This window comes from Dreissena polymorpha, chromosome 2 (genome assembly GCF_020536995.1).
Source record: "Dreissena polymorpha isolate Duluth1 chromosome 2, UMN_Dpol_1.0, whole genome shotgun sequence".
NCBI classification, from domain to species: Eukaryota; Metazoa; Mollusca; class Bivalvia; order Myida; family Dreissenidae; genus Dreissena; species Dreissena polymorpha.
Window position 1 is genome coordinate 105,892,125 of NC_068356.1, and position 121,896 is coordinate 106,014,020.

Genomic DNA, 121,896 nt, shown 5'->3' on the forward strand with positions numbered 1-121,896 from the left:
AGTAGGTCAAGGATCTCATGCCGGAGTTCCTTGAGGACAATGGGTTTGATCATATCTGGGCCAGCAGCCTTATCTACTTTAAGGTTTTGAAGTAATTTCAAAACTCCTTTGGGGTCTATTTCTATCTTGGTCATGGTGGGATACGGTGAATTTCCTAGGGTATTTCTGTCTAGCTGGGATAGACACAGAGGGGAGACTCCTGAGAAAACAGATTGGAATTGCGAAGTACGAAAGAAAGACGAAGTCAATAAAAAAGCAATAATTGCTTGCTTTAATTGTACCATTCGCATGAGTTTGTGGTTAAGACAGGTAAACTTGTATAAGTTCTTGCAGTTTCAGTGTTCCTTAACCCTTGCATTGTTGATAACATGTTGCACCCATGGCCAAAACAGAGGGCGCATTGCAACTATCAGCAACCCATTGGGTTATAAAGCTGATAGTTGAATTATTGCAACAAGGGGCCCCCCCGTGAAAGCCCCATTTGCAAGAAACTCCAACGGGATTTAAACGGGAGATCCACGGGGATCACCCATTTAAAAAGAACTCCCATGGGAGTTTTAGGGGGGAGGAATCAGACTTCATGTATTATGATATATTACAGTAACATTGTATATAGACACCAAACTTTATTAAATAATTGATGTTTTTTGTTAAGGTTCTGAATCTTATAATAATTATTGAGTTTTCTTACCTCAGTACCGACACTTACGTTGAATATGTCTTTTTGAGATTAGACCCACATATCAATATTTCTGTAACTTAAAATATGAATTTAAAACGTGCAATAATTTTGCAAGACTCACTCACTGTATTAAGTGACTTGTCTCAAAATATATGGCATTTTCTTTTAATAATCCAAACGTTGCTTTTATCCATTACGGTGATGATAAATACAATTAAGAAATACAATGACATTGGAAACATACTTATTGTCATTCGGAATTGTTTTTCTTTTGTTGTAAATTCCCGTGTAACAGTTTCGGTAGTTTTTAGCTCGACCTTTTTTCTTGGTACCATTTTCAGCGCAATATTGTACCGTAGTATACCGGTTACATTCCACAAGTTTTTACACAAATGCCTGAATAATGGGGTGTGTTAGGTTCGTTTTTTTTATCTTTAACAACACCGTGCACTTGTGACAGTATAACTGGTTACAGTACATTACAACATAACCAATATAAGCAGGTTTACTAATGGGAACACAACACCACTTCTTCAATTGTATCGATGATGTTGAAGCACATTTGAGTTATATTTGCAGTTGCAGTTATTAACTTTTTTATTTTTCTGATAAAGATTTGATATCCCAAAAGTTAGTTCCTGTGCTTTTTTTCTCTAAACAGACATTTTACATCAATGACTTTTATCACTTTTTATTATTGTGTATAAAATTCAAAATACAAAACAAAACTGAAACAAGTATTTGATATAGCCCATCCTTTCTTAATGTAGTATAAACTTAATTTCAATCATGAACTTGTTATTTCAAGAAAACAGGAAACCAAGAACAAAAGTGAAACCAACAAAGGTGTAGAATTGTGAAATATGCAAGCCAGATTTCTTTATTTATGATAGTTGTGCGCTGCACTTCTATACACCACAACCTACCTTTGTTCGTAGTTTGATGTCAATTGGCTTTATTGTAATTACTTATGATCCGCACAATACAAAGCGAAATAAATATAGTAATTCAGGGGCTATAGCTATAGTTCTTGTACATCAGAACTTCTCATCAGTGAGATCTATTTATATATGAAATACCATGTGATTATAGAGATAGGCAGCTCGCAAAATATCTGCAAACTCTCCCACGTCAAGTGGTTTTGGCGAGATAAGTCTAAGCGCACAACTGTTTTTCGGTTAGCGTTGGCTAGTTAATACGCTTTTCAACATATCTAAAACACGCTTTCGCAATCCACTTTTTGTAATTTGAAACTGTTATGTATTATTAAAATGAGAATGTATGCCGTATTATCACTCAATTGTAATGTGTCAATTAAAATAAATCAAATGCTGCATTGTTTTATTAAGGGATTTTATCCTGCTCCAGTTTGAAAAAAAACGGTATATAAAGATCGCTTTTGTAATAAGAAAAAGGAGCAATCAGAATAATAGGTTGTTTTAATTAGATGTTTGTTTTTCATTTTGATTGCAGTGTTGAAATTTGATTACTCTCAGTGCCAGTTACCTGTATTATAATTTGAATAAAGCTCCGAACAAATTTGTCTTCTTCTTTTGAAGAGGATATATTCTTGGTCTGCTCTTATCGGCTGTATGTGTTTTTTGGTCTCGTTAATAACCTCTAAATTCAATGCACACTTTTTCCAATTATAAATATCATTACCATCTAGAGTATATGTATAGAAATCTTCAGACCCGTATACTGTGCCATTCTCCGATATTTAGCATATCGATAAAGTTATTTAGTCACTTTTCTGTGTTTCTTCACTATGTCTTAGACAGATTTTGTGTCATGGGATAACGAGTATTTTTTTAAATTCTTTTTTTAAACCTATTTATAAAAGCTCGATTGCGTAACAAGCCTAAGCTTATATGAAACGCTCTCGAGTCAGTGTCCTTGGTGTCTATGGGGGAGATCTAAAGAACGCTCCCACAGTGGGGATCGAACCCGTGACCTCCCGATCGCTAGGCGGACACCATATCCACTACGCCACGGCGATCTTAAGTATAAGTAAAAGTACGAGTATTTAAATCTGGATTTACTTCTAGGTATACCGATTATGATGAAAATTGAGATAGTGAATTTGTTCAGGACATTAATCAGTCAGTTGTGTTTGGGTGCCCAGAATGCAGAAAGTTAATGAAAAGAACATATTATGGATTCCATATGTTGTTAAAAAGCATAATCTAAACTCCTTAAGTATGTCCCCTTTAGTACATAATGATGAACCAAATGAAATGTGTCCCGGCTTCTACAGAGGAGCCTATGCAACCATTAATGAGATGCAGTCTCTTTATAAATCTCTGTGGTAACAATATAAATATGAACAATAAAATAATGCATAAACATAGTTTTTACAGTTTAATGATATTTCATACAAACTTCATATCAAACAATTAATCAAACATTACACATATTAAGCAAGTTGTTGATATTACAAATAACATAATGGAAGACATCGGCTAATTTTTTGCAGTTATGCATTCAACAAACATGTAAGCATAAGAACCATTATCGTATGAGGCAGGGTATTAATGTTGCTGAAGAAAAATCCTAATCACATAAGAATTTTTCATCATGGAGATGGGACTATAATTGTGACTGAGAGTGTTAACATGTATTTACCATAGCTATGTAAGGAAAAAAGTCCCGCCACCTGGTGGCCTTGTTTTTAAAACATGATATCATTGGGTCACATTGTTTGACCAAGTTTTATGAAGACCCGACAATAAATGTGGCCTCTAAAGTGTTAAAAATGTTTTTTCATGCAGTATTGCTATATATAGATACATAAGAAACAAGAGATGTGTTCGTCAGAAACACAGTGCCCCTTATTGCGTCGCTTTGAAAAAAAAGTATTTTTGACCTTTGACCTTGGAGGATGACCTTGACCTTGAACTTCCACCACTCAAAATGTGCAGCTTCATGAATACGCCGCTTTGAATTTCATTTTTTTACCTTTGACCTTGAAGGATGACCTTGACCTTGAAGGATGAATTTGACCTTGAACTTCCACCACTTAAAATGTGCAGCTTCATGATAACGCCGCTTTGATTTTTTTTTGTTACCTTTTACCTTGAAGGATGACCTTGAACTTGAACTTCCACCACTCAAAATGTGCAGCTTCATGATTACGCCGCTTTGATTATTTTTTTTTGACTGTTGACCTTGAAGGATGACCTTGATCTTAACTTCCACCACTCAGAATGTGCAACATCATGAGATAGACATGCATGCCAACTAACAAGTTGCTATCTTCAATATTAAAAAAGTTATGGCCAAGGTGAAAGTTTTCGGACGGACAGACGCCATATATTTGACATTTGACCTTGAAGCATGACTTTAACCTTCACCCATCACCACTCAAAATGTTCAGCTTCAGAAGATACACACGCATGCCAAATATCAAGTTGCTATCTTCAATATTGAAAAAGTTATGGCCAATGTTAAAGTTTTCGGACGGACAGACGCCATAAATTTGACATTTGACCTTGAAGTATGACCTTGACCTTTCACCGCACAAAATGTGCAGCTCCATGAGATACACATGCATGCCAAATTTCAAGTTGCTATCTTAAATAGTGAAAAAGTTATGGCAAATTTTAAAGTTCTTTTCGAACGGACGGACAGACTGACTGACATACTGGCATACTGACGGACAGTTCAACTGCTATATGCCACCCTACTGGGGGCATAAAAATGCCCCCGGCCCCTGATGCCCATGTTTTTGAACCAACCGGAACCATTTATTAAATTGCCAAAGATATCATTGGGACAAATCTTCTGATCAAGTTTCATGATTATGGACAATAAACCGGAACAATTTTTTTTGTCCAAGATATCATTGGGAAAAATGTTCTGACCAAATTTCATGAAGTTTGGACAATTGATGTTGCCTCTAGATTTTTTACACGGCAAATGTTGACGCTACACAACACACATCGCACAACGGACAAAAGGCGATCACAAAAGCTCAATATTAGCACATTGTGCTCAGGTAAGCTAAACGGGCAAAAAGATAATCACTAGAAATGTGTTCCCACAAATAATGGTCCTGGGCAACTTCCTTACCATGAAGATACACAGTAGTGTGTCCTGCTTCATAAACACATACTAAATATGTTTTGGTTTGATCTGAATGTAAACAGAGAGTGTCTAGGTCTCTAGCATGCGTATTGACAATATATGGCTTTGGATCACTACGTTCAGTATGTAACACTCAACCCTGATAGGCACAGTGATCTCAACTTGACAGTCTTAAACATTAGCTGAGTCTGGTACTGTTGTTGATGGTGACGAACCATAATGAATTGCTTTGTCTTCATACAATCCAGTGTTGAGAGAAGTATCATCCTCAATTCTCATTTATGGATTCATCCTCATCGAGCAGAAAATTATCGTCAAGCACTGTTGGGTATGATTCATCATGTGGAGATGGCCTGTGCTTCTTCTGCACCTCATAACTCAGTCAATCCCTCCTGGGCATTGCCAAACTGAAAAAACAAAAAGCATATCAGATGAACACCAAATCATGTGATATGTATTATATGCTATTCTAAATTTAGACAAGAGGGCCAAGATGGCCCTAGTTCGCTCACCTGAGAGAAGTCGGTTCATTCAATCTTTACCAAATGTCAAACTTAACCTAGATATTGTCCAGACAAACATCCTGGTCAAGTTTCATCATTATTTCATCTGCGAGTCATGATCAATGTACCTATGAAAAAGCATGATCCCAGGCATAAGCATTCCTGAGTTATTATCCGGAAACCATTTTTCTAAGTTGAGATATCGTGACCTTGACAGCAATTGTGTGAATACGTTTTCTGGCACTGTGACCTTGACCTTTGACCTAGTGACCTGATAATCAATAGAGGTCATCTGCGAGTCATGATCAATATACCTATGAAGTTTCATGATCCAAGGCATAAGCTTTCTTGAGTTATCATCCAGAAACCATTTAACTATTTCGGGTCACCGTGACCTTGACCTTTGACCTAGTGACCTGAAAGTCAATAGGAGTCATCTTCGAGTCATGATCAATGTACCTATGAAGTTTCATGATCCTAGGCGTAAGCATTCTTGAGTTATCATCGGGAAACCATTTTACTATTTCGAGTCACTGTGACCTTGACCTTTGACCTTGTGACCTAACAAGAGCTGTCAGAGGACAGCGCGCTTGACAATTTGAGTGCTTGACAGTATAACGTAAGCCATCATAGAGAAATTGTTCATAATCAATAATTTATTAGACGATCTGTAAAAAATAAAAAAAGTAAAAACAAATTGGGGAGTAGGGGGAGTGAGAGTGGGGTTTACTATGGGGTGTGGTCATTTATTATATGTTTAAAAAAAAGGGAGGCAGGGGGTGGTGGGGAGTAAGAGGGGGGTATAATGTGGGGGAAGTGGTAATTTATTAGATGTTTAAAACAATTGTTTCTTTTTTTTGGGGGGGGGAGGTAGGGGGGTAGGGGGAGTGAGATGGGGTATAATATGGGGTGGGGTAATTTATTAGATGTTTTTAAAAAATGTTTTTTTCTGGGGGGGGGGGGGTGGGGGAGTAGGGGGTCAGGGGAGTGCGAGGTGGTATAATGTGGGGTGTGGTAATTTATTAGATGTTTTAAAAATTGTTTTGGGGGGTGGGGGTATGGGGGGTGGGGGTGAGAGGGGGTATAATGTGGGGTGTGGTTATTTATTAGATGATGTATACAAATGGGGGGGTTAGGTTGGGGGGAAGCGACTCTGGTAGGGGCGGGGGTATTGTTTGGGTGGAATCCATTGTGGTATTCAGGTAAGTGTTGTTTTGTCAAAGTAATAATAAAATGTGATCATAAAAAATAACAAATGATCTCACACTGACATGAACAAATATCCTCTATTTATTAAACATGAAATTTAAACTTATTGCATTTGTTTCCCCTGTATGTAAGAAAGATATAATAGTGTATTACCTCCCCTGTCCTGCTTATATTTATATTTATCAACAAAATTAAACATTAACACAATATTTAATATACAAATATACAAAAAATCTCATATTCTGATAATATTTTTACTGATCCACTTTATTTTACTCAAATGATGATGTTTCATTGGACTGATAATTATAGATTTAGGATGATAGACCAGTTGCTTCAGTTATATTGTTCAGAGTTCGCCCTGTTGGCCGCGTATGCGTTCTTGAGTTATCATCCAAAAACCATTTTACTATTTCGGGTCACCGTGACCTTGACCTTTGACCTAGTGACCTCAAAATCAATAGGGGTCATCTGCGAGGCATGACCAATGTACCTATGAAGTTTCATGATCATAGGCCCAAGCGTTCTTGAGTTATCATCCGGAAACCACCTGGTGGACGGACCTACCGACAGACCGACAGACCGACCGACATGTGCAAAGCAATAAACCCCCTCTTCTTCGAAGGGGGGCATAAAAATATATAGGACTCATGGAATTTATCAAGAAGGCATAGAAGCATGCAATTTATAATGTTTCATAGGTGAATTCTTTGTCTTTCTATCAGCATTTTAACCCAACAACATTCAGGCTGTTCTGTTGACTTGTTACTGCATATTGTAATAATGGCAATTTCTCCATAAGATATAACAGACAACTGCGGTTGTCATCCCCAAAATCCAGTTACCTTTAAAATATGATTTATGTGTGTTACATGAATGTTACATTATAACTTAAAAACAATTCCGTAATACAAAATTCCTTTTCTTGTAATAAATTGTGCTTTATTTTTATAAATTCATTGTTATATTTCAGCAAATGAACACAGAAAGACAAAAAACAACCAATTAACCATTTACACCACACAATACCTGCTAATAAAGCAAAAATTTGTCTAATTTTTAGGCATTGTGTGGTATTTAATATTACCTGAGCTAAAACACCTTATTAAATTACCTTCCTATATTATAAATAGATCACAAGCACCTGTTTTTAATTAAATGCTTAGATTTAATATTCCTCTATCAATGGATTAAAATTAAATTATTAATTAAATTCTTATATTAATTATTAAATGACTCTTGTCTCAAATTAAATTTATACATTAAATCATAGATTAAATTATCAATAATTATTTATTAAAACCGTCTTTAAGAACTTTTTAAATAAGCGCATTATTCGATGGTATTAAGTAAACAAAATAAACAAACTATTATTTATTCTAATTTACACAAACTAAGATTGCCAATGAGAATGAAGTCAAATTATAAATGTTTAAATTATCATAAAAAGTTGCTTTAATTTGGGAGGGTTAATCTGGCACCTTACTGTGTCTGCTATAATTCATTGAAGATACATCAACTGATAAGGCATGTTTCAACACCCAAATAGCCATAAACTAGATGATAAAATCGGCAGTTCTGTATGAAATATTACATAACATTAGTAACTGGTATCAATTTGACATCTTTCTTGAGTGTTTTTTTTTTATATTTGGGAAAGTTAAAAAATGAGGACAGGAATCCTTCTCTGTGTGCCCTTTAATTGAATTCAGATACTAATATATGCTCAGTTGTTAATTGTTTAAGAACTTAATACTTATGAACCATTATCATATTATAAATACTTATATTCACTTAACCTCATTAGCATGCACAGGTTGAATTTGAGCTTTTATTTCATTAAAATACAATAGCCACAACCCTTGTCAACTGTAATCACTCAAAATATGGAAGTTTTTTTCGAAAGTAAAAATGGCTGATAACAAATTTTTGAAAAATGGGATGAATTAAATCTTGTATAACCCTTTCACACTTAGAAGCAAAGTGAAAATGACAATGTGCAAAAAGCATAAAACCAGAACAGTTTTTATGGTGTTTACTGCTCATCAGAAATTAAGGGTTGGAAATGACACCTTTAAAACTTGAATTTAGTAATAAAGGTTTTTAATTAAATTTAACTTTCCATGTGACTACTATAGCGTTAAAATACATATCTTAGTGGTAAAAGGTTAATTTTGATTGTTTCAAGGAATATCAATATGAAAATATGGGAAACTATAATTCTCAATAAGTACATATAATAATACTATTTATGATATCATCCATGATATATGTTTTCATTTTTAGTCGCTATAACAATTAGGACTTTGATGGAAAACAAAATAAGCTTAAAACATGCACTCACAAGATGGGTATACTTAAATGTGGTATAATTTTCTTATGAAGAATAATATCACTATGAAAATTGAACTTAAGTACAATAAGCACTTTAAAATAAAAAAATATAAGTTATCACATGATGCAATGCAACCTTTTTAAGCTTTGGTCGCTCAAAATGTGCATTTTTTTGCATAAAATCAAAATGGCTGAATGGCAATATCTGAAAATTTGGTTAAGTTAAAACTTTCCTAATTTTATAATGCACTTTGAAATAACATACATTCATTATGCCCCCCATTCGAAGAAGAGTGGGTATATTGCTTTGCACATGTCGGTCGGTCGGTGTGTCGGTCTGTCGGTCTGTCAACTCAATAACGCTTGAGCCTAGGATCATGAAACTTAATAGGAACATTGATCATGATTTGCAGATGACCTCTCTTGATTTTAAGGTCACAAGTTCAAAGGTCAAGGTCACAGTGAACCGAAATAGTAAAATGGTTTCCGGATGATAACTCAAGAACGCTTAGGCCTAGGATCATGAAACTTGATTGGTAAATTGATCATGACTCGCAGATGACTCTATTGATTTTCAGGTCACTAGGTCGAAGGTCTATGTCACAGTAATCCGAAATAGTAAAATGGTTTCCGGATGATAACTCAAGAACGCTTAGGCCTAGGATCATGAAACTTGATAGGTAGATTGATCATGACTCGCAGATGACTCCTATTGATGTTCATGTCACTAGGTCAAAGGTCAAGGTCACAGTGACCCGAAATAGTAAAATGGTTTCCGGATGATAGCTCAAGAACGCTTATGCCTAGGATCATGAAACTTCGTAGATAGATTGATAATAGCTGGCAGAGGACCCCTATTGATTTTCAGGTCACAAGGTCAAATGTCAAGGTCACGGTGACCTGAAATAGTAAAATGGTTTCTGGATGACACTCAAGAAAGCTTATGCCTAGGATCATGAAACTTTATATGTACATTGATCATGAATCGCAGATTACCTCTTTTGATTTTCAGGTCACTAGGTCAAAGGTCATGGTTCGCGGTGATCCGAAATAGTAAAATGGTTTCCGGATGATAACTCAAGAACGCTTATGGCTAGGATCATGAAACTTCATAGGTACATTGATCATGACTGGCGGATGACCCCTATTGATTGTCAGGTCACTAGGTCAAAAGTCAAGGTCACAGTGACAAAAAAAATATTCACACAATGGCTGTCACTACAACGGAGAGCCCATATGGGGGGGCATGCATGTCTTACAAACAGCCCTTGTTAAATTGATTGTTAGTTGTAATGGTCCAATTCTTGTTTCAAGTCTACTTAAATGTTTTTTGGTTTACATTTTGACATCACTACTTTAAATGTTCAATATCACTGTACCTCAGTCATCTGATGGTAACAAGCAATTAAGCTGGTGAAGCGACTGTCTGGGGTCATTTCCTCTTATTAACCCTAGACATTGGAATGCCGTGCTGCTGGGGCAGCTGCAGTTTCACCTTTGTATACTTACTTGTTGTTTTTTTCTTACATGTTTATGTCCCCCAACACTATAGTGGGGGACATATTGTTTTTGCCCTGTCTGTTGGTTTGTTGGTTGGTTGTTTGGTTGGTTTGTTTGGGAAACTTTAACATTTGCCATAACTTTTGCAATATTGAAGATAGCAACTGCATATTAGGCATGCATGTGTACCTCATGGCGCTGCACATTTTGAGTGGTGAAAGGTAAAGGTCAAGGCCATCCTTCAAGGTCATAGGTAAAATATATGGGTCAAAATTGCTCATTTTGTGCACACGTTTGCAATATTGAAGATAGCAACTTGATATTAGGAATGCATGTGTATCTCATTGAGCACATTTTGAGTAGTGAAAGGTCAAGGTCATCCTTCAAGGTCAAAGGTCAAATATATGAGGACATAGTGTTTCACAAACACATCGCTTGTTATAATTTGTTTTTATCAAATGTCTTGTTTGTCTTTTATCAAATGACGTTTATTAAAGTTTGTTTTATCATAGCGCATGTATATAATTAAAAATATTTGCTATTAAAATATATAAACTTTGCCATAGTCACTTCAATGTTGCAGAAATCAATTATGTTAGGCAAATGATCTTCAACACAATTAACAAATATTGTCTTCTCATTTTCTTATGACATTAAACAAGAAATATCTTTTAAAAAGATATACAGCGTTAATTGTAGTTGGAGTTGGTGAAAAGTAAAGAGTTCAATGAATCAGATCAAAGAAAGCAAATGTCTTATTTGTTGCAGTTTTTAGCCACATCACACGCAGCACAGGAGATTAAGCGGATTTTTTGCGGCTTATTTAACAGTATAACATTATTACTGGTCATAAACCTATAATACAAAACAGAAAACCAAAAAAAGAATGGAAGTGAAATTAAAACATAAAAGTCAAACAGCCTTACGCGAAGTATCCGTACATATTTTAAATATTTATCCACATGTTCTTGGAACAAACCTGTTGCAGTGGTTTGTCGGGCATTTCTTTTTGATTCGATTATTTACAGTATCGAGAATCATCGCGCTCACGCTTAATTAGTCAATATGGTGGGATAATTCTTGTTAAATGCATCTTAAATAATATTAATCATGTTGATAACACAGTAAGAATCTTTTATTGACATATCATAATTGTATCGCTCGAATAAGCCAATGAAATAGATGAAGTGTCTTTATTCGTGTCTAGCCACGGGAAATTTTATTTGAATTTTATTTGACAGTAACAAAGGTCAGGTAAGGTAAAAAGCTGACTTTGACAGCTCCGCCGAAAAGGTACAATTAAAAAATATAACTGTTAAGCGTATGCTTATTATAGCACAAAACAAAACCTGCATATTTAATTGGCTCTGGAGATAATCTGTGTACTGGGGAAGGTGATGTCCCCCAATAGCTTATCTTATCAGTTAATTTATAAACTGCAGTGTGATTGCTCTTAGAATGAAGTGAAGCAAAATGTCAATGTCACAAAACAATGTTACTCTCAGTTGCAACTGGGCAGACATGTGGTCAATTACTCGAAAAAGAAATCAATTAAATTAATGATTTAAAATTATTTTTCAAACATGATTAATTTTTTTTCATTGATCAATACTAAATTGGTAATCTCATCCAAAGTGACCAGATTGATTATTAATGGTTTAATTCATGCATTTAATAATATTTGGTCTTCTAGACCCTTTTTCAACCACTGTCTATCTAAAACATTAATATCCTATTCTTATCCTATTAATTTGCTCCCCCCTAAAAAGAAAGATGAAGCATACTGCATTATCATTGCATTTGATGTCCATAGACATTTTGAAAAGTGCGGTCATGCATTCGACTTCTATCAGGATGGATAGAAAATTCCAGAGTCTTTCCACTTGTGCAGAAGTTGCATGAATTGCTTTAATTTTCACAAAGTAACTTTTATACATGGGTTAACATGGTTCACTAAAATTCTAATGAAATCAATTATTTGACTGATTACTTAACTGTTCCCACACCTAGCTCCAACAACTTATTTTGCATAAATGCAGATCATCAATGTAATAGATGTATTTGGAACTCCACTAATCGTTAGGTACAATCAACTTTTTTCGCTATGACCCTAGTGTCTATGGTGTACGAACTGGTCCAAAACTATTCTTAACTGTTTATAAACCGTCCAGGATGGTTTGCATTTGTTGTTATAGCAATCAGAATTATTGACGTTGGAAAAAAATGAAATGACATTGCATTAACTCCGTATAGCCATCTATCCATGTTTAAAGTTACATTAAAAATGATGTAGAAGTATTAAAGTTATCGCATAATCCACTATTTTCAGCAACATTTCTAGTCTATTTGTTGCCATATAAGCAATCATAATTCTTGACATAAGAACAAAATGAAATGATGTGCATAATCTCCATATTGTCATCTATCCATATTTCAAGTTTCATGAAAAATATGAAGAAATTAAAAAAGTCAAAACGTTATCGCAGGATCCCAAAAAGTGTGACTGACTGACTGCCTGAGCGCTAACCACAAGTCCCCTCCAGTTTCATCGGTAGGGGGGGGGGAAGAACAATACACAAGCCAATGGATCTAGGTCAATTTCATTTGTTCCTCATGTAAATTAGCGGGAAAAAAACAGTTGAAGCCAAAAACCGAATAAGAACTATTGTTCATACTACATCCCTTGAAATATCTCTCAGGCCGAGAGCTATAAGAGATCTACATGACTTGAGTAATTAAACTACATGATTCAGAAGTTGGAAAGTATCTGATGTTGTTAATGTGCCATGTGTCTTCACGAATTAAAATTAAATCTGCTTTTTAGTCAAAAGTAATCATAAAGTAATCATAAAATAATAATGAGTCATGACCCCTTGAAGCAGTAATCTATAAAATTATTATTTAAGTAATACAAAAGCTATACTTAATGATCAATCCATGATTAATGAAAAAAAGTAATCAATTAATAAGCATGATGATAACATATTAACAATTATTATTACCCCATGTCTGCAACTGGCAACCTATTGAAAATATAAACCCATTTCTCATGTAAAAAGTGTTATCAACTGGTCAAATAATTATGAAATATTATTTGTACTTAATACTTCAGGTACAAATGTATGGGATACCAAAGGGGTCGAAACTTTAACTTCTGCTCGAGCAGAAAAAAAAATGCTCAACCAGCATTTATTTTTAGATTATGGCATTCGCCAATCAGAACTCTTGTTATATTTACCATTTGCTGCGAAACTGGTTTGTTTGGAAAAAAATGGCTGCTGCCATGATGGTGCCTTTTTCACATCTTCTGCAAGTTTATGTGACGACCTGTTGAAAGTTTAACATTGACACGCGGTAAGTGCTTTATATTTTGGCTGCAAACTAGTCGATCAAAAAATTGTTGCCATTCGCTAAATAAGAAAATCGATCATAAATGTCTAACGGCTGTTAAAACTTTTGCCAAAATCACGACGATGACTGATAAGAATGGCTCAATGGGTGCGCAAGTGTAGGTTCTCTGTTTCTATCGATTTACTTACGTAATGATTCTTAAAATTGCTTCCGACACAGGTGCCGATTGCCTGTGATTGTGCCTTTCTGGTTAGCATTGTTTACGTTTCTCGTTCTCTCCATACATGTATATCTGCTGTCCTAACTTTAACATTTATCCAAAATATCATGTCTGTTTACCAGTTCTCAGTGTCCCAGATAAGCTGCGTATCTGCGTCTTTCGACCTTTTAAAATGTTTAAACATGCAAAGAAATACAATATCATGCATATTGAAAACGCAACCAATTTGACTTTTACGCGAATTCGTCAAAGTTGATGCGTACGATACAAAATCTTCAATCAAAAGTGCTTTGCTCATTTTAGGTATTTTCTCTTTGGGATTATTATCGTAACGCGGTGACGCTTACATTCAGCAAGCTTAGCAAACGGTCATAGTTATTCAAACGCTATTCGGACTGGATTTCATAGTTAAATTAAGCGTCTGACCAAATTATTTACGACGACAAACATGCGTTTTCAATCTGACTTAATTCGTCGCTCATTGTGCATGCATTTGTAAAGTGTCTGTACTTTTAGTTTCTATTACGATGCGAAATAAAAATTGCTAAGAGAGGTCGAAAGACGTCTGAGATTGTTGCGCCAAAGTATTAGCCGATCACAAACTTTTTCGAATCAAGAAAGCAAGAGCCAATAAGTGTCGAATCATTCGTGTTATCGATTTTGATAGAAACTGTGTAAACAGCAGTTGAGTTGACATCCATTAAACCTGATGGAGAGTCCGTGACTGAACAAACCTGTCAAAAGTATAAAAATGCATGTCCTTGGTTAGAAATTGTCGACATTTTTTTTAGTTTATATCATGGATAGTTTCAAGGATTAAAGATATTACGAAACATAAGTTTATTAAAATTTATGATGATGGTTTACAGTTCTATTGAATCAATACAAGTGAGCAGCGTCAACAGAAGTAAATCAGCAATTATTTTTCACCAAGGCCAATGAGCTTGTTCAAAGCTAACAACAGGTATAATGTGAGCTGTGTCTGAATTACAAGTTGTGTAATTTTTTTCATAATTGAAATGTTGACAATTTATAATTTATTGAATAACTCGGCAGTGCATAATGAAGTTCTGGGATGTTATTTTCAACTCTGAACTGCGAAAAAATTGCATAATAATTACACTGGTGGCACTATAATGAGTTACCTTTCATCTGTCCTTCCAATTAAATGTACCAAAAGCAGACTTCCCCAAACTTTGAAGAAAGAGTTTAGGCATTGTATTACACACTCATTTGAACCATGGCATGCTATTGTACAACATGTCTTGTCGGAAATAATTTCGATAAAAAATATTTGCAGGAAATAATTTTTCAATTGCTTGATTCCACTTATTAGCATACCTGATACTAGCATATTTCTGTTATTAGCATATAGAATGTCAAAGCACAGATTAATTCTTTTAAATATTCAGAATTCACTTTAAGTCTTAATAGCATAGACAATTCTCAGAATGCCAAGAAAAATGCTTAAAATCTGCTAAAATATGCTCAAATGCAAATGCAAATACCTTAGAATACTATTCCATTTGATAAATAGTTATCTTAAACATCAATCATATACAATGTTGCATTTAAATTTCACTTTGACTATCAATTATTAACATATTTGACTTATTGTATGCCCCCAGTTGCTATATTTATACTAAAAAGTGTGTTCCGGTTAATAGCATATTCCTGTTATTAGCATACTTTTTCTGACATGGTATGCTAAAAACCGGGAATCCACTGTAGCAACATATTAATCAGGAATCATGGTATGAATCTGTGAACTATCATTTTTAATGGTGAAAGAAAATCTCCATGGCGCGTTTAAAAAAATTCCTAATCAAGCTCGGTAAAAGAACACACAGACTAGCAAATTTATTACAGCGCCAACTTCCGGGTAAAAATGATTTATTTTTTTTTATAACCCGTAAAGACAAATGCCGCATCATATCATAAGGGTGATTCAAAAAATAATGAAGCCTAAATTAAACATGCATTTATTTTCTTACCATTAAGCATGTTTGATTTCTTTTTCTATCTTACAGAAGTGTTTCCATGAGATTAACTTCAATGTGAAAATTCTTCTCAATAACTCGCTTCATTAACAAAATATATTGAAAACAAGGGCTGTTTGTAAAACATGCATGCCCCCATATGGGCTCTCCGTTGTAGTGACAGCAATTGTATGAATATGTTTTTTGTCACTGTGACCTTGACCTTTGACCTAGTGACCTGAAAATTAATAGGTACTGCCAGTCATGATCAATGTACCTATGAAGTTTCATGATCCTAGCCATTAGCGTTCTTGAGTTATCATCCGGAAACCATTTTACTATTTCGGGTCACCGTGAACTTGACCTTTGACCTAGTGACCTCAAAATCAAAAGGGGTCATCTGCGAGTCATGATCATTTCACCTATGAAGTTTCATGATCCTAGGCCTAAGCGTTCTTGAGTTACCATCCGGAAAACATTTTACTATTTCAGGACCGTGACCTTGACCTTTGATAACGTGACCTGAAAATCAACAGAAGTCAACTGCGAGTCATGATCAATCTACCTATCAAGTTTCATGATCCTAGGCATAAGCGTTTTTGAGTTATCATCCGGAAATCATTTTACTATTTTGGGTCACTGTGACCATGACCTTTGAACTAGTAACCTGAAAATCAAAAGGGGTTATCTGCGAGTCATGATCAATCTACCTATCAAGTTCCATGATCCTAGGCCTAAGCGTTTTTGAGTTATATTCCGGAAACCATTTTACTATTTCGGGTCACCGTGACCTTGACTTTTGATCGATTGACCTCAAAATCAATAGGGGTCATCTGCGAGTCATGATCAATGTACCTGTGAAGTTTCATGATCCTAGGCCCAAGCGTTCTTGAGTTATCATCCGGAAACCATTTTACTATTGCGGGTCACCTTGACCTTGACCTTTGACCTAGTGACCTGAAAATCAATAGGGGTCATCTGCGAGTCATGATCAATGTACCTATGAAGTTTCATGATCCTAGGCCTAAGCGTTCTTGAGTTATCATCCGGAAACCATTTTACTATTTCGGATCACCCTGACCTTGACCTTTGACCTAGTGACCTGAAAATCAATAGGGGCCATCTGCCAGCCATAATCAATATACCTACGAAGTTTCATGATGGTCATAGGCATAAGCGTTCTTGAGTTATCATCCGGAAACCATTTTATTATTTCGGGTCACTGTGACCTTGACCTTTAACCTAGTGACCTGAAAATTATTAGGGGTCATCTGCGAGCCATGATCAATCTACCTATCAAGTTTCATGATCCTAGGCCAAAGCGTTCTTGAGTTATCATCCGGAAACCATTTTTTTATTATTTCGGGTCACCGTGACCTTAAACTTTGACCTAGTGACCTCAAAATCATTGGGGTCATCTGCGAGTCATGATCAATGTACCTATGAAGTTTCATGATCCTAGGCCCAAGCGTTCTTGAGTTATCATCCGGAAACCACCTGGTGGGCAGACCGACAGACCGACCGACAGACCGACAGACCGACAGACAGACCGACCGACATGTGCAAAGCAATATACCCCCTCTTCTTCGAAAGGGGGGGGGGCATAATTATGACGCAAATGTTTCTTATCTTACACCTAACTGGAAGCAATGCATTTCTCATAAAAATAATTTTTCCTATGAGCTTTATTAATTGTTTGTTGTGTTCTTTTTTAATTCGGGGCTGGTATTCTGCTCCATTACTCTGTGGAAAAAAGTTTGTATTTTTCAGAATTCGGACCTTAAAAATCCCAATTAAAGGTTTCTTTTTTTTTTCATTTCAACATTTAGTTTATCTTCTAGTCGCTCTATAAATTGAACTTTAGTAAATATACTATTGAAAAGCCTTTTATTCTCCATGTATAAGCATTTATTAGCAAAATAATAACATTTTGGTCTATAGTCCAGTACAACAAACAGCTGCGCCCCTTATAATTGCCAGAATTAATATGAGATAAACAATTTATACTTTATATTGTAAATATCATTTTCCTTGATATGCAGAAGGTTGTGGTGTCCAGGGCACCCCCGACCAAACCTGATAGGTTGATGCCTACTTTATATCAGGGAAGCTGTAAGAAAACATTTCGAAGACTTCAACCTTCAGATTTGTAGGAACCTCTTCCAACATTTTACATCAACCAGCCAGATAATGTCAATGAATATAAATAAATATTGATAAAACAGATCTTAATTGTAATTCCCTCAGACCAGCGTTCACATAAATAGACCATTTTCCTTCCAACTTCCAGGAACATACACAGAAAATAGTTTCATCAAGGCAGTTCGGAAGATAGACTCCCTGTAATTTTTGTAAACAAGCGATTCTGGTTTATATAATGTCTACTCAGCCCAAGTAGATGATAGGTGGCTATTTAATTGTGGTTCTCTTTCTGTCTCAGTCAATCACATACATATTTTTCTGTTTAATTCAGGCATACTGTTTGCAAGCCCTCTGTTTTTCCTGACTTAGTGTGTTTTTTTCCAGACTTTCCCGGACAGTGCGACGCCAGAGTATGAATGTTTTGTTAATCCACGAAACCTCAATTTTAAGCTAACCAGGTGAAAACTATGGAAAAATAATCATTTTGTAAACACCATATAACAAAAATTGCCTAAACCTATTTATTTTAGCTTTACCATGGTGATATTAAGAAGATTGTTTTCCATGGTACGCATTTTCTTGTGGTAAATAGAAGAATGGAAGAGGGTATGAAATAACAATTAACTACAAGGGTATAATTATTACATTCTTCCTGAGTAGCATAACACTGTTATGAAACTGACGCATGCATTGCGCACTATGTGATTATGTCTTACGTATTTCTATGTTAAATGACAGCGATAATAGCTCATATGCAATGAGTCATTAACAAAACTGATTATATCTCTGGAAAGAGGAACCGACAGACTCGCCTTTGTACTGTTTGTTGCATCTGACATATTTAATATCATAGACAAATGTCTGAAAATGTATCTATGAAGAAATATGATACTGGGAAAATGAAAAAGAAATCATATCCACACATGCTTTTGGGTTGTGCTCTGTGAAAATTAAGTTTAATGCATGTGCATAAAGTGTCGTACCAGATTAGCCTGTGCAGTCCGCGCAGCCTAATAAGAAACGACACTTTACACTTTTATGATCTTATATTGAAAAAAAATTCTTTTTGGCAAAATTTAAGTGTCGTCCCTGATTAGCCTGTGCAAACTGCACAGGCTAATCTGGGATAACACTTTACACACATGCAGTAAATACCCTTTTCACAGAGCACAGCTCTTATAACAAGGGCTGTTTGTAAAACATGCATGCCCCCCATATGGGCTGTCAGTTGTAGTGGCAGCCATTGTGTGAATACGTTTTTTGTCACTGTGACCTTGACCTTTGACCTAATGTAAGTTATCATCCGGAAACCAATGTCCTATTTCGAGTCTTTGTGACCTTGACCTTTGACCTAGTGACTTGAAAATCAAAAGGGGTCATCGGCCAGTCATGGTCAATGTACCTATGAAGTTTCATGATCCTAGGCGTAAGCATTCTTGAGTTATCATCCGGAAACCATTTTACTATTTCGAGTCACTGTGACCTTGACCTTTGACCTTGTGACCTAACAAGAGCTGTCAGAGGACAGCGCGCTCGACAATTCGAGTGCTTGACAGTATAACGTAAGCCATCATGGGGAAATTGTTCATATTCAATAATTTATAAGACGATCTTTCAAAAATAAAAAAAGGAAAAAAAAAGTTGTTTTTTTTTTTGGGGGGTAGGGGGGTAGGGGGGTGTGAGAGGTGTATAATGGTGGATGTGGTAATTTATTAGATGTTTAAAAAATATAAATTGAGGGGGTGGGGGGTAGGGGGGGGTGGGGGTAGGGGTGAGAGGGGGATATAATGTAGGATGTGATAATTTATAAGATGTTTAAAAAAAAAATTTGGGGGGTGGGGAATAGGGGGTTTGGGGGGAGTGAAAGGGGGGGTATAATGTGGGATGTGGTAATTTATTAGATGTTTAAAAAGAAAATTGGGGGGTTGAGGGGTAGGGGGTTGAGAGGGATGTATAATGTGGGGTGTGGTAATTTATTAGATGATGTTTAAAAAATATAATTGGGGGGGGAGGTTGGGGGGAAATATAGGTTGGGTGATGTTGGTTAACAAGTATGCAAAATATAAAAGCAATATGTCAAGGGACAATGAAAAAAATAACAAATGACCTCACACTGACATGAACAAATATCCTCTATTTATTTAACATGAAATTTAAACTTATTGCATTTGTTTCCCCTGTATATAAGAAAGATATAATAGTGTATTACCTCCCCTGTCCTGCTTATATTTATATTAATCAACAAAATTAAACATTACCATTTGCCCGAGGGGTAAAAAAAATGAAAATTTGCTTATATAAGGCCTGTTTTGTGCAAACTTTAAAAATATTCTTGTCCATAATCGTATGGCATAGGGCTACCAATTTGGTATGGAATGACATCTAATAGTCCTCTTCCAAGATCTTCTTGTCCATAACCGTATGGCATAGGGCTACCAAATTTGGTATGGAATGACATCTAATTGTCCTCTACAAAGTTTGTTCAAATTAAGCCCCTGGGATCAAATTTGACTGTTCCCCAGGGGTCTCAAAATTGAACATATGCTTATATCGGGCCCATTTTGTGCAAACTTTAAAAATCTTCTTGTCCATTACTATTGGGCTTATATCTACCAAATTCGGTATGAAGTGACATCTAATAGGTCGCTACTTACTTTGTTCAAATTATGCCCCTGGGGACAAATTTGACCCTGCCCGGTGGTCACAAAAATGAACATATGCTTAAATAAGGCCTATTTTGTGCAAACTTTAAAAATCTTCTTGTTCATAATTATAGAGCCTATGGCTACTAAATTTGGTTTGTAGTGATATCTAATAGTCCTCTACCAATTTGTTCATGACTCGCAGATGACCCCCTATTGATTTTCAGGTCACTAGGTCAAAGGTCAAGGTCACAGTGACCTGAAATAGTAAAATGGTTTCCGGATGATAACTCAAGAACGCTTATGCCTAGGATCATGAAACTTCATAGGTACATTGATCATGACTCGCAGATGACCACTATTGATTTTCAGGTCAAAGGTCAAGGTCACGGTGACCCGAAATAGTAAAAAATGGTTTTCGGATGATAATTCAAGAACGCTTATGCCTCGAATCATGAAACTTCATAGGTACATTGATCATGACTTGCAGATGACCCCTATCGATTTTTAGGTCACTAGGTCAAAGATCAAGGTTACGGTGACCCGAACTAGTAAATGGTTTCTGGATGATAACTCAAGAATGCTTATGCCTAGGATCATAAAACTTCATAGGTACATTGATCATGACTCGCAGATGACCCCTATTGATTTTCAGGTTACTAGATCAAAGGTCAAGGTCACAGTGACTCAACTTAAAAAAATGGTTTCCGGATGATAACTCGAGAAGACTTACACCTAGGATCATGAAACTAAATAGGTACTTTGATCATGACTCGCGGATGACCCCTATTTACGTTCAGGTAACTAGGTCAAAGGTCAAGGTCACAGTGATTTTACACAGTAAAATGGTTTCCGGATGATAACTCAAGAAAGCTTATATGCTTAGGATCATAAAACTTCATAGATACACTGATCATGACTCGCAAATGACCCCTATTGAGTTTTAGGTCACTAAGTCAAAGGTCAAGGTCACAGTGACAAATAACGTATTCACACAATGGCTGCCACTACAACTGACATCCCATATGGGGGGCATGCATGTTTTACAAACAGCCCTTGTTATATTTTGAGATGATTCTTTACAAATAAAGATGCTACTATTATATTTGTTATAAATGTGTGAAAGGCTCTTAAGAAGGAACAAGAGATAATTAACCCTTTATCAAACACTAACAGGATTTTACAGGTTTGTAGCTGACGACTTTATAAATAATTGTGATAAAAGGGTAAATTGCTCAACATGAGCAATTTCTCCTTGTATCACAATTATTTTCTCCCTACCTGATCATTTCCTTCAGATTCCATTACAATTTAATTGTCGTCTGCAACGTCTTTCAAATTGGGAATGTCCAAAATGGGTTACCAAACCGTGTAAAGATCCATTTAAAAATAAAAAGGCACTAATTTTCTGGAAAGAAGTACACAGAAGGGTGTAATCTCCAAGAGAAAAAGGTGGTTTGTTCACTCTGGGGTGAAATACTCTTATTATATGGGTATGTCTCCATATTTTGTCTTCAGAAGAAAAATATAAACATATAAATGATTATTTGTAGGAAGTATTATTATTTGACTTTACCATAACATTATTACAAAAATACATTTCCTCTTTTCAAATTAATGTCAATTTTTAATAAAATGTTTCTCCAATAATCATCAATGTTAGCCTGAAGTTGGTTATTAAATATTGTACATGTACACTTGGGACACAAAATGAACGTTTTTCTTATAAACCTCCAGAAAGTGAAAACAAACTTACATTATAGCAGAATTGATGATTAAAATGCGATCTAATAAAGCATTCAAAAGCAACTGAAAAAACTAAATTTTCGTTATATTATTCTAAACCCAGCCTGATATATTACAAAACGATGGGACAGTAGCCTGTTATTCTCTATATATCTATAGTTTCGAGCTTATAAAACCAAAACAAACATTCTATTATGTTTCAGTTTAACATTTACATTTGATTGCATGAAGGTATAACGTATTTAATAACTCAAAATAAGTGACATGCTCATTAAAATGATTCTAAACCTGTGCATTCGCTAAATATTAAACAGAACATTTACCCACTATTTATAAACCTACGGAAATAAATTGTATCTTATATCATATCTTAGTACACGTATGTGTGATTACAAGTGAAACATTTGCATAAGTACTGTAGCCATTTATTACGTGGTTATTTAAACATCAACATCATCAATCCAGAAAACAATTCATACAATATATATGGTTGAGCGAATAAATGTTCAGTTTAATACTTTGAAACAATCCCGTAATGCAATAGTTCGCGAATACATTTTACTTCATTGTCCGCTCAGCATTAATCCATTATATTGCTTAAGCGTAGACATGTACAATAAAAATACAAACAAAGATGCAACACATCGAAACACTATATTTTCAATAAATATTTATTCGTTCCACATCTTCCGAGACTTCAATACAAGCATGCGATTTACTAGTAGTAATTGTTCTTGTGTCGCTAGAAGCAACCGGTTGTCTATAAGAATCAGTTTTATTTTTATTATGAACATACACTAACAAAGGCTTTAACAACAGACTTCTGATCAACTGCTTGTTAAAAATTGATTATTTTTCGGTAATGAGTGCAAAAGCAACACAGTTCGATAACTTTGCAAATCGTTTTGATTTTTATTGCCGTTCAAGATATTTTAATTCTGCAAATCGCAATTATTATCGGAGTTATCTGAAATCGCATTAATATTTAAATCCCATGCTGCAACATTATTTAATTGGAGACATTGTCAATGTGGACGCGAATCTTTACTTATCGGATTTTTCCGTTTTTATTGGTATTGTTTTAGGGAGTGTTAGAGGCTTCTTTCATATGTGATGTGAAATTCAGTCCAGTAAAGCGACTCCATACATTTTAGTTGGGATATTTTATAAAAATGCATTCCATAAGCATACTTTTTATCCCAGTGCTCACACCTCAAAAACAAAGTAATATATAAAATTATCAAACTTTTGTCACATCAGACTACCTGTATGTATTAGAAGACTGTGCTATTAAACTATTCAGAAAGACTTCAATAATTATACATCCTACCATAATAAAATTTGATGACCAAAATCAGCACTGGTATCGAAACAAAAGTAATATAAAATCACTTTAAAATTATGTGTTTGTAGAAAAAAAATATTCAGTTTCCTTATAACGTGCATCATATCCTGATTCCTGGGAACCCTCTACAAAGTATTCCATATTATGATTACAATAAGAGATAGAAGAAATTACAATAAGAGATAGAAGAAAAACACAGACAATTTAAGATAGAGATCTTGTAATAGCATTTCATATTCGGATGACCTATTTGTTGCGCTCAATGACAAGGCACACATCGACCGTTTCTCGAGAAACATTATCGGTTTTAACTTTTGTTCTAGTTATGGGGTATAATGCACTTGGTCTTATAATAATTAGTATCTACGATATAGGTGGAACAAAGTCAATGTCCTGTTTGTTTTCAATAACGACATAACAAAATTGTGTCATTAATCACCTGACATTAATGCGTAAACAAACACGCCTTAAAAGTGATGTTTTTTTATTTGTGAGCGTTAGCTCACAACTAATGCAGACGCAATTTTGCAAATCAGTATGAGCTTAGATACGGTAGGAAACCGTAACCCATGACAGCCTGTGTGGATAACTCCATTAAATTTAAGCAGTCGACGAATGCTAAAAGCGTCTGCTCTAACCACCGCATCTGCCTGTTCTCACTTGTACACTTCATAGCGTGTATTTATCAGCTTGTAAGACAACGTTTGGTCACTGGCCAGTCTAGTGTTTATAATTGAAATCTGTACATATTGGGCTGCTTTCGGGGGAAACGGGGCTTAAGGCCTGTCAAATAAGATTAGCATGTGCACACTGATTAGCTGTATCAATGCTTGGAGAAAAAAACTAAACACATCTAGACCAGTGTTGTAAGACACACTTTTTATAAATTTAAATTGGTTGTGGTCATTTCAAACTTGCGATATAAAAAATGGTTTTCATGATTTTGAAAACTGAGTGACGTCTAAGATTAAACTTCAGCGAACAAATTCAGTACTTTTAGCGCTTTGATTATTTTATGCGGGCACACTACACGTATACACAGGTATGAACAAATAGTGTAAGATGGGATTGACATTTAATTCAAGAATGACATATTGAAAAACTAAAACCATCACTTAACGTTTGTTTGAAACTATATGTTAGTATAGACATACATAAAAATCACTGATATATTAATAATAAAGTAATAGCAAACATTTGCTCCTTACAAATAACAAGGTACTGTTTGGTAGTATTCGCGAATTTTAAAGTTACGTTCTTTGACTGTAAGCCGTTCCATGTTAATGATCTGTATAAGTTTGTGTATCAATATTAGGTATACATCTGTTTTGAGTGCATCTTACTCTCTCAGATCACTGATCAAGTAAATGTGGTCAATGGAGTTTTAGGTCGGTAAGAAAGTGTACCATGCACAAGACATCACGTTTCAAGAAAATGGCTGCCACTACATGACATCCTATATGGGGGGCATGTAATTTTACAAAACCCCTATGTAATATTTAAACAAAGTCATTCTTTACAAGTAACGATCTCCATATTATATTTGTTATAAATGTGTGAAAGGCTCTTAAGAAGGAACCAGAGATAATTAACCCTTTATCAAACACTAACAGGATTTTACAGGTTTGTAGCTGACGACTTTATAAATAATTGTGATAAAAGGGTAAATTGCTCAACATGAGCAATTTCTCCTTGTATCACAATTATTTTCTCCCTACCTGATCATTTCCTTCAGATTCCATTACAATTTAATTGTCGTCTGCAACGTCTTTCAAATTGGGAATGTCCAAAATGGGTTACCAAACCGTGTAAAGATCCATTTAAAAATAAAAAGGCACTAATTTTCTGGAAAGAAGTACACAGAAGGGTGTAATCTCCAAGAGAAAAAGGTGGTTTGTTCACTCTGGGGTGAAATACTCTTATTATATGGGTATGTCTCCATATTTGTCTTCAGAAGAAAAATATAAACATATAAATGATTATTTGTAGGAAGTATTATTATTTGACTTTACCATAACATTATTACAAAAATACATTTCCTCTTTTCAAATTAATGTCAATTTTAATAAAATGTTTCTCCAATAATCATCAATGTTAGCCTGAAGTTGGTTATTAAATATTGTACATGTACACTTGGGACACAAAATGAACGTTTTTCTTATAAACCTCCAGAAAGTGAAAACAAACTTACATTATAGCAGAATTGATGATTAAAATGCGATCTAATAAAGCATTCAAAAGCAACTGAAAAAACTAAATTTTCGTTATATTATTCTAAACCCAGCCTGATATATTACAAAACGATGGGACAGTAGCCTGTTATTCTCTATATATCTATAGTTTCGAGCTTATAAAACCAAAACAAACATTCTATTATGTTTCAGTTTAACATTTACATTTGATTGCATGAAGGTATAACGTATTTAATAACTCAAAATAAGTGACATGCTCATTAAAATGATTCTAAACCTGTGCATTCGCTAAATATTAAACAGAACATTTACCCACTATTTATAAACCTACGGAAATAAATTGTATCTTATATCATATCTTAGTACACGTATGTGTGATTACAAGTGAAAACATTTGCATAAGTACTGTAGCCATTTATTACGTGGTTATTTAAACATCAACATCATCAATCCAGAAAACAATTCATACAATATATATGGTTGAGCGAATAAATGTTCAGTTTAATACTTTGAAACAATCCCGTAATGCAATAGTTCGCGAATACATTTTACTTCATTGTCCGCTCAGCATTAATCCATTATATTGCTTAAGCGTAGACATGTACAATAAAAATACAAACACAGATGCAACACATCGAAACACTATATTTTCAATAAATATTTATTCGTTCCACATCTTCCGAGACTTCAATACAAGCATGCGATTTACTAGTAGTAATTGTTCTTGTGTCGCTAGAAGCAACCGGTTGTCTATAAGAATCAGTTTTATTTTTATTATGACATACACTAACAAAGGCTTTAACAACAGACTTCTGATCAACTGCTTGTTAAAAATTGATTATTTTTCGGTAATGAGTGCAAAAGCAACACAGTTCGATAACTTTGCAAATCGTTTTGATTTTTATTGCCGTTCAAGATATTTTAATTCTGCAAATCGCAATTATTATCGGAGTTATCTGAAATCGCATTAATATTTAAATCCCATGCTGCAACATTATTTAATTGGAGACATTGTCAATGTGGACGCGAATCTTTACTTATCGGATTTTTCCGTTTTTATTGGTATTGTTTTAGGGAGTGTTAGAGGCTTCTTTCATATGTGATGTGAAATTCAGTCCAGTAAAGCGACTCCATACATTTTAGTTGGGATATTTTATAAAAATGCATTCCATAAGCATACTTTTTATCCCAGTGCTCACACCTCAAAAACAAAGTAATATATAAAATTATCAAACTTTTGTCACATCAGACTACCTGTATGTATTAGAAGACTGTGCTATTAAACTATTCAGAAAGACTTCAATAATTATACATCCTACCATAATAAAATTTGATGACCAAAATCAGCACTGGTATCGAAACAAAAGTAATATAAAATCACTTTAAATTATGTGTTTGTAGAAAAAAAATATTCAGTTTCCTTATAACGTGCATAATATCCTGATTCCTGGGAACCCTCTACAAAGTATTCCATATTATGATTACAATAAGAGATAGAAGAAATTACAATAAGAGATAGAAGAAAAACACAGACAATTTAAGATAGAGATCTTGTAATAGCATTTCATATTCGGATGACCTATTTGTTGCGCTCAATGACAAGGCACACATCGACCGTTTCTCGAGAAACATTATCGGTTTTAACTTTTGTTCTAGTTATGGGGTATAATGCACTTGGTCTTATAATAATTAGTATCTACGATATAGGTGGAACAAAGTCAATGTCCTGTTTGTTTCAATAACGACATAACAAAATTGTGTCATTAATCACCTGACATTAATGCGTAAACAAACACGCCTTAAAAGTGATGTTTTTTATTTGTGAGCGTTAGCTCACAACTAATGCAGACGCAATTTTGCAAATCAGTATGAGCTTAGATACGGTAGGAACCGTAACCCATGACAGCCTGTGTGGATAACTCCATTAAATTTAAGCAGTCGACGAATGCTAAAAGCGTCTGCTCTAACCACCGCATCTGCCTGTTCTCACTTGTACACTTCATAGCGTGTATTTATCAGCTTGTAAGACAACGTTGGTCACTGGCCAGTCTAGTGTTTATAATTGAAATCTGTACATATTGGCTGCTTTCGGGGGAAACGGGGCTTAAGGCCTGTCAAATAAGATTAGCATGTGCACACTGATTAGCTGTATAAATGCTTGGAGAAAAAAAAATAAACACATCTAGACCAGTGTTGTAAGACAAACTTTTTATAAATTTAAATTGGTTGTGGTCATTTCAAACTTGCGATATAAAAAGCTATAACATAATTTTGAAAACTGAGTGACGTCTAAGATTAAACAACAGCGAACAAATTCAGTACTTTTAGCGCTTTGATTATTTTATGCGGGCACACTACACGTATACACAGGTATGAACAAATAGTGTAAGATGGGATTGACATTTAATTTTATCACTGACATATTGAAAAACTAAAACCATCACTTAACGTTTTGTTTGAAACTATATGTTAGTATAACATACATAAAAATCACTGATATATTAATAATAAAGTAATAGCAAACATTTGCTCCTTTACAAATAACAAGGTACTGTTTGGTAGTATTCGCGAATTTTAAAGTTACAAATCTTTGACTGTAAGCCGTTCCATGTTAATGATCTGTATAAGTTTGTGTATCAATATTAGGTATACATCTGTTTTGAGTGCATCTTTACTCTCTCAGTCACCAAACAAGTAAATGTGGTCAATGGGTAAACGGTAGAAAGTGTACCATGCACAAGACATCACGTTCAAGAAAACATTTAGATCATAATATACTAATTTAAATACTCATGTAATTTAATACAAAACCTCCATATTTAATAAAAATAAACAAAGTCATTATTTTACAAGTAACGATCTCCATATACATACATGTTCTTTACGAGACTTTTAGGCGCAATGTATTTAAAGAATACAAAGGTATGCCATTGTCAATGTTAGAAAACTACTTGACAAATATCAAAGTTCATTGTGTTGTTAACGTTTTTTTCTACAACTTTTTCTGCTTGATACCTTAATTTTCGCAAGTTTCCCGCACTCTGGGTCAGCAAACGATTAATTAATTGAAGAATTCCGGAGTCGTTAAATCACTATGGAAGTGTCCCGCTCTAGTATCCGATTTTAAAACATTAAGGTGAGTTTAGTGGACATCAATGCTTTACATGAACACATATCGAGAAAAGGATGTCAGAACGAGTGTCATTCACTGAACATATGAATTCAATGAAATTATGAAGATTTTATAGGAGAATATATATGCACGTCTTAATTATTTATTTAACTGTTACAAAATGTGCCTTTAGTGACCGTAGTGAAGCACTTAAAAGCACACTGCGTCTCATATAGTGAATGAAAAATGGGTAGATTACTGATTGTCTGCAGTTTGCTCTTTTTGATTCATATTGACCGCTCTTAGCGGAGACGGGTTGTGTTAAATGTGCGTAAAGTGTCGTCTCGAATCAGCCTCATGAGGCTTATTCGGGACGACGATTCCGCCTACACTGGATTTTCGCTTTAAAAGAAGAATTCCATAGAATTGAAAAGCGTCGTTCATGATTAGTCTTTGTGGACTGCACACGCTTATCTGTGACGATTCTATATGCACATGAATTCATTAATTTTCTCCTGAGCGGGGTTGATAAAGCCATTGCCATTTTTCCCCAAAGATTTCAGAGTTGCGTTGAGCAATTAAGGTACAATTTATGATTTCTTGAGAAGCATGATATAAATATAAGTTACATTAAAGGGGCATTTTCACGTTATGGTAAATTGAAAAAAATTAAAAAAGTTGCTTCAGATTCGCTATTTAGTTTTGATATTTGTGAGGAAATATTACTACTGAACATTTACCATGCTCTAAAATATCCATTATATTTATCTTTTAACAGTATCCAGATTAAGTTTGCAAATCCAGATTATTTGCAAACTTATTTTTTTATTTATTGAACAATTGTTATGAAATTTTGCATATTTTAGGGGGCAATGAGTACATACATATATTTGAAAAAAAAGAGTTAAAATGTTTTTTGGAAAAAGAGTTATTAGATGATAAAGTTGCCATCCCCCGTGGAATTTCAACGGGGTTTTGGCTCCCCCGTTAAGAATTGCAATTCTCCCACGAGAGAATTTTCCAGACGGGAGAATTTAACCTATATTTTACAAAAAAAATAATTTAAATGTAATGCTTTGTTTTCTGTTCCGATGTTTACAAATACACATGCTTAAGTCATAATTGTAAGAAATATGTACTTAAATAAGAAAATAAAGTGTTTGTAGATTTTCTTCATCCGTGGGATTTTACGGGGGGGCCGCCAAACTCCCATTTCCATTGAACTGCCATGGGGGGTTAGACGGGTCCCCCGTGGGAGGTTTGACAGGGAACCCCGTCAAACTCCCATTTTCAATGAACCCCAATGGGAGTTTCACGAGGGCCCGCCGCCCATTTACAAAGAACCCTGTGGGAGTTTGATGGGGCTTTCCATATAACTTTAATACAAAAAAAACCTTTTTGAGTAATCATATATGTATGCTTAATTCAAAATACAGTAAACATCAGTGTAATCAATCAAATACAATATCAATTTTAGACATTTTCCAGCTTCCTTTATGCAATATTTTGCTGTCTAGCGCTACTGTATTTAAGTTATTTAGTTCGTCTATTACATTTTTTCAAATAATTGATTTTCAATAATAATCTACTATATAATAGTCAATATTATGTATATTGACTCATTTTACGGCCGTCAAACCAGAAATAAAACAAACATGTGTCCATATAGAATTACATTATTGTTCAACAATATTTTTGAGCTAATGCTATATGGTAGCCACATGCCTTCTGTAATTATCAGTAACAAGTTTATGTTAAAATCTGTTTATCAAGGCAAATCATTGGCTTGCAATATATTGAATATTTTAAGGACACGAAAATATGTGACAACCAGATTGATTTTAAACAAGATTGTTGCACCATCCTCATGCAAGTACCAGTACTTGCTGCTCTGACAAATGTTTGTCCAAGATTCATGTTAAAATATATCATGTCTGTGGACGAACATGTGTTCATAGTTCATAAATATCCACACATAACACTGACAATTAATTGGATTGAATGGCAATAATCCACTTGTATAATCGATTTTATTTTTTTTGTATTTTATGTATGTACTTAAATAAACATTTTGTTGGTCAAATGTTAAAATCCATTAATTGAACAATCATGAAATTATTCACATACTTAAGTGCAAATCAGTGTCGTTACAGTATTGTAGATCTAGTCACAGGCAGCAGTATCATAAATTTGCTCTGCCCCCCCCCCCGGACCCTACACCCCCCTCGAGCTTACCCCAGGGGTTCCAGATTTAAAATATACACGTTTTGTGTCTGGTTTGACTTCAACAATGAATATTGACAAAAAACACAGTTTGAAAAAATACCTCTCGTATAGGCATTATATATATACACGATATAATACTTATACGAGTTTTACTTTTGTCAGTATTTGTTGTTGAAAAGTCAAACCAGCCACAATACGTTTACTTTTAACAATCTGGAACCCCTGGGGAAAGTGCGGGGGGGGGGCAAATTTATGATACTGCTACCTGTGGATCTATTCTTGAGGCAATTGCACTTTACCGGTACGTAAAAAAGAACGGATAAGCGAACCCTAACCCGCAAAACCTAACTAATAATCCTAAAACCTAATAATCCTTTTTATCCTATATATTTCCTTAATATCGGGGGCTACCGCGCGTTCATATCGTATGCGTTTTTCAACGATAAATATATTGTATGCTTTTAACCGTATGCGTTTTAGGAACCGCCGTAAACACAACTGCGTACCGGTAAAGTGCAATCTAGCCCTAGTCTGTGTGGTTAATCAAGTGTACTGAAGATTATTTTTAATTTCTTGAACATCAACTTTTCACAACAGGTTTACCTCTGCTGCATTTTTAGGGTTGAAAAGCCACGGGTTGTGAACAATTGTATACATGTATTATATTTCTTAGTTCCTTCCTCACATGAATAATTACATGGCAGTGTGTGATGATGAATATGCATTGTCGTGCATATCACAATGTGAGGACCTGCAGCTCCTGCAGTTTAGACTCAAAAGGACAGGTGGGAAAAATTTTAAATATTAAAAGCTTATTTCTATGCATTAATCTCTGACTCACTGAAAAACATATTTTAAAGTTGACATGTGGGTCAACCAGAGTACCTTTTAAGCCCCACCTATATTGTATAGACCAGTTGAATGTTATTGTTTACATTCGGGATTTTCTGCGCATGCGCACTGACTGGTTGGCAAAAACACTGGTTACAGTAACGTAAAACATGAAAAAGTGCTTTTGTTTAGTCAATAAATTGGTAATAAAACCGAAATAAACATTAAAACTCTTAAAAAATAGTGCAAATATATCATATTTAGTACCAAATAAATGTTTATTCACAAATAAAATTTCCTCTTCATACGAATACAAAGTAGTTATAATTGCATAGAGTAAACGTGATCGGAAGACTAAATATTGACAAATCCACATCATTAAATTAGCGGTATTCTTTCTGATATTAAGACTTTAAAAAATCATATTTCAACAATAATAAAACATATATTAATTGTATTCTAATTATAAGTGGCGTGGACAGTGTTAATTTTAATCAGCGATCTATAGTGTCAGAGGTGCATTTAATCAAATATAAAATTTAAACAAAAAAGCCATAAAAACGGAATACATTTTTATGTCTTCATATTGAGGTAATTTTCTTTTGCATGGAATGAATTTTTGTTTCGTTTACATTGAATGACAATATTAATACAATTAAGAATACGAACGGAAAATCGCTGCATATTATGCAAATTGAACTATCTTTGCATGTATACATACATTGAAATCTCTTTACTTGTAATACAGAGTGATAAAAATCTAGCGTTTTATGAAAATGCAAACATGTAATTTATTTAACGCAATTATTTTTTTTACCTGTTGTGTTTGTGTCCATAATGGTGAATACACGTAATAGCGAAGTCTACTTTTGAAGGTACCCGTTAAATACCTTAATTGAGTAGCAGTAAATTTGCACAATATTTTAAATGCATAGTTATTAAACAATGTATTATTATGATTAAATGTGCTAATATATATATATATATATATATATATATATATATATATATATATATATATATATATATATATATATATATATATATACACTAGTTCCTGTTAATCCATTTCCGACAAATGTCTTCTTTTTTAATGTTAAAATATTTTATTGAAGCAACTGTTCAGTATTTTAGCTTTAAAATTTTGCTTAAATGACTGCTCAATATGTCAAGAGATGACATGGAGGTATCGTTACTTGTGTTTAATGACCAGACACTGATCTGCCACATGTGGTTTATGAAGGGACCCAAGTATAGGTCCCTGGGTTTATGACACCATGTTTCCTTTGTAATTTTGTGTTTGGACAGTATCCGATCATATCGAGATAATCGGTTTGTGATGAACAAACGTGCAATTAAACACCGGGATTTTAATGTTGCAACAAAGAGTGTCAAAATTAGTGTGAACACTTAAAGAAAACAATTACATTAATCAAGAGAGTTGAATTAATGTGTAACAAGGTAAGGTTTTTTCAGACATAAAAAGGGTACAATCAGTTACCCTATGTTGCGTACATAAAATCGACCTTTTGGTTGTTTGTTTTCATCTTTATTTGTTTTTGTTCATTAAATTCGAATTTATTCTGAAAAAAATCAATTTATGAGAATGTTTTAACTACAAATGGTCGCGAAGAAATGCCAAGTAGAGAGATTTTTGTGGTCACCACATATCGAGCTCTTAGATTGTGTTCCACTCCCGAGTTCGTTGTTAATAAAAACAAATAATAACAACAATATAATTGTTCCAAAGATGGATTGCCTTGCATGCTTATGTTTTATTCAGAAATAATTAGTAAAATCATATTTGATATTTTGAATGATTATCATTAAAAACGATGATTCTGTCAACTTTCTCTATATGCATTTATATGAATTCTACCTCTTTTTGCCAACCAGTGGGCGGAGTCTAAACTTTGCAGGTGGTCATGACGTCAACTGGTCTATTATCACCACAATTTTTTTAGATCTATCGTTAAAGTACCTATTCTCGAACCTCACCTTTTTTTTAACCCTTCATTTGTTTACATTTCATACGCATGCGCGCACAAGCACTTCGTCACCTTTTTATGTACAGTCAAGTTACCATTAACGGATCATTACCCATAGCGGATCACTTTGATGTTCAAGTCTGCGTAAAGTGATAAATAGTTGACATTTTTAGAAGATTTTTTTCCACACAGCATCTTCAAGGCTTGTTCTTTAAAACGCATTGATTGAATCGTTATCTGAGCTACTCTTTGTCAAACATTTCGGTATGTTTTGCTGACATGTATACGACTTTGTTGACTTCCGTCTTATTTCCTAATCGCGGTTGACCATTATTTGCGGCCACATGCTATAACTCTGTTGGAAAGCAAGACGTTTACGCATTAATTTAAAGGCCATTTAATAGCCTTTGTGCCTGCAAAAGTCCATTTCAGTTTTGATTCGTGTTTAAAATATTGCAACACATTAAATGAAATGAAGAATTAACGCAATAATAAAAATGAATGAACAAAAATCTAATTAAAACAACCTTTAATTAGTTGTTTGTTGTAAGATTCTGATCGCTTCTTTATCTTATTACAAAGGCCAACTTTATATACCGGAAATCTTCTTTTTTCAAACTGGAAGCCGGATAAAATCGCTTAATAAAACAATGCGGCATGTGATGACTTGTCCCCTACCAGTGAAACCGGAGGGGACTTTTGGTTTTGCGCTCTGTCCGTCAGTCAGTCTGTCAGTCCGTCACACTTTTCTGGATCATGCGATAACTTTGAAAGTTTTGTATATTTTTTCATGAAACCTTAAACATGGATAGATGGCAATAGGGAGATTATGCACGTCATTTCATTTTGTTCCTACCTTAAGAATTGTGGTTGCTATGGCAACAAATAAAAATTGAAAATGGTGGAGTTTCACCTGTAGGGGACCATATTGCTTTGCAATCTTTTGTTTTAATTGACACATTACAATTGAGTGATAATACTACATACATTCTCATTTTAATAATACATGACAGTATATTTATTTCATATAAAAAAACTGGAATGCAAAAGCGTGTTTTAGAAATGTTGATAAGCATGTTATCCACCGTTGCAACTAACTAACAGTTGCGTGCATAGATTTATATCTCATTTATGAGAAGTTTAGTGTAAAGAATTATAGCTATAGCGCCTGAATTACTATATTTATCTCGCTTTTTTATAGTCCGGGTCATGACGTAATTATATTAAGGCCTAATGGCATCAAACTTCGAACAAAGAAAGGTTGTCGTGTATAGAAGTGCAGCGCACAACAATCGTTACTCGAGGACTCTGGCTTGCATATTTCACAATTCTAAGCATTTGTTGGTTTCACCTTTTTTCTTGGTTTCCTGTTTTCTTGAAATTACAAGTTCATGATTGAAATTAAGTTTTTGTTACATTTAGAAAGGAAATCATGCTGCTGATAAGGTTATATCAAATATGTTTCAGTTTTGTGTGGTATTTTGTATTGTATACACAATAATTAAAAGTGATCAAAGTCCTTGAGGTAAAATGTTTGTTTGTTTAGAGAAAAAAGCACAGGCACTAACGTCTGAGATATGATACAATGTATCTTAATTAGAAACCCCACCCCAGTAAATAACTGAAACTGCAAATATAACTCAAATGTATTTCAATATCATCGATTCTATTGGGGAAGTGATGTTGTGTCCCATAATTGAAACTGCTTGTATTGGTTATGTTGTTATGTATTGTAGCCAGTACAGTATGTTTCAAGAAGACTCCCTCATTTCTCTGATAATAACGCCACCAGTGCACGGTGTTGTTAATGATAAAAATACAAACAACTACAGTAAACAAAACAACCTAACTCACTGCCATATTCAGGCATTTTGTGTAAAAACTTGTGGAATGTAACCGGTACACTAAGGTACGACATTGCACCGAACATGGTTCCAAGCAAAGTTTCGAGCAAAAAACTTCCAAAACTGTTACACGGGAATAAACAACAAAGGAAATACAAGTCCGAATGACAATAAGTATGTTTCCAATATTATTGTCTTTCTGAATTGTATTTATCATCACAGTAATAGATAAAAGCAACGTTTGGATTATCAAAAGGTAAATGTAATATATTTTCGAGACAAGTCACTATCAAAATTATTTAACGTTTTAAATTCATCTATACAGAAATATCGATATGTGGGTCTAATCTCTTACCAAAGAGGCATTTTTATTTAACATGCATTTGGGTACTGATTTATGAAAATTCAATCATTATAAATTAATTTTGACACCTTTAAAAGAAAACATACATTATTAAATTAAGTTTGGTGTCTTTATACAATGGAATATATTGCAATGGGTATTAAAGGTTAATTGAAGTCTGATTCCCCCCCTCCCCTGTCAAACTCCTACGGAGTTCTTTGTAAATGGGCGGGGGGCCCACGTGAAACTCCCATTGGGGTTCATTGAAAATGGGAGTTTCAAGGGGTTCCCCGTCAAACCTCCCACGGAGGATCCGTCTTACCTCCCATTGCAGTTCAATGGAAATGGGAGTTTGGCAGGAGCCCCCGTAAAACCCCACGGGTGAAGAAAATCTACAAACACTTTATTTTCTTATTTTAGTACATATTTCTTACAATTATGACTTGAGCATGTGTATTTGTAAACATAGGAACAGAAAACAAAGCATTATATTGAAAAAAAAGTAAAATATAGGTAAAATTCTCCCGTCTGGAAAATTCTCCCGTGGGGAGAATTGCAATTCTTAACGGGGGAGCCGAAATCCCGTTGAAATTCCACGGGGGATGGCAACTTTATCATCAAATAACTCTTTTTTCCAAAAACATTTTAACTCTTTTTCCGAATATATGTATGTACTCATTGCCCCCTACAAATATGCAAAATTTCATAACAATTGTTCAATAAATAAAAAAATAAGTTTGAAAATAATCTGGATTTGCAAACTTAATCTGGATACTGTTTTTTGACGATTTGAAAACCTGAAAATTGTAAAGCTTTGCAACGCGAATCAATTGAATAATTTGGAAATTTCTGTGGTTGTCGTTATATTTTGTGAAACTTCGAGGATTGCTTATATAAAGTAAAAAATACATTTCTTCATAGCATGAGCACGGATCGCCGATTGGTCTAAGCGGAAGTCTTTTTACTCCAGGACTTCAGGAGTCAGTGGATCGAGCCTTGTTGAAGATTACTTTTTTAGGTCTAATGATTTAATTCATCAATATAAAGCATTTAATGTAAAACTTCAATATATGCAAAAAACTGTGAAAAGGCCCCTTTAAACACTCAGTAAACCCGATTATAGTTACTTGCGGATAACATCTATTGTAAATTATTGTCGCTTACATCCAATATATATATATATATATATATATATATATATATATATATATATATATATATATATATATATATAAATATTGTGTTCATACTTTTTCCTTTAGGATGCGAACATACCTTGTACTTTATGTGGTATCTATGTATTTTGTGTTGTTAATCTACAGTGTATTGTGTTGTATATATGGTGAACTTTATATGGTGAACGTACGGTGCATTTTGTTCTGCCGAGCACATATTGTGTACATTGTTATGTATGATTTTGTTGTGTTTATTAAGTTAACAATTCGACCTTGAAAACACTATGAACAATTTGGTATTTATGCTAGAAAGTCGGAACTAGTTAGCGACTAAATTTTTCAAGTACTCTAATCTCCAACAATTGACTATTCATTCGCATATTTGAACTTCAACAAAAATACTCAAATGTTTTATAAATTTTCTGTAAAACTTATATAGCTCACATAATCACAACACACACAGATGCTTACCATATGTAAAAATCATAACTGGAAGATCATTTAGGTATATGTAAATGCCGACATCAATTCCAGCAACGTTTAGCACATTGCGACCCTGCCATTACCTCAGAATATATTATGAACCTAAAGATTATGGTGTTCACAATATAGGACAATGTCATTAGTTACGATTAATCAATAGGCTGGAATTTACAGTATTGATAATTGGATGAACTTCTGCAAAAATATAGTTGTATATGTTAATTGTTACCAAATAAACATACTAATAAGACTGCACTAAAACAAAAATATAAGTATGATAACGCCAAATTGATGCAGATGTAAGGCCATGAATATCGCCAAAATCTTAATTCTTTTCCTTGAACAACCTCATTACACTTACTAGTTGCATTTCACACATGACTTAACGTACTGTTCTGAATGAATGTTAAATTGCTCCATAACCTAATATAAATTAAATATTTTCAAATAAGTGCTTAATAATTTTAATTTAATCAGGGAGGAAAGTGTATAATGTTTAAACATAAGATAAGCTGACACACCGTACGAAGGAACTTATTCTCTGGCTGCATATGAACACGTGTAGTTTGTGTATCGTGAAGTAAAATGTTGAAAAAGTAAAATATTAAAAGAGTAAGTGTTGTTCATTTCCTATGACGTTTTACAGACCTTCCATTGGCAAAGTACCTCTAGTGAACACATTTTGTAATGAAAAAGGGATATAAAACAAGGGGCATTTGGTGTTTATGCTACAAACTATAATGGCTCAAAATAATACTTGTAATGAGTCCAATAACATGGTGTGAATATATTTCATTTTCTTTAAGAACACAAAGTGTAAATTTTTTGACAGTTGTTTGGCAACGCGTCAAGCAGATACTTGCAAATTTAAGTTGGCAAATTAATTTCCTTGTTACATTTTTGGAACTGGCACGTTATTCCGCTCTAAAATTTTTGGTTAATTGGGCTTACATCTTTGTAGGTGTGTGAGGTTTACTTCGTCAGGATTAATAACGTTATCTGTTGAATGTTTGTTGTAGTAATTTTTCACAACTAATACTCATTATTCTATCTGAGATCATGTTTAAGGACTATTAAAACCTCGACGTTGTTTTGTCTTTAATCCTTATTGGGTTTTCATCTGAATCTATCGAAACGTGAAAGATAAAGCGATACTGTGATGTTACAAAAAAAATTAATAATAACGTTGTTTAAATCATTATGATAAAAACTTATAGACAATAAATTGTGGCAAAATAAATTAACAAGTGTCGTAAATTGTTAATTATTCAATCAATAAAGCAATAACCTAATTTAGACAATACATAAAACTTTACACATAGCACTTAGGCAATTCATAAAATTTGAGCAACATATGCAACTTGGTCAATAAATGCAACTTGAACAACACGGACAACGTATACGCTACCTAATTGGTTAGACAACATTAAGGCTTCGAAAAAGATTATTATTTGTAATGAATAATGTAAATGAAATTATATCATTATTTGGGTTTGGGTTTTTTATCAATGTTGACAATATGTTTATAAAAACCTGCTAAATCATCAACTGTCTAATTAACTTTTGCAACAGAACAGAAAAGAACGGAACTAAAAATTCCTTTTTTTTACAAAAATAACAAATACACAACAATTTGTTATTGAGACGGGTTCTGAAAAAACAGGGGTTAAATGCACGTACGTTAACTCTCGTCAAATATTAGCCTGTGCAGCTCTTCTAGGAACATAGAGCCTAAATAAAATCATTTTTTCAGTACGAAAACGAAATATTCTAATCATACAGCGCAATTTCTTATAATGTTGATAAGTTTTGTTCAGTACACTTGTTTTAGTCGAAACTGTATTATAAGCTATTTGTGTTTGGAAAAAACAACTGCGAATAAGTAAGTTTCAATTTCCATTTGTAAGCAACTGTTATTGTAGAACATTAACCCATTGTTGAATGTAAATTTGCATTATCATAATGAGAAACTGTGCGCAATTATATTGCACAATACATTTAATTATATCGTTGAATGTGTAAGATTACCACAATATTATGTTATTTATTTAAAGTCAATCCAATCGCCGAATAAACAAAATTACCTTATTGTATTTGTATAGCCTTGCCTAACAAGATAACAAGGTTTGAAGTGCCCAGACTTTATTCCGTAATTTGTATTTTTAAAATTAATACACGTCAGCATTGTCAATTAGTCCCGTCTTGTCATACGCGTAATAATACTTACCATAATTTCACGTACATCTGGTCAAATGAGCCTGTCTCGACATTATTGTTAATGGTTTGTTTACGTTTCATATCCAATTAATAAAACAATTTCCAATTGCAAATACTTCACAAACAGATTTACAAATTCGTGAATCTAGAATCTGTTTTATGAAATCGCTTAATGAAACGATAACTGTTTTACAAACTCATACGCTTAGAGAAGGTTGTTCTCTGTCGTTAAGAAAACATGTTCATGAAACATTGATGTTTCTTTGAAACGCAACACAAACAACCATTGCCTCTCATGTATTAAGACCAACGCAGGATATCACCCTACTAAAGTTTCAATTACAAGCCATTCAAGCGCGTATATCTGAGAAAACTATTCATTTGTATAGTGATTATGTCCAACAATTAAAAATATATGGCAATTATGTTTCAAACTTCAAAACGAATGTGTATGATGATATATGTAAGTTCTTATACATTAGTGAAGTCCGACATGTTTTAACCTAATGCGAAAACTGGAACTTATGAATCATTCTCAGAAGACAAGTTCTTGTTTGCATCTGCTATCCGTTTAATCATGTCAAGGTATCATGATCATTATGTTATAACTTACACATATAATGATATATTTCACGCGGGGAATCTATTTACCGAATGAATTGTATGAACAATAAATGTACATTTAACCCATTTATGCTTAGTTGACTCTCCCATCCTTCTAAATTGGATCAATTTATTGGGTATACGCTGTATGCCATGGCCTTTTTTAGACTCTAGGCATAAATGGGTTAAATAAAAAAGGATTGCGAATTCAAAACAGACTGGTATCTGCCAGATATTAATATGAATCAGGGATTTCTACAGTGTGAGAACTGCAAGCAAGCGAAGTTACGATTAATTATAGAGCAGACCGTCTAAGGATAAATGTAAAATTTATATGTGAATTGTATGTTCTATGTAAAATACATTTCCCTCGGATATTGCTGAAACATATCTGGTTCAAAATCCTTTGGAAAACAGAATAAATAAAAGTATGCGATTAGCGATAACTTATTGTAAGCCTTTGGACCACAGCACGCAATTTCACTTGACTTTATGATATTTTATACGTCATCTATCTAAACATAACGCAAAGAAAAATGACACTATTAAAATAATATCACAAGCGCCTGCGCGACTGAAAATGTTATGTATTTTCCACCTATATGGGAGACACTCGCAGTATTTTGGCGAAGATACGTAAATAATATCTCGTTTCCAAAGACAACCACGATGTCATCTAACATTATGGGGCCTTTCTCCTGGAATGATTACAGACATATGGCATCATGTTAGTAAAAAACGTTAAGATTTCATATTACGTCGTAGTAATTCATATGGTTGCGATGTTATTGTTCTAAATTGGAGACACATTTCTGGTCATTGGCAGATATTTATTCAGATTGCGAGATTAAACAAGAACTGCGATTTCTTGACGGAAGGAAGGCGAGAACAGACAATCAATTTTGATAAAAATTAAACAAAAAAATGAACGCTATAAAATATTCAGGAGAAAGAATGTTGTGTTTTGTATCTGTTTTTAAGTGTGAAATGTTGCATTTTGTTAGTTAATTATGCTAAAGGCTTTATGCATGAAATCGTTAATTGGTATCTGGTGCTTTCAGTCATTGGCGGGCTATAAATCTTAAAGTATGTTATACACACGCTGGTTTTGCACACATATTAGTTATCGACATCGCCACATTAATATGGATCTTTTGCATGTGCATGTTATCATCGGTAGTCTTTTCGAAACGTGTGCACATGTATAACTATTTAAGTAAAACTATCTAAAGTTATTGACACAGAGTCAACGGTTGCACAGTTGTATTGTGGTATAATTGATATTTTTGGGCCGTGCTCTGTGAAAAGGGGGTCTGATGCATGTGCGTAAAATGATGTCCCAGAAAAGCCTATGCAGTCCGCTAATCAGTGACGACACATTCCGTCTAAACTTGATTTTTTGTTAAGAATAGACTATCTTTAAACAGAAAATATCATAAACGTGAAAAGTGTCGTCCTAATCTAGGACTCTAAACTTTAACACTTTATGCACCTTCATTAAATCCCCTGTGTACAGAGCAAGGCCTATTTATACTATACTGTTTGCAGAAAGTGTTAAAGTTTATGCATTCATGGCAACGTGAGTAAGAATGATGAAGGCCTGAACTATTACGTTTTTATAAAAGTGGAGTACTTTTTCAGCTTGTAGATAGTATTTTATAACAACAACAACGAAACAGTTATTATCCCGGTGACATAAATAATTAAACAATTTATAAACATTGACATAAAACGAATGGAACATTGTGCTCATGGCATCATCTAGGTCATAAAACCCACGTAACAATGTTATTAAAACATATCAATAGGGATTCTGTTACTATTTTTAGTTTTCATACGACTTCAATGTTTTAAATAAGTAAGATATTAAGCCAGATTCCGGAAAACTGATTCGTTGAACTCCAGACATTCGTATACGTGTGTTCAAAATATACATATGCTCGCCATTTCGTTTGATAATTTCCAACCCAAATAGTTTATGTTTGGAAATATGAATCTCTTTTAAAGCATCAGAACTTTAAAAAATGCATCCATGTTGTGATTTTCTTAGTGAATCATGCTGTCACTTCATACATCTCTCACTCAACTGTTTGATTCCTATATTTGAAAATGTATATATATCATTAAGCGATGTTTTATATTAAACACCTATTTGATACATTGAAGGAACACGAATATTTTTACGTCTGATGCTTCGTCGCTTAAATTTTAAAAATAGTTTCCAATAAAGCATACGTAAGAAACAGTATCTACGTTGGATAATTCAATTTGCGAATATGAAGTGAATTGGCGCCTTTATTGTTCAAAACAAATGCAATAACTTCATCAGTTGTCCCCGAGGTGAAATATTTATTATATTATGAGTTCAGTGAAATTTCACATTTTAAGTGCAATAACCAATTAAGTTTCTCGCATTCTGTTATCAACAGAACAGAACAAAACAGATAGTTTATTTACGACATAAGCATACACAACTCATTGTCAGAGTACAATAAATAAAGCAATAATACATACGCATGCGTCAAAATAACAACAATTTTGTTTATGCATTCTACTAATATAGGGTTTTCGTGAGAATGTTATATGTAAGAGAAGGATCTTTACTATTCTTTTAAATCAAGGATACGTGGATGTTCAAAATCCGTTAATTGATTGAAAATAAGATATGCAGTTAGGTAACATTTACACACTTGCAATTCTGAGGAAAAAATATTCACTATATATTTTCGGCTCTAAGTTTAAATGCTTTAATGCAGAAATAAGCCAGACGAATCAGTATAGATTTTCTAGTCACGTTCAATAATTGTAAACATTTTAACATACTTGGTCTTCTTCTGTAAACATCAGGTATAAGTGTATTTCTAAAATTATCGTATAAAGGACATATCAAAACAATCTCGTAGTCATCTTCAATTTCATTAAGTGTACACAATTTACACATTATTTTATGTCTTGGAATGTTTTGGTGCCTACCGGTTTCTATAAATAGGACATGAGAAGATGATCTTTATTTTGCAATAGCGTTCCGTAATTTAGAGTTTTCTATTTTGTCCAAGTAGATGGATCTTTCAAAAATGGGTTTCAATTCCTTGTAAAAATATAGTGATGAAGTGTCATTAACATCAGCCCGCCATTTGAAATAAACAGATCTTGTAATCGATTGCGAAACATTACAATAAAGCTGTTAATATTAACAGATTCTGGATATATCCATACGTAATTAAAACCGGTCTCTTGTAAAAAAAAATCGAACATTTGATGCCCATGACTTGTTGTGAGGGTAATCACATGCATTTGTACATTGTCTACGAATGATATTGCTTTAGATACAGTTTGACGACTTTTCGTTGAAGAATGTAAAGAAATATTTAGCTAATCGTAAATATCGACATATATACATTGGGTATCTTCCTACTTCGGCATACAAAGCATTTGAATTTGTAGAAGCTTTCACATTTAAAAGCCATTTGCAGAATTTGCGTTGGACGCGCTCAATATTTTCAGCTTTAGTAAATCCCCACACCTCGCTACCATAATTAAGAATGGAGGCAACATATGCATCAAACAAATTAAACATGATTTTAATAGGTACATTCAACGATTTTGTAACAATAAATAATGAGTTCATCGCCCTTCGCGCTTTGCCTGACAAAGTATTTGTTGCTTGTATAAATGCGCCGCTGCTTGACATAACTATTCCTAGATAATGAAATTGTTCACGATTTCAAGAGAATTGTTGTTATACAACCAATTTTATCCTTTTTTAATCTGCCTTTATGAACGATTACAACTTTTGTATTGTCGACATTGACCGTTATATTCCACTTCGTGCAATACTCGTGCAAATTGTTCAGAGAAGATTGTAATCCTTCAGCGGATTCAGAGATTAATACTGCGTCGTCGGCGAATAATAGAAGATAGATTGATAACTGACCAATAGTTATTCATGCATTTATATCAGCTTGTAAGTGCAACTCAATACCATTTAAGAATAGTGAAAACATTATCGGGGAAAATATCTCACCTTGTAATAAACCGATTTCGGACTCAAACAATTCTGAAATACTATTCATATGTTTAACACCCAATTTAATCTGATTATACAAAGATCGAAAAACGGACAACAATTTACCATCGATACCAGACATAATAATTAGTTTGAACCAGAGTTGCATACGATCCATAAAGTCATTCGCCTTTAAATAATCGACGAAACAGCAAAATAGTTTTCGTTTATTATTTATATGACTTTCAATCAATGATTGAAGCACAAATATTGCGTCTACACTACTGTAGCCCGGCTTGAAACCGAATTGTGCGTCGGTTAAAATGTCATTAGCTGTAGCCAAGTGTTGTAAGCGTTCGTTAAGAATATTAGTGAATAACTTCGCAAAACAACTCACACGGGTAATACCTCGATAATTATTGGGTATAGACGGATCGCCTCTTTTCTATACGGAAACAATCAGACCTGTTGACCAGCTGTGTGGGAATTTCCCGGACTTGAAAATATGATTAAATAACAATTCCAATGCGTTACCTAATATATGGACACTTTATTTAAAATATTCGAAGATTATATTATCCGAAGAACACGCCTTATTATAACCTAATCGTTTCCTGGCCATGGCAATTTCTTCCTGTCATATTGGTTTATCGAGTTCCGGGTAGGAACTAACAGAGTTATGGTTGCTGTTAAAATTGCGAACAAAATACACTGTTCTCATTATTTAAATAACCTTCATTTTTCGCAAGAATTTTAAAGTGTTCAACGAACTCTGTTATATCAAATGTTTCTCCGTTCGGGTTTGCGGATCTTTTTTTGAAAATTTTCCAAAATTCTTTAGGTGATTTTGATTTCATGCTGTCCATCTTGCGCCCTATCGTTCGATTAAAATCTGACTTGCATTTGCGACAATAATATTTGTATGATTTCTTTTTTTTCGAATACTGACTGGCGATTGGTGTCATTGTTAATTTTGTTATATTTGTATAAAGCATCCATAAATTCTTTGCGTTTTCGTTCACTCTCCGCATTATACCATTTTTGTTTATTTTTTTCGTGTGAATCGAATTTATTTGAATCGATTTAATAGTGTGAGCAAAATACGAATTACCTTCAGACGTAAGATACCGAGTAAAAATTGACACTAGGTCCTCTGTTTCATCATTATTTTCTATCCCGCGTATTAGACTTAACTCAAGATTTACAATATCGCTCGATAATTCAGAGATAAAAGCGTCCCTGTGAATAGGATTCCATTTAACAAATGTTTTGGGTCCTCGCGTATATTTTTTGCAATTTGTTCCAGTTTTAATGTTATATTCAACGGGGGCATGATTAGAAAATTCTGTAAAATCTCTTATTTCAAAGTGCACGATATTTTCAAAATTAGCCGACCGTGTTAATAGATAGTCAACTAAACTTTGCCCATTATGTGTAAAACACGTTATTCTTCCAATATTCTTCCAATATTCTTATCATTATGTAATCTACCGTCAACAACTCGAATATTTGTAGCCATACATAAATCTAACAATGAGTCCCCGAAGCGGTTTGAATTAAAATCACAAGTTGGCCTAGGCATAGGATGGTCAATGTCTATAAAATCAAGATTAATTAAAAAACGATCATACGCAATATAATCTAAATTTCGCCCAATTCTTGAATTTGTATCTCCAGATACAAACACCGTGCCTAGCTCGCTGAAATGGTTAATATCAGATTCAATAATCTTAAAAATATCCCCATCAGATCGAGAGTAAACAGGTGAATTTTCGGGTGCTATATATACTACAGCAATATACATGTCATAATCAGTATTAAAAAAGTGTTTATCAAGTTTAATCCGTAGAAGACAATCTATTGAATGTTTTGCAATCGATTCTCCTTTTCTTATATTATTTCTTATATACACAATAATGCCACCACTAGCACGCTTCGCACGCCTATTTTTTTAACGTCTAAATGAATGTATTGGATCACTAAATCCAGAAAGATTAATATTAGATTTTCAATTGGTCCATGTTTCTGTTAAAAAAATAATGTCATACTGTGAAAGCATATTCACGAATTCCGGCGATGAAAACTTGTCCGCGGTGAGCCCTTCAACGTTCCAGGTTACACATTTTACAACACTCCCTTGTTCCTCCAAGGCATTCGGCTTGAATTCACGGCGATCGATGAATAGTTCGTCCACTCTTAGGAAAGCCTCTTTATTCTCCTCCCTAGCCTTTTTCATGACAGGAATAAACTTTTGTCTCGTTTCCATTACCTCCCTCGGGTATTGTTCTGATATTCCATACGGGGTCCCTTTGAGTTCCTTTGACGCCTTCCTAACTTTTTCTCTATCCGGATAGTATGCAAATTTGCGACAATAGGTCTTATTTTCATGCTATTGTATCGCCCTATTCTATGATCACGGTGTAATTTAATGTCCCTGGATGCATTTTCGATTAAAAGTTTTGACTCAATAAAGTCCAGGATTTTCTTCTCGCACTGCTCATCTTTTTCCTCGGGGATTTTGTAGAACAGTAAATTGTCTCGCATGCTTCGGCATTTGAGATCAGTGACTTTGTGCTGCATGAGCTGTTCATGTTCTTTCAAACGACCAGCTATCAATTCAATTTCCTTCTGTTATTTATTTAAATTATCAAGCATATTTCTTTCAAATTGTCGGCTTTGTTTCAATTTCTAGGATTTTACTCTCCATTTGGGAAACTTTTTTCTTCATGCACTCGCATTTCGCCGTAAGAGTATCCATTGTTGATTGGATTGTTTCTAACTTTCCAAGTTTTCTATCTTTATTGTCCATCCTGTTCAAAAGCACATATAACAGCGCGATTAACTCTGTATTTTGTTGTGAGTACATTGGGTTGGGGGGTTGTCTGCATATTTAATTATTCAAACCCCGGTGACGCCATGAATTGACTATTGTTGAAATTACTGTTAAAGTAACCTGGCTGCGGTGACATTGTATTGAAACATTGACTTTCCTGCAAAAATGAACCATTTTACTGTTGCGACTGAGTAGCGTTCGTAGGTGTGGATGTCGCTTCTCCTGAGATACTTGCACAATTCCGATTGTCCGCCATATTACCCTTTGACAGTGTACTCTTTCTCTTCTGTGTCTGTACTTGAACTGTCCCAGGTGAACTGTTTTTTCGCTTTTAAGGCATTATAATCCACAAAATTGGTGAACACTCATTTCTCACATACTTTTCACATTCCCGTTATTGTTTTATAACGTTTATTACTAATGATACATATGATTTTATCACGACAGACAATTTTCCAAATTACCGCGCTGACGCATGCGCACTCAATTAACCGTAGTATAATAATGAAACGTGGATATGATATGGCGCCTTACAGATTCTGTTTTTATACAAATAGCCAGACAAATATAAACATCCATTCATTAATTTGGATCTCCATAGCAATCTCATTTAGTCTATTCAACCTAAACTATCATTTTAATTCTAAAATTTGCCTTACAGAAGGCGTCTATTTCACATTTTACATTATTCCCATTTTCTTCAAATTGTCCGAGTTTCCGGTATTCAAAGCTGAGAAAAAAATGCAGTTTTGCACTCCGCTTTTTTCTATCTCGTGGCCACTACATAGCTAACTCGTGGCCACGAGATAGACAAAAGAGAAGAGCAATTTAAAAAAGAGAAGTGAATGTCACCTCTATCCCACCGTGCGTTACCGTTGACAACACTAAATTATTTTTTACCCGAAACCAAATGCATTCTTTTTGGAGGAAACTAATGCGACGTTTTCATTTATATTCGTTGTAAATATATTGATATGTCATTCGATGTATGTGTTTGCTGATGTGGAAAATGATAATTATAAGGTGATCATCAGACTCGTCCGTCATTTTATATGTTCGTTGGTTTAAATGATCGACCACATGTTCTAAAGTGTTATTTTCAATAATGTCCGTCCGTTTGTTTTCAGTTCAGTGACCAATTCATGCCAGATGGGGCTCTAACCTGATCGGTTTCGATTGCTTAAGGAGGATGGCAAAACGTTTACGGTAGCATGAGCGGTTCCTTTGAGGTGTATCACCGTTGCATATAAGAGACATAAATGCGACAAAAGAATAGTTTTTGCACATGGAGACAAAGACCAATGCCTAATTTGTCTAAAATCATATATGATAATATACATCGGATGACTAACAATGCTTATGATGATTTGAATGATTTATGATGATTTCAAAGTATATTGAGGTCAGAGACTAGTAGTTGTACTTATACAAAACGTTGTTTATACCAAGTTATAAAGGGGCATTCTGCATGATTTCAAGCATAAACTCTCTCATTCGAAACTGATATCCTTTTGTCTCAGCTGACTACCATAATGTATGTGTAAATGCCCAAAACACCTCCGTGGCATGTTTATTGTCTTAGGCACATCATTGAAGAGTCTCGAAAAACTACATTGATCATTGACATCAAGGAAATATGGCAATCAAGTAATCTTGCATATTATATATATTTATTTTTCTTTATTTATATTGTGTCTCGATGTTTTTAATGATGTATGATAATGCAAATATTGGTGGTTATGCGATTTAAAAAAAGCATTTCAAATGCAGACAATATAGCCTTTACATAACGAAACAGTATAATGTGTACTCCAGGGCATTATATAATAGGCACGAAGGAATTTTGAAATATTTTTTTAATTATTAGCCCTTAAGAAACGTTGACTCGTCAGAAAATTATACGTGTCCTTAAAACATTTCTCACTGCACATTTTGAAACGGATGGAAATACATTGATACAAACGAACAAATGTCAATGGATCCTGAATCAACTGCATAGTTTATTTTACGGACGTGGTTTACATACCATACACGGGCCACGGATTACATGAAAGCATCCTAAATATGTTTTGCAAAATGAAATTCATCAATGGCGTAGTGCTTATCACATGCATTTGCACATTGTCTACGAATGGATATTGCTTTAGATACAGTTTGACGACTTTTCGTTGAAGAATTTAAAGAAATATTTAGCTAATCGTAAATATCGACATATATACATCGGGTATCTTCCTACTTCGGCAAACAAAGCATTTGAATTTGTAGAAGCTTTCACATTTAAAAGCCATTTGCAGAATTTGCGTTGGACGCGCTCAATATTTTCAGCTTTAGTAAATCCCCACACCTCGCTTCCATAATTAAGAATGTAGGCAGCATATGCATCAAACAAATTAAACATGATTTTAATAGGTACATTCAACGATTTTGTAACAATACATAATGAGTTCATCGCCCTTAGCGCTTTGCCTGACAAAGTATTTGTTGCATGTATAAATGCGCCGCTGCTTGAAATAACTATTCCTAATGAAATTGTTCACGATTTCAAGAGAATTGTTGTTATACAACCAATTTTATCCTTTTTTAATCTGCCTTTATGAAAGATTACAACTTTTGTCTTGTCGACATTGACCGTTATATTCCACTTCGTGCAATACTCGTGCAAATTGTTCAGAGAAGATTGTAATCCTTCAACGGATTCAGAGATTAATACTGCGTCGTCGGCGATTAATAGAAGATAGATTGATAATTGACAAATAGTTATTCATGCATTTATATCAGCTTGTAAGTGCAACTCAATACCATTTAAGAATAGTGAAAACATTATCGGGGAAAATATCTCACCTTCTAATAAACCAATTTCGGACTCAAACAATTCTGAAATACTATTCATATGTTTAACACCCAATTTAATCTGATTATACAAAGATCGGAAAACGGACAACAATTTACCATCGATACCAGACTTAATAATTAGTTTGAACCAGAGCTGCATACGATCCATAAAGTCATTCGCCTTTAAATAATCGACGAAACAGCAAAATAGTTTTTGTTTATTATTTATATGACTTTCAATCAATGATTGAAGCACAAATATTGCGTCTACACTACTGTAGCCCGGCTTGAAACCGAATTGTGCGTCGGTTAAAATGTCATTAGCTGTAGCCAAGTTTTGTAAGCGTTCGTTAAGAATATTAGTGAATAACTTCGCAAAACAACTCACACGAGTAATACCTCGATAATTATTGGGTATAGACGGATCGCCTCTTTTATATACGGAAATAATCAGACCTGTTGACCAGATGTGTGGGAATTTCCCGGACTTGATAATATGATTAAATAACAATTCCAATGCGTAACCTAATATATGGACACTTCATTTAAAATATTCGAAGATTATATTATCCGAAGAACACGCCTTATTATAACCTAATCGTTTCCTGGCCATGAGAATTTCTTCCTGTGATATTGGTTTATCGAGTTCCGGGTAGGAACTTACAGAGTTATGGTTGCTGTTAAAATTGCGAACAAAATACACTGTTCTCATTATTTAAATTACCTTCATTTTTCGCAAGAATTTTAAAGTGTTCAACGAACTCTGTTATATCAATTGTTTCTCCGTTCGGGTTTGCGGATTTTTTTGAAAATTTTCCAAAATTCTTTAGGTGGTTTTGATTTCATGCTGTCCATCTTGCGCCCTAACGTTCGATTAAAATCTGACTTGCATTTGCGACAATAATATTTGTATGATTTCTTTTTTTTTCGAATACTGACTGGCGATTGGTGTCATTGTTAATTTTGTTATATTTGTATAAAGCATCCATAAATTCTTTGCGTTTTCGTTCACACTCCGCATTATACCAGTTTTGTTTATTTTTTTCGTGTGAATCGAATTTAATTGAATCGATTTAATAGTGTGAGCAAAATACGAATTACCTTTAGACGTAAGATACCGAGTAAAAATTGACACTAGGTCCTCTGTTTCATCATTATTTTCTATCCCGCGTATTAGACTTAACTCAAGATTTACAATATCGCTCGATAATTCAGAGATAAAAGCGTCCCTGTGAATAGGATTCCATTTAACAAATGTTTTGGGTCCTCGCGTATATTTTTTGCAATTTGTTCCAGTTTTAATATTATATTCAACGGGGACATGATTAGAAAATTCAGTAAAATCTCTTATTTCAAAGTGCACAATATTTTCAAAATTAGCCGACCGTGTTAATAGATAGTCAACTAAACTTTGCCCATTATGTGTAAAACACGTTATTCTTCCAATATTCTTATCATTATGTAATCTACCGTCAACAACTCGAATAGTTGTAGCCATACATAAATCTAACAATGAGTCCCCGAAGCGGTTTGAATTAAAATCACAAGTTGGCCTAGGCATAGGATGGTCAATGTCTATAAAATCAAGATTAATTAAAAAACGATCATACGCAATATAATCTAACTTTCGCCCAATTCTTGAATTTGTATCTCCAGATACTAACACCGTGCCTAGCTCGCTGAAATGGTTAATATCAGATTCAATAATCTTAAAAATATCCCCATCAAATCGAGAGTAAACAGGTGAATTTTCGGGTGCTGTATATACTACAGCAATATACATGTCATAATCAGTATTAAAAAAAGTGTTTATCAAGTTTAATCCATAGTAGACAATCTATTGAATGTTTTGCAATCGATTCTCCTTTTCTTATATTATCTCTTATATACACAATAATGCCACCACTAGCACGCTTCGCACGCCTATTTTGTTAACTTCTAAATGAATGTATTGGATCACTAAATCCAGAAAGATTAATATTAGATTTTGAATTGGTCCATGTTTCTGTTAAAAAAAAATGTCATACTGTGAAAGCATATTCACGAATTCCGGCTATGAAAACTTGTCCGCGGTGAGCCCTTCAACGTTCCAGGTTACACACATTTTACAACACTCCCTTGTTTCTCCAAGGCATTCGGCTTGAATTCACGGCCATCGATGAATAGTTCGTCCACTCTTAAGAAAGCCTCTTTATTCTCCTCCCTAGCCTTTTTCATGACAGGAATAAGCTTTTTTCTCGTTTCCATTACCTCCCTCGGGTATTGTTATGATATTCCATACGGGGTCCCTTTGAGTTCCTTGGACGCCTTCCTAACTTTTTCTCTATCCGGATAATATGCAAATTTGCGACAATAGGTCTTATTTTCATGCTATTGTATCGCCCTATTCTATGAGCACGGTGTAATTTAATGTCCTTGGATGCATTTTCGATTAAAAGTTTTGACTCAATAAAGTCCAGGATTTTCTTCTCGCACTGCTCATCTTTTTCCTCGGGGATTTTGTAGAACAGTAAATTGTCTCGCATGCTGCGGCATTTGAGATCAGTGACTTTGTGCTGCATGAGCTGTTCGTGTTCTTTCAAACGACCAGCTATCAATTCAATTTCCTTCTGTTATTTATTTAAATTATCAAGCGTATTGCTTTCAAATTGTCGGCTTTGTTTCAATTTCTAGGATTTTACTCTCCATTTGGGAAACTTTTTTCTTCATGCACTCGCATTTCGCCGTAAGAGTATCAATTGTTGATTGGATTGTTTCTAACTTTCCAAGTTTTCTATCTTTATAGTCCATCCTGTTCAAAAGCACATATAACAGCGCGATTAACTCTGTATTGTGTTGTGAGTACATTGGGTGGGGGTTGTCTGCATATTTAATTATTCAAACCCCGGTGACGCCATGAATTGACTATTGTTGAAATTACTGTTAAAGTAACCTGGCTGCGGTGACATTGTATTGAAACATTGACTTTCCTGCAAAAATGAACCATTTTACTGTTGCGACTGAGTAGCGTTCGTAGGTGTGGATGTCGCTTCTTCTGAGATACTTGCACAATTCCGATTGTCCGTCATATTACCCTTTGACCTTGTACTCTTTCTCTTCTGTGTTTGTACTTGAACTGTCCCAGGTGAACTGTTTTTTCGCTTTTAAGGCATTATAATCCACAAAATTGGTGAACACTCATTTGTCACATACTTTTCACATTCCCGTTATTGTTTTAAAACGTTTATAACTAATAATACATATGATTTTATCACCACAGAAAATTTTCCAAATTACCGCGCTGACGCATTTGCACTCAATTAACCGTAGTATAATAATGAAACGTGGATATGATATGGCGCCTTACAGATTCTGTTTTTATACAAATAGCCAGACAAATATAAACATCCATTCATTAATTTGGATCTCCATAGCAATCTCATTTAGTCTATTCAACCTAAACTATTATTTTAATTCTAAAATTTGCCTTACAGAAGGCGTCTATTTCACATTTTACACTATTCCCATTTTCTTCAAATTGTGCGAGTTTCCGGTAATCAAAGCTGAGAAAACAAATGCAGTTATGCACTCCTCTTTTTTCTATCTCGTGGCCACTACATAGCTAACTCGTGGCCACGAGAAAGACAAAAGAGAAGAGCAATTTAAAAAAGAGAAGTGAATGTAACCTCTATCCCACCGTGCGTTACCGTTGACAACACTAAATTATTTTTTACCCGAAACCAAATGCATTCTTTTTGGAGGAAACTAATGCGACGTTTTCATTTATATTCGTTGTAAATATATTGATATGTCATTCGATGTGTGTGTTTGGTGATATGAAGAATGATTATTAAAAGGTGATCATCAGACTCGTCCGCCATTTTATATGTTCGTTGGTTTAAATGATCGACCACATGTTTTTAAGTGTTATTTTCAATAATGTCCGTCCGTTTGTTTTCAGTTCAGTGACCAATTCATGCCAGATGGGGCTCTAACCTGATCGGTTTCGATTGCTTAAGGAGGATGGCAAAACGTTCACGGTAGCATGAGCGGTTCCTTTGAGGTGTATCACCGTTGCATATAAGAGACATAAATGCGACAGAAGAATAGTTTTTGCACATGGAGACAAAGACCAGTGCCTAATTTGTCTTAAATCATATATGAGAATATACATCGGATGACTAACAATGCTTATGATGATTTGAATGATTTATGATGATTTCAAAGTATATTGAGGTCAGAGACTAGTAGTTGTACTTATACAAATACGTTGTTTATACCAAGTTATAATGGTGCATTCTGCATGATTTCAAGCATAAACTCTCTCATTCGAAACTGATATCCTTTTGTCTCAGCTGACTACCATAATGTATGTGTAAATGCCCAAAACACCTCCGTGGCATGTTTATTGTCTTAGGCACATCATTGAAGAGTCTCGAAAAACTACATTGATCATTGACATCAAGGAAATATGGCAATCAAGTAATCTTGCATATTATATATATTTATTTTTCTTTATTTATATTGTGCCTCGATGTTTTTAATGATGTATGATAATGCAAATATTGGTGGTTATACGATTAAAAAAAAAGCATTTCAATTGCAGACAATATAGCCTTTACATGACGAAACAGTATAATGTGTACTCCAGGGCATTATATAATAGGCACGAAGGAATTTTGAAATATTTTTTTAATTATTAGCCCTTAAGAAACGTTGACTCGTCAGAAAATTATACGTGTCCTTAAAACATTTCTCACTGCACATTTTGTAACGGATGGAAATACATTGATACAAACGAACAAATGTCACTGGATCCTGAATCAACTGCATAGTTTATTTTACGGACGTGGTTCACATACCATACACGGGTCACGGATTACATGAAAGCATCCTAAATACGTTTTGCAAAATGAAATTCATCAATGGCGTAGTGCTAATCAAACACTGCGGATAAATATTACAGTGGACGTTGTGTTGGCTGCCAAAGTTTCAGTTTAAAAGCACTAACATATTTGTTTATACATTTTTTATACATTTGTCCATAATATTACATTTTTAAGGCAATCCAATCACTTAACGAACGTGATAGATTGTAATTCTCCATGTCGTCAAACGTATAAAATAGTATTCTCCCTACTAAAGAAGCTGCAATACTATTGTAAAATTCGAGAAGACATTTGGCTGCAAGCGGATAACTTATACTCTGCACCTAGCCTTTCTGCACTGCCTAAGCTTATGTTATTATCACGAAAGCTATTTATTTATAACTTAATCAAATAGTCAATTTATAGTGTTGCTGCAATAGACATCATCATAGTAAATGTATACTTAATGTCATAACATGACGCACAAGGTTAAATACAGAATTACAATATTTTTTTTAATTTCTAAGAGTTATCGTTAGCCGCGTACCGGTTTGCATGTACACTAATTGCTGCAGTAGTGTTTTTTAAGCATGCATATTACATTGTTTCATTAATCATACTTATATTACGCTTTTTACGTGCAGCAAAGAACGAATCTTCAAATAATAATACACTAAGAAAGAATATGTGTGTACCGTTCATTTCTGTATTGTAGAGCATAATTAAAAAACATGCAAACAATTCTGACGGATGCACAAATGTTCACCTACGCATAGTCATTGGACTGGTTTCGAGCATCGGTCAAAACCAAATATGTAACCACAAAACAAACCACCATGGGCATCGAGTTAAATTTCGTTCTGTTGCTCGTTGTGTGACTTTTGTTTGCATTTACTATAGATTCACAAGTAAATGGTTCTTTTCTCTTTGTGCAATCAATATGATATTAAAAGGATACAAGCATATTATGTGTTAATGCGGATACGAATGAAATGCAGCCTTAGATGATTGCCCGTGGCATAATAAGTTAATATGTAAAACAACACGTGAACACAATGAAAAAAGCGAGAAACACTCACATTTGGAAGGTCAACCGATTGCAGACCTACAAACAATTAAGGAAATAGGTTAACCATATAAAACGATATCAAAAGAAAGAAGTGAAACTCCAGCGGCTGGAGCAGTATTGCATTCTAATTATAAACAATTGGCTGGTCCTTAATTTAAGGAAAGTGACCAATTGCCAAAACAGTACGTAACATCACAATACGAAACATCATACACACACAGAAGAATAAAGCTGGGATCACCGCATTTGAACGGTCAATGCAAAGCATTCTGGGTCGTGTCAATGTATATAGATGATTGCCCATGGCATTATTAGTTAATTTGTAAAACAAAACGTGAACGCGATAAACAAGCGAAAAACACTCACATCTGGAAAGTCTACCGATTGGCAGACCTACAAGCAATAATGAAAAAGGTGAACACACTGAAACGATATCAAAGACATGTTTAAAATAAACGAAATAAGAATATTTAAGTCATAAAGATAGTGGATAAGGTGATAACAATAAAAAATACCAAAAGTCCCGCTTTGATTAATCCTAATGAGACTTATTCCGTTCCGGATAGTTAGTTTAAAGGAAAAGGAATTATATTATGAGTTCTTCCCTTTATAAACTGTTTACTAAATAAACCACAACTTACTTTCCTCTGAAATAAAAAAAAACACACTTAAAAGATGTTATTATCACATAACAAGTATGTTATGTTTTCATTGTAAATAAAGCATATATTCACGTCGGAAAAAGTCACAACAAAACTCATCCTGAAACTACGCACAGTCTTTCTATAAACCACTTTTAGTACTTTATTTGCAAATCCATCTTCCCTTCTAGGTGGAAAAAAAGAGGATAATGAGATGCAAAACAGGGTTACTTTTTTATATTTATAGACCTTTTTCATAAATCAGTTGCCATTTTGCTTTAGTGTCAAATACATTTTTAGATGATCGCTTTAGCGACCGTCTAGAGTGCTTGGTGTAAAATTAAGGTCGATACGGCCTAGGTATGATTAGCCCAATTCCCGCTTACACTACGCGCGAAGAAAGAGTTGTATAATTTATGCAAGAGGTTTGAGTTCTCCGATTATGTTTATTCACAAATGGAAACATAATATTAATATCGTGTTAAATGCAATGGTGTCGAATGGTGTTTTATAGAAAACAATTAAAAAAATGATCGTATTGCACGTGTCGCGGAGGAGATTGTTTATGAATGATTAAAATAGTCCACTTTCTGCTGCGTCTGCGTGACGTAGTATTTTCGCTCATCTCATTCATAAATCTGAGGCTGACGATAAACAAAGGGGAGTCCGGGTGAGAATTACGGACTAGTATAAGGTTACGCTTGTTTATATTCACAGGTCTCAATTAATAATACGTTGACCACGAGTTCAACAATTATTACAGGGATACGATAGACAACATAAAAATGTTTCATTATCGCTGAAACTGTTAAAAAAAAACATTTAAATATAACAAGAATATTCTCTTAAAAAATGTAGTCTTGCTGTTTTGAAATAAGGTTTGGAATTTTGGTTTCTAAATAACTTAATTCAAAACAAAAGTTTAATTATAGTGTTTTTTTACTTTTTAGTCGCATATTTACCGCATTATAATGTGTGTTCTAATAGGCAAATCATACATTAGTAAAATTCAATCTGCCTTCGCACATAGAAGGAATGGGTCAATTAGGTGCTGCGTTTCCTTTGCTTACTTCAGTTAGAGGTCAATTCTTTACGTAATAGCAATCACAAGGCCCCGGCTTCAGACGAATTGCGGAGCGTTCTTACATAATTAAAGTCGTAGTCGCATGGTATTTGCGTTTAGCGTCCTATTTGGTCACGTGGTTCTTATTCGCGGGTGTTTTGGCATTCATGATATGAGGCTATTAATAGATGCGCCTGTCGATAAACAAAGGAAAGTTTACGGGCGATAACAACGCAATAGGTTACGCTCTCACATACAACTCAGTGACGTAGTACAGGTCGTAAATTGAGAGATTTGGGAAAAAGTTGACGCTTATTTATATTCTCAATTTATAGAACGTTGAACATAAGTTCAACAATAACTTCAGCGATACGATAGACAAAAACAAACCAAAAATTCATAATCACTAAACCCGAATATAAAAAAACAATTTATAATAATAATACGAATGACCTGTTTCATAACCTCGTTCATGCTACTACATCGGGTATTTCTGGAAAGCGTTCTTGGTTCTCAACAGATAGCGGCGATCTTTTGTATTTACGGGTGCTAGCAACGCAATAGTAGAAGCTTAGTAGAAGGGTTAGCTTGTTTATATTCACAGTTCTCAATACATAGACAGTTGGATATGAGTTCATCAATTACTCAAGCATACTATAGGCAACCTCGAAAATGCTTTATAATCGCTAAAACCGAAAACAACTAAATATATTATGTTAAATAAATTTATAACAATAAATGTCTTTATAAAAAATGTAGTCGGCGTATAGGCTGACTTTGAAATAAAGTTAGCAATTTACTTTTCTAAATAATTGAATACAATTAAACAAAAGTTAAACTATTGTGTTGTGTTTTTCACTTGTAAGCTGCATATTCACCGCATGAAATGTGTGTTAGCATTGTCAAACCACACATTAGAGTGGGTAAATAAAAAATATACTAAGGGAGAGCACTTCATATGTGTCCTCATATGCCTTGTTATGAATATCTTTCTTCATTATCGAAATATATCGTATATTTATATTTGATTTAAACGCAGTTTTCTTTCGACACATTTTAATCACACGTCAATAGCGCCGTCATGCGAAAATGTGTCTTATGCGTTTCGGCAAGCGTTTATTTAACCCAACATGTGCTCTTGCGCAGTCAGGCCATAGGCGACGCTGTTCGCTTTAAAATCACTCAATATGTTATGTTTCTTCTTACCAGAAGGAGGGATAGCTGAGTGGGCTATTTATATGATGGGCGCATGTGGAATAAGACCCATTTTCGCATGACGAGGGTCATTACAAACCTCATTGCGAATTGAAAATGCCACATTTAAAAACAATGCTTTTTGATACAAAATTGAATTCAAAATAGCAAACTTGTTAATAATGGCAGCCTATCCACACATTAAGGAATTATTTCCAGACGTGCTGACCAAGTACGGCAAACATTGTGGTATGATAATTAAACGATTTTCTCTTATCGTGACACTATATTATTTCGCTAATTATTGTTTTCTCATCTTGGAGGCGAAATTGAAATTCTGCGAGATGGATTGTAACGCGTAATTGCAACAGGGCCACAATTTGTGTCGTTTGAGCATACAGAGAGTAGTACGGAATTCCTTACACTGAACAGTGCTACATCCTTTGAATTGAGCACATACGCAGTGATGTAGCTAAAATTCAGAGGTTGTATCTCGAATCAGCTTATTAAATATTCGAAAATATTCATGCGTGTCTGTTGGCGTTATGTAAAAGAAACTAAGATGAAAACTAAAAACAGCTTCGCCTAAAAGCGCATTAGTGCTCTATACCTATGTTTATGTTAGCGTTGTTGACGCCGTGTGAACTGCTCGGGTAACAAGTAAAGCATAAACAGCAATGTTTATATACTTTTATTCCTCCATATACAAGATACGAACATTATTGTATATTTTGAATTTGTATATGGTGTCAAAAATCAAAAGTTTTGTACACGGAACTTTCATTATGAATTCATATTCTTGGTGAGATAGTTATTTGATATTAGAAAAAAATATTCCTTTAATATGATGGTGACTGCAAATTTTCTTTATATTAAGTTCTCATTACCATTTTCATCATACTTTCTTTGCTTTCAGAACTTCCAAAAAAGCATGCTGTTTTTATTTTGTCTTATTTATTTCTATGAAATAATAACGATGATAACAAGTGCACACAAAACTCGACCCGTGTGCTATGACACACACTTTTTAAAGTTGAATGGCGTGTGTTCATTTCAAACTTTGCGATTGATTTTGAAAAATGAATTGCGTGTTAAATTATGCAATGGCGAACATCTTCAGTGCCTTCAGCGCTTTGATTGAATATGTTACAAATGTCCAATCGGGGCGGGTTAGTTGCCTCTGAACACGCGTTAATCGCCTGACGTGATGTTCTCCTTTTTATACAACACAAAATACACCCACAATTTCCATGCGACGTTCTACATGTCTGCATAATTTTCGCGCGCTTTTTATTGAGACAAAGGATAAAGCACTGTTTATTTGACGCTAGAATTTGTTATTATTTGTTAACATTAACATTCGGAAGCGTGTTTCGGATTACAAATTTAATAATACTAATTTGAGAATCGCCAGAAACATTTACAGTTGTGCGTAATTAATTCAACGATAATATGTTAAAGCGCATTACGAGTCGAATACATGTTTTGACCATATTATGCATGAAATGCAAAATATCCACGAGGTTTACACCCAGTTGTCATCGGTCTTCTTAGTAAGTGGCCGAGGCTCGTCATATGCATGATCTTAATGCAGGTATTACTGCCCACGAGTGTTGTCGCTCATTCAATGCGTTCGCTCTCATTGGCCAATATCGATTGTCCAGCTTAAGGTGGATAAAGAGATACCTGACGTAATTGACAGAGGATCATAAATCGGCTCTAACAATTTTCAGCGCAATCGAAATCGCTTTGATCTTAAGAATGCCTAGTTGCAGTATGAAAAATACACCCTGATCAGAATATTTCAAGCGCCCCGCAGACTCTGATTTCGACTTTCAAGTGCCCCGACGAGGGACCGTTAAATGGCATGTGGAAAACACTGGTTGGGTAGGCAAAGGTTTCGAGCGCATTGTGTCTCACTTAAAATGTAACCCGACGTCAGGCCCGGGAAGCAATCAAGTTAAGAAATCAAACGTATTCGATTATTTTCATTTGTCCTTTTCATAATCTACATGCTCCTAAATTAGTGGTTGGTTCACCCGAACGTTCAATCGATGACGATTCATTACTATTTAAATAATTTAAACGTTACATTAAACTGCAAACAAAAAACTACTTAACTGATACTCATTTGCGTTAAATATGTTTAACAAAGCAATATTGTAACACTAAAAAACATCACCTACTTTTTTCAAATTGAATTACGAAACGAGTAAGATGTTTAAGAAGCCTTTTCACAGATTTTGGCATGTTTTGAAGTGTGTCATTATATTCTTTATATTGATAAATGTAAACATTGGATACAAAAAGCCCCAGTAAAAAATCAAGAATAAAATTTTAAAAAGAAAAAAATGTAACCCTCAGCAGGGCTCGAACCACTGACCCCTGGAGTCCTGGAGTAAAATGTCTACCACTTAGACCCCTCGGCCATTCTTTCAAATACAATGCCATATGTATTTAATACTTTATATAAGCAATCCTCGTAGTTTCACAAAATTAAACAACAACAGAACTCTCAAAATTATCAATTCGTTTCGCGTTGCAACGCTTTATAATTTTTAAATCGTCAAAAGATGCATATTATGGCTATTTTAGGGCATGGTAAATGTTCAGTATTACTGTGTCCTCAGAAAAATCATAATTAAAACAAAAATTTGCACATCTGAAACAACTTTTTTCAAGTTGTCAATTTTCCCAAACGTGAAAAGGCCCCTTTTAAAAAAAGCATGCACCCACATTTCATCCGAGTTAAAATTGAATGAATATTCGCATGCACAAATTGGTATTGAACTATAAGACATGTGTGTATACACCAAACGCATTACATACATTCAATATTTCTAAAAAGTGATATTAATAATTGTATATATTTGGTGATGTTTTCTCTGCAGATAACAAGTCGTACCGTTATAGTTTCAACAGTGTTCGGCGGTGAAGCCTATTGTTTGGTCCAGGTCACAAACAATCCTAGTGTTTTGTGCGTATCATACAAATTACCAAATCAAGCAGTGAATGTTACTATAAACGACTGATTTAATCTTGGACATGATCGTAATGATGGACGGGAATCCAAAGTTAGCTTGAAGTAGAATCCATTAATACAATGTAATGGGTTTACATATCACGTTGAGCAAGCCTGCTTTGCATTTTCCCGGAAATCAAGCAGTGCATGTTACTATAAACGACTGATTTATTCTTGGACATGATCGTAATGATGGACGGGAATCCAAAGTTAGCTTGAATTAGAATCCATTAATACAATGTAATGGGTTTACATATCACGTTGAGCAAGCCTGCTTTGCATTTTCCCGGAAGTTATGCCCTTCTAATAGATTCATTTTGTATTCGAATCCATCTCTTACCTATCATTATATATCCGCTTTACGTCAGTTATCTTTAATGGATTCTTGGAATAACACATTCTGCATTAAACAGTTTGACTTTGCACTAACACATGTCGCATATCTATGAATGATAAATAACTTATTACTGTAAGTGACGCGGAATAAAATGGAGGACAAGAAAGTAACATTAAGATATTTCGTTTAAAGTGTCTTGTTTATGACTGAAAAATGGACAGACGAATGTGGAAATAGGGGACTTATTTGTTTTCAGATGAAGAAAAAACGAACGGTTTTCAGAAAAGAAGCGTATGTATCGAACAAATGCACATACACCGGTTTGTGTATGTTAAAGCCATTATATGGCAATTCTTATTATAAGCAAATATCAGTTAAATACAGTATTTCATCTACTTCATGAATATGTTATAAGAGACAGTTTATCTAATAAAAACAGAGTGACAGGTATAATTAAGAAAACATTATTGGCACATACTCGACGTTCACAGTTTAAATGTTGGTACAAAGTGTTGTTCAAATTGGACACCTTTTATAAAGCAAGCTTGATTTTAACAAATTTAGTATCTAGTTAGTATAAAGACAATATTTCGACTAGCATCGTGTCAGAGTGACATTGATCGTAGGTAAAACAGAGAATTATTTGATTACTAAATGCTGTCGGACTTTTGTGCAACTCAACTTTGCCATCGTTAGGGGGAAACAATTGACACAGACAATGAAAGCAACAATCCAATGGCTATTCAATAATGTTTACACATCACGAATTATAACTTAAATTAGTATTAACGCAAGAAAGTTATTTCGCGATGTTAGATGTTTACTGTTAACTACCAATAAACATATCATGCATCATCTATGTTTACGACATAGACGTTGAAATTAAACTATATACATCACGACAATGTCCTTTGATGTTCAGTTTAAGAACGTAATATTGTGTTGCTACATCCATAAATATATATTGTTGCATATGTAAAATAAATTTTAATGTGATTATTTGAGTCTACAAAGATAGACTAGATGCGATAGTTACATATATATTATATCAATTTCAACCGAGGATTTAATATATGATTGATTGATATCGCAGCCAATACGACGGAAAGTAACCAAAGGCTCTGTGAAGTTGTAATCAGGATCCTCACAACTTTGAAAGAAACAACATATTATTTATAACTACAAACGCTGATCCATTGTATCCACCAATACTAGTTGCATTCAAATATTAACGGTTACTGATTTTGAAAGTATTTAACAATGTTAGCTTGCCTTCACAGATAATTGTGTTTTGTTTCAAGATGTATTCCATCCCGTAGAAAGTATAGTATTTATTACTTGTTCTCTAAGTTCAAAAAGTATTGTCAGAAGTCCAATAGAGCGACAGTCTTAAATCTTCACTTTGCGTGTTGAATACAAGTTCAGATGTATGCTTGTATTAACTTTGATTTGTAGTTCCGTGGAGTGAATGAGGAGTAATGAAATTGCATGCATATTCTCTAAAATATATTTTTAATTTTGTATGTATATAATTTATGTGATCAACTATGTGTTTGCTTTGACTTTTCCAACGCCGGTAATCTTGTTTTTATAATTAGTATATATTGTCCGGTCATGTATAATAATTAGGCCCACGTCGCTTGTACTGTACACGTGAGAATAAATTTCTAGCTTGCAAAAATTTAGTATTTTGTTTATTATAATACTTAAACATGTTTAAACACAATCCGTCAAGTCTATCGTAAGTAGCTTTTACCTACACTTGTAAAAATCCATACATAGACAAAAAATAAAATACATCAATTGACACATAGACGAAAGCCCCTATTTGGCGTTAATAAGAACCAGATTCAACTGTAATTAATTGGAAATCCAGAACTTAACGTCGTAATTATTTCGACTTTCAAGTGCCCCGACGAGGGACCGTTAAATGGCATGTGGAAAACACTGGTTGGGTAGGCAAAGGTTTCGAGCGCATTGTGTCTCACTTAAAATGTAACCCGACGTCAGGCCCGGGAAGCAATCAAGTTAAGAAATCAAACGTATTCGATTATTTTCATTTGTCCTTTTCATAATCTACATGCTCCTAAATTAGTGGTTGGTTCACCCGAACGTTCAATCGATGACGATTCATTACTATTTAAATAATTTAAACGTTACATTAAACTGCAAACAAAAACTACTTAACTGATACTCATTTGCGTTAAATATGTTTAACAAAGCAATATTGTAACACTAAAAAACATCACCTACTTTTTTCAAATTGAATTACGAAACGAGTAAGATGTTTAAGAAGCCTTTTCACAGATTTTGGCATGTTTTGAAGTGTGTCATTATATTCTTTATATTGATAAATGTAAACATTGGATACAAAAAGCCCCAGTAAAAAATCAAGAATAAAATTTTAAAAAGAAAAAAATGTAACCCTCAGCAGGGCTCGAACCACTGACCCCTGGAGTCCTGGAGTAAAATGTCTACCACTTAGACCCCTCGGCCATTCTTTCAAATACAATGCCATATGTATTTAATACTTTATATAAGCAATCCTCGTAGTTTCACAAAATTAAACAACAACAGAACTCTCAAAATTATCAATTCGTTTCGCGTTGCAACGCTTTATAATTTTTAAATCGTCAAAAGATGCATATTATGGCTATTTTAGGGCATGGTAAATGTTCAGTATTACTGTGTCCTCAGAAAAATCATAATTAAAACAAAAATTTGCACATCTGAAACAACTTTTTTCAAGTTGTCAATTTTCCCAAACGTGAAAAGGCCCCTTTAAAAAAAGCATGCACCCACATTTCATCCGAGTTAAAATTGAATGAATATTCGCATGCACAAATTGGTATTGAACTATAAGACATGTGTGTATACACCAAACGCATTACATACATTCAATATTTCTAAAAAGTGATATTATAATTGTATATATTTGGTGATGTTTTCTCTGCAGATAACAAGTCGTACCGTTATAGTTTCAACAGTGTTCGGCGGTGAAGCCTATTGTTTGGTCCAGGTCACAAACAATCCTAGTGTTTTGTGCGTATCATACAAATTACCAAATCAAGCAGTGAATGTTACTATAAACGACTGATTTAATCTTGGACATGATCGTAATGATGGACGGGAATCCAAAGTTAGCTTGAAGTAGAATCCATTAATACAATGTAATGGGTTTACATATCACGTTGAGCAAGCCTGCTTTGCATTTTCCCGGAAATCAAGCAGTGCATGTTACTATAAACGACTGATTTATTCTTGGACATGATCGTAATGATGGACGGGAATCCAAAGTTAGCTTGAATTAGAATCCATTAATACAATGTAATGGGTTTACATATCACGTTGAGCAAGCCTGCTTTGCATTTTCCCGGAAGTTATGCCCTTCTAATAGATTCATTTTGTATTCGAATCCATCTCTTACCTATCATTATATATCCGCTTTACGTCAGTTATCTTTAATGGATTCTTGGAATAACACATTCTGCATTAAACAGTTTGACTTTGCACTAACACATGTCGCATATCTATGAATGATAAATAACTTATTACTGTAAGTGACGCGGAATAAAATGGAGGACAAGAAAGTAACATTAAGATATTTCGTTTAAAGTGTCTTGTTTATGACTGAAAAATGGACAGACGAATGTGGAAATAGGGGACTTATTTGTTTTCAGATGAAGAAAAAACGAACGGTTTTCAGAAAAGAAGCGTATGTATCGAACAAATGCACATACACCGGTTTGTGTATGTTAAAGCCATTATATGGCAATTCTTATTATAAGCAAATATCAGTTAAATACAGTATTTCATCTACTTCATGAATATGTTATAAGAGACAGTTTATCTAATAAAAACAGAGTGACAGGTATAATTAAGAAAACATTATTGGCACATACTCGACGTTCACAGTTTAAATGTTGGTACAAAGTGTTGTTCAAATTGGACACCTTTTATAAAGCAAGCTTGATTTTAACAAATTTAGTATCTAGTTAGTATAAAGACAATATTTCGACTAGCATCGTGTCAGAGTGACATTGATCGTAGGTAAAACAGAGAATTATTTGATTACTAAATGCTGTCGGACTTTTGTGCAACTCAACTTTGCCATCGTTAGGGGGAAACAATTGACACAGACAATGAAAGCAACAATCCAATGGCTATTCAATAATGTTTACACATCACGAATTATAACTTAAATTAGTATTAACGCAAGAAAGTTATTTCGCGATGTTAGATGTTTACTGTTAACTACCAATAAACATATCATGCATCATCTATGTTTACGACATAGACGTTGAAATTAAACTATATACATCACGACAATGTCCTTTGATGTTCAGTTTAAGAACGTAATATTGTGTTGCTACATCCATAAATATATATTGTTGCATATGTAAAATAAATTTTAATGTGATTATTTGAGTCTACAAAGATAGACTAGATGCGATAGTTACATATATATTATATCAATTTCAACCGAGGATTTAATATATGATTGATTGATATCGCAGCCAATACGACGGAAAGTAACCAAAGGCTCTGTGAAGTTGTAATCAGGATCCTCACAACTTTGAAAGAAACAACATATTATTTATAACTACAACGCTGATCCATTGTATCCACCAATACTAGTTGCATTCAAATATTAACGGTTACTGATTTTGAAAGTATTTAACAATGTTAGCTTGCCTTCACAGATAATTGTGTTTTGTTTCAAGATGTATTCCATCCCGTAGAAAGTATAGTATTTATTACTTGTTCTCTAAGTTCAAAAAGTATTGTCAGAAGTCCAATAGAGCGACAGTCTTAAATCTTCACTTTGCGTGTTGAATACAAGTTCAGATGTATGCTTGTATTAACTTTGATTTGTAGTTCCGTGGAGTGAATGAGGAGTAATGAAATTGCATGCATATTCTCTAAAATATATTTTTAATTTTGTATGTATATAATTTATGTGATCAACTATGTGTTTGCTTTGACTTTTCCAACGCCGGTAATCTTGTTTTTATAATTAGTATATATTGTCCGGTCATGTATAATAATTAGGCCCACGTCGCTTGTACTGTACACGTGAGAATAAATTTCTAGCTTGCAAAAATTTTAGTATTTTGTTATTATAATACTTAAACATGTTTAAACACAATCCGTCATTCTATCGTAAGTAGCTTTTACTACACTTGTAAAAATCCATACATAGACAAAATAAAATACATCAATTGACACATAGACGAAAGCCCCTATTGCTATGGGTTAATAAGAACCAGATTTCAACTGTAATTATTGGAAAATCGTAACAGCAACGTCGTAATAAGTCAATATTATGGAAAATTAATTATTATTGTCAAGATGATTTACTGCTCTATCGGTAACTTTGAAAAAGCCCAGATAATACAAATGAGTGCCATAATAACAAAATATTCTACTCGTAACTTAATATAAGAGTGCGATTTAATCGGTTGTCTTTTCTAATCGAATTGTTGGCTTATCAAACAAAATAGTGAAATCGTACATCCTATTTGAAATTCATTCGCATACAAATAGATTTATTTCACCTCATCATGCACACGTAGTATAACTTCCAAAAACTGAGAAAAAACACAAATCCATGTTTGTATACAATTTTAACGTTTAGATTTTACGTAAATATAGCTTAAAGTGAATGTTTTATTTTATTCTATTCAAAGTATATCATGTGACTGTTTACGGGGGACTGGGCACCATATTTCTTTAAATGTACCGGTCTAAGAAATGTTAAAAAGATTTTGTTTAAATAGCGACATGTGTAGTAGGAACGTTGCAAACGAAGGTCAGATACTGTTGTCAATAAAGGACGTTAAAATTCATATTTTAACTGTTAATTTCAGGCTTTTTGCATCTGAAATTTAAATTGATTAAATTCGGAAATGCATTAAAAGTGATACTTATAAGTGACCCGCTAAATTATCTATAAATTAAGATGCAGATTAGTGTTTGTATACTTAGATAAATAACTCTTCAAAAACTTTCATCGAGTATGGATCGCGAAAAAAAAACGAGCAAAATGATATTTTAGTGTGGTTAACTATTTAAAGAATTCATACCTTATAAACATTATTAAAACACTTATATGATAATGCAATAGTAGTTCGCTGCTCTTCGAAATGTAATGTTAACTTTTCTTTTCAGGTCGTCATCTAAATCACGATCAGAAGTCTTTTAAACTGACATTCAACGAGCATTAAAAAATATATGTTTTAATGATGACACCATATTATTAACAACGAAGCTCAATTTTTTGTGGCGACATAAAAACACCATTAACCGTCCAATATACCTTAATTCTTTATGTTTATGACATAAAAACACCAAGTAAGGCACCACCGGGGTCATGCATCTATTTCATAATTCAGCACTAATAGGGAAACATTTCAGCACTTTTAACCACACTGATACCCTTTTTTAAAATGGAATATCTATAAAGTACCAATTGATTGCAAAAAATTGCGAAATTATAGATTGAGTAAATCGTGCATTCACGATGGGGTTTTCTTATCTATGTGTTGCTGAACTATTAACAATCTCGTGTGCATATATACATACATACATTATGTTAATAACTCATTCGTAGACTCTGGTATGCATTTTATCCACCAAGCAGCATGTTATAATTATAGTCTGAAGTTCATGATTCCTATATCTCGAACACTGCTCTGAAGTTCATGATTCCTATATCTCGAACACTGCTTTGATTAATGACTTCCTTGTTTGTGCGCACATCAAAAACAACAGCATCTTTTATTGAATAAACTTCTACATTTTTAACTCATTTATGCCCGGTGAATTCTCCCATCCTTATAAATTTGATCAATTTATTTCCAAAATTAGGGATGTCTAGTATATTTATTTCTATATTTAGAATATTTCTTACAGAAAAAATCCTTTAAGAAAACAGCGCAGACCCTGATGAGACGCCGCATCATGTGGTGTCTCATATGGGTCTATGCTGTTTGCCAAGGCCTTTTTCTAGACGCTAGGCATAAATGGGTAAAAGAAATCCGACGTGATCGTGATCGTTCAAAGAAACTCCGCACTGAAGGCACTTGAAATAACCGTCAATTAAACCACCCACATCAATGGTATGATCGTTAAAAAGTAATGCGTCAATTCTTCAATTAAACCAATAAAGGATGGCTTATGAATTATGTTTATGTAATTAACCTTGCACATCATTTGTCCAGTTTAATAGACGGATTGAGATGAAACGAAACGATTGTAATAAAAGCATTTTTGCGTATTTTGGCTGTATAATTACTACTTGACGGTCTATTATCTGTATTCGTAAATTCTTGCTCATTTCGTGTTCGTTAACGGACGACCCTTCGTATTCCAACCGAAGCGACAGTTTTTTTAAGACGCCGGTCAACAAAACCGATCAAGAATAACGCGCACAAAGACAAGTGGCCTTACGTATAATACGCAAAAGGGCATTCTCCTACGTCGTAATACGCGCAAAAGCAATACATTTTATTCTGATATTGGGCTGTGAACGTCCTAAGTGTTGTCATGACGAAGGACTTTACGAAGTCCCAAACTTCCATGCTTAATTCTTGAATAGTTACTCTATTTTCTCGGATAATAATATAATTGTTTAATGAAAATGCCTATATAGACAATGTTGTCAAAATTGCATTGCTCGGCGAATATATTCGCAGCTGGCTGAACGTTTGAGAAACGATAGCTGTATACAGTAACAAGTGCGGATGTGTACTGTTTGTTGCATAGTGTTCAAGACGTAAAACACGGGTACTTAAAATATGACAGAACAATAAACATAAGGTCATAATGTTTAAATGCGATTATACATTGATTCATTTCCCGCCTAATCGCATAAAGAAGCTGTCTTTATGAACGCCATTTATCACAATGTCTTACTGAAAAAAAAAACACACTGATGAACATTTATATTATTTTTTCTCCCTGTGCTGATGGGGGAAACGTATGAAGACTATCCCGTTTCCGTCATGTTGTCGTCCGTCCTTTCGTCAGTCTGTCCGTCGGATTATTATATCGCGTAACTCAAAAAGTGTTACTACTGCTGACATTAGACTTAAAAAATATAAACATGCATGTGAACTTGTGGACATCCATATTTGTATTTATGTTTTCGACATACTCTAAGGTACGGTCAATATAAAAAAATATATTATTTAACTTGTATCGCGAATAACTCTTTTTATTTTTGCTTCTTACAGTTTTGCCTACACTATATAAACCAGCATTTGGATTTGAGCACCTCTTTATTTTTGTTCGCTAAGTTAGAAAACTGGAGTTGAGGCACTTTACTAGCAAAAAATGAATCTTATTTATACTTATTCCGCGCGTATAAGCATTACCATCTCCATATTTTAGAACGCTTAATTATCACAAAACTTGTCATATGGCCATATTTTAGCAAAGAAATGCATATGGACTTGCGAAACTCCATATATTGGTTTGGTTGTTTTCGATATATTATCCTTTAAAGACTATTTCAAAAGCGTCGCGTGTTACGAGAGTTTTTCGCTAGAGGGATTAAACAAACAAACAAGTGAAAAGGCGCACCATAATATTGATGCTTGTTTGGTAATTTTACTATGGAAGCATAAACCTGCCCTTTTGATTTGTGAGTTATGACTTTTGACTTTTGACTTGTGACTTTTGACTTTCGACTTGTGAATTACCTTTTTGACATAATTTGTTTTGACTGATTCTTTGAATATTATTTGTTTTTTATAATTCATCATAAAACCAAATAGCATTTCGTGTTCTTTTTTGTTTGTTGCACATTGTTTTCAGTTTGTTTGTTTGAATGCGCGTTGTTGATGACTTGTATTGTGCCATTTGCTGTGCCACGTTTAATTAATATTTTCTAGAGTTTGGCTGTCTGCATCAGTAAACAGGAGGCATATTACTTTATATAATGGCTGTCCTATTTGTCTGCATGTATATACTGACCAATCATGCACCAAACTGCTTACTTCAACACTTTGAAGTTTGTTTGGCCGATCCGGACTTAACATTGACTCGATTCAGACAAACTGGATCCAATTCGGGCTAAACCCTGACCTAATCCAGACTTAACATTGACTTGACCAAATCCAGACTTAACCTTTAACAGATCAAGACTTAACAACGACCAAATCCAGACTAAACCCTGACCCAATCTAAACTTAACGTTGACTCATTCCAAACTTAAGACTTTCCCAATCCAATCTTAGCCTTGACCCAATCCAGACTTAACATTGACCCAATTCAGATTCAACATTGACCCAGTCCAGGCTTAACCTTGTCCCAATCTAGATTTAACATTGACACAATCCAGATTTAACCTTGACCCAATCCAGACTTAACATTGACCCAAGACAGACTTAACATTAACAATCCAGACTTTACATTGACCTGATTCAGACTTAACTTTGACCAAATGCAGACTTAATATTGACACGATCCAGACTATACATTTACCTGATCCAGACTTAACCTTGACCAAATGCAGACTTAACATTGACCCAATCCAGACTTAATATTGACCAAATCCAGACTTAACATTGACCCTATCCAGATTTAACATTTACCCAATCCAGACTCGACTTTGACCCAATGTAGACTTAACCATGACTCAGTTCAGACTGAACATTGACCCAATCCAGACTTAACCTTGACCAAATGTAGACTTGACATTGACCAAAGCCAGACCAATTCAGACGTAACCATGACTTAATTGAGATTTAGCCTTGACCCAATCTAGTCAAATATTTGAGGCAAATAAGTTACTTCACAGCTGCCCAAGTCCAAATTTGAAATGTGCTTTGTTTATGTATTCATTTTGGTCTCAAAAATAAATTTGAAATACTGAGGTATTTTGCTCTGCATCCAGAACACGAAAAACACCTTTACATACATCTCATATAGGAAGTCGCGTCCAATTACTGCCCATGATGTTTTGTCAACATGACACAAAAAATTGAACCACAATTTGACAATAGGCCTCTGAGACCTTTGCCTTAGAAGGAGGGACATTGGTGTTGCGTGCAACATATCGTCTATTAATTGTGGAATTCTTTCTAGGCTATTTTAATATCCCATCATCAGTTACTCTGCAAAAAAACATGTTTTGGAAAAAAGGGCCTTTGTCCTCTTAGTACAACATTGACCTTGAAGCGAGAAATCTGTGTGATGCTCAAGACACATCATCTGGTAGAAGTGAATATTTTTGCCATGTTATATGAAAATCCTACCATCACTGCTTTACTAATAGTCGACACACGATACACTTCACTACAATTTGACCTTTGACCTCTAAGAGTGACATTGACCTCGGATCTTCAAACTTTGTGAGTAAATGCACTTTTACGAGTTCTGCCACGTCCATTTTCCTTTTTAAAAGTCAAAGGTCAAGATCACTGTGACAACAAGGGCAAAGTCTTTAAACAAGCATTTTATCTGTGTGCTTTGACCTAAAACGTTCATATTTTCTAATAACGATATTTTTCCTTAAAAAATCTGCTTTACTGTAACATGTACTACATTCCGTATTCGCCAACCATTGTACAATAGTGCCCAAGTTTTGGGCACATAAAACAACGCCTTGAAAATGGAACACATGCAATTTGTGTATTTGCAATACGCAAAACACAAATAAATGTATCAAAGTCTTAATTGTCAATGAGATCAGCATGACTAAAAAAATTATTGCGAATACATGTATTCGCAACATGTATAAGAACGCTACTTATATAACATTCAGCTATTTTATTGAATTTGAGACGATTACATTAACAAATGTTGTGTATATCAACATAAGAATAATATCATAATTTTACAGAAAAGAACCAAATCACTGTCATTTTATATGACGATAGTCCGTATGAGTTTCTTAGAAAAATGTTGCTGCTGTTTATCTTCCTAGCATGTTCTCACATGAGTATCGGTTTCTCCTCTGGATGGCAGACCGCTGGGTGCAGGCAGTATTAGCGTTATGTGGCATTTGCAAACCCGGTCTCAGGAGTTGAGCCAATTCTTTAAAGTCTTTATTTTTGTTGTTCGGAATGGAGTACATTCGTTGACAGCAAATAACGTCTTGTATATATCAACATTTGTGCCGAAATCTTGGCTATCAAATAATTCTGGTAAATGGAACATTACGTCAGGTTTTCCATAATTGAGCTCGTTATTATTTTGGGATCTAATCGTTTGAGTATTCCAATTTCGAGCAATTCGATCAAGGTGTGTTTGAATTAGCAAAAGCTTGAAATATTCAATAATAAGTTCAGATCTCTGATTCAAAGTTTTCTTTGGCAAAAAAGTTGGTACAACACATATCACCACGTCAAAAAGCGCAAAAATTATTAATAGTATGATCCCAATCTTCATTTCGATTGTCGTTACGAGTCAATATCTGAAAAAATAAAACATACAAATAGTGTTAACAGTCAGGATAATGTATGAACATTACAACATGATTTCTGGTATTTTATGTTCTTGCATTGCGTCAATGAATATTTTAAATGAAATGTTGATGAATTTTGTGTGTTTCAAACTTGAACACGCATGTCGAGGGTTTGCTTTGGATAATATATAACAGAATATATTTAAGACTGATAGTGCAGAAAGGTTGAGGCTCATAGACACTCTCTTGAATATCTTACAGGATAGGTGTAAATTTCTTGACAAGTAAAAAACCAGCTAGCCCAAACCTAGCAGAGTTTAAAACCGGACTACCAGCGAATCCTCCAATCAAAAGTAAAATGTGTAAACCACTCAGTCATTCTACTACCCAGATCTTTGTTTTTGGGCGACACTGTTCGCAACATAATTAATGGGAATATATATTGAAAAATCCATCGACCCTCGAATGTATCAAGTGGTATATAAATATAGCGAATAATGAAAGCTTTCACAATCGTCATTGAAATAATAAATGTTAAGAGAATCTACACGTGAGAGGGCTTTGTATAACACTTACATTTTGTATAAGACATCACAGTCGACAATGCGAGATGCTCAGCAGCCTTCCAGTCGCAGCTAACTAAGATGATAAGAATATGATTTTAGAACAGACTGTATTAGAAAGTACCTTAATTTGATAAGAAAAATGTTTTAGAATATAAAGCGTTTTTGTCTGCCATATTTCATTAAAAAACGCGTCGAATTATGCAACAAGTTTCAAGTCGAAAGTCAAAAGTCACAAGTCAAAAGTCATAAGTCGAAAGACATACTAGTACCTCACAACTCAAAAAGGCAGGTTTATGCTTCCATATTTTACCGAGTCATGCTCTGTTGAGTAAAAAAAGTACATATTGTTTTAAACCGTCGACACGTAACTAGTATTATGTCCTTGTCATGCGTGCAATATAACTACTGCCAATTCAAAATTCATTGAATTACGTTCTTTTATTAAGTGTGGCTGTAAATAGTTAAACGCTTCACTTTTGCGTAATTGCCAAATGGATCAAACATGATGGCAATGCCTACGACTACTACTACTACTACTAGTACTAGTACTACTACTACTACTACTACTACTACTACTACTACTACTACTACTACTACTACTAACGACTAACTACTACTACTACTACTACTACTACTACTACTACTACTACTACTACTACTACTACCACTACTACTACTACTACTTCTACAACTCCTACTACTACTGCCACTAGTACTACTACGACTACTACTTCTACTACTATTACTACTACTACTACTGCTGCTACTACTACTACTACTACTACTACTACTACTACTACTACTACTACTACTACTACTATCTACTACTACTACTACTGGACTACTACTACACTACTACTACTACTACTACTACGACTACTACTACTACTACTACTACTACTACTACTACTTACTACTTCTACTACTACTACTACTACTACGACTTACTACTACTACTTACTACTACTACTACTACTACTACTACTACTATCTACTACTTACTACTACTACTACTACTACTACTACTACTACTACTACTACTACTACTACTATTACTACTACTTCTACTACTACTACTACTACTACTACTACTACTACTACTACAACAACTACTACTACTACTACTACTACTACTACTACTACTACTACTACTACATCTACTACTACTACTACTACTACTACTACTACTACTACTACTACTACTACTACTACTACTTCTACTACTACTACTACTACTACTACTACTACTACTACTACTACTACTACTACTACTACTACTACTACTAGCATAACAACTGCTGCACTACTTTTCTACTACTACTTCTACCTCAGTCTACTATATAAATCTAGTAGGTCAGTGTCTAAAACCCACACATGCAATTGAATCGCGTAACACGTGTTTCAACGTACTTTTTGTTGATATCGTTCTGTTGAGGTCTCCGCAATTATGATCATCATCAAGTCTCAAGAGTGCTCCTACAATTTTAATAAAGTGAATCAATTGTTCACTGTGCACTCATGTGTTTACATAGCGAAAAAATGATTTCGATGCTATTTATTAAACTTGTTTTGCAACAACGGCAATGGTTCCAATTTGTCTTTGCAAAACACAACGTTAAGTATGTAATTACGTTCTTATCTATTAATCTTATTTCTTGCCTCTTGTGAGAGTTCCATTTGCGGATGATTCTTCATGTCAAATCGTCATTAAATAGCAATTACTCATAGTTATGAGTAAATTTATTATTCTCTATTCTCAAAATACTATTAAATACTCATCATCATTATCATCCATATCATCATCATCCTTTCAACATAATTATTATTATCATACAAATAATAACCCAAAGACAAATAGGAGTGAGTGCTTGTATTTGACAGGACTTTCCACATATAGATGCAAAAAACAATTCTTCTGCACTGGTATGTGTTCCATGTGCCACCGCGCTCAGTTGAGGAGTCTCGAGACGACTGTAAACGGTGTAATATCTTTGTGCAGATGCAATTATGAATACGTAACGTGCACATGTGTGGCATGTAAAAAAGTGCAAATTTATTCATAACAATTCGACGGCACGTATATACCTAAAATCAAGAGTTACTGTTTGACTAAACTGATCCCCGCCGATGCCCAAAGTGCACACAAGACGCCCCCAAATGCCCATCGATCACGTTAAGCTGCTTAAATATTAAATATTATAAATGTACAAATGTGAAACATTAATTTGTTTAAATAAGCTGCTATTAAATGCAAGATTCATCCACCACCACCAATCAAGAGAAGTGAACATGACTTCACGTACACCCCATACAATAATCGGTAGTAATAAACGATCCAGGTAAAACCGCGAGCGGGATACGCAACCCTACTGCCATTTTTCTTTTCTTTCTTTTTTCTTTTAATGGCCGGGGGACGTATGAGGACCCATGGCTCAAGACCGGTGTCTAGGTGCCTTCATCACCTCCCGAAACCTCTAATTTAAGAGAAATCTACAAATAAGCAGCTTATATTTACTATAACAAATAAGTATTCTTTAGTAAAACATGTAAATAAACGTTATCAATTTAATTGCGCAAATTAACATAACAAACAAACATCAAAAGCATCCCGTACACACCCCGGACATCAACAAGAAACAAACAAATCACTCAAGCCATAACATACATAAACATTTAAAAATAATGTTGATACATCATAAGTATTCCGTTGTAATATATATATATATTTAGAGAAGAGGAGAGAGAGAGAGAGAGAGAGAGAGGAGTAGAGAGAGAGAGAGAGAGAGGAGAGAGAGAGAGAGAGAGATCGATAGAGAGAGAGATCGATAGTAGATGCAGAGAGAGGAGATAGAGAAGCGAAGAGTGGAAGCTAATCTATGAGAGAGATCTATATGAGCTTCTAGAGGAACGGAGAGCCTCGAGACGAGAGAGAGAGAGATAGAAAGACGAGAGAGAGAGATGTGTTTTTACCCAGGCCGTTTTAGCGTGGCGCGGCGCCACGCCGCTTTTTTAAGCTCCTCGCTGCCCCTTCAAAGCAAATCAGCGCCACGCTGCCTTTTTCAAAGGCCGCCGCCCTGTTTTCCGCCGTGCGCGACCTTATTGATAACATCTTAATTGCCTCTTAACCAAGCTTCTCAGTGAGATAGATAGATAGATAGATGGATGGATGGATGGATGGATGGATGGATGGATGGATGGATGGATGGATGGATGGATGGATGGATGGATGGATGGATGGATGGATGGATGGATGGATGGATGGATGGATGGATGGATGGATGGATGGATGGATGGATGGATGGATGGATGGATGGATGGATGGATGGATGGATGGATGGATGGATGGATGGATGGATGGATGGATGGATGGATGGATGGATGGATGGATGGATGGATGGATGGATGGATGGATGGATGGATGGATGGATGGATGGATGGATGGATGGATGGATGGATGGATGGATGGATGGATGGATGGATGGATGGATGGATGGATGGATGGATGGATGGATGGATGGATGGATGGATGGATGGATGGATGGATGGATGGATGGATGGATAGATAGATAGATAGATAGATAGATAGATAGATAGATAGATAGATAGATAGATAGATAGATAGATAGATAGATAGATAGATAGATAGATAGATAGATAGATAGATAGATAGATAGATAGATAGATAGATAGATAGATAGATAGATGAGATTTCTTTTAAAGCTACATTAAACCGACTTCAACATAAAACCAGTCACACCGAAACGAAAAAATTAAGTAAACGTAAAAATAAAAAATCTTTTTTTTTTAATCAAACGTTCATTTCGTAAGAAAACAAAAAATGATAACACTGACATTTAAACATACCAAGATTTCAATAAATATGCAGGAAGTACTATCTCCAGGAAGTGAGATTCTCAAATATGAAACACATAACTTGAAAATTCACATTAAAACACAATATGAAGCAAAAGATTAAACAAAATAATCAAGAAAACTTAGCTGCTTCAAACTTAAATGTAAATACACTCATCGACTTTCTTGGTGAAGAAATCGGTTCGTGTTTAGATCCCATCTCACATGTACTAAAAAACGAACTGAAAATAAACTTAATATCGACTTTATTTTTGCAAAATTAAAAACGTAAAAATAATGTAACCAATTATTTAGATATACATATATCCATTAAGGGCGGGCGGGGTTATCACCCATTCGTTTTCCTTTTCCATTACTTTTGCCTGTCAAGTACACCCTCGAATGGCGATTCAATAGATTTGCAAATCATATATACCCAAACACGAAAAACTCGTGCGCTTTCGCGCTTAATCTTAAACACAAAACCCGTGCAATTTTCGCGCTAAACCATTACTATAATCTCTCTTCCAAATAACATGTATAACAGCATACTATACCGTATTTATCAAACCGAGAATAATTTCATTTGTTTTGCAAGTGGTTTTCACAAGTTTTAAGTATGTTAAACATTTGCAGAGCCGCGTCTTGCGAAAATGAGTCTTATTCCAAATGCGGAATTCTTGACTCCACGAGATATCTTATCCGTTATAAAGTCACGATAGTTTCTGCTCGCAAGATTGCGCTTTGGGCAAGGGACCAATTTTCACATGACGTGGCTCATTTAATTATTCATAAACATATGATACGATTCGATATTCGATTTTTTTTTAAACTTAACATATACTAAATCGATTTGTTTTATAGAGGGAAAAAATTTCTGTTGGAAATACAGACCTTTTTAAAAATATTTCATAACAGGAGGTTCAAACATTTAAATATAGTATTTCTTTATTTTCATTTAAATATTAATTACTTATCAAATATTACATTTTATTGTGATAAATCTAATATTATATGACTTGTCTTAGAAAGGTCCTGAATCAAATCAAAATTCGGTGAGATTGGAAGAAGTAAAGCATATGCACTGTTCATTGAGTTATGTTTCCCGAATAACGCTTACTGTTATTTTCCATGACTTTTAAAAATATACAGGCTATAGAAATTGTTTAAGTTTATATTTGAGATTAATATGTATTGAACATACATGCAACTATCATATTTTATCTCCAATCGCTTGATTTAAATCGTTTACTCTTGGCACAGAAAACAGTCACGGCACATTTGTTTTTCAACTCACGTTTTCATCTATTAATATGCACAGAAATCAGCAAGTTTGAGACCTATTATTTGCTTGAGCAGTTTAAGTGGGACTCAAACCAATGATCGTCATGTTTCTAGGAAATGTCCTATAACTTGACCACTGGTTCCACAATGTCTACTCATTTGAAATTCAAACGTCCGCTTATCATTAACATGTGGACATTTTATAGCTCAACAACACGTTGGAACATGCCAGTCATCAACTGAAGAGCATTTAGTTTCGATAATTAATTGAAATACCAATTACAAAGAAGTCGGTTGACTTCCGAAATCTTTAAAATAGACTTATTTCTCTCACTGACGAAAGCACAAATCGACGATTAGTATTCAAGTGGTGACGAAGATGCAGTCGTTTATGTATAAACATTTGACACTTCGAAGTATCAATCACACGTTGCACGATCATTCTTTGAAGCAATACGACATTAGTGCGGTAGTGAGGTACGATTGAATAGATGAAAATAGCTTGTGGAACCGAAACTATTTTGTGTAACATAATAAAAAATCGTCTTGCATACGTAAGTGCAATGTTAATTTTCAAGCTAAAACTATGCAAATATTCATTTCGCCAAAGGCTCGCTCACTAACAAAATTCCTGAACTCGTATAATAAAATATGGTATGATATGACAGCTCGTGCCAGATCCTATATGTATTTGATTCTTAGGTATTGAGACTTGTGCATTTGAGCAAGGCGTTTTAATTGATTAAAGAAAAAAGGTATACTTGAAATAGACGTTTAAACGCTCACTTTTGTTCGAAATTGTTTAATAATAACGCTATACATAGTTCCAGTAAGTCGATACTGGGTCTCTCGATTTAGTCGTAATTTTAAATTATGAAACAGGAATCTCTAAATCTGTCTAACATGTAATAATCCATCTGTTTAATGATATATAATATTATATATAATAAAAAATGATATATAATATTATATATAATAAAAAATGATATATAATATTATATATAATAATCCATCTGTTTAATGAAAATGCCTATATAGACAAGGTTGTCAAAATTGCATTGCACGGCGAATGTATCCGCAGCTGGCTAAACGTTAGAGCAACGATAGCTGTACACAGTAACACGTGCGGATCTTAACTGTTTGTTGTATAGTGTTATCAAGACGTACAACAAGGGTACTTAAAATATGACAGAACCATATACATAAGGTCATAATGTTTAAACGCGGTTATACATTGATTAATTTCTCGCCTTATCGCCTAAAGAAGCTGTCTTTATAAACGCCATTTATCACAATGTATTACTGAACAAATATTGCACACATATGAACATTTATATAATTCTTTCTCCGTGTGCTAATGTGGGTAACGTATGAAGACTATCCCTTTTCCGTCATGTTTTCGTTAATTCTTCCGTCAGTCCATCCGTTGGATTTTCATGTCGCGTAACTCAAAAAGTGTTACTACTGCCAGCATAAAACTTTACAAATATATTAACCTGCGTGTGAACTTGTGGACATCCATAATTGTTTTATATGTTTTCGACATATTCTAAGTATGGTCAATTTAAAAAAAATGTATTTTTAACTTGTATCGCGAATAACTCTTTTTATTTGCTTCTTACAGTTTTGCTGAAACTATATAAACCAGCGTTTGGATTAGCGCTCCTCTTTAATTGTGTTCGCTTCTGGTAGTAAACTGGAGTTGAGGCACTTTTATTAGCAAAAATAGAATCTAATTTAAACGTATGCATTATCATCTCCGTATCTGAAATGTTTAATTATCACATCAAGTCAAGTCAAGTCAAGTAATATTTATTTATAAAGTCGGGGTTTTAAACATGATAAACACAAGCTCTGAAGAGCTTTTAAAGCCGACTTATACATAACATTACATAATAACAACATGATATATAGTACATTCAATGAACACATAGTTATAACAATCCTGTAGTTGAGAAACAACAGAGAATATGAGTTCGAGTAAAACATTGCTCTAAGACTAGAGGTAGCTTAATACATGTATTACTTAAAAAACAAAAAACAAAACAAAAACTAGCGTTTACATGTACTTAAAATATCAGACAAATTTAGAACTACAAAGCTGAGCAATGAACAAATAAATAATGTACAAGAAAGGACAAACATTAAAATGAAAAGCAGTACAGAGAAAAACCAAGGAACATAAAACACATTGAACATAACATAACAAAACACACCAGTACATATAGGAACATATATTAAGCAAGCTAAAAACATAAGATAGCAGCTAAAAATAACATAGAACATAAAATTCAAAAGCTATATAATATCATTAAGAACAATCACAGCCTACAAGATGTTGTATACTTTAAAGCGTACAAAAAATTAGTACTAAGAACTCTATGACTTTTTAAAATATAAAATATACAAATTATATATGATACGGCACAATTAAACATTAAGAGACTTTATAAAAATAGGGAACCTGTTTAATTTTACATTGCTTGCATGTAACAAATATGTAAAACACACACATAAAAAGGAAAACATAAGGGTAGACATAAGGAAGCAAAGCAGGGATATATAAAGCACTTAAGTTTACAAAACTAAGGCAAAGGGTTGGGATCATGCAGGGAAACATACATATTGGGAGACAATAGCAAAAAAAAACAGGGACGTATTTGTTTTAAACCCTTTCAGTGTCACAGGCTACACATTTTAATATTTAAAATATATTTAGTTATTTATGCAAGATGGACAAGAGCAGACTGATCCATTCCAGTACCCAAGCATGGATTTAAAGGAGTTGAAGGATAAAATTTGCCTAAAGTGATTTGGTAAATTATTCCAGAGTTTTGCAGCTGTGTATCTGAAAGAGTTTATACCATACCTGGTTGTTCTTGGCTTAGGCAGCCTTACTGTATTTGAACATCTAAAATTATACGAATGTTCTTTAATTTCAACAATATCATGTAAATAAGAGGGTCCATCCTTATTATACATTAAAAAAAAATATTGTGAAATTATTCTTAAGCGCCTTATTTTAAGGGATGGAAGACCAGACCTTGTGAGAAGAGCATCATAATCTGAAGTAAAATCATTGTAAATGAATCTTAGTGCTCTTTCTTGATTTTTTTCCATTTTCTTTGTATTTGTTTCATTTGTAAAGTGCCAGGTGAGTGGGCAATAATTTAAGTTTGATAAAATAAAAGATTGATACATTGTGATTTTACAAAGCTTATTTAAGTTATGGCCAAGTCGCTTCATTACATTTAATTGCCTTGATGCCTTTTTACAAATGTTACTTGTGTGAGTGTTAAAACTAAGATTAAAATCTAAAGTAACACCGAGAAGAATAACTTCATCTTCACATTTAATATTAACATCATTAAATTTGAAAGTAAGATCCAAGTTGTGAGGTTTCTTCTCAAGGGACATTGCCTGAAATTTGTCAGGGTTTGCTTGCATTTTATTTTCATGGAACCATTTGATGAGACTTAAACTATCATTTTCAAGAACATTGACCAGATGTTCATGTGATGTACTTCTAAAAGAGAGTGTATTGTCATCTGCATAGTTATAAAGGTTGGATTCTGTTACAAATTCAAATATATCATTAATAAAAATATTAAAAAGGACAGGACCTAGAATAGAACCTTGATGAACTCCCTTCAATGTCTCTTGGAAAGAACTATGAACATCACCAACCCTGACACATTGTTGCCTTTGTGAAAGATAGCTATCAATTACAGATAAAGACTTTTCATCAAGACCATAATGTTTCAATTTTAGAACTAATAGATCATGCGGTAAACAGTCGAAAGCCTTTGAGAGATCCATCAAAATAGCTGCAACGTAATGGTTTTTATCAAGAGATGCTTTCCAATCTTAAATGATTTTAGCAAAGTTGTATTACATCCATATCCTGGTCTAAAAGCACTTAAAAGAGGATTAAAAATGTTATTAAAATGATTCATTAGTTGAGTGAAAATGGCTCTCTCAAAGACTTTGGACATGACAGGTAAAAGGCAAACAGGTCTGTAGTTGGCTTTATCTAAGGTACTATTCTTTTTAAAAATTGGAGCTACTTGTGCTATTTTAAAATTTGAGGGAAACTGTGAGTTTTCAATGGATTTGTTTATGAGTTTAGTAAGAGGTTTTGATATTACTGGTTCTGCAAGTTTTAACATTTTTACTGAAAGTCCATCATAACCTGTAGCCTTTTTACTGTTCATTTTCCTAATTTGTTTTGTAACAAAAGATTCATCAATGTTTGTAAAGGTTAATGTTGAGTTACAGTTTTTCATGATATTGTCAATTTTTTTAATATTTGAATGATTGTTATCAATAGTAATAGAATTATCTCCTATTGAACTAGCAACATTAACATAATAGTCGTTAAAAATTTCAGCAATTTCCTTTTGATCTGTAACTAAAACATTTTTTTCTTCAAGTATGGTATTTTTCTTTACAACGGTACCCTTATTTGTAATAAAAGGTTTAATTGTACTCCAAAAATCTTTATTTTTACACCCACCAGTACATCTTTCCACAAAATAGGTTTTAACTGATTTCCTCCTTATCTTAGTCACATAATTTCTTGCCTGTCTGTATATTTCCCAATTTCTGTCCGTTGGATATTTTTTAAATTTATTAAATTGCATCTTTTTATGGTAAATAGCTTTCCTTCACTTAGAATTCATAAAAGGAGCAGGTTTATTAACTTGTTTTTTAGTTTTAATTGGTGCATGCTTATCAAAACAGTTCAAAATACTTTGTTGGAATATTTCAGATGCCTTATTTGCATTGGGATCATCCAAAATATGGTTGAAATCATAAGTATTGAGATCTGTAAGAAAACATTCAGAGTCAAATTTTTTTAAACTTCTGTATTTTATCCATTTGTTGGAGAAAATTGGTACATCATATTTAAGTTGAAAGCCTATCATATTGTGCATATCACTCAAACCACAGTTAAAGTTTAAAATATTACAGCAGGCATTTTCCTGGTTCATTAAAACAACATCAATAAGGCTTGGGTCTGAGCTTTTTGGAAAACATGTAGGGGTTTTAACCATGTTAGTTATGTCAAAACTAACATAACTGGTCATATGGCCATATATTAGCAAAGAAATGTATATGGACTTGCGAAACACCATATATTGGCTTGGTTGATTTTGATATATTATCCTTTAAAGACTATTTTAAAAGTGCCGTGTGTTACGAGAGTTTTTCGCTAGAGGGATTGAACAAACAATCTAGTGAAATGGTACACCCTAATATTGATGTTCGTCTGTTTATTTTCCCGAGTCATGCTCTTTTGAGTAAAACGAGTACATTTTGTTTTAAACCGTCGATACGTGTTTATTATTATGCCCGAGTAATGCGTGCAATATTACTAATGCCGATTTAAAATTCAGTGAAGTACGTTCTATTATTCATTGTGGTTCTAAATAGTAAAACACTTAATTTTTGCTTGATTGCCAACTGGATCAAACATGATGGCAATTCGCACAGTTATTACTAAACGTTCATTCTTTTCTAATTAAAAGTCCATAAAAATAGATTCATACAATCGAATATTGACGCTATCATTAAGTGCCGCCAAGGTAGAGAATTTACGAAACACTTCTGCAAATTAATTGATATTATAAAGTACGTTATACGTGACAATTTCGTTGCTAAATTCCCAATTTTATAGATAGATAGCATAACGGGTCATTTATCTTTCTACTACTACAAAGTTTTGATGCACGTATTTCGCAACACAGGAATATCGAACATTTTTCAGACATACCCCGGCACACGTTTAGGATACACCCCGAGAAGTAGCGGTATATGGAATTTATACCCGAGCGGTTGTAGTCAATACAACTCTGCTACGATGTGGTATATCTGACTAAGACTGCAAAAAATATAAGGAAAAATGACCACTAATATTTTTTTTATAAACGGCGTGTTAAGTACTAAATTGTCCGCATACATAACCAAACATAAATCTATGATGTATGTGTTGGCATAAATGTGTAATATTCATGAAATTAAACAATGATGTATCTTTACTCTGCGGAAGTACTTATCGGTTACTGTTTTAATAAGTGAGGTCAATAAAACGTCAAATAGAAGTGTGGTTTGATTGTTTTGATTGTATATTGTGTGTTATACATGACAACATCTGAATTATATTAAATATGCGATAATTAAAGCAAACACATAAATATTATATCAAAATAATACATCACGGGCGGACAGATTAAGGGATTGACATACAGACAAACGGTATCGTTTAACAAAATGAGTACACAGTGTTCTTTTCTTAAAAGTAGTTTAGATAACACTATTCCCAGTTTATAATTATTGATTCAAGGGCCATTACGTTAAAATCAGATTTATCTCTGTTTACGCAACCTAAGTTTTACTATGTTTACATATGTTACGTATCAGTAACCCAAGATTGGGAAATATGCATGTAAACATCATAGCATTATAAATTTTACGTTTCTATTTTATTAACGCTGTTCATGTTTGCAATAAAATATGTGAATATCGTTAAGATGGACATAGTTTACACTTGCTGTAAAATAATTTCATTACTCAATATAAAATTGGGCCGTGCTCCGTGAATTGTCGTCCCAGCTTGGAAATTCCGCACAGGATAACCAGGGACGACACTTTCCGCTTTTATGATTTGTTTCAAGAATGTCTCTTCATAGCAAAAATCAAGATGGGGCGGAAAGTGTCGTCCCTGATAAGCCTGTGCGGACTACAGAGGCCAGTCTGGAACGACACTTTACGCACATGCATTAAACCCTTTTTTACAGAGAACGGCCAAATTATATATGGCACAGTTTTCTTTTTTGAAGTTCTGTGATCTATAGCGCTTGTAAGACTGCGTGCGACAAAACATAGTAATATCATATTTTTCACAATTAAATTAACAACATCGGCACATAAGTTACATAATGTTCATTCATAATGTCTTAATAAAGAGAAAAAACTTTTGACAATTTTAATCACTGGATAGCTTATTGCATTCTAGGCATATAAATGGATTAGTGTTAAGATTGAACGACTGAACACAGTAAAGCATTATTATATTGTAATGCATATCATGGTGGGAATGTATATATCAAAACAATAAACTCATATCCGCTCTTCTTATTTTGGCTTTGTTTTTATACTTTTTCGAAGTATTGTCTGTGAACATTGCTTGCTGTAACAGTCGATTAATTGCATTTAGATCTTATAAGGTTAAATCTCGCTATTGCTTTATGCATTCTTATCTCGCCTACAACCTTAAAATTTAAATGGAAATAACAGCTTTACATTAATAACAATAACTATGAGTATGAACGTTAATATCGGAATAAGAATAGGTTTTAACCATTTAACAAAAATAATTTTCCTCTTGCGTGTTTATATACTGCATCAATTCTGTTTTAATCTAGTATGTATATGCATTTAAATTATTGCTTAATAGCAGAACAATCATCACATATTGAATAAATTCAAAACATTATTCATAAGTTCATACAAACATAGCAATCGACTTTAAAGTTGTAATGGGACCTGCAAACTATTAAAACTGGGGCCATTTTTTACAAGTTTAAGGACTAACCCGCTAATTAGTCAATTGTGTTTATCTTTATTGCTTAACTATATGTTTCATTACATCCTTTCATAGAAACAATTCCTTATGTCTAGTTCATTAAAAAAGGCAATACAGAACATGAGAAGTTTTAATCATTCCTATTCATTATATTAAATAGAATGAATATTCATATTAGAAAAAAAATCATGCTTGAACATTCCAATTATTCTGCATTTAAACTCACATACAAATGCTATAATTGTTATAATCAAAGTTTGAAAATCCATATTTGTTTGATAAGTATTGAACATTTCCAGCCCAATTTGTTCAAAAAATTATCTTATGTTTGAATGTTAAGAGAGTGCACTATGGTATTTTTTATTTATATGTTATACCACTATTTAAAATATTCGTACATAAATTTACATTAAAAGGTTATCTGCCTAACTCTACATATATTGCAGCATTACGTTTGTATATTTTTACTTTAATAGGAAACAATATTTGCCACAAATTGAATAAATGCGTTTGATATTTTGTAATTTATTACAACTCCAATATATTAGAGGCATAACATAAAACAGACTTAACAAACGAATAAAACAACTGAACGAACTAATGTTGGCTTCAAATCATACTGTTGACATTCGTAAAGTAAACTAAATATATATCCTTAAAGGGGCCTTTTCACAGATTTTGGCATTTTTTTAACGTATTCATTAAATGCTTTATATTGATAAATGTAAACATTGGATCGTAAAAGCTCCAGTAAAAGATCAAGAAAAAATTAAAAAAAGGAAAAGAACATTGCCCGGAGCAGGTTTCGAACCAGTGACCCCTGGAGTCCTGCCAGAGTCCTGAAGTAAAAACGCTTTAGCCTACTGAGCTATTCCGCCGAGTACACATTCGTGTCGTATTTTATACCTTATATAAGCAATCTTCGTAGTTTCACAAAATTTAACGACAAAAACAGAACTCTCCAAATTATTCAATCGTTTCGCGTTGCAACGCTTTATAATTTTTAGGTTTTAAAATCGTCAAAAGATGCATATAATGGCTATATTAGAGCATGGTTAATGTTCAGTATTACTGTTTCCTCACAAATATCATTAACTAAAACGAAAACTTACGAATCTGAAACAACTTTTTTCAATTTTGTCAATTTACCAAAGCGTGAAAAGATTCCTTTAAGGGCTTTCCTGAGCAGACGTTATTGGTTTAAAGTGAAAGTAACATGGTCATTAATGGAAGTGTAAAGATAATATAACGTATGGACCATTTCGATGTTGTGACCTTTATATTGATCGGATTTTACCGTATTTACGAAAAACATCATCTTTGTGTTCAAAGTGTTCACATTTAGACCCCCCAATAATTATACTACAGGTAATGTTTATCTAAATGGTTCTGTATCTGTGATGGTGACTTACCATCATGACCTTCTCATTCGAAAATAACAATAAAGTTAGTATTGTGGAATCTCTATTTATTCCAGAAAGTGTTCTTTCTTGTTCACAAAATTTAAAATTGTCTACAGATTGTGAGAAATCTCTTTTGAGACCAATATCATACAATTCCTATTCAGATAGGATGAACATGACTTAACACATGATTAGCAATTATTATGCATATTTTTAATTTTTCTAAATAATTTAATGTGCATACCAGATTTTTCATGCTAAGCCATAATTCTCTACGACAAATACGCCGTATATCAAAACATGTAAGCAGATTAATAAAATAACATGCAAACGTGTGTTTTCGTTTAAATAATGCAGCATAATCGACATCAATATATGAAAAGAATCAACACTTAAACATGTTTAATTAAATCTCAAAACTTAAAATAATATTACAGGCAGCAAAATAAACGAGTGAAATAAGAATACTTTAAATAAAATATTCATGTGAAAAATCACTGCCTATCGCTTTATTACGTTCTTTTAAACGTTTCAGTGACTCCATAACTTTCATTAGCCATTATCGGTTGATCTAGTTCAATGTAAAATTTTCATCATTAAAAGTATTATAGGAACTGATTTCTTCAGCTTCAGCGTTAAACAAAGTAGTAGTAGCGTTACTCAAGCTTTCAGAACAATCATGAACTGAATTACACAATGTTATAGCCATTTTTGTTTCTAAATTAAAATATTTCCGAAATTCACGTTAACTTTACTTTTTACTTTTCAACGTTCCTTAATTTTTCGTTGAAATTGAATGTGTCTGTCTTTTTATTTGTCGTACATCATGTCGACAAAACGCCATTGAACTCAGGCTTATTCAAATTAAAACACTGTTTAGCGTAAAGGTATTGATTTTGATCAAATATGCACTCATGATCGAACCGTTAACATTGAATGATACTTTTGAAAACAACGGGTCCCTAAAGTATTGAATTGTATTTAACATCTACAGCAACGTTTATTGACAGTTTACTCGAACATTTCCAATTGATATTTAACATAAGTGAGAGTATCGTAACTCGGATACTAAATATTACAATTGAGTGTAAATTGCACTGGGAATGATCGCTTTTTATATACATACAGAAATATATCGGGTTTGCACACACAAAAAAGCACAAATACGTTATATGCTTACAGTTCTTTTGGCATATTTAAAGTGTTGAATTTTTGTCATTATCCACACTTTTACCTTTATGTGATTTTAATAATACTATGTGCTTGTAGCTAGTTTAATACTATGTGCTTGAATGTTCATACATTCATAACACGTACAATATTCCTATTTATCTAAGGTTCAACAAATAAAACTTATACTCTGATTTTATCTTGTTTTTTTCTATAACCGTCCACTATTGACAAACATTGTAGAAAACTATACCAAATAAGTTCTCGCATTGGAGTTCGTTTAGTAGGGATTTAACATTGCACAATATAGTGGCGCCGGTACAAACTCTTGCTACTTCGTTGTGTATAGCTTCAAATTCTGAGCATATTTCTTAGAGTAGTTACCAAGAATGGGCCACGTGCGTTTATATATCTTTGAACTGACTTTATAGTACGATATCAAAATACATAGTTGGTTGTATCCGTATTGTTGTTGTTGTTTTTCTTCGATTCAGTTATAGAATACTATTTTAATGTATCTTTTCTGAGTAACGCCGTCTTAGTGTTCAATTCTTTGTTTTTCCTCAATATGCTGAACCAGTTTTGTAACGCCATCACTAGTTATAATGTGGTTATCGTTGTTCTGGTACTTTCATAACATCTTGTCACCTTTGAAAACGTAGCCGACCCGCATGGTAACAGGTGCTTGCTGAACAATAAGAATATAATTGGATTACACGCACTATTGAGGAGATATAAGCGCTGCAGGACCATATAGTAGTGACGGTCAAGTTCATTAACTTTGAACGAACGCAATAATGAAAAGTTTTACACCTACACTGGGGTGCGGGATTACTTTTAACATGTATGTTATACATATTTGACCTTTATTCTACAAATTAAACTCGTTTACGAAATATAAGCATACGGATCTATGTTTGTAACGCTCGCGTTCGACATGTAGTTTATGAGCAGTTATCACATAATTCGTGATAGGTAAAGAAACTGTAACTAAAACCGTTTCGCAATTGTTAAACATAATCTGTCTTCATTAACGTGAACTTAAAATTTAATCATTATGACTAAACACTTTCGATTTCAATATTCCATTCGTCCGAAATCGGAAATATGAGATCAAATATGTCACACTTGTGGACTAATGATGCGGGGAAACATACTTTTATTCAATATTTGAGGATCTTGCAATCAAATATCTACATGTGCATGTTAATGATGTTTACAAGCAATTGCAAGATGGTATTAAAAAGTTGAAGTATGTTAGTGGCTTTCTTTCGAGCAAAGGTGAAGATCATCTGAGTTCAGGGATGCAATAACTGCAGCAGTCAGCAGACAGTGTCACGAGGATATCCGTAAACGACCCGTGTCATAGAAGTGTAAGTGAAATACAACTGACATTTCCAACATCGCTCCTACCTTGAACTCAAACATATATTAATCAACGTTTTAACACTCATAAAAACAATTAACCAATAAATGCATACAGTAGTGTACACCAATATACAGCTTGTATTAGTGAATCGTCATTTAAGTTACTGTTGGTAAGTAATGTACCACGTGGCATTATCATGATGCGTATATTTTGTTGTTGAATGAAACAATACATGTGTTGTTATTATGTTTATTAAATTTATCCGTACGCACACAGACATGGAAGCAATGTTTCTGATTATTGCAGGCTACAATAACATTGCTATTTGGTTTTATTGATTAACGTTACTCACAAATATGTGCAAAAACTATTACACTGACACTGAACACATACACTAACATAACAGATATAGTCCAGTCAATATATCCCCAAAATAGCCATAACCTTAAAAAAAATGCAACAGAAACGAAACCTTTAAATTTACCATCTAGGATCTATTACATATCAAATAAAAAAAATCTAGAACAATCTAAGCAGGGGAAATATTGTAAAAAATGAAAATATTTACTAGGTAAACACTTAATATTTCAGATAGAAATTGCCTGCTACAGCTAAATAGTGTTCAGAAGAGCAGTTTCATTTCAATATTTGAACATAATCCGGTACACAGAAAGTAGCAAATAACATAAAAATATATTCTTTTTCTTATCTGTGCATGTATTTAAAGCGAGATAAATATACATTAAACATTATACAATAATGAAGAAGTGGGTGGGGCAACGAACATAACCTCAATAGGATATATGACTGCCACATTACGTTCATGTTTGACCACAAGTATCAGGCGCATGTAATAAAGTCTTTAACACAAATGTTAAACCAGGTTCTTATAATTCCAAGTCTGAGTCAGAATCGTCTGATTCCCGTCTACATGTTGTGTTAGTGCAACTAACACCCTGGCACTCTGAACATCCAGTTGTACATTCAAGTCCGTTTTTTCTACATGTGCATTTTTTAGAATCGCAATTTCGTTTGCATCTGCATTTAATCATGTTAAGAAGGTTCTCTGGGGCAGGCGGTAAATCTGTTTTCAATGGTAGAAGTCTGTCGTTATTAAGAGCCCAACCCCATTCAGTTGGCAGCAGTCGTGGGTCAGCTCCTATCCACTCCTGGACTTGAAAATATGAGCGCACGCTGTGATACTTAGCCGACCTAGAGGTAGGTGGTAATGTTTGGACCTGCACATGGGTTGTACTTGTCATTACCTTCCGCGTAAATTTCCTGAAGCGTAACATGTCTAACCCTTCCTCATCCAATCCACCATACAGACTAACAAGTATCTTTTCTCCATTGCTTACTATGCTTTCTTCAGTGGACTGTTCTATGAATGTCTCCGCAAGTGTAACAAGATCTGTATCACCCAAAAACTTTTTCAGTGCCGCTCCTTTGCTTATGCCATACATCTGTGAGGTAGTATCACATCCAGTGAGGGCATGTATTACAGGAAGGATATGGGAACAGCTGAGACCTAATACCCGTTTTGTCTTCTGAATATGCCAAACTCGCAATCCCTTGGAGGCTGTAGCACTGGTTGCTGACTTGAAGAATACCGATCTGCTGGGTGAATTAAAATGCAACAGAAGTACAAGTAAATCCGTATCTTCACCAATAATGGTTACATTTGATGTTTCTGCTAATTTGAGAGAAGTTTCTACAATCAGCCGATCAGCATCATGGACAGCGTGAACACAACGATATCCGTGTCCTTCTAATTCTGTTCCCAACATGAAAATAAAATTCTGTTTATTTTCTGGGTTAGACAGGAACTTCTCTTTTCGTGAAGCCAATGGAGTGCATTTTGTAAAGTAGACTTTTGGTCCAACAACACCATGCGTTCGCCTGATATGTGCTGTGTCTTTTGTTGTTGGTCCTGACAGATAACCATCAAACACAATCACTGCATTGGAATACCTTCCAGCTATGTAGCTTATATAGGCTTTACAGATTTCAGCAAATGTCATTCCCAACTTCCACGGCAAATGATGAAGAAGAGATCCACCATCAAGCACATAAGTTAAGTTTACAGTGTCAGATTCTTCACATGCACTACAGTCACCAAGTTTCCATATCGCATCAGCCAGTAAGGACTTTTGAGACTTTCGAATGAGTCCAGTAGTATCAAACAATGCAGATGGTACACTACAAAGCTCATATGAAAATATACTCGGAATGTCATCAGCAAATCTTTGGGCTGCTGTAGATAGTCTTTGAAACAGTAATTGTGGATCAACTTTCACAACGTCATCTGTCTTGGTCCGCGGTGCAGCGTCCAGAGTAACCGCCCTTTTGTTCCGTTTAAATGTGATTTCAAAAGCATCTTGTCCCATCATAGACTGGACAATACCATCCCCAACACTTTTAGCCTTATGCACATTCACGTCTTCTGAGGAGGTTACACCAGTTTCTATATTGTACAAAAGAGGATCCTTACGAAATGGGGTTCTTTCTTCTAGAAAAGACACGAATGTTTGTGTGTCCTTGTAGTCTCTCTCATTGCGAGTTTTCCCAAATTCCTTCTTATGTTGTGGACTGGACTGAAATTCTTTCTCACAGAAAGATTGCATTGCATTGTTCATTTCAACACATGTAGGCATGGATAAAAGCCATTTTGTACGTTGGCTTTCCGACATACCCTTACCACGTGTCATTCCACCTGTAGTTTTTGCACTTCTCATTAGGACTTGCTCAATAACGAGGTCTGGTGACAAGCCTGCCCAATATCTGTCACTTCGTCTCACAACTTGTAAACCATTTTGAAATGCTCGACAAACATTTGGATGGCTTTCGGGAAGTTTCTTCATAGTTTCCAAATAGTGGTATACAGATTTCAAGTATAAGTTGTGTCCTGCTGCAGCAAAATACGGTAACATTTCATGAAGGGACTGCAGACTCAATTCCCAGTTACCAGTTACGCTCAGCAAATACAAACTGTCTATAGATGTCAATTATTTCCAGATACTGGATCCACAATGCTGCTGTTGGGTACACTTTCAGACGAGATTTTGTGTCCAACCAGGATCGAAATAACTTTTCTAAAAGTTCATTGTCATACACATCTTGTGGTAGATTTTTACCAGATACAAGCTTTTCATAGAGGTCAGTCATTGTTTGCATGCTGGGAGACACAGTGTAGCTAATTCCTTCAAATGTACTTTCTTCATTATTGCAGTTTTTTTTACTTGGAGTTGCTGTTGTGTTGTTATTGTCATCAATAGGGTTTTCTACAGAACTAATTATTTCCTCACGCATCAAAAGAATACATAGGGCAGTTGAGGCTAACGAGTGTCCGCAAACAGCTCTTGCAACTGCTTTCCCGCTCATAATGTGTGGCACAGTATTTGGAGCATACACTGTTTCAAACAATTCATTCAATCCTGTGCCTGACATGAGTTGGCCAATGCATCCCAGAAAGCTCATTATGCAGTGAAATCCGCCTAGTCGAACTACCATGTCCTTTAGCAAAGTACCATCATAAGCTTTGGATACAATTGTTACTGCTTTCCAATACAATGGTTGATCAAATGTGACAACCGCGGTTTGCTTGTACTTGTATGCATGGCTGGAAATATACTGAAGCGTTGTGAAAACGCATGACATGTCGTTCGGATCCATATCAATCATAGGTAGCAGGATAACCGATGATTTACCTGGGTGTTCACCTTTACTTATCATCTGCATAAGTCCTGACCATTCGGGTCCAGGTTTTCTGTGTGGCCAAGTGATCTGCGCAAGAAATGAAATTTTGTTGTAAGCATCATATATACGAGTTTTATTCTGTAATGTTGTCTCTGACAATTTCAGTGAAGGCTTTGAATTACATGGTGCTGTGTAATATTGTTTATTTATCCTTCCAATTGACAAGAGATCCTCAGTTGTAATGCGCCTTCTTGTCACTGGTTTATAGCCAAAGTTTCCCGGTGTTACACAGGCAATCATACCCATACCATGAAAGGTATTGTGTTCATCCAAAGTCCGTAGATTATGGTCAACATTGTCACCCACATATTGAATGAACATGTCTTCATGATAGTTTTCAATATTTGTATTGTTTGTAAAAAACTGCACTTGACTCGAACATCTGCACTTCAGAGTAAGACACACAAAATCCAAGGCTATTCAACACATCAATGAGATACCTTGACGCAAAATGATGATGGAGCTGAACAGCCAACCCCAACTGTAATGGAGCTATGATAGTTCTAGGTCGACAAGCTTGCATAATGGCTTGACCTATTGAGCACAATTTTACATCAGAATCCTTCTCCGAAAATATTTCTATTAAAAAGATTAATAAGCTTTCAGGCACAAACTGCTTATTGGCGATATCATCCGGATTTGGATAAACTGATTTGTCACTGTTTACATCCTTGATATCATTTTGAATTAACTTAGCTGCTGTTTTTAAAAGAGTCACTTTTTGGGCCTCGGCATTATCTAACTTTCCTTGTGAATAAAAGTCATGTAATATTGAAGCTGCAGTTCTTGTAAAGGTGACCACATCTACTTTCCCATTAATGTCTGTGATTATAACTGAATCAACAAAATGTTCCTTTAATTTCTGCTTAGTGTATTGTACACCATATGCATGTTCTCCACAGATATTTTTCATTTGGTCAACTAAATCTGTAACTGTTATTTGCTTATCGTCACTTTCTTTTAATGATGAGATCACTTGTTAAAAAGCTAGATGTGCTGCTTCGTTCGTGGGTCTGCCTCGTATTGGTGATGTCATCCTCATAGGTTCGGTAACACTGCGGAAATTTGTTGGCATATCTTTAAATGTTCTAATATTGATGCTACAGGACTGGTGGTAAACTGCATCAACTGCTGGTAGGTCATTTACATATTCTATCTTGCCCCGGAACTTATCAGCCCAATCATCTCCTCTAGCTGAACACAACTCTGTTATAGTTTTTTGAAACTCTAATGTCCTTACTGGAAAAACATCCAAACCGCGTTTTCTGTCATTGTATTTAGCAGAATTACCACAAAATATACAATGTTCTTGAAAATTCAATACATCAGCTTTAGACCTCACAAATCTGGTGTTTGGACTAAGGTTTTCTTTTGTATCGCGAACAATAACATTAGCATTTGTGTACGTCTTTCGACATGCAATGTGAACAAAATTTCCTGGAACAGCCTGAACATTATCCTGTCTCTTCAAGCTAGCATAATTTATTCCACTGCATCCTTTTACTGTAAGTTTAGAGCCTTGGTTGTCTTCAACTGCATGGTGACATATACAGCAAATCATGATATCCATTCTGTAATATAAAGAGGAGACAACTGTTAGGTTTATGTTACACACTTAATGAATTTTTTTTCATTACTGCATTTATTTTTAATAATATATAAACTTTGAACCTGTACACTTGTATTACACCATATTTATAAGTATAATGTTGGTCTGATTCTAGTTTCAAAAAAGGACATGCGTGGTAAAAAGTTATAGTAGATTTCTTCATATTGTTGAACGATAAATTATATTAATTTCATTATTTTTGACACAATAATACTCACATGTCAGGATTTCTACCATTATCCGCAAGACATCAGGTAAATCACTTCCATGTTATTGTCTGAAGTACATAATACGGGCAAAAGCCCGCGAAGCGGGCGTTGACCGTTCATACATATGGGAATTTAGACATAAAATTACATAAGAATACCACATATGGATACGTCTCAAAAAAATTTGCCACGCGACATATATTTTCGCGATGCTATTTATGGCCTTGAACAAATCAAAAACACTTTGACATATGCTAAATCACATGTAAATACATACCTCAGGAAAAGTTATATCAATGACATCATAATTGTGTAGCGAATCGCACTAAATATTCTCGCATTATTTGTTTTTCTTCGCAACCGTTCCAGAATTAAGTCATTACTCAATTATCTCCCCTGAATGCTCTTCTTCAGTGAGTATAAGCCGAAGACTGGTTCACTACATATAGTTACAGTCTTTACCAAACACAATTTAAGTGAACATAACCCGTCTTAAATATATTGCCGAATTTTAGATTTCTGTCGAATTTATTTGCTTTGATCTTTTCGATATCTTAATGTTATTATTATCCAGACAAATCACAAACGCTTGTTAAAAAATTATTTGTTTTAAACATTATAGTTGGCATCTCTATTCTTCCAGTATTCTCGCGGTATTTCAATAACGACACCCTACTGTTTATTTGTCAGAATATGTGACGCATTTTCATTCGCTCTCAAAAAGCATTCTATACATAGATGGTGACGTCACTTCGTTATTGCGAGTAAGACCGGTGTGTACACAATGTCTCAGAAAGACGTTTTACGTGTGATTATGAGCAATATTCTGGTAAGTTGTCGTTGTTATCAACCAGAAACACATTTATTCACAAAATTTAAAGATATTCCGATCTAACTTTTTAGTCTTTTAGCTTTAATTTTTAACGTATTTACACCTCGTCTGCTCGCACTTTACCGATATCCCGAAAGGTTACATATCACTATAATTAGTTTAGGCCTAAAACCACAAAATCCGATACCGTTGGATTTTCGTACTACAATCTTACGTAAAAAATCTTCCAGATTCGAAATCAACAAAAAACAAGACATTTATAAATTGTCTGCATTATTGATCAAATTTTAAGATATTTGTTCGTTTTCCGTTTTTAGAAGCTGTTCTGCGAAGCCGAAGGCAAGAGCTGAGCATCATACAAGCCATTCTATCCAGCAAAACTGACAGTTTTGGTTTACAGAAATCAACAAAGGAGGGATTCCTGATCTATCAATTTTCCAAGCTATACACACAGTTATTATCTGTGGTGATCTTTATTGGTTCTGCTTGTTTACTTGGATGGAACATGTGTGAACTTTTATAGAACTTTGAAAAGTCTATATATGTCTATCTATAAACAAAAATCAGCTATTGTATAATAAGATCAGATGTGCAAACAATGTCAAAGGGTTGTTAAATTAACAATTTGAAGGCAATTATGCTGAAAAAAAAATGGAAGTTCCCATGCAAATTTTGTCTGTATATCGACAAGTGTCTGCCGATAATTGTCAAACTAGTAATACAAAACTTACCACAAGTATGTAAAAGCACTAAGTACCTGTGATCATTTTTAGTAAGATAGTGTAATTCTAAACAGTAGCAAATAGCTTGTTTAGTAAATGCATAATGTAATTAATATGATTTCCGTTCTATTGTGTAATTAATAAATTGGTTGTTACTTGTTAATCCATGATAAATGTTTTATGGCTAGTACAAAACCAGCAATGTTAATTTTGTAAAAGGTAATACAATAACACCACTTAGTAATTTCATATACGTAAATATTCTTGAAATGTAGGTTGATGATTGTGTTTTAGTTTTACTTATTTTGTAACTATTATTTTATGTGCAAATAAATGATGTGAAGTGTTTTGTATCTCCACACAATACCACATACCTTTTTATATATGTACTGTGTTATGTGTTATTTGAATGTTTAAATAAAAAAAAATGGATGATATAACATGATGCATTCTAATATTTGCATTCATATTGTAACTATAGAGCTAAGTGTATGCAGTTTAGACTGTGATTTTAGAATTGCTACAAAATGGCTAGTTTTTTAGTGGCGACAAAATTTAAACTATTCAACAATAGTTTGCGAAAGAAAATTAGAAACCTGCAAGATACCTGTATTTATTAAATATTTTAATTGCGAATCAAGTATGTTGTTATGCTGTTACACATAATTATACATTGATAATAAATAAGAAGACAATTAGTGGTGTTAACGTTTCCCAACAGTAGAAATCATTCTTCTGATGAAGTCAGTGATATACAGACGAAAGCTCCAGGTATGGCTTTCAATACGTAGTGTGTGTTATTTGACAGTCTAAAACTTATTGGATTAAACAAAAATCCTGTCAAATTTGTCAATCAAAATTGATTTGACACATCACATGATTTTGATTATGTTAAATCAGTGTACTGTATGCTAAATGCAACTGCTTTAGCAAGCTGTCAAGTTGAATTGAGACATTTGATGAAACAAACTGTTTCCTGAGTAGGACCAGTACTTAGTGTCTATATGGCGTACCATGACGTCGAAAGTCTGCAAGACCTACTAAGTAGATCGAGAAATGTACTTCGACGTACAATTTTCACCGACCCTTGAGTGTTAGCCAATCAGAAGACACCTTACGTCTGTTGCTTTTAGAGATTTTTGACATTGAACATTATTATTATTATTTATACCGAATTATGCCACAATCGACCGCTTACTCATAGATATTGTGCGTATTTATGAAACATTATTATTAATATAATTTATACCAAATTATGCGACTATCGACCGCTAACTCATAGATATTGTGCGTATTTATTGACCTGGCGTGGCGGAATTAACCTCTGACTTATGCAAGTTATGGTTATCACAAAATACCACCAACGGGGAGTTTATAATACATTATTTATCCCATTAATGCTTGGTAACTGGTTACCGTTGGGAATTTCCAACACAGTAATGCGCTGGACGGTCGTGATACTCCGCCCCGCATGATCATTTCAGACACACAATATGCTGAACAATTTTAATTTTAAAAAGGTAACAATTGAATCTTCTTCAAATTTGTATATAATCTATTTCAATGCATTAAATACTTGAAACTTCTATGTGACGTTATTTTGCCATTCTGATATTTTTATTCATTTTGTCCTCAACTAAAGTTTTAAACATTTATTATGAATAAATCTGAAGGAAAAGCGGCTCAAGAGACTAGTGTTTTTATTGGCTGTTCAGAAAATGTGTACGTAGAAGTACAAACATGTATATATACTTTGAAGTGTATTTTATATTCATGTCGACGTACTTATTGTACTTCGACGTACATTTCTCTTTTTAACGTGTAGGTCTTCTTGACTTTCAACCCAAATGGTACGCCATAGTATGTCTTTAGGGTTATCTAAAGAATGCTCCCACTTAAAGGATCAATACAGAGACCTCCCAGTGACTAAGCCAGTTAGCAGACACTATACCACAAACACCGAACCAGCTATAAATTCATGTGGCTAGAAAACAAAAAAATATATAAGATGCTAGATCTTCAAGCTTGGAACATGTAACTCGTTTTAAGATTGATTTTTTTGGATGCATTACTAAATTATTGCAACAATTATCATATTTTGAACACAATCATGTCCATATATTTATTAATAATACATGGTTATCAAAAAAACTTAAAAAGCTTTTTCCCGTAAATTAGGTAGCACCTATAATCATATTACAAAAAATAGAAATGTTTGTTATGGCAGCAATTTGGTAGAAAGCAAAATGCTTGTTATCATGTCTGGTAATGGACACCGTAAACATGAGTGAATCTGGCTGATGCAAGCATTCATGAAGCTTCCAACATGAAAGCCCAAAGAAGGATGACAACAGAAGACCAATAACTTTAATTAACATGAGCTTTAACAATGATCCATTAATGACAATTTCGTGTATGTATTTTAGATTGCATAGATAACTAGATTGGCAAAAATATATTGGATTCACTAATTTTCTGTCATTTATTTCAAAACCCAGGAAATACTTACAAAAACAGACTGGTCACCAAATGCTTTGTCAATTGTCTGAACATCTGTCACACACCTGCTTGATTCAACTGAAATATAAAGGAAAGGAAAAAAATAAGTATTTTATGTTGTATTGGTAGCTATAGACTTTTTAAGTAATAAGTAAATGAGTAGTCAAGATTGAAATTTTGACACAAAAGCGCTTCCGTACTTGAGTTTTTATGCAGTAGCTGCATTCCCGCGGACAACGTTTCAACCCGAAAATGTGTGTTTAGTGGTGATAATGATTGATATTTTTATAAATGTAACTTATATCTTGTGCGTTTGAAAGAAGACTGCCACTCAAAGCGAAAAAATATTACAAGATAATGTTGTTTAATCTTAAACCGCGAAAACATGTAACATTTGTATTGTTGCACTTTAAATGGCTTAACATACTTGTCGCACAAGAGATATGACCTTTAAATGACAAAAACTCACCCGTAAAGTAGTTTTTTCTAAACAAATCAAGCACGAATCTCATTTAAATCACCAACGACCTTCATCGACGCTGTTGTCATCGTTTACAACCACCGAAAAATCCTCCGAGTTGAAGAGCAGCTTAAGTACGGTGGGGTTTTTGGGACAATTCTTTAATTTATATAATAGGAAGAATAAACTCGATTATTTTCATATTTCCCCTGCTTCGATTTTTCTATATTTTTCATATTTGTTTAATAACTTTATAAGAGCAATAAAAAATGTAAAACAATTTCTGTTGCAATTTTTTTAAGGTCAAACTGTAAAATGACTGGACTAGTCCAGTCAAAATATCCCCAAAATAGCCATCACCTTAAAAAAAATGCAACAGAAACGAAACCTTTAAATTTACCATCTAGGATCTATTACATATCAAATAAAAAAAATCTAGAAAAATCTAAGCAGGGGAAATATTGTAAAAAAATGAAAATATTTACTAGGTAAACACTTAATATTTCAGATAGAAATTGCCTGCTACAGCTAAATAGTGTTCAGAAGAGCAGTTTCATTTCAATATTTGAACATAATCCGGTACACAGAAAGTAGCAAATAACATAAAAATATATTCTTTTGCTATCTGTGCATGTATTTAAAGCGAGATAAATATACATTAAACATTATACAATAATGAAGAAGTGGGTGGGGCTACGAACATAACCTCAATAGGATATATGACTGCCACATTACGTTCATGTTTGACCACAAGTATCAGGCGCATGTAATAAAGTCTTTAACACAAATGTTAAACCAGGTTCTTATAATTCCAAGTCTGAGTCAGAATCGTCTGATTCCCGTCTACATGTTGTGTTAGTGCAACTAACACCCTGGCACTCTGAACATCCAGTTGTACATTCAAGTCCGTTTTTTCTACATGTGCATTTTTTAGAATCGCAATTTCGTTTGCATCTGCATTTAATCATGTTAAGAAGGTTCTCTGGGGCAGGCGGTAAATCTGTTTTCAATGGTAGAAGTCTGTCGTTATTAAGAGCCCAACCCCATTCAGTTGGCAGCAGTCGTGGGTCAGCTCCTATCCACTCCTGGACTTGAAAATATGAGCGCACGCTGTGATACTTAGCCGACCTAGAGGTAGGTGGTAATGTTTGGACCTGCACATGGGTTGTACTTGTCATTACCTTCCGCGTAACTTTCCTGAAGCGTAACATGTCTAACCCTTCCTCATCCAATCCACCATACAGACTAACAAGTATCTTTTCTCCATTGCTTACTATGCTTTCTTCAGTGGACTGTTCTATGAATGTCTCCGCAAGTGTAACAAGATCTGTATCACCCAAAAACCTTTTCAGTGCCGCTCCTTTGCTTATGCCATACATCTGTGAGGTAGTATCACATCCAGTGAGGGCATGTACTACAGGAAGGATATGGGAACAGCTGAGACCTAATACCCGTTTTGTCTTCTGAATATGCCAAACTCGCAATCCCTTGGAGGCTGTAGCACTGGTTGCTGACTTGAAGAATACCGATCTGCTGGGTGAATTAAAATGCAACAGAAGTACAAGTAAATCCGTATCTTCACCAATAATGGTTACATTTGATGTTTCTGCTAATTTGAGAGAAGTTTCTACAATCAGCCGATCAGCATCATGGACAGCGTGAACACAACGATATCCGTGCCCTTCTAATTCTGTTCCCAACATGAAAATAAAATTCTGTTTATTTTCTGGGTTTGACAGGAACTTCTCTTTTCGTGAAGCCAATGGAGTGCATTTTGTAAAGTATACTTTTGGTCCAACAACACCATGCGTTCGCCTGATATGTGCTGTGTCTTTTGTTGTTGGTCCTGACAGATAACCATCAAACACAATCACTGCATTGGAATACCTTCCAGCTATGTAGCTTATATAGGCTTTACAGATTTCAGCAAATGTCATTCCCAACTTCCACGGCAAATGATGAAGAAGAGATCCACCATCAAGCACATAAGTTAAGTTTACAGTGTCAGATTCTTCACATGCACTACAGTCACCAAGTTTCCATATCGCATCAGCCAGTAAGGACTTTTGAGACTTTCGAATGAGTCCAGTAGTATCAAACAATGCAGATGGTACACTACAAGGCTCATATGAAAATATACTCGGAATGTCATCAGCAAATCTTTGGGCTGCTGTAGATAGTCTTTGAAACAGTAATTGTGGATCAACTTTCACAACGTCATCTGTCTTGGTCCGCGGTGCAGCGTCCAGAGTAACCGCCCTTTTGTTCCGTTTAAATGTGATTTCAAAAGCATCTTGTCCCATCATAGACTGGACAATACCATCCCCAACACTTTTAGCCTTATGTACATTCACGTTTTCTGAGGAGGTTACACCAGTTTCTATATTGTACAAAAGAGGATCCTTACGAAATGGGGTTCTTTCTTCTAGAAAAGACACGAATGTTTGTGTGTCCTTGTAGTCTCTCTCATTGCGAGTTTTCCCAAATACCTTCTTATGTTGTGGACTGGACTGAAATTCTTTCTCACAGAAAGATTGCATTGCATTGTTCATTTCAACACATGTAGGCATGGATAAAAGCCATTGTGTACGTTGGCTTTCTGACATACCCTTACCACGTGTCATTCCACCTGTAGTTTTTGCACTTCTCATTAGGACTTGCTCAATAACGAGGTCTGGTGACAAGCCTGCCCAATATCTGTCACTTCGTCTCACAACTTGTAAACCATTTTGAAATACTCGACAAACATTTGGATGGCTTTCGGGAAGTTTCTTCATAGTTTCCAAATAGTGGTATACAGATTTCAAGTATAAGTTGTGTCCTGCTGCAGCAAAATACGGTAACATTTCATGAAGGGACTGCAGACTCAATTGCCAGTTACCAGTACGCTCAGCAAATACAAACTGTCTATAGATGTCAATTATTTCCAGATACTGGATCCACAATGCTGCTGTTGGGTACACTTTCAGACGAGATTTTGTGTCCAACCAGGATCGAAATAACTTTTCTAAAAGTTCATTGTCATACACATCTTGTGGTAGATTTTTACCAGATACAAGCTTTTCATAGAGGTCAGTCATTGTTTGCATGCTGGGAGACACAGTGTAGCTAATTCCTTCAAATGTACTTTCTTCATTATTGCAGTTTTTTTTACTTGGAGTTGCTGTTGTGTTGTTATTGTCATCAATAGGGTTTTCTACAGAACTAATTATTTCCTCACGCATCAAAAGAATACATAGGGCAGTTGAGGCTAACGAGTGTCCGCAAACAGCTCTTGCAACTGCTTTCCCGCTCATAATGTGTGGCACAGTATTTGGAGCATACACTGTTTCAAACAAGTCATTCAATCCTGTGCCTGACATGAGTTGGCCAATGCATCCCAGAAAGCTCATTATGCAGTGAAATCCGCCTAGTCGAACTACCATGTCCTTTAGCAAAGTACCATCATAAGCTTTGGATACAATTGTTACTGCTTTCCAATACAATGGTTGATCAAATGTGACAACCGCGGTTTGCTTGTACTTGTATGCATGGCTGGAAATATACTGAAGCGTTGTGAAAACGCATGACATGTCGTTCGGATCCATATCAATCATAGGTAGCAGGATAACCGATGATTTACCTGGGTGTTCACCTTTACTTATCACCTGCATAAGTCCTGACCATTCGGGTCCAGGTTTCCTGTGTGGCCAAGTGATCTGCGCAAGAAATGAAATTTTGTTGTAAGCATCATATATACGAGTTTTATTCTGTAATGTTGTCTCTGACAATTTCAGTGAAGGCTTTGAATTACATGGTGCTGTGTAATATTGTTTATTTATCCTTCCAATTGACAAGAGATCCTCAGTTGTAATGCGCCTTCTTGTCACTGGTTTATAACCAAAGTTTCCCGGTGTTACACAGGCAATCATACCCATACCATGAAAGGTATTGTGTCCATCCAAAGTCCGTAGATTATGGTCAACATTGTCACCCACATATTGAATGAACATGTCTTCATGATAGTTTTCAATATTTGTATTGTTTGTAAAAAACTGCACTTGACTCGAACATCTGCACTTCAGAGTAAGACACACAAAATCCAAGGCTATTCAACACATCAATGAGATACCTTGACGCAAAATGATGATGGAGCTGAACAGCCAACCCCAACTGTAATGGAGCTATGATAGTTCTAGGTCGACAAGCTTGCATAATGGCTTGACCTATTGAGCACAATTTTACATCAGAATCCTTCTCCGAAAATATTTCTATTAAAAAGATTAATAAGCTTTCAGGCACAAACTGCTTATTGGCGATATCATCCGGATTTGGATAAACTGATTTGTCACTTTTTACATCATTGATATCATTTTGAATTAACTTAGCTGCTGTTTTTAAGAGAGTCACTTTTTGGGCCTCGGCATTATCTAACTTTCCTTGTGAATAGAAGTCATGTAATATTGAAGCTGCAGTTCTTGTAAAGGTGACCACATCTACTTTCCCATTAATGTCTGTGATTATAACTGAATCAACAAAATGTTCCTTTAATTTCTGCTTAGTGTATTGTACACTATATGCATGTTCTCCACAGATATTTTTCATTTGGTCAACTAAATCTGTAACTGTTATTTGCTTATCGTCACTTTCTTTTAATGATGAGATCACTTGTTAAAAAGCTAGATGTGCTGCTTCGTTCGTGGGTCTGCCTCGTATTGGTGATGTCATCCTCATAGGTTCGGTAACACTGCGGAAATGTGTTGGCATATCTTTAAATGTTCTAATATTGATGCTACAGGACTGGTGGTAAACTGCATCAACTGCTGGTAGGTCATTTACATATTCTATCTTGCCCCGGAACTTATCAGCCCAATCATCTCCTCTAGCTGAACACAACTCTGTTATAGATTTTTGAAACTCTAATGTCCTTACTGGAAAAACATCCAAACCGCGTTTTCTGTCATTGTATTTAGCAGAATTACCACAAAATATACAATGTTCTTGAAAATTCAATACATCAGCTTTAGACCTCACAAATCTGGTGTTTGGACTAAGGTTTTCTTTTGTATCGCGAACAATAACATTAGCATTTGTGTACGTCTTTCGACATTTAATGTGAACAAAATTTCCTGGAACAGCCTGAACATTATCCTGTCTCTTCAAGCTAGCATAATTTATTCCACTGCATCCTTTTACTGTAAGTTTAGAGCCTTGGTTGTCTTCAAGTGCATGGTGACATATACAGCAAATCATGATATCCATTCTGTAATATAAAGAGGAGACAACTGTTAGGTTTATGTTACACACTTAATGAATTTTTTTTCATTACTGCATTTATTTTTAATAATATATAAACTTTGAACCTGTACACTTGTATTACACCATATTTATAAGTATAATGTTGGTCTGATTCTAGTTTCAAAAAAGGACATGCGTGGTAAAAAGTTATAGTAGATTTCTTCATATTGTTGAACGATAAATTATATTAATTTCATTATTTTTGACACAATAATACTCACATGTCAGGATTTCTACCATTATCCGCAAGACATCAGGTAAATCACTTCCATGTTATTGTCTGAAGTACATAATACAAAAAATAGAAATGTTTGTTATGGGAGCAATTTGGTAGAAAGCAAAATGCTTGTTATCATGTCTGGTAATGGACACCGTAAACATGAGTGAATCTGGCTGATTCAAGCATTCATGAAAATTCCAACATGAAAGCCCAAAGAAGGATGACAACAGAAGACCAATAACTTTAATTAACATGAGCTTTAACAATGATCCATTAATGACACTTTCGTGTATGCATTTTAGATTGCATAGATAACTAGATTGGCAAAAATATATTGGATTCACTAATTTTCTGTCATTTATTTCAAAACCCAGGAAATACTTACAAAAACAGACTGGTCACCAAATGCTTTGTCAATTGTCTGAACATCTGTCACACACCTGCTTGATTCAACTGAAATATAAAGGAAAGGAAAAAAATAAGTATTTTATGTTGTATTGGTAGCTATAGACTTTTTAAGTAATAAGTAAATGAGTAGAGTCAAAATTGAAATTTTGACACAAAAGCGCTTCCGTACTTGAGTTTTTATGCAGTAGCTGCATTCCCGCGGACAACGTTTCAACCCGAAAATGTGTGTTTAGTGGTGATAATGATTGATTTTTTTATAAATGTAACTTATATCTTGTGCGTTTGAAAGAAGACTGCCACTCAAAGCGAAAAAATATTACAAGATAATGTTGTTTAATCTTAAACCGCGAAAACATGTAACATTTGTATTTTTGCACTTTAAATGGCTTAACATACTTGTCGCACAAGAGATATGACCTTTAAATGACAAAAACTCACCCGAAAAGTAGTTTTTTTCTAAACAAATCAAGCACGAATCTCATTTAAATCACCAACGACCTTCATCGACGCTGTTGTCATCGTTTACAACCACCGAAAAATCCTCCGAGTTGAAGAGCAGCTTAAGTACGGTGGGGTTTTTGGGACAATTCTTTAATTTATATAATAGGAAGAATAAACTCGATTATTTTCATATTTCCCCTGCTTCGATTTTTCTAGATTTTTCATATTTGTTTAATAACTATATAAGAGCAATAAAAAATGTAAAACAATTTCTGTTGCAATTTTTTTAAGGTCAAACTGTAAAATGACTGGACTAATAGCTTGTTCGTGTCTGTTACCAACTTTAAAACATCTTTTTAATAAATACGCATATCGTTTGAAAAACAAATGGTTACATAATCAAGGCTTTCATTATAACTTAACAGGGTTTCCGTAATATACCTTCGTATATTAAAATAGACTACGTCCCTGTGAATTAAGATATATGGCCTAAAATGTTAAGCTTTACACATATTGTTTAATTGCTTTATATTATCAAGTTACATTTCCTTACAAAGTATTTCAGGTGACTGTCTTGCAAAAAAGAAAACAAACGCTTTCAATAAATTGTACATATTTTTTTGACGAAAATGACTCCATCGGTTTGCTTTTAAAATGAAACTTAATAATGGAACGTCAAACTTAACGATGCGCACACACAAGAAACATTATTATTAATTATTATTTATTACGTAAGTTATTAATTTTTACATTAACTTATGCATGTGCTATTCTGTAAACAGAATCCGACAAATTTAGTAAGTAGAAGATTTAAAATACTACTAACTTTTCTTAGATCAACATTTAGCCAGATAATTACCTTCCTGAAAGCATAGCTGTCTGATTCATTTTTGGAATCATCAAGGCGCTGATCGTTCACCATTACAAACTGATTTCTGCTACCATAGGCAGCCGTGTTTAACATTAAATGTCATGAACGCGGTGAGGATGATACACTATTGGACGCTATCATAGTGTTTGTATCCAACTTTGTCACAATGAAAGTGTTCTATTTATTGTAATCTAGTCTATTTTTCTGTGTGTGCGTTAATCATAAAATAGTTCATAATATGATATCGTTTGCCCTACCTGTGTGTGCACTATATGTATGCGTTCTCTATACATGAAGCAACGAGTTGATCTCAAGTAAACAGGATTTACACACTGACTCAACACTGTGACCACAGGTGTACCACGAAATGCATTGAATATAACAAAATATTGTTCTGATCGAAATATTTAATTTGTTTTACTTGTGCTACTAATATATAGATTAACATAAGAAACATAGATACACATACACGATATGATCATTTACGAATATTCAAAGGAAGTTCGCGTTATCTAGAGCTGAAAATGCCAACTAAGTTAATAATGACATAACTAAATTAATTTATCAAATAAAACTGCCAGACGAACAATAGCATACACTTTGAAAATCTAACAATTCAGTAAAAAATGTAATAATAATATTCTACTATACGGCATTTATCATTCAATAACAAGTATTACAGTTTTGTATAAATACTTAGATTGTAAGGAATTTTTTTTCGAGAACGTTTGAAGTCGTTTGCTAAATTTACATATGCAGTTATTAAAGCCAATCATTAACTAGTTAATTGCTTTATAAGATGATATCTTATCTATAGCAGTTAATGCATTTAATTTATTTTTCCCTCTTTGTCGGTTTTCAGAATAAGAAAGACCTGAATTAATTTAAGTCCTAGATAATAAGTTTCTTGATATAAATATGCATGTTGTGTGCGCACAAAACACTGCAAAGCTTAACTGTAGCAAAAACAGATTTTTAAGCCTAGGAGAAGATACAAGTACGAAATGGTTCCAAAATAAAGAGTGATCACAGCCAGTCATAACCAGTCTGAAAGAGTTCACTGCTGAAAAATGTTTGCATTACATTTAGAGTTAAATTTAAAACAAACGAATATCATTTGTCAAGACAAGTTTGCCATTCAATCTTAGTTAATATAATGCTTAATATTCTTAAAGTCGACTCATATGATCCATACGACCCCTTGTTGTAACGACACTCTTTGTTATTTGAAAGTAGTAGTCGTGATATTCGTTGACATTGTTAGTTCATAAAAATAGTTTGTGTTTGAATCCAAACAAGCGCGTTGAAACGTATAGTTAAATTAAGGGATACGAGTACATTTAGATTAAAAGACATTAACTATGAGATGGCAATTTGTTTAAAATAAACAAAATTCATTTTGCAAACTAGCAATATGTTTGCAGACATATTATTTCAACTGAAACAATTATAGTATGCGTTGACAGAAATCAGTTGCGGAACATATTGAAAATACATAAACAGCTATCAACGTTTTTTTCTTCACTCATTTAAGAGCTTATTAAACAATAAGAAAATAATGTATATAATAAGAATTTAATACTGCTCCAGCAGCTGGAGTTTCACTTCTGTATATTGATATAACATTCTCATTTAAATGTAAAATTTGAGTCGATTGCTTTCATATGAAATTGATTTGGGTTTATTTAAGATTTATTAAGATACTTTGAACATAACATGTGAATTATGTCGATGGAAAATTGGATAAGAAAACAATTTACTAAAAATTATGTATGCATTATTCTCTATCGATAATCGTTGTGCGTTTAAGAATTAAGCACGTGCAACCAGGTAAATCAATTTCTAAATGGTTTTGAATGATAAAGAAGCTATGCATTAGAGTTTCCATGAGGTACTTGCACATATATAATAGACAGAGCAGGATTATAGTAATACTGAAAGGAAAGACGAAGAACAGTAGCGGAAGGACACTCGAAAGCGTCAAATATGGTAAGTTTTTTTGCCAGTGAATGTATTATGTGAAACGTATTGACAAGACGATATATGGCTGGACATTAAGAATTATAGTTCAGGTATTCACATATAAAAAGAAAGAAGTAAGTTGAAAACACGGTATATTTCCAAACAGGTGATTCATAAGAAATTCTTAGTGATGCCAATGTTGAACAAAAGGTTTGAACTTCTCAACATGAGTCAAACAAATGTCTAAAAAATAAGGGATCTAAACTAAAGACTACTTGCTTGAAAATATGACCAAATCCTGTACCATTATTAAACAATAATAATGTAGAAGATTGTGTGAAATTTCTGATAATTAATACTTAAAAATGACAATTAAGATGCTGATGCAATTCTGGCAATTGTACAGCTTTTGAGATAAATGATGATTCACTAATGTCTGAATTACAGGTAACAATTCGTCATTTCGCAGGTCGTTGAGGTTTTGTGGTTTTAGTGAATGAGACTTGAGATGCTTTTGAGATTAATTTTAATACGCATTTTGTGAAAGGAAACACGTCTGTATTTGTGTCTTCTTGTTGAAAGTTTTGACCTGTTTAAGTTCGTTTAGTAGAGACGTTCGATAAACAATTTAGCGTCGACTGAACAAATGTGGTTTTCGTTGTTTCGTTACTTTCATAACATCTTGTCGCTTTCGAAGACTTTGGCGACCCGCATGGCAACAATTGCTTGCTGAACCACATGAATATAATTGGATTGCACGCACTGTTGAGTGGATATAAGCGCTGCAGGACCATATAGTAGCGACGGTCAAGCCTTATGCCGTATAAGTCCATAGTGCTGAACACTGTAGCCGGCAGCCAGCAAATGAAGAACGCTGAAATAGTTTAAGATCAAATGTAGTGTGGTGTTTACGCTCAGTTTTTGCTCGTTTAATTCAGCACTATATCAGATTCCTTAAGTTTGAGGTCCAATCAGTTAACGATTATCCTACTGAAACATGAGCTCAGTCGTGTCGAAATTCGTTACAAAGTAAAATATACAACATTTTTGTAATCGACTGACTAAACTTCATGCCAAAGTGATTGATTATTATGTGTTTTCGAAATCATACAATAGCATGGATTTTACATGGTTCATCAAAGGTCAAATAGTAATTATTTACAATAAAAGTTCAATATAAATAAATATAAAAAAGAAACATTTGTCATATGAATTCGCTAAGGTAAATTATATATGTAAGACTAACCATTGGCTAACAAACAATACTATGGCTGAAAAAACTGTTAAAGTGTCAGTTCTGCTTACGGATCGAATATCGTATGAAAATAACTTACAAAGGCATATTATCAAAGTCATCTTTATTGTTTTTATTCTGGCTTTTGGTAGTAAACCCTCGTTCGTGGATTTGTGTCGTAACGGGAAAGTTAATTCTGAAATTGAACACAAATACATTTTAGTCGTATTTAGCAACTTCTTCGTTCACTAGATATACCCTTTGTATGCAGTATGAATCTGAGCAATACACACGTTATAAAATTTAATAGTAAGTGTTGCTTAAGACCGAGCATTCTGGTCGGTCTTACTATATCAGGATGAATCTAAAACACGTTGAAAGACCGTATATACTCGTTTAAAAGTGTAATATCAAAAATGTGTATACAGTGCGGTTAAATGAATACATACTTCATTCGTATATGTGTATACCTTTACACGTACTGTTCATTTCAGTGATTTCCGTGAGATGTCTTCTGTTCCGCCAATGACTCCATACGACAACCGAGATGCCGACATAACAAACGGAGACAGCTAGGAATGGGATGAAGAACACCGATAATCATGGCCTTGTAGGGACGATACCCTGCAATGTTAAAAGTAGAAATATAGTATCGCCGAAAAATCAAAAAATCACATGTAATATTAATTATTATGCACGTTCTTTGTGTTTATTTTCTTCGCAACATTACGTTTTAACTTGATACAGAGATAAAATATCAAAAAGATGAACAGCTGGCATTACAATAACACAATCATAAATGCAACTTTCCAAACAGTGTACCTCCAGTTATTGCCCTTAGCGGGTACCGTACAGCCAGATATCGGTCTACGCTCATTCCGATGAGAAGGTTGTTGGGCACAGTAAGGACCACAAACGTAGAATAGTGCCAAATGCGGCACATGACGTCACCCAAGAACCAATCCCCTCGCAGAATACCGTAGAACATTCCCTCGAAAAATCCGCATACTATGCCGACACAAAGGTCTGAAATACCAACATTACTAGAAAGACCAATATTTAATTTCAGAAGAACACCAGTAGTATAAGTGTCAATATTATCAGTCAGCGATCAGTGTTTTTATTTATTACTTTTAGTGTGTTTTGCTGTTTATCATTTTTGTGATTGTTTTGTAACAATATGTTAATGGAAACGGTTGGTATTTCTAATAAGTTGTAAACACATTGGCAATATTTAATTACATCAATCTTAACTGAAATCAACAATCACTTATCATGTAAATGCTTAGTATTTTAAATATGATGTAAATTAAATGGAAATGCAACTGTTGTTTTATATTCTGAACATAGGAATCTATGTAAAAAAGTAAGTTACCAGCAATGGCAAGATGGAATATGAAGAAGTGAAGCCTGTTGTTGTCTTTCTGTCGGGCTATGATGAAGATGACCAGACCGTTGAGTGAGATGATGACTGCCGCCATCAGCAGACATGCCACTGAGATGGCATCATACGACCACTGCAAACGAAAAACGTTTAATACAATAGCCATTATTTAAATAATAAATAGCATGCATGTTTTGGCAATTATCCGCATCTTAGTTATCTATTCATTTAAAAGACATTCGAAGTCCAACACAACGAAATACCGCTCAAAATTGTGATAACCATTTACAGCTGCTTTGGTAATACATCAACATGTAAAAAGGGTCGATGAGTTTCAATTCACAATTTGTAATAAATTGTGCGGATAAGTTTTATTTTGGAATTACACCACTCACAAATTAACATATATTTTGTTCAGTATTTTTATTGTGCATAAGCCGACAAATGGTTGTTTAAAGGGAACGTAAACAAGATTGACAATAAAAGAACATATGAAAACTTAACTTTTTTTCAAGTAATGTAATATATCAGTCCTAAATCTTTTAATCAATATAAACCATTAATTGTAAAAAAATACGGTATTTTTGAACTTCTCTTTTCTGTTTCAATCTGGTTGACTGTCCCTTTAAATGGTATATGGTAAAAGTATGCCATGCAATTTCCTCGTAAAAATGTTATCTTGGCGTTTGCAGAACCCAGAAACAGTCATAGTTCGTAAATGCGCACACAACTGAAAGCGATACGTCTCAGTTAGCGGTGTTCGCAAAATTAATCAACGTTATAAAGATATCATCACTCATTCAATATGTTGAAAAATAACCAGTTCAAGGGAAATGAAGGCGTTTAATAAAACCTGCCGTTGGATATTATAATGGTGTAACAATTTCTGTGACATATTGTTTAAATGATTGTAACTATAATAACAATTAAGTTCATATGATCATAACGAATCTTTGTTGTTTGCTTAGGGGAAAAAAAATTCAAAGGAAGAGCATCTTGAGAATTTATTACAATTTAAAATCGCATAATATTCTGTCGATAAGCATGACATGTTTTACGGTTTATTTATTTGCATTTTCAGTAATACATTCTTATGACAAAACAATAATGGTATGAACAAATATACGCAGTGAGATGAGTTAATTGTATGTAACGATAATGCGACAATACGGCGATAATCTAAAAATCTATAAATTATATAAATATAACACAAATCTAAAGAAAATATAACAAAAACAATCGCAGGTAATCGAGTGTATACTCTATAAATCGTTTTTACAAATGAAAAACAACGAGAAGTCATAGAGTTCTCCTAGTACAGCAGCATTTGTTGTTCGTTGAAAAACTTAAATTTATCCCATCTTCGCCGCGACATTAACGGTATACTACTCCATGGAATAGAATAGCCTCTATCCGACCTTGTTGAATAAACCTGTTGCGTGCACGGACAAATGACGTCATTAATAAACAAACAATCTTTCGCTGTGTTTCATTGCTTTTGAAGTTTCCAAACATGCCACATGTGTTTGTTATTACTCTTGTAAGTAAAAATGCAATGGGATAAATAGAATACTAGGATTAGCATTGAATACAGAGAAGTTTATTTTGCTTGGCTCGAACACCGAAAGCGCTCGCCAAGGCTCGCGCTCCCGGCGTGCAAAGCCTCGCAACATAAACTTCTCTCTATTCAACGACTACCTAGTATTATCCATGTCTTTTTTTGCAGAATAAGTAATGCCAAGTATCAACACATTGCATATCATTATTTCCACATACTTCGCAGCCATACGTGCCAATTGGTATTGCCATTGAGTCGAAAACTGACAATTCAGTTTTAACATCTTATTTGTTCTGCTGACAAATAGATAAAGTGATTCTATTCTTTGAGAGACTGCTCATTTCGTGTTTTAACTGCACGTCCAAGTGAACCGTTAAAGAAAAATGTAACACCTAATACGTGAAATAATCAACAGTCTAAAGAGCGTCACCATTGATGGTCCCAATGAATATTTCTATTTTAATACTTTTTACTAAAAATATCATATAATTACACAATGTCATGTCCTCGACAGTTATGTTGAGACCCCATCTCTGTGAATAATCATGAATACATTTCTCAGACTAGACCTCTGGGAAATAAATCAATATCACCGGCAAACATCAACATTAACATATATAACATATCAATATCATGTGTATATAGGTTTTTGAAACTAAAATGTTCACCAATATCATTTTAAACAGAATAAACCAAAGTGGGAAAATGGGTCACCATGCTTTATCACCGATGACACATAAAATAATTCTGAGTGTCTGATTCTTCTGTTCCGTTTTACAAAATGTTAAATGTGTAAATATTGATTTCCGCATATTTAGCATGTTACATCTGATACCTATAGTCACAAGTTTTAACCATAGAGCATAATTAATGACAATATTGGATGCTTGTTCAAAGTCTAAATAACCACAATGTGGCTTTACGTCTTTCGCAAAACTTTCAGAATGAAGGATAAATTACAGTCATAAGTAAAACGATTATTTACTAAGCTAAATCGATTATAAATGGAATCGTTTTCTCATTAGTTGAATAAAAGGTAATGCCCTGTTAAACATATTTTATCACGCATATTCTCGAGATATACCCCGCTTCACTTTGTCGGATTAGATGTATCATCTGTTCTTACAATCGTACACCTAACCTTGAAATCCAAGACTCGTGATTGACGCTGTTATCAAATAAATATTGAAACATTTTAAGCAGCAGTGGATAAATATGTTGAATACAATCAATGAAAAAAACACGAATTATTCCCATCCAAGTCAGCGCTTTTATTTCGGGACATTTAAGATCACGAATTATTGCCATCCAAGTCAGCGCTTTTATTTCGGGACATTTAAGATACCGTCAATATGATGCTGTCAGCGCTTTTATTTCGGGACATTTAAGATATCGTCAATATGACGCTGAAGCTGAATAATAAAAAATTATTGAACATGTATCATTTTGCAATGCAGGAATTATTGAACATGTATCATTTTGCAATGCAGGAATTATTGAACATGTATCATTTTGCAATGCAGGACTTTTTTTTAAAATGATTTACAATTCATTATTTTTATATTGGTATTAATTTTTATATTGGTATGATATTTATATCTCACTTTAGAATTTTTGAATGTATTTACAGAATAGTCGAGAATCAGATCTTCTTATATAAATAGGGCGGTGTTGCTCTACGTTATATACCCCGCTCAAGGCGAATGGATATAAAATTGGGCTTGTCCGTCCGTCCGTCAGTTTGTCCGTCCGTCTCTCCGTTTGTAAAAAACATTTAAGGACTATATTTCAGAAACTATATAGGATATCAACATGAAATTCCATAGGTGTATAGATATCGATGAGGAGCAGTGTCATGCACAAGAACCATAACCCTATACCTTCTTTAAGAAGAGTAAATGCCCTTGGTTGGTTTGTTTTTCTATGATAAATTGTGTAAGGCTATATCTCAGATACCATGCAATATTACAACACGAAACTTCATTGGTTACTTAATATAAATAAGAAGAAGTGTCATTCTCAAGAACCATAGACCTTCATTTTCTTAAATTAGAGTTGTTGCCCTTTGTGTTTTGTATTATGCAACTGTTTAGGGCTTTATCTCAGATATGATACAACATTTCAACATGAAACTTCGTGGGTTTGTAAAAATCAATATAAAGAGGAGCCAGGCACATGAACCATAATCTGCTATTTCTTAAATGAGATTTATTGCCTTTTGTTGTATTTTTTGTATGATGTAAAGCTATATGTCAATGTCATATACGCTACAAGATGTCTTTATAGGTCTGTATATATCAATTAGGAAAATTGCAATTCATAAAAATAACCCTTCACTTAATTATTACCTATATTACCCTGCACTTTATTATTATAATGTTTATCAATGGATTTGCACCGAGCCATAAACACAGTTTATTTTGTGGGGTATATCAATTAAGCGCATTTGCTTGGTGTAATTAAATTTAGCTTTTCTCGTACAAACACAACATGACCTCATAATTTCTAATAAATTCAACGAGAAGCATCATTTTTCTTGATATTTAACAATCATTTCGCTCGATAATATTTGTGTTTGTTTTGTTTACAATCAGCGTTAAATTACAAATTAGTTGTTTCAAATAATGTATTTGGTAATTTTCTATTTAAATTGTACGTTATTTTGGATTTGAGTCGTTATAATTTGTCTAAAAGATAAGATGGTACATAACAAAATTGAATGCACAAAACACCATACTGCAATAAATATGATTGTTTTTAATCGCTGAAGTGTATGGTAGAAATAGCATAAATGGCATAAATATCGCATGTCGTAACAAACCGTTTATTTCATGGATTATTAGGGAATGAATATCAGAGCATTTCTATTAAACACGGATGGTGGTTTTGTTTTCCTAATACAAATATATGTATTCAACAATAACCTTTCGTTATATATCTCCTCTATACAATATACATAATACATTTGCCATTAATTCCCGATAATAAAAGAATTGAAGTGATGCTTCGATAAATATACATATTTATACTTGTCCGCTATCAATTCGTAGTTTCGAAGTTCAAGAAGGATAACAAAGATTAAATCAAGAACAATTAATTGTTTTATTTTCAGGTTTACAATTTTTATTTATAATTTTTAGTTTAAGTATTGTGACTTCATTTTTTCAGTATACAATCGAGTTACTCAAACATCTTTGGAGTAAACCATGGTATATTTTTTCCACGAACCCAATAATATTGTTAAATTTTAAAACTAACACATGATAGCTTTTTTTTGCAGACGATACACTGTTTATCGTTTATATAGTTTAAATCATAATTTACTTAAGATAATTTTGCACTTGACATATAAATTGAACAATATGCCATGATACATGTATTATTGAATAAATTTAAAACGAATTTTCATTAAATTCTTATAAAAAAAAAACAAGCATACTTACAGAATATTCAGGCTGAACGGTCGTGCTTTGATTCACATTAGATCGGTTCGACTCCATCATTGGTGTTCTTTCACTCTTTCACGCACAGTTTTACAAAAAAAAAAATATACTGTTTTCCCTGCTTAAAGATTTCGTTTTCAAAACTATACAAAAATTCTTCTTTTTCTTGGTGTCACATATTCACGGAACACTTCAAATACTTTAGATTTAAATATTTCGAAACTCGCTTTTCTGTGTTTCTGTGAATCGGTCACGTAATTTAAACTGCTTGAAGACAATCATAGCACCACAATAACGTCTATCAAATATGTCTTGAAGTTCCCAAAGACTTTGAGTATCGAAGAACCGCGCGCTAAGCGCGCTACTAAAGCAGCCAGCTGCAATCTGCATTAAGTATGATTGCTGTTTTGCGTTACGTTAAACGCGTTATAGGGGTATTCCACTACGACCCGATCCCCCACGATTTGTCCCGATTTCCAATATTTTGAGGTCGGGGACATTCGTAGCTCAATCGGCGAAGGTCCTAACTCATTCGTAGCTAGTCGTGGGCCGGTCGTAAGTGATTCCTACAACTCGTTAGCTCCAGAAAAATCGTGGCCAGATTTTAAACGTGTTTAAAATTTGGCCAGGACCTCCAAGACTGAATTTAATCGCAGTAGACTCGTAACAGCAGCGTAGTGCGTTATTGGGGGTCGTAATGGAATCGTAGGTAATTCGTGACTCAATCGGGAAATCGGTGATCACGTGATCTGTCTACGAATCAGCTACGACTTTGTCAGACTCTCACGAGTTCACCCCGAGTGTTTTGCGATTTTATGATTTTTAAGTTTCATGTTACCAATATAAGAGCTAGAGTTTTTCATTTCATGATTCTGCACATATGACTCTGCATGTCATGTTGGATGCGTATTCAATGGGATTTCAAGTTAGCTGTACTGTATAAGTACTGTATAAGACTCATTTTTTAAATATTGTCCAAAGAAAACAGTTCGATGATATGTGTATTAACTTTTTTCGATCGTGTTCATTTGTTATAAATGTGCAACCCTTGATTAACTACGTGGCTTTTACATCGAATAATTGCTTGTTTGCTTTTCATGTGACTTATTATTAATTATTAAATTATTAATGATTATTTATGTGTATTGATGTTTATTTACGTGTTTTGTTTGTTTTGATGTAAACGCTATAAATGTGTTGTTTGAAAACATATCAAGTTGTAAACCAGTCTTCATTTACACTGTGTAGATCGTTAGCAATACGTCTAAAGTAATATGATAAAACAAAATTTGATAGAATATTATCCATCCGAGGAATTCTCATTATACGGATCACGTATTGCATTTCGACAAATATTACCAGAGCTTAATAAAAATGGGTTATTAAAAAAAGTTAAAGCAATTTTAAAAACAATATATTTTTATTTATTTTTTTAGTTTTTTAAAGCTAAACTACCTTCTTTATTATTCCCCTAGTCTATAATGGGGGACATATTGTTTTTGCCCTGTCTGTGTGTTGTTTTGTTTGTTGGTTTGTTTGCGTCAAACTTTAACATTGGCAAAACTTTTGCAATATCGAAGATAGCAACTTGATATTTGGCATGCATGTGTATCTCATGGAGCTGCACATTTTGAGTGGCGGAAAGTTAAGGTCACGGTCATCGTTAGAAATATCCATCTAAATTTGTGTGTGCTTATTTAAACATCAACAGCTTGAGAAACAAATTTGACTTCATTAAAGAAACTCTTATACAAAACTCAATTGATTTATTATTTATTGCAGAAACAAAAATTGACAGTTCCTTTCCAGACGCACAGTTTGCAGTTAACAATTACCATCTCTGGAGATCTGACCGTACTGTATATGGCGGAGGATTGATTACATACCTACGCAGTGACCTTGCTGGGGACAGGAAAACAAACTTTGATTTCAAGGTGATTGAATCTTTAAGTGTAGAAACTGTTTTAAATAATACCAAATGGCTTATAATTGGAATATACAGACCCCCATCAACAAATGATTCTGAATGTTCTGAAGATCTTTGCAATGTTACTGACAAAGTCACAATCAAATATGATAATTTTGCAATTATTGGTGATATAAATTACAATGTCATGAAGCCTGATAAATGTGTTCATTTAATGCAGTTCTGTGATTTTTTTGACATAACAAACATGGTTAAAACCTCTACATGTTTTACAAAAAGCTCAGACCCAAGCCTTATTGATGTTGTTTTAATGAACCAGGAAAATGCCTGCTGTAATATTTTAAACTTTAATATTGTGGTTTAAGTGATATGCACAATATGATAGGCTTTCAACTTAAATATGATGTACCAAATTTCTTCAACAAATGGATAAAATACAGAAGTTTTAAAAAATTTGACTATGAATGTTTTCTTACAGATCTCAATACTTATGATTTCAACCATATCTTGGATGATCCCAATGCAAATAAGGCATCTGAAATATTTCAACAAAGTATTCTGAACTGTTTTGATAAGCATGCACCAATTAAAACTAAAAAACAAGTTAATAAACCTGCTCCTTTTATGAATTCTATGTTAAGGAAAGCTATTTACCATACAAAGATGAAATTTAATAAATTTAAAAAACATCCAACGGACAGAAATTGGGAAATATACAGACAGGCAAGAAATTATGTGACTAAGATAAGGAGGAAATCAGTTAAAACCTATTTTGTGGAAAAATGTACTGGTGGGTGTAAAAATAAAGATTTTTGGAGTACAATTACACCTTTTATTACAAATAAGGGTACCGTTGTAAAGAAAAATACCATAATTGAAAATAAAAAAAAATTTTAGTTACAGATCAAAAGGAAATTGCTGAAATTTTTAACGACTATTATGTTAATGTTGCTAGTTCAATAGGAGATAATTCTATTACTATTGATAAAAATCATTCAAGTATTAAAAAAATTGACAATATCATGAAAAACTGTAACTCAACATTAACCTTTACAAATATTGACGAATCTTTTGTTACAAAACAAATTAGGAAAATGAACAGTAAAAAGGCTACAGGTTATGATGGACTTTCAGTAAAAATGTTAAAACTTGCAGAACCAGTAATATCAAAACCTCTTACTAAACTCATAAACAAATCCATTGAAAACTCACAGTTTCCCTCAAATTTTAAAATAGCACAAGTAGCTCCAATTTTTAAAAAGAATAGCACCTTAGATAAAGCCAACTACATACCTGTTAGCCTTTTACCTGTCATGTCCAAAGTCTTTGAGAGAGCCATTTTCACTCAACTAATGAATCATTTTAATAACATTTTTAATCCTCTTTTAAGTGCTTTTAGACCAGGATATGGATGTAATACAACTTTGCTAAAAATCATTTAAGATTAGAAAGCATCTCTGACTTGATAAAAACCATTACGTTGCAGCTATTTTGATTGATCTCTCAAAGGCTTTCGACTGTTTACCGCATGATTTTTTAGTTCTAAAATTGAAACATTATGGTCTTGATGAAAAGTCTTTATCTTTAATTGATAGCTACCTATCACAAAGGCAGCAATGTGTTAGGGTTGGTGATGTTCATAGTTCTTTCCAAGAGACATTGAAGGGAGTTCCTCAGGGTTCTATTCTAGGTCCTGTCCTTTTTAATATTTTTATTAATGATATATTTGAATTTGTAACAGAATCCAACCTTTATAACTATGCAGATGACAATACACTCTCTTTTAGTAGTACATCACATTAACATCTGGTCAATGTTCTTGAAAATGATAGTTTAAGTCTC

General features: G+C 34.0%; 2 protein-coding genes and 2 long non-coding RNA genes across 4 annotated transcripts; all 4 read right to left on the reverse strand.

The window, feature by feature from the left end:
• Positions 1-73,381: 73,381 nt before the first annotated feature.
• LOC127868379 (uncharacterized) lies at positions 73,382-107,279 on the reverse strand. The gene is made up of 4 exons (XR_008044103.1): positions 107,212-107,279; positions 75,987-76,052; positions 74,587-74,649; positions 73,382-74,019 (listed from the first exon to the last, which is right to left on the reverse strand). It is a non-coding gene; the product is annotated as an uncharacterized LOC127868379 (long non-coding RNA).
• LOC127868374 (uncharacterized) lies at positions 90,983-106,410 on the reverse strand. Its single transcript, XM_052410091.1, has 2 exons — positions 103,819-106,410; positions 90,983-93,815 (listed from the first exon to the last, which is right to left on the reverse strand). The coding sequence occupies exons 1-2, from the start codon at positions 105,319-105,321 to the stop codon at positions 92,130-92,132; spliced, it is 3,189 nt and encodes a 1,062-aa protein (XP_052266051.1). The 5' UTR covers positions 105,322-106,410; the 3' UTR covers positions 90,983-92,129.
• LOC127868376 (uncharacterized) lies at positions 93,953-101,439 on the reverse strand. The gene is made up of 4 exons (XM_052410094.1): positions 101,339-101,439; positions 100,880-100,947; positions 96,826-96,884; positions 93,953-96,569 (listed from the first exon to the last, which is right to left on the reverse strand). The coding sequence occupies exon 4, from the start codon at positions 95,317-95,319 to the stop codon at positions 94,204-94,206; it is 1,116 nt and encodes a 371-aa protein (XP_052266054.1). The 5' UTR covers positions 95,320-96,569; positions 96,826-96,884; positions 100,880-100,947; positions 101,339-101,439; the 3' UTR covers positions 93,953-94,203.
• A 1,871-nt stretch (positions 107,280-109,150) lies between the features above and the next one.
• On the reverse strand, positions 109,151-113,253 carry LOC127868380 (uncharacterized). Its single transcript, XR_008044104.1, has 5 exons — positions 113,118-113,253; positions 112,565-112,768; positions 112,213-112,366; positions 111,843-111,938; positions 109,151-111,382 (listed from the first exon to the last, which is right to left on the reverse strand). It is a non-coding gene; the product is annotated as an uncharacterized LOC127868380 (long non-coding RNA).
• Positions 113,254-121,896: the final 8,643 nt, after the last annotated feature.

Excerpts from the sequence above, each read along its gene's own strand:
- LOC127868376 (XM_052410094.1), bottom strand. The coding sequence starts at position 95,319 with ATGTTCATTCAATATGTGGGTGACAATGTTGACCATAATCTACGGACT.
- LOC127868374 (XM_052410091.1), bottom strand. The coding sequence starts at position 105,321 with ATGTTCATTCAATATGTGGGTGACAATGTTGACCATAATCTACGGACT. Across the intron at positions 93,816-103,818 it reads CCAGTCCACAACATAAGAAG|GAATTTGGGAAAACTCGCAA; the intron begins GTATTTGGGAAA and ends CAACATAAGAAG.